At 48.0% G+C, this 144179-nt stretch overlaps 2 protein-coding genes and 1 non-coding gene across 3 annotated transcripts; 1 reads left to right on the top strand and 2 right to left on the bottom strand.

The window, feature by feature from the left end:
* The first annotated feature begins 40719 nt into the window (after positions 1–40719).
* LOC144147447 (U5 spliceosomal RNA) lies at positions 40720–40850 on the top strand. Its single transcript, XR_013317937.1, has one exon. It is a non-coding gene; the product is annotated as a U5 spliceosomal RNA (small nuclear RNA).
* Positions 40851–47757: 6907 nt separating this feature from the next.
* Positions 47758–107916, bottom strand: LOC144145989 (E3 ubiquitin-protein ligase MIB2-like). The gene is made up of 21 exons (XM_077677879.1): positions 107361–107916; positions 106248–106291; positions 104067–104300; positions 100946–101117; positions 99108–99214; positions 95787–95984; positions 93479–93612; positions 88193–88300; positions 87742–87846; positions 87102–87330; positions 86536–86606; positions 81085–81189; positions 78504–78642; positions 77834–77916; positions 76972–77123; positions 69878–70037; positions 63552–63706; positions 54948–55074; positions 51553–51777; positions 49847–50034; positions 47758–48162 (listed from the first exon to the last, which is right to left on the bottom strand). The coding sequence occupies exons 2-21, from the start codon at positions 106288–106290 to the stop codon at positions 48117–48119; spliced, it is 2781 nt and encodes a 926-aa protein (XP_077534005.1). The 5' UTR covers position 106291; positions 107361–107916; the 3' UTR covers positions 47758–48116.
* An 11510-nt stretch (positions 107917–119426) lies between these two features.
* On the bottom strand, positions 119427–143483 carry LOC144144501 (short-chain specific acyl-CoA dehydrogenase, mitochondrial-like). Its single transcript, XM_077675974.1, has 9 exons — positions 143342–143483; positions 142716–142865; positions 141978–142089; positions 133186–133301; positions 132356–132562; positions 125533–125670; positions 122933–123028; positions 121466–121522; positions 119427–119623 (listed from the first exon to the last, which is right to left on the bottom strand). Exons 1-9 carry the CDS (start codon positions 143432–143434, stop codon positions 119468–119470), a joined length of 1125 nt encoding a protein of 374 aa, XP_077532100.1. The 5' UTR covers positions 143435–143483; the 3' UTR covers positions 119427–119467.
* Positions 143484–144179: the final 696 nt, after the last annotated feature.

Raw genomic sequence — 144179 nt, 5'->3', positions numbered from 1 at the left:
CGGGAAGGCCCTGTATTTGGTCCGCTCTCGTGACTTTATTGTAGTCGAAAAATCCCGTTGTATTGCACCACCGTAGCTTCAGCGTACAGCACCGCCCGTGGCGAGCCGCTCATCAGTGGAATGCCGGTGGCGGTCAACAGAGCGTTGTTGTGAAAGGCTTTCTGTCGTTCTGCTGCGGTGCGGCTTCCAAAGCGTAGATAACCCCAAAGTCTTTTGTGAGATCGGTAAATCTTGAGCGTGGAGGTGACCTTTACGAGGCATGCCATGTGTGTGATTTGCGCCAATACTCAGTGACTACAAATAGCAGACGACGCTCAATGCGCCAGGCTAGAAATGAAGCGCTGGAAGTGCAAGTCCGTTCCTTTGTGCAAATTTTTCATGCCTGCATGCAGTTTGGCGTATCGAGGAATATATTGCAGCTAAATGCTCCTTGAAAGCCGGTGTGTGCAGCCGATCCGGGAATGCTGCGGCGCTGGCCTTTGGCAATTGATGACGAAACGAAGTCCTGCACAAGCAAAAGACAAAGTTGGGGTTTTTTGTCTAATATTTACCTCAGAACAGAAATTGTGATGGATGACGCCTCCGTAAATTGATTAACTACGATAGAAAAGTGTTTAGTTTCATAGAAATAAGTTACTACAGTCATCGGGATTCGTTTACAGAACAAATACCGCATGATAGTAGAACGTTATTGCTTGTTATTGAACGTTATTTCTTGCTTTACAAAAATTGCGATGGCTGCTGGCTAGTTGGTTAATGGCTTTTCAAAACACAATTGCTGCGTGGCTGAAGGACGCAAGACAGGAGGGTGCCCGAAACCTGTACTCAGTTTTACAACTGTATGCTGCGGCCGTTTTACAAGCTGCCACTTACGTTCGAAAAATCATGCACTCCTCAGTCTAACAACGATGATGGTTTGTCGCAAAGCTTTCTCGTGTGGGTTCCCTTGGATGCCTTCTGGATTTAAACTTTCACTATTGGAGCTTTGAACTTGAGCAGCACGCAGTTTGGTCTTTTGTTCGCAGCGTCTTTGACTTTGACCATTTCCCATTCGATTTGGCACGAAGAAAGCTTCGCGTTCAACCATCGTCGTCGTTAAACGGAGGGCTGGATGATTTTGCTGTTTAATTTTGCACTTCCATGCACGCCTCTCCAAATCGTAACTACTTTCTAGAGTGTCGGAACTGCGTCTGTGCTAGAGGACTCGGGCTGCTGCACCCCTATTTGAGGCAACTAGTCGCTCCATTTTGCTTTCTTCACAAGGTATCCACGATTCTTTCAGGTGCTCGGTAAAGAATACATAACCATTAGAAAACGCAAGTTGACGTTAACACTGCGACAGTTTTTTAACTATCGGTGCCAGCCTTTAGTCCACGCACGTGGTAAAATGGGAAGAGGAGAGGGGATGGTTTCTAGCTCGGGCTGTTGGGTGGTTGAATAACTTTGGCCCTTCATAAAATGACCACTACAAACGTGGGAGCTCCGCTTCGGCTTTCAGGCTCCCACGCTGTCACAATGTCGCGCCTCAAAAACCAAGGCAGAAAGCCCACGGTTTCAACGGCCATACGGTAACCGATCTCGTACGTAAGTGCCTTTCTCTTCAAAGCCTTAACGTTGGCGTGGAAACCGTAGTCATTGAAACCAGTGAAGATAATTTAAAGGGGTAGAAATGAATACTAATATTAATAGTTTTATTCCTACTCAGATCGCGCGGAGCCAGGCGTAGAGCGCTGCGAAAAGCGCTCATGTCAATGTAACCCATTTCAAAACTTAGAGGCGTCGTATAAGTTTACGTAACCTTTAGTGAATTTAAGAAGGAATGAATACTAATAGTAGTAGTTATATTCACACTAAGAACGAATGGAGCCAGGCGTAGATCGCTGCAAAAAGTTAGAAGCGTCCGACAGGTTTACGCAGCCGCTATCGCATCTGAGAACCCAACACATCGGTCTAGACTTCCTTTCACCGCACATATTCGCTCACAACACCCCCAAAACGTTGAAAGTACCGAACCAAACACGGCGAAAACAACGGAAGGCTGCGTAGTCCAATGCACTGGTCTATTCCACTAACGAGGGAAGCGCCGAGTGGTGGCGCCACCCGTCCAGCTTCCCGGTCCCTATACTTAGGCCTGTTGTCATAAACAACGACCCACCGCGGTGGCTCAGTGGCTAAGCCATTGTGCTTCTGAGCACGAGGTCGCGAGTACGATTGCCGGCCGCGGCGGCCGCTTTTCTGATGGAAGCGAAAAGCCAAAACTCCCGCGTTTACGAGATTAATCCGGAGCCCTCTACTACGGCGCGCCTCATCGCCAGCGTTGCGTCGGTGCGTTAGACCCTACACTCAACCAATAAATCAATCATTCAATCTGTGGTAAACAATGCACTTTTTCCTGACATAAGCTCGCGTGATTTATATGTGAGCCATATTATCATAGGGGAGATGGGCCTGCGCTTCGATTCGCTGCCGGAGTGTGCTGCCACTATAGGCCGAAGGCGTACGGCGGCCACAGACGTAAAACTGCAGGTTATACGCGGCTGTTGGATAGCCATGCGCAGTTGTCGACCCAGCACCCAGCGATACACTTTGAGCCGCGCACATAAATGCGGTAGTAGACCGGAGGCTTAGCTGCGATTGCGTTTAAGGACGCACAGGGGTGTCCACAGAAGTTGCTCAGGTAGATGGCGCTATCAGTCACCTCCACGGTCTCTTAGTCTCCATTGTCCACACTTCCGTATCCACAACTGCGCTTTCCAGAACCGCAGAAAAAAATGGCTCCAATCCACGCTGTGGGTGTCGTTTAAAGGCGCCGATTCAAGCAGTGACGTCACAGCGTTGCGCCATAGCCTCCTTTAGTAGGTTATATAGGAGGCTATGGTTGCGCGGACGCTCTGCCACGCGTGTCTACCATGCGGCGCTGCGGTACGTTGCGACTTTACTGCGGCGTCTGCTCCCCCACATACGTGTTTCACCACGGAAGTAAACACGCCGACTCGTCACGTCAAGCCGCGACAGCTCCGACACGGATTCTTTGTCTGCATCCTCGGATGCAGACAAATGAAAACCATGGATATGCAAACCGTAAAAATGCTAAAAAGAACGCAAAAAAAAAAAAAGCGAATCGAACTCGCAACGTTGACCGGGCGGGCGCGACGCGCGAAACCACTGAGCCACCGGACAACCGGCTTGCCAATGCGATATAGCAGGTGTACTAGATGGAGGCCCATCATTGGAGTCGCACGTCGGTGTTTACTAGCTAGTTTACAGAATTCCTGACTTGTAAACTCAAATTTCTTAAATAGCGCTTGCGCAGCAAGGTTTTGCGAAGCCCCCGCAACAGCTTATCGCCATCAACTCTGCTATTTTGCGAAAGCGCTCGCAAAAATAAGTGTGCCCGGCTGCGACTGCGATTTTGCACTAAAGGGATAGTGCTTGCCGTACTTTGGTTTTACGTTTTACGTTAAAAACCTTTGCCGATACTGATCTCTTATTACCCAAATTACCCTACGTAACTCTTCTTCTGCACGAAACTATTTTCTGCAGGCGAGCCGATCGCACACGCATTCCGGGGTAGCGGCGTCGCCGAAGAGCACGGCCGAAGCGTCGAACGCCAAAATACGGATCGCATTAGCGCTAGTGTTGAGTTGTATGGGCTTCATGGAACTTACTGAGTTTATTACCCTCCAGAAACTAACAAAATAGAGCCGCGTTCATTGCGGCACGAATGTTGTCGGGGCGTAGTTTTCGCTTCTCGGTCGATTGACGACGCGTCGTGCGACCAGTCAGGCGACCGGTTTTGTTGGCGTCTTCGGTCGGCGAGTCAGTCACACTACGGCGACTTTCCATCGGCCTACGTGTTTGTGTCGCCGTCGGCGTGGTGTGACAACGCGGTCGACGCGGTCTGGCAATTCGGCAGTTGGCCGATGTTTTAACGACTCGTCGGCACGTCGGCGTCGCGTCGTCGTCGCCGTCGCATCGGTATAGTGTGTCGATACGACCAAGCGACCAAACAAACTGTGGTAACTGGAGTTCACGTTCACGTCGCTCGAGTCGCTAGCGTTGTATGACGTCACAAACTTTGCTGCGCTGGCAATTCACTGACGTCATGGTTAGTGGCGCTAGCGATGGGTCCCGATTTCCAGAAGAGCATTTAGGTAATTTTTAGAAGCGAATTAAAATATATATTAAGCGCTTGCTGTACCCAGCACTTCGTGTTGAGGGTCGTTGCATGCAGAGGAAGCCTACAGCAGGCTTTTTACAGACTTAAAATTTGGTGGCACAACACCTTTAATGTATTTTTGAAGAACAACGTCTTAATTTCGTCGGGTGCGGGTCACCGTGGAGGTGCTGTCGAACAAGTTAATCAAGCCGTGAAAATACACCGCGCAATGGACGCGAGGCTGCACCAAAACAAGCCCAAAACAACCGTCGCTAAAAGCAGACGACAAAGCCGTACCGCCGACACGAACGCCGGCGCGCAGGCACTTCCGCGCGAAGAATGCTTGGTAAATTCGCCGCGTCATCTCTAGTGTGCTCCGTGATGGAAACCCCCCGCCCTCCCCCCGCCGCCGCCTCCGACGCGTCTGGAGTTGTCCCGCACCCCACGGAAGAACCGTTGGCTGGTAGAGCTGGAAAGCTTTGCTTTAAAATTTGAAAGGAAAACATTATTGGCACAACAACAGAAACCCGATGGGCTGGTCTAAACAAGTAGTAGCTATTTTATCCAGATCACAAGTTTAGGCCGCTCAGATCACGGAGATATGTGCCGTTCGGGTCATTTTCTCACTTATGGCGGCAATCTCGTGTTTATTCCTTCTCTTATGTAACGTGACAGTAACGCTACGTAACTTCCAATGCACAGTGTACAGGACCACTTTACCAAGGACGCCATTGGCGCCACAATATACGAAATGTAATGGCATATGCGTCACCTCTCCTCACCAATGCAGGCGCTCTTCTTGCGGCTATCGGCGGTTGAACCGCGCGACCCGAAGAGCCCCCTATGGCCGGCCCTACAGGCCGCTCGGCTCGGGCCCCGGCTTTCCAGGTGCGTGCTTCGCGTGTTGCTGCCGTGGCCGACCGACGGGAACGTCCGCGCAGCCGTGCACTGGTCTGCCACGGCGCACACCCGGCTCGACGGCCTACGCGCATGCGTAAGAGCACAGCGCGCTCGACGATCGGAGGCTACCGAACCGGCATGGGGCTCACAGCAAGAAGCACTGGCGGTAATCGACAGTGCTGCCTTGGAGCCTGCCAGAGACGTCTTCCGCGCATACGTGGATCGCCTGGCCAGCAAAGACCCTTCAGCACTCTCGACAAATGGAGCAGCTCGAAGCGCCATCGAAAGGGACAGGGTGTGCAAGGTTTTGGTTGTTTATAAGACTTGCAATTTTGAATGTTGCGACTGCTTCGCTACTTTTTGCAGTGAAACGCACTCCCTTGGAGGTAATAAGAATCTTCTGGGCGACTGACCACCTCTGCGAAACTGTGCTAACGATAATCCGAAAAATTCGCTTCTTGGTAGAAATCTTATTCTAACCATACCTTGTTCTAACCATACCTTGTTCTAACCATCTTGTTCTAACCAAAACTCGCTGATACAGCGCTTCGCTGCGACTTAAGCTTCGACACATGATGCCGTAACTGCAATGCATCTGTACCCCTGCAGCTTTCATATTTGCACATTGGTTTCTGATGGGAATGCACTTGAACACTGCAGGTCTTCTATCTTTCGTACGCCCACTCGATGTGCGAAGGGCCGGACCACGGACGACGTCTGGTGGGTCACACCACGCACTGGGAGGCTGTCAACGACCAACTGTCCAATGACAGGGTGTTCCACGAGGCGTTCCAGTGTCGCGCGGGAGACCCGATGCGTCTCGACAAGACCTGCTCATTTTGGGAGACGAGCCACTGAAATACCAGTTTCGTGTTTACGTATTCATTAAAAGTCGCACTACAGTACCTTTTTTTTTGCGCCCAAAGCAGTGGTGATTACCCTGGTCCGCTTGGCGCAGAAATATTCACTGCGCGGTAGAACCAAACGAGATCACAGGCATTCGTAATCGTAGTAGTAGCAGCGTTTTATCTCAACGCAAACAGTAGTCCTGCCATCCAGGGTGTCCAACCGGAATTTTAATCCGTAGCATTCTTTCCCGAGTACCCCCACAGCCAGGACCGTGTGACGCCCTGCATTTCCACAAAAATGCAGATATCGCAGAACTCCCACCTGTAATCCCTATACTAGTGTAGACATAGATAATTGGTCGCACGAAGTCTTGAAAGACCAAAAATAAGAAAAATACAAAAAAAATTGTAGGAAATGGCGAAACGTGCAACGACCTGCATTCCCACAATAATGCAGATATCGCGAAAGTTCCATAGCGTAAATGGAGATAATTGGTCGAAGGAAATTTTGAAAAACAAAAAAAAGAAAAATATCAAATAAGAAAACTGGCGAATGGTGTAACGCCCTGCACTTCCACAATAATGCCGATTTAAAAAATGTTCCAAATGTAATCGTTATAATAACGTAAATGGAGATCATTAGTCGAACAAAATTTTGGAAAAATAAAAAATAAGAAAAATATGAAATTACAAAAAATAGCCAACCGTGTAAACCGTGCATTTCCAAAATATTCAGATTTCGGGAAAGTTCCAAATGTAATCGTGATAACAACGTAAATGGAGATGATTGGTAAAAAGAAATTTGGAAAAACAAAAAAAAAGAAAAAATATTAAAATGTACAGAAAATGTCAAAAACTGTAGTGCATGACATTTCCACAATAATGCAGATTTCGTGAAAGTTCCAAATGTAATAGTTATAATAACGCAATTGGAGATGACTGGCCGAACTAAATTTCGAAAAACTAATAAACAAAAAAATATTTAAAAATTATGGAATATGTCAAAACGTATAACGTCAAAACGTATTTCCACAATCATGCAGATATCGCGAAAGTAATATCTGCACCACCTCCAATCATTCAACCTGCAATCATTTTAATAGCGCAAACGGAGATAATTGATTCAACGAAAGTTTGAAAAACTAAAAAGTAAAAATAATATAAAACAATTACGAAAACTGGCGAACCTTGTAGTGCCCTGCATTTCCACAATAAGGCAGATTTCGTGAAAGTTCCAAATGTAATGGTTGTAATAACGTAAATAGAAATAATTGGTCGAAGGAAATATTGAAAACCAACAAATAAGAAAAAATATAAAAAATTGGCCGCGTATCTGCCCCTTTCGTTGCAAATGTCGTCAAAAGACGATAGTCTTTGTAGAAATCTGCCAAGGAAATGCCCCCCTTTGCTTTCCCGCTCACCTCTCATGCTGTTCCTGTACCGTCGCGCTCATCCCAAGGTAAACACACTAAAGGTTGGCGCAAGGCGATTTGAATTTACCGCGTTCCGCTGCTACAGGCCGGGTTCCTTGATGCCAGCGCTGCAGTACGGCGGAGACGCGCGTGAATGGAGGCGGCTGACTACAAGGTTTATAGAACCGCGTGGCCGTGCTCCACGTCCTTTCCAAGCAGAACGTGGAACTTCGCTAGTGGAACCTTTTGTTGCTATTGCCGCGTGATTTTTCAGGTGCCACCAGGAGAAGGCGGTTTTTTGCAGTAGATGTAGATTATCATTTGCTATCGAAAAATCAAGCATCCATGAATTTTTTTAATAAAGGAACACTGTAAATATCCCTTGTGTACTAATTTCCTGTCTTATATTTGCGTAATGCCTTGTTTTTGTTCAACAAAGTTGACAAGTATGAACATATAAACCGGGTTTAGACGTTTACATTTGGCTGTGAGTATAGGAGACTATTGCGCAGTAAGCGTTTTACTTTGGCCGGGTGGCTGAATCGAGTTACAGACAGACAGACGGACAGACAGACATCGACATGGATATTTTGAGGCAAAGTGAAAAGAACATAAAATATTAAATGCCTCAGCCTGTGCCGGACAGACAGACAGACAGACAGACCAAAATTTCTGGGTTTAAGTAGCCCAATAAAGACTATCGTCTTTACTAATTACGGAAGATGCGGAACCGTGTAATGCCCTGCATTTCCACAATAATGCAGATTTCGCGAAAGTTGAATGTAATCGTTGTAATAACGTAAATGGAGATAATTGGTCCAACGAAATTTTTAAAAACTAAGGGCCACAGCCTCCGCATTGCGGTGTTCAACGGCGAGCCCTTCTTAGCACTTGGTCAACAGGCTAAAGAGAATGTTCTCAGTATTTAAATCGCACAGAAGGTGGTGTTCACTGTGCAGAGGATGTCGCGTTCCTGCACGGTTCAGGAAATGTCATGTGGTACGGCGCCCACTACAATTGCAAGAGCTATTCATTACAGTCGCTTCATTTCATGGGGCATTCGATTTATTGTTAACAAGGTCCGGGTTCCTTATTAGCCAGTCGATTTTACGGCGATGTCTTGTTTGTCCGTCCCTCTTCGACAACAGCCGAAGTCAGCGGCCAGCGCCGCACGAGAGGAGAGCTCAAAACACGGAGTAGATAGGTCACCACAACCACTCCTTAAAAACGAGCTTCCTGCCAAGGCCAAGTAGTCGCTAAGCGCCGACCTGACTGTTAGCATGGAAAGGTCTCTGCCTGAGATCGGCTCAGACAACCCTTCGATGGTAGCGAGCGATGTTTTTAGGCCTTGTCTTCCAGGCAGTGGCATCCGGCCCTTGAACTTTTTATCTTGGCTCCAGGAGAAGCCCCGAACCTGGAAATGCCTCGTCGACGGCTGGCCTGGCCACGCACGTTTCCGGGGGGCTCAATTCCTTCACGCACAGCACCCGAAAACGAGACACCGATTCGGGGAGGACGGCACCTTTGTTTTCAATGGCCTTGGAACACTTCATATTTGAGCTTTTTGTCTTAAAGAACCCGGAGGTCCTTGTGCCCGGTGGACACCAACCGGAACTGGTAGAACTCAAAGGAACAGTGTCGACGTCATTTGACATTGACCTGCCTACACCACAAATGGAAAAACTATCTTGTTCTTGGGGATTTCTCTTACGTCTTTGGCTCAAACGGAAAGCGAGAATGATTAACACACACCCCAGGGCTTCTTGGAGAGGCCGACAGCGACGTATAGTTTGCTGAAGGCTTGAGAAGGGGCGTTGTCCAGACAAAAAGGACGCGTTGGAGTCATCTGCGAATAGCTTCTCGCGGGACGTTTCGCACTTTTTATCGGCCCGATGGCGACCGGTGTCAACGTCTTTCGCTAGACGCATAGATTTTCCCACGGTGAAAAAGTGATGAGAAGCTGCTAACAAAGACGGAAGGACTGCGACCCAAAGTGCGACCGTCGCTGCGAGCGACAGGGTAAATACAAGATGGTGTTCCAGAAACCTCTCGCAGAAGATGTTTTTTGAACTAGTTATTATGCCGTAAAATGGTGTGCAGCTTTAGTCACGTGGTGTGCCACTGGGCTCAAAGCAAGATTTGGTATCCGCAATCCGTTCAGTGTGTTTTTGTCGCCTACGTACGACAGAATAGTGGTGTTGAATGTCCCAAGGCAGCAATCGATGCTTTACGTCCTACGCACTTAGTAAGGACGACTTTTGGCGTGAGTGACGCAAGGAGAGGTCCTCGCATGGAGGGCGGCCAAGCCACCTCGAGGAGCCTGTCAAAGTGCGGACGTGCACGAAAGTAACATTTTCCGATCACTCCCGTCGACGCTGGTGCCACCGTGAAGGCAGTGGCGAGTACGTTAAAAGCCCTGCGGCAGTCAGCAAAATTATGCCTGGGTATATGTACGACCTCAATGTCCTCACTCATTATTTGATACAGTTGCGAACAGCAGACGTTACGCCGAATGCGAGCAACGCTATGATGACGCAAAGTGGCACAATAGAAAATGGGAACGGCCGCAGATTCGATAGTCCTTATTGTGCCCCAAAGCTCTGTGCACCGCTCCATAGCGTAAATATTGGTGCGTATATAGGTGATCGATACTAGCCAAGGTATGGCGAAGGTGAGACTCGAGATTCTCTCGCATCAGTTTGGTTGCATCGGCAGTCATTGTACCAAAAATGGCGTTCTGGCAGAGATGTTTGCGCAGCGGCGCACCTTGGTCGAGCCGTGGCTGAGTAGCGCGACTCGGCAATTGTCAGGACTCATGCGGGCCAGTGTCTCGTTTGGCATAGCCACCAGAATGAAGTAGAATGAAGTACTCAGCGCTTTGCGATGCGGCGGCGTCGACCCCGGTGCGCTCCGACAGTAGCTCGCCGATTGTCTGATCTACGTGGCGACGTAGCCCAGCCAGTGCAAGCTCTAAGACACCGGGAAGGGGGTGCATGGCGTCGGCCAGGGCACCGTGCGAGGTAACCATAGTGGTCAGGAAGACGAATGCCAGGATAGTGTACAGCCCGGGTGGCAGGAAGGAAAGAGCGCAGGACCTGGGTGTTGTGGTTCCCTTGAGTATGCGGCCGCCGTTGAGGCAGGTGACCATATCGAGCGGAACTGTAGCTCCGAGCATGGCCACGACTGCCAGCAAGAGGCCGATGAGGAATGCGCGCAGCCTGGGGTGCTGCTGGTACATGACGTCGAGCACGTCGACGAATCCTGTACACGACGCCAGGTCGTCAAAGAAGTCGCCTGCTGTGCCGTAGTAGCGGTGCTCTCCAGCTGCCCGGCCCAGTAATTCAGCGGTGCGGATGTCGACGGCGTCCCAGGGGGGAAATAGACCTTGCGACAGTGCGGGCAGTTCTTTCGCCATATCCTCCGTTGTCGAGGTTTCAGCCATCGAATAAGTCCAGGCTGCCACCTCCAATCACGAAGAGAAGGCGAGGGTTAACCACAGAGTGGTGTTAAAGCAGCGATGTTTAGACATGGCGGGTGGATGTGGAAGTGGATGCTTTGTCATCTTCAAGAAGCCATTGACCCCTGCCTTCTAGGGCAGAAGCTGTCACACTTTCATGGGCTCCGTGGATGGTTCTGTCAATTTACCAACTTAACGTACTCGACCCCACTGGGATCATGATCATGATGCCGCGACAAATGGCACATGCCTAAACAGGCCAAGACATACCAGGGGTGCCCAGGGGATGGCGGCGCGATATTCGGTTACGAGATAGGTACAAGCCAGACACTTCTAGTAGGATGCAGAACATTAGTTAAACGTGTTGATATGCTGCGCCCCGCTTTTAAACCGACCTAAAATGCACCAAACCGCTCTAGTTTACGATAAAAATGCGTTAAACTGGAACAAGAGGATATTTTACAGTAAAAATGAGCACCGGTCCCGCAAAACGTTTTGCATTAGGCCGCTCGCGCAAAGCACGTGTTTCAACCTACTAGGCTTCTGAACCTGAACATCGGAATTCTTTCTGCAGTTGCCAAAAGAACAGAAGAAGCGTTCGAATTCGCAGAGTCTTGGTTTGGGCGAGTTGGTACATAGCGACGTATTGAAGAGCAGCAAAGACAAGGACAGCAACACAGAAGACGAGAGAGAGAGAGAGAGAGATAGTAAACTTTATTTGAAAATAGGAAGTCGGGAATGTGGAAAGAGTTATGGGTGAAGTCCTATTTCCAGGACTCCAGTAGCAAAGGCTCCCAGCTTGGCTCTCTCTAGCAGCTCACGCTGTGTCGAAAGGTCCGAGCTGGACAGTGCTAAATCCCAGGACTCTCTAGACGTTTGGTAGGTGTTCTGTTGCCAAATTGAAGACGACACACAGAGCGCTACACAGCGCTCTGGGGGCCTGTCCTCGTAGCCTGAGAGCCTGTCCTCGTAGAGCTACATAGCGCTACCAGGACAGACGACACACAGAGCGCTACATAGCGCTCTGTGTGTCGTCTTCTGTATTTCTGTCCTCGTCTTTGCTGCGCTTCGATACGTCGTCCGGATTCGACCATAGGTGCCGCTGGGTGCGCGGCGCAGGAAGTGGCAGATTTGCACCCACAATGTGGTGAAGGCGGTGGCCCATTAACTGGCGCATACCCATTCAGGGGCATTGGCCAAGAAGATTTTTTTTTCATTAAAAAGAACCAGATAAGACAATACAGTGCAGCCGAAGAAAGAATGTAGTACCTAGATTCAAGGGAGAAATAAAAAAAAAGAGCAACGAGAAAGCCTGATCGGAATCGTTTTAGCAAGGCAGACGAACCGTTTCTGAAATGAAGGGATGGATGGCGTTACAAACATCCCCATAGAGAGACCGCTCTCGATGCCGGGTAAACCTACGGCTGTGAGAAAATTAGGTTTTTCAAATGGAGGGTCATCTTCTGAGCCATCGGGAAGCATAGCGTTGGTGAGGATAGGGCGGTGCAGAGGAAACGCGGAGCACCGCCAAATTAGGTGTTCGACGGTGGCTAATACGGTCATGCGACAGTAGAAGATCCCGTTGGGTGAGTACATTTTCCAGTGATGTGGGGTGTGAGGATTGCGTTGGCCGTAGGTTTCTTGAATATTTACGCAGTGCGAGGCACCGGGGGACACACAGCCAGGTAGTCAGGGGGCGTGACGGAAGAAATACGGGACTTTCGTGCCTTTCGTGCGTGGTCGAGTTGAAGGCGAGGGTACGACGCGAAAAAAAAAAAATGTCACCGTCTTCCCGTAGAGAAACCCTGAATAGTATGCGAAGCAGCCATGGGGTCGGCTACAGTTCCCATTAGTTTTCAGTTTGATCGCGGAATTGGTGGAGGAGAATACGGGGAGTGGAGCGCGCGCCCGCGTCATTTATACCGCAAAGCTACAGTGGCGCCCCCAGCGGAGTATGCAGCGGCTACTGTCGCGTCTCTAAGCCTAAGCTGCTTCGCATTATCGCGCGCGGAGCCGCAGGGGTTGCCATTCGTTGCGCAATCCTAGAGAGGAGAGGGGCTTCTGAGAGGAGTGTCGGAGAGGAGAGGAGGAATGCCTCGCATACTACTCAGGGTTTCCCTACGGGAAGATGACGACGGTGGTTGAACGCGAAGCTACCTCGTGGTGGATTCTTTGGTTGGCCAATCCCTAGGGGCATCCTGCCACAATCATATCAGCGGTGCCTGGCCAGGCATGTGCAGTGGAGGTGTGGACGCCGCACAACGGCGGAGGGAACAGGCTTGACCATAAGCTGCTTCGCATCTAAAAATATTTACAGGGACGAACGGGACGTACCTCGTTAGAGTATAGAGGGAAGCCTGGATCATCACTGGCAATTTTGTGCACTACTGTCACTGGACACGGAAATACACTGAACAAAATTCTTACAACAAATATACATGTGACAATGCGGCTTACTTTTGCTCATTAGTTGCTAAAATCACCACCTCCTCATTACAACTGACAGAAGAGGAGCACTGGGAGGCCCTCCTCCAACACATTGAGGCAGTTCTTGGGGGCGACTGGTAACAGCAGCTCCTTCCCCCAGCAACGCAGAATCCTTTCTAGAAGGGCAAATAAAGATGTTTTTCTCTCTCTCTCTCTCAGTCGGACTGACATATGCCGCGAAGGTAGCCCGTCCAGTTGGACTAACGTATAGCGCGAAACTGCCCTGTCACGCGCCGCGGTGGCTCAGTGGCTAAGGCGTTGCGCTGCTGCGCACGAGGTCACGGGTTCGATTCCTGGCCGCGGCGGTCGCTTTTCTGATGGAGGCGAAAAAGCAAAAACACCCGTGTGTGCGAGGTTTCGGCGCACGTTAAAGATTCCCAGATAGTCAAAATTAATTCTTAGCCCTCCACTACGGCGCGCCTCATCGCCTGCATTGAGTCGGCGCGTTAAACCCAACAATCAATCAACCAAACTGCCCTGTCGAAGGCGTACGACAGTTTTTTTAGAGAAGATAATTCATAATTACAGCCTAGCCTTTCCCCGTGTCGTTCTCAAAAAACATATCAGAGCCGAGAAAATGTGGGTGACGTCGGAGCTACTCAGTCGAATCATAGAAAAAAATTGCCGTTTTCTAGAAACAAGTGTACCCATTACAGAGGCAGAGAGAGATACAGAGACTTTTTGGGGTATTTAAATGCGTGGCGACGGCTTCTTAGTCCAGAATTGCGAGCGTGGTCTTTGCATGTTCTGCCATCTCGTCTGCATGACCTGGTCAGTGAGGTGTGCAGTGGACAGCGCAGTCTACCACTGCTCGAGGTAGTTCTCAGAAAGGGGGTGGCGAGTCCGGGTTTGGGCTACATTCCCAGATTACGTGGTGCAAAAAGCCTGAATTTCCACAGAAGTTGCATTTAGGTGGATGCTGATATGCAGTCTGACTAGGCGAGGGAACGTGTTTGTTTCAAGTAAGCGAAGTGTTAAGGCCGGTTTTTTTTTTTTCTTTTCTTTCCATCTCCACCACATATCCCCTACTAACTACCCAATCAACTGCCCCCAATGCGATGAGCCTAACACCACAGCTCACCTCGTCTGGACGTGCCCCACCAACCCTCCACCACCCCGGTCCCCTACCCTTGAGCAGTGGGAGTGCGCGTTGCAGAGCTGCCAGCTCGAAGACCAGGAGGCCCTGATCTCTCGGGCGAGGATGGCAGCCGCGGCACGCGGCCTACCGGAATAGGATGGCCACCCACAGCTCCTAACTCTTTTTCTCCCCTACCCCGTCCCTGCTTTTCAATAAACGTTTTCTCTCTCTCTCTCTCTCTCTCTCTCTCTCTCTCTCTCTCTCTCTCTCTCTCTCTCTCTCTCTCTCTCTCTCTCTCTCTCTCTCTCTCTCTCTCTCTCTTTATAGCGGATGTTCTGAAAGATACATTTTACGTTCTAGCCGGTAATACTGGGTCATGTTACGGTAAGACCGTTGGGGTAGGGTCAGACTCTCCTTCTGTGGCCAGGTGGGCGATTGACCAGGCCGTCGCGTGGGCGAGTTAGTCGCCCGCGAGGGAGCAGTGTGCATGCCGGGGCCCAGACTATCGGGATGTGCCGGTTTGGGAAGTTTGTGACCAGGATGCAGTACGCTGCGGAAGTCGCCGATCCCACAGTGAATCTTCTGCAGGCCTGCCGAGATTCCGAAATGATCGTGGTTGACTTGGTCTGCCCGACAGCTAGCCCTAATGCCATTTATTCTGCTTCTTGAGTGGTAGTTTTGGGGAGAGTTGCGCTGGTGACATATTTGTCTCTAGATGTTACCACTGTCACCATTGCTCCGTTGGATTTACAGCGTGCTCCGTCCGTTTAAATCGTCTTTTAATTTTTAAGGTATATTTTGTCTAGGGCTTGGACCCTGGCCTGTCTCCTGCCACCATGATGTTCCTGATGCGTATTTCTGGGAATGGGCTTGATGTGTATGCGCTGCCTCCTCTCTGGCGTGCCTTAGGCCTCCACCGAAGCGCAAGCCAAGATCTTCGGGCCCATGGGTGCGAGTTCGGGTCTTACGTTTTGGCTGCAGAGGTGTCTTTGGATTAATGGTGATGCGATGTTGCGAAGGCCTAATTTGAGATGCCGAGCAGTCGAGGCACTCTTGAGCATTCCCAGTGCCTGTTTGTAGGAAGTATTCTGTATATTGACGTCGAGCTGCATTTCCTCGGTTTTGGTCACAACTATATGCGATACCACGTAGGTAAAGTGCGACAGAATAAAGATCTGAGCCAATCCTGTTCGCAACAAGTTTTGTTCAGTTACAGAGAACAGTAAACTATACCTTTAGACGCCTTTTATCAACTAAAAAATGGTACAAAGAGTGATCTGCTTTCTAAATGAAAATAATATGGATACGCCCTCTCTGGGGTTCAAATTTCCGTCCAATTCATGAGCATTTGTGAAATGCAGGCAAATAGTACAACCCTCCTCGCACACAGGTGAGAAACCGTACATGTTCTTATATATTGCCGCGAACCATGCATTGGGTTTGTTTATTTCTGTTTTGCTTTTACCGCCCGGCTGCGCCGGTCTGTGTTATCTCTGTGACAAGGGAAGCGCGTGTTCCATTCTTTCTTTCTTTGCCGCATGTGTTATCTGTTCTGATAGGGAGAGCATTCCGATCTAACGTGAACAGCCTGGAATAATCTTCGTGGATCTACAATGTTCTCGATGCGAATCGACGGTTCGAGAACCCCGCGCGCCGAAAGATAAAAAGCCTGCAGAGCAGAAGCCGGGGCATTCGATTCTGCGACGCTCGCCGATGCAAGTCACTTTGTTGACCGCTGCTTCGCCGCCTCTGTATTCTTTTGAGTTGTTAGGGGAGCACAAGTTCGCTCCAAATAAACTTGTTTCTTCTTCAGGACAACTGCGTCGTCCTTGGCTTCGTGACAATATTTGCAACCTGTAAAGATTCGCTATTTCGAATATGTTTGGGAACAAGAAGTCAAATTCATTATTAACGCCACAAACAATGCGTTCTCTCCAGGATACGATGATGTTTGTGCTCATGCAATTAAGGCCACTGGCACTGTTATTTTCGCTCCCGTTGCTCGTATATAACGCTCCTAACTGGTTCGTTTTCTTACAAATAAAATTTCAATAGAACAAGAACTATAGGCAATACTTTTCTTTGAAGACACAACCGAAATGACTTCAATTACACACCGATTTCAGTATATTTCCTATCTTTTTTTTTTAATCGTAGGGCATAGATTTTTTAAAAAGTTGCGTATGTTTTTAAAGGAAAAACGGAATCGGCGCAAATAATATGGACTCGAGTTTCAAATCAACAGAGCTCTGTTGGTTTGTAACCCTGCTACTTCATATCGAGAAGAAAATACTCCGTCACTTTGAGGAGGAAGGAATAACTTTATTCCCTCGAAGGCGAAACATTGCTGTTGTCCCCGTCATCCTTAGTATTACTCCAGGTCGAACTATAAAACGGTTCGTCCCTCGTGGCGTCAGAGTGTCCTTCAAACGCCACCAAGGTCAAGTCAGTGCCTCGTGCGGTTGCGCAGTGAATTCGTCCACTCGCTCGTTCTTTACAAGTTGAAACGCGCGGAAGAGCGGACAGCGGGAAATAGTGAGGGCGCGTGCCGTCAGAAATGGATACAAGGGGCCGCTGCCTGCATTAAGTTCGCGTGCGTTCGCGCCTCACCGGCGGCTGCTTCGAGTAGTGCGCGGGTTTTGTATAGGTCATGAGGTCACAAAGGGCGTGGAGTGATTTCCAAGGAGCGTAGCAGAAATCTAAGCGGAAAATTACTTCTTGAAGGCACTTCTCTCCTCTGCCTTCAAACCACTGAGCGAGAGAGCTGAGAAGGGGCCAGGAAATAATTTTAGTAACTTCATTTGAGAAAGCAGTATTAACTTACTCGCCAGTGCTTCCATGTTGACCGAAGTCTAAAAACATAAGATCTATACTCCAGAAGCCTCGGTTCTGGAGAGCCGCGACAATTCCTCTACGAGGCAGAAATTGCTGCTGCGCTTATAATCATAACTTCTTCGGGGGTCTTGAAACAATTTTGTTTAATTTTAACACGAAAGTGTTTCATGCCCAGGTACACCAAGATCTCACTGACGTCACATCCGCCGCGGAAGTGACGTCGCCAGAAAAAGTGCCATTGACGCTGCAGCGCCTGTATTCGAGCCCACGAACTCTCTCGTCTCTCGCCACAACAGGAGGTATGCGGCGCTCTGCTAACTGCGCTATGAACACAGACGTGATCAGCTCTAGGAACGCTCCTTATGTCCTTCCCTATGACCTATCCAGATGGTGCTGCCATCTAGGAGAGGTGAAGCGAAGTAGCGCGTCATGGCGCTGATGAGCGCCGAATGTTGGCGCCTCGATGACAGCGCCTTTGTGTACGGGGTACGCGCATGAATTGAAGCACCCTCCGCTGTCGCGTTGTTTCCATGACCGTTATGTGTTTCAAGCTGCCATTACTCCGCATGTCATTTTTGGTGTTGTTGTCCCGGAATAAACCGGTTAGTTTTTTGTTTCTTGTGGGTCGGCGTCATTTCGTCTGGCGGAGTCAGGCTCGCGAACCCTTCGCACACGAAAGAGGTTCCTTGAACATTCAACTGTTGCTGTGAAGGCACATTTCACTTTCGTGTTTTACTGATTCCTATGAAAGAGAGATCAACCGAAATTTGAATCTAACTCTGCGAAACCGGTCAGCCTTGCTGCCTCTTTCCCACTGATTTCGAATATGCCAATGCTTTCGAGTCAGTCAATAAATTCCCGAGATAATCAGAGGTAATTACCCCTTTTTTGGAGGAGCAATAAAGAAAACAGGGTTAGCTTTAAAAGCGAAATCTTTATATTTTCAAATTCTGTGAGCTTTGGTGAATGCTTTATAGGAATAGATTTTTTGATGCACCGCTTGGAACTAATTGTACAGCCCATTCAGCTTGGGGGAACCAGTGGCAACGAAACATTTTTAATGCCTATTTCAAACACCAAAGTGTTTCTTTATGCTTCCTATACATTCACATCTCGTTATAACGAAGTATTACCTGGCAATAAATTAGTTCGTTGTATCCAATGTTCGCTGTGACAGTAGAGGTAAAAATCGGCTCGAAACATTGGCGATCTGACTCACGCAAAAATCCTGGGTAATAAACGCAGTATTCTTGGCTTAGAAACCGCTATACACAAGGTCATCCCTACCAGTATCCCTTTGGAATTTCAAACTAAATGGACCAGAACATGACAACGTGAAATCACAAGAGAACAAAGTACGTATGACAAAGCAGGCCTGCGTTCTAATTTATTTGAATAAGGATGCGATCCTCGCCTCGCGGCTTTTCATAGCACTGCCTGAGTTTTTATATTTTGTTTTTTTTTTTACTGACTATGGAGTTTTAAGCCTCGCGCGAACCAAATACTTCTATGCTATAGCCGATACCGCGTGTGGTCCTGGCGGTCTCGGTTTCGCTTTAAAACGAATAAGTGTCACTGAAATGAAGCGTAACCAGCCAAAGTTCGTATTTCATTTGCTATAGCCGATAATTCGCTATACAGTCAAACCAGTTTATAGAGAATTGCAATATGCACAGCGATTAGTTCGATATATCCAATAGTTCGATATAGCCGAGCCCGCCTATAACGAACTTATTGTTACAAGTTCGCAATCCGCGGGACCCCTCCCCCAGCCCAACTCCACCATCACCAAATGCAGAAACGAACACAGTAAAGAATCCACTACCATACCCAAAATAATCCATTTATTGCAAGTAATAAAGCTACTTTCCTCCTGAACTGCCTACTTTGCAAACAAAAAAGCGGTGATTTTTGTTTTCACTTTCGTTTAGGCGGCTTCAACTAGCATAGCATTCTCTACACGAAACATTGTTTGCACCAGTTCGAGTCCGCGTCCTCCAAAGTTCGAGTCCACGTCCTCCAAAATCTAAGAAGCATTGGCGGAGCACATCGACTGCCGAAAGCGCTCCTTTATAAGCATCGGACGGCTTTCACTCGTGACATCATCGGAAACGGGGGGGGTGCTCTTCCCACAGTTCACCAATGCTGCTGTCTTGGTCCGGACTCGCTGACTGCGAGGGTTCCGACGTGAGTCCCGCGCATCGGAAACAGTTACGGAAAGTGTCTGGTGTCACGTCGTCCATGCAAGGCGCAATGTCTCAGTCGCAACTCTTGCTCCGTGGTCGTGGCCAACCCACATCTCAATCGCCGCTCTGGGACCGTGCATTTCTGCGTACATTCTAGGCGCGCAGAGTTCGATATATCGGATGTGAACTTCGTTATAAGGAATATGTTTCCCATGTATTTCGGAAACTGAATTATTTTTGTTCGATATATAGCATAATTCGCTCTCTCCGGGTTCGTTATAGCCGGGTTTGACTGTATCAGTGTTCGTTGAAAGGAGGTTTGATTGCATAGCATTCACGAGGGTTCACCGTATTTAACAATATAAAAATTCCCGTTTTATAACCAACTCTGTTTTGTCGGTACTGTTCTCCAAAAATGTCTAATTATCTCTGATTATCTTGGGAACTAATCACTGACTCGAAACATAATGGCATATTTGAAAACAGTGGGAAAGAGGCAGCAAGACGGACAAGTTTCACAGTAACAATTTAAAAAATTGTTTGAAGAACCCTGCCCCCCCCCCCCCCCCCTTAACCGGGTGGTCTGATAAAATGACAGCATAGTAACGCTTTCAAGCCCGTTTAGCTTCAGGTAACCGAAAATGCAATTGCAAATAAAAGTGGTACGGTATGCATTAGCAAGAAAACTGCCTTTCTATGACACATTCTGTGTGTGCTGCCTTAAACTATCTGCACGCCCTTTCAGCAGATATTTCAAACAGCCTTTTCTTTCATTGTTTTTTACCAAGTCAAAATGTATCTGCTAATTGACAATGAGTTTGCGTAGATACTTGGACTATTTTTGTCTTTCAAAAACGCTCTTCAAATCTACAGCTTAAAATATCCATTGTGTTTTCTCCTGATGACTGCTAGCTCTCTCATTCTATGGTATGCCAAATAATATCAAACAAAAGTGGCGCCCAAAGCTCTACGTAATTTTCATTCGTTTTGCTCTTAAAAATTGAATTATAACATTTCGAAGCTAGATCCTACTTAATTAAGTACAACACCTCCGTTGGCAGTGTGTGCGAGCATGCGCTTGCTGTCAGGTTTTTGCAAAATGTGAAGAGGGGGGAACGTGAAGAGGGAGCGGAAGCTACCTTCAACCCTTAAACCAATCAATGTCACATTTCGTGTCCCGGCTATTTACACTGAATCGCTTGTCATGCACACACACATAAATGAAGCTCCAGGATGGGAAAGAAGTGCAGCTGTTGTCAGAGTATAAATTGTGGTTGTCTAAGGCTAGTCTGGAGCATTTTTCCATTTACTAATTCTTGGTTGTTACCATTCACGTTGTGTTCATAAATACGTGTCAGAAGTACCAGTTTTAAAAAACATTTCTCTGACTGTTGACTTGCTTTTCAGGCAATACAGATTTTGGGTGACGTGGGCTGTACAACGGACATGCCAGCTGAGCGCCACTACCGTGACACCCGCGTTATCGAAATATACGACGGCACCAGCGAAATCCTACGCATTGTAATTGCTCACAGCTTGCTCAAAGAGTGAGGAATAATCTAATTCGTGGCGCCGTTCTGCCAGCGTGATGAACGAAGCATGTTACGCTTGGTATTCTCGCGCAATATTTTTCCAACCCCAGTGGCCTTTTGTTATTGCTCGATGTCTGTCGAAAGGTCCATGAAGACAAAATACAAAGTCGTTCATTCAAAACGATTCCTCATTGGAATACCACTCGGAGCAGATTTAGCGCACGCTTTACTCAAATGAGCAATACAGTAAAAGGTCGGGAATTCGAACTCGACGGGGACCGTAAAATTGTTCGAATTAAGAGGAGTTCGAAATGCATAGACATCGCCCCACACTGCGCGGGCAGGACGCAAAGAAGCCACCTCTGGACTCGCTATTGCAAATCAGACGCTACTATACGTTTGTGGCAGGTGATTCCGTAAATAATTTCCATCGACTTTGAACAGCGAACGAAATTAATTGATCAGTCAGTTATACGCCAGAAACAGGCACCGAAGTGCATTTATGTGAGCAGCGAGCTGTAATGTCAAAATAATACGTTGTTTATGCTCGAAAACGCGAATATTACGTGGCAGGGTTTATGGATTTGCAACACATTGTAATCCCTCTGGGTCCGCTTCTTCGAGGAGAGATAAAAACTAGGGGATCCCAGTTCGAATTAACCGGTCTGGGTATACCGACGCGTTCGAATTATCGGGAGTTTTCTCCGGTCAAGTATACAGGACTGTGCCTGGACCAGTGTGTCAGTTCTAATTACCTGTAAGTTAAAATTAACCGAGTTCGAAGTGCCTGTATAATGAAGACAACAAAGTATGTCCCATTGACTCACCAATTTCTTTTCTGCACTGGAATTATTTTTTATTGATTGATTCACGTACCCTCCGGGCCCAGAAGCATTACAGAGGGGAGTTGGTGATAACAAAATTTTTTTCAGAAAGATAGAGACAATAACAATATTATTACAGAGAGCTCTTTACACAGAGTGCAGACACTGCAATAATTATATCAACAGCAAACAGCTCTTTACTCAGGGAAACATACGCTGCAAAAGTTGGTGTACGCAGTGATGGGAAACACCACAGCATGCTTCTGCAATTGCCTGAGGCCTGCAAAATCGAATGCTACCTAAACAAGGATTAGATGCACAAAACGAGCAATTTGTGCTCGAAATTTGGTGCAATTTATTGAGGAGTGTCAAGGGCCCCATGTCACAGAAAAGCCAGCGTTGGTGGCGGCATTGACCATGAGCATAAAATCTCGTAGCACTCCTTTGCACCACCCACCGAAACCCCTGCGATCGGAAGGCGCCGGGGAAAACATTTTCCCCGCTTGCAGAGTTTTTGTGCGATATATAAACGGGTCTCAGTAGCGCTATTGCATTTCACGCTTAACGGGGAAAGTTGACCGTTCTCGGATTTGTTTTAACAGCAGAGCTGCTCTAGCGACTTTTTCCGGTCCAAAAAGCTCAGTTGTTCTACTCCAGAATCCACTTACAACTTTCAACCAATTCTATTTTCTCTCTTTCTGCCTATAAATAGCGAGGTGTATTTCCGGTGTTTTAAGCGGGCGCATTAGCCCTTTTCACGCCCGATTCCTGGCCAATCCCCCCCGTGGGTATGAGCCAAGTCACCAGGTACAACAACAACAACAACGACCGCCGAGCGTCCCAAGCTCGCGCACAGGCTTTACAAAAAGAAAAAAACTGGCGAAAACATCGAGGAGCGTCTCGCGTTGCCTAGCAACCAACAACACCACAGCTGGCTCAACACCTGTTCCACGCAACCGCGACGCGACTCCAGAAACACCGCACCGAGGACGCGGGTTCGATTCCCGGCCGTGGTGGCTGCTTTTCTGTTGGAGGCGAAAAGCGAAAACGCCCGAGTGTTCGAGATTTCGGCGCAGGTTAAAGATCCCCAGGTGGTCAAAATTAATACGGAGCCCTTCACTATTCAATTCAATCCATTTTATTCACCAGATACTACTGGTTGCTTGCCTGGGCTATAAGCTGTGGGGACAGCTCGACGGGGTTCCAGACAACCAGTACAAGGCAGAAAAGAACGATACATCAATCAGCACTGCGTGTGCAATTGAAGTTGGCATGTATGTTATACATTGGAGAAATGTACGAACGCTACAAGCATTTATGCCGTTGTAATAACAAAAGGCGACTCCAGATGAGAAAAGAACAGCAATTGAAAAGCCATGCACAATAGTGCAAGAAATGTGAAAATAACAGTAAAACTATGTAAGCATTAAAACTACATATTCACAAATATTTCCCGTAGTTCCTTTAAGGAAGGATTGCATAGTGTTCCAAATTTATTCAAAATATAAGACAGGTTATGTTGCAGTATTTGATTTTTGTGCTCGCTGCGAAAACAAGGAATCTGCCAAATATCACTATTTCGCGTGTTAACAGGATGGTTGCTGCGTTGTATTAAGGAAGAAGCTGTCAAAAACTGTGTTAACGCTGGTGAAGACCTGTAAAATGATCGTAAGATACGGAAATTTTACACATTTTCAGCCGTGACTATCTTATACGTGCGACAGGGTTGTTGTGTAGGAGCCAAATAATCAAGACCACCGATGTGACGGCCAGCCTTTTTCTGTAAAATAAAAATCTTATTGATATTTGATTTAGTAGTAGTTAGCCAGACTAAAGTGCAATAGTTTACATGAGATGCAAACAACGCATTATAAATCTGTAGTTTGATTTTTGTTAGAAGTCGGGCGTGACAACGTGACAAAGCGCAGGCTGTTGAAGACGGTCGTTTACAAAGTTCTCGACATGAGAATCCCATGCAAGCATCGAGAAAAAAGCTACACCTAATGTTTTGTATTTTTCAACAATTTCAATTTCTTTCCTGCCCTGAACACATAATAGGGACGTCTAACTTGACTATTGTATTTCTCGCTCGGAAAAGCATTACCTTAGTTTTTGCTGGGTTAATACTAACGCGATGACATAAGGACCAGTGGATTAGTTTAGAAATCAGAATATTGCATTTTACCCCTAAATCGCTGCTGTCGGAACCTGAAAGTAAGACGGTACTGTCGTCCACTTAAATAATGAATTTCGCCGTTTTATCAATATTTTCTATGCTATTTATATAAATGTTGAACATAAGAGGGCCTAAAAAATTCCCTCGCACTTCCCCGAGGGGGAGAGTGTGCAAGTGCGAATGCACGGTTGTTGATTGCGCGATTACGGTGGATATCGTGATCTTAATGAGTAGTCGAGAGATTACACACACGCACACAACTACAAAGAAAGATATTTCACTCGTTATTGCTGGTACCGTTGCCCGGTCCGCCATCATCGTTATCGAGATGCAGGACCAGCGACCGCTCTCGACGACGGCGCGCGCTCGACTAATACCCTCCCGCGCCACGCGGCCGCTACACGAGCGCTCTCACGCGTCGGAATGCGGAGCGCCCGCTACGCGAGCGAGAGCTCTCCCGCCCGAAGTGGAGAGGAGGCGCCCAACACCCGCAGTCACTGAGCGGAGAGAGGAGGAGGAGAGTAGCGCCCGCCGTTACGGCGAGGGCTACACGAGAGCCCTCACGCGTCGGAATGCGGAGCGCCCGCTACGCGAGCGAGAGCTCTCCCGCCCGAAGTGGAGAGGAGGCGCCCAACACCCGCAATCACTGAGCGGAGAGAGGAGGAGGAGAGTAGCGCGCGCCCATCTCCCCCCGTTGCTAGGGAAGACGAGGAGCGCGCGCACCCGCAGCTGTTGCTATGCGGACGACGGCGGCGGACGATTCAGGCTCGCTTAAGAAGTGCATTCGCACTTAAAACACTTCCCTGCCGAACACCTTTTGATATAGACAATAGCGAAGATCGATGGTTGCCAATGTGCACATATTGGCAACCATCCAGAGAGAGACCAGAGAGAGAGAGAGAGAGAGAGAGAGAGAGAGAGAGATCCTTTATTTTGGCAGGTAGACTATATGTCAAGTGGGCATATCGGGAGTAGAAGGGGAGGTGTGTCCTGGGCCTCTCACGTTATGGGGCCAACATCCATCCGATTGCGCTGTCATCAAATACGGGTCGGTCAGCGTTTCCTTTAGGTTCGTTGCCCTGTTCAGTAAGAAATTGTTCAGTAAGAAATCGGTTCAGTACGGAATTGTTCTTTCAAGTGGTGATAAACTTGCAATTGTTTTGTTATTGTTCTGTTAGGACGCAGAAGATCTCGGACAATGCCAACTGGAACCGATGCTTTTTTGCTCCAGTCCAACCCTACTTTAGGTCAAAAAATTCCCCGCATTTCCCCGAGGGGAAGAATGTGAAAGTGCGAATGCACGAGTTGAATTTGCGCGGTTCGGTAATGTTCGCGAAAGAGAGATCACACACACACACACACACACACACACACACACACACACACACACACACACAACTACAAAGAAAGATGCATTTATTCACAGACACCTATTTGTGTTGTCGTTGTACTTGATTGCTAGAGCGGATCTCAGCTTTGAAATTTCGTGTCAGTACTCCTTTAAGCGGGTGCATTAGCCCTTCTCACGCCCGATTCCTGGCCAATCCCCCACGTGGGTATGTGCCATGTCAGCAGGAACAACAACAAGAATGAGCCATGGGGACGCGGCCAGGCAGCGCGCGCCCATCTCCCCCCGTTGCTAGGGAAGACGAGGAGCGCGCGCACCCGCAGCTGTTGCTATGCGGACTACGGCGGCGGACGATTCAGGCTCGCTTAAGAAGTGCATTCGCACTTAAAACTGGCGTGTCGTCCTTCAGAGAGTGGCAAGGTAAGGGGGGTTCTGACCTCGAGCCGGAGGCCGCATTATATTGGCCCGCCGCTTTCCGCATCTGGCCCGCATACCTAAAGTTTCCGACCCCTGCCGAAAGCAAACAGCAGGCTGCTATCAAGATCAAGTTTATTTCACGGTCAAAGGAATGGGGACACCCAAGATTTTTGTACTGATAAAATTTGCCTATTAAGAGAAAATGGCTCACTGTGCTACCTTAGGCAAGATCGGTAAACGATTTAGCTGCTTCCGCAACTGACCATTTTTTGTTCAAACCAAAGCCACGCTGTTGACCAGTGGCGTAGAGAGAAAAAGTGGCGGAGCGAGGAAGAAAAAAAAAAGAAATGGAAAGGGTGGCCTGCGGGAGAACATCATTCCTTTTTGTCTGATTTTATTGTTTTTACATAATATACCGATGCAGAGTGTGATTAGCGCATACAAAAAAGGCCGAAATGAGGAGGGGACAGGGAGGAACTGCACTGCTCAGAAAATTTCTGAGGTGTTCCGACACCGAACCATCCCTCCTCTTCCTCCTGGCTACACCCCTTCTGTTGACTGAGAGAAAGGGCAGGGACAATACCAAGTCCACGAGATTAGCATTTTTTTTTTTTTTTGCTGTTTCAGAAATATGTCCTTTCTAAACTAAGAAAGGACGCGTTCGCGGTGCCCGCGAGGATTTCGGCAGGAGGCCTGGCTGGAAGTGCGGCCTGATCTTCCGCACGGAGCCCAGCAAGATCACAGCGTTGGGCCGCTTGCAGCGCACCAGGAACAAAAAAGGTCGGTCCACGGTGAACTTCTCGTGCTCGGTGGAAGGCTGCGGAGGCGCCTCCTTGCGGCTGATGCGCCCCTTCCAGCTGGCCCGAAAAGCGGCCACGTGCCTCGCAGAGGAGAGGGCGACGCCTTCAGTGCTGCACATGCCCGAGAGGTCGGCGACGCCTTTCTGGAAGAGAGCATCCACTCCCATCGAAGACAGCGACGCGACCAGATCGGCCACGGAGTGCATGTGGAACTTCGGCAGGCTCACGTCCACGTACGGCCGCCTCTTGAGGTTCTTGATGCACTCCGCGAGGGCGGCCGCGGTCATCCGGGCTTCCAGGGCGTCGAGGCCGTCTCGCCTTTGCGGCAGGAGGATGATCAGGGTGCGCTGGGCGTGCTTGTAGGGCAGCTCGAGGGCCGTCGCTTCGAGCTCGCCACAGTCGGCCATGCGGAAGCAGCCGGTCTGGTGCATCATGACCACGGGGCGCGGGCAGAACTGGTCGTCCGTGCAGCCCAGCTCCCCGTTGGCGGGCTCGTAGAATACGCCCTCGCGCACCTGGGCGGGGTCGAAGCGGCGCCGCCAGCGGCCCTTGACGCCCAGGGCGCAGAGCAGCACCAGCGACGTGTTCTCACCCACGCTGCCCCATGGCAAGCACTCGTAAGAGCCGCAGCCCTTGAGCAGCGGCACAGCCTGGGTCAGCTGCGCCTCCATCTTCCAGCGCTGGTGCACCGAGTCGTTGACGAAGTCGTGCTCGCGGCAGCGCATCCGCCGACGCTTCGACGGCGCTGAGCTCTCCGTGTTACTGTCATCAGACTGTTGCCGGGATGGAGACGCCTTCCCCGTCGCGAGCATCGCCTCGAACTCCGTCTTCAGGGCGACCCCGCGTTCACGGTGCAGACAGCAGTCGTAGTAAGATTTAAAGCCGCTTTTGGCATCGCCCTGCATCACGTGGTGGTCTCTGCGGGCAAAGTACCTCGACACCCTCTTCTTCGCTTTGCTGCTGAGCTGAGGCGGCCAGCCTATGGCGCGGCCGATCTGCGCAGCTGTCTCTCCCTGGGCGCCTATGTATAGCAGCTGCAGCGCGCTGGCGATCTGGTACGGCGACAGCAGCACGTTCTCCTTCCGCTCGTCACCGGCTTTGCATCCGGAGTGCACCGCTCGGTGGAGGTCGATGCCCAGTTGCAAGATGGCGTTGCTCAGCTTCGCGTCGGCCTTGCGAGTCGATGAGCGGCGCCTGCTTCGCTGCCTGTGTCGAGAACAGAAATTTGGTGTGTCACAAATGGCAGAGACCACGCAGTTGTTTTGTGTTTCTGACGAATAAGTAAAAAATGAGTTGGCTTGGGCTTTGCCAACCACGGAATATCTAAAAGCACATTTTCTCCCGCCTACTTTATTACTCGCAAGGTTTTGGTTTTGAACGATTTGAAATCTCCCGCTGACATCACAGCATGAACCGCGAGTGGCTGTGGCTGTATCTGCGAGCGCTACAAACAAGTATTCACGGATCTCGTCTTCCATCTTCGGGGGGAAACTATAGGGGGCTTGAGAAGTTGTATATTCGTATAAAACATGGCGAAGCGTGTCAAAGCAAGCATTGCTGGCATTATAAACATTTTTACAGTAAAGCTGTGTGCAGATACCGCAACAGGAAAATAACTTCCATAGAGCTATCCAAAAACTGAATAGAAAAATCCCTGTACTTCCTTTTGTTTTAGGTGCGCGATGTCCGAATTGATCATTTTTCCTTCCGTTATCTGTGCAGAATCCCAATACGCAATTCGGGGGAACTTTACCCTGAGAGTTCTCGTTCGACCAGTATCATTTGGAGAGGTTGCACTTTACCCCCAAAAATAGTTCCGTGTTCCTGTAATCTTGCAGCCCCCTTTACTCAAAGTACGGATTTCATCTGACATATACATAGATTGCACATGACATCACAGCCCTCTCTTCTAACGTTCTGAACCACTTCCTGGAAAACAGAGCATCTGATAAGTGTGCAACAGTTCGCCGTGCTTTTGGGCCACAAACATGGCAGCAATGCTGACGTTAGTCCAAGCCGTCTATACTATTGGTATCACGAGGGATATCCAACAGGGCCACTTGCCCCACCTCCAAGATGCGCCATCATGTACTCCTCCACAAATGATGCACCCCGCCCGCGATGCAAAGGGTTTGCGCCGGGTCAAGACGAAATCTTGCCGACGCCCTTGATCTAGACTACTTAACAAAAAATGCTAACCCTAAACAATTATTTTGCCCCTGAAGAGAAATGGCGGAAGCGTGTACGACCTTTCACTCTCGGCCTCCGACTTGGCTTCCGGCTCCAGCTTTGCGACTTCCTCGGAAGGCTTGGTATCCGGAACGTCCTCTGCACCGGACTTGCAATCTGGCAGGGGTATTTCATCGTCGCCCTCCTCGTCTTCCTTCGTCTTGGCGGCGTCCGGCTGGGGCGCACCGCCATCCTTGCCGGGCTCCTGCTGCTTGTCTGGCTCGTACCCTTCGTCCAGAGGCCAGGACGGATTGCGTACGCTCGTCGCCTGCGTGAACGTGGGCGCGTTGGTGGTCGTCGGGAAGGTGGTGGAAGACGGGTCGTGGCTCATGGTGCCGGCTGTAGCTCCGTTGCTGCCAGCTGCGTCCTGTGCGCTGCAGCTGCCGGGGACGGGACACCCGCGCTGTACGGAACACCTAAAATGGCGCCGCTACGAGCTCGAGCCACGAGTGCACGCACTGCGACAATCTTCTTCCTCTCCTTCTAGTGGCGAGCAGGCACTCAAGAGAAACTACAAAACGTGGCTGATTAGCGACGTCAATTTGTGTACGCATTTTGTAAAAAATCACGATAGACAAGAAAAAAATTATAAGTTCGGTCCTGTGATAAAATAAGCATCCAACAAAGCTGATCACCATGTTATTGAAGAATAACTGTGTTTGATTGTGGTGGTGGCGGCGGCTCTAAACCGACACACCGTTCGAACCTAGGTTTATGTTTGGAAATGCCGGCGCGTCGTAAAACGTCAATTAAACGTGTTGATACGGCGCGCCACCTTCTGAAATCCACCGAAAGGATACCTGTAGTATCGTGATTTTCGGATCCTACCATTTCAGTGTTCTACCACCAGGCGGCTGAGACGCCATCTTGAATAAAGGTTCTGTAGCAGCAGCTCCAGCGACATCGCTAGATCGAGCGCCGCTCCTCGCGCGGCAGCCCAAGCGACATGGCGGGACAGGCGCGGCCGCGCGAGCGCACGAGGACACGGGGTCTCGCAGAGTTCCGACAAAATAGAATCTTGTTTTGCCTTGCGACGAACGGTCGTCCTGCCTGAGGCTCCTTCTTCTCGCCCGACATAGCGCCCTACAGTTCTCTTGGCTTCCACCGTCAACGTATACGTTCTCTCTGTAGTGCCCGTTCGTTGCGACACTGCAATACCAAACCCCTTTCATTGATGAAAAGAATGCGCATGACTGAGCTAAGAAAATATTTACAATATAAAATCCGCAGTGTTCGAAAAAAACCCGAGCAATCTCCACTAACGTGCAACCTGGGGAGGGGCGAAGCATGCAGTGTATAAGTGTATTTAAGGAATGCAAGTCTCTCTTGCCAAACGGCGCGCGCTGATTGGGCACCGGAAAAGAGGCAATTGGCGGTGAGATGTTTGAGTGGCGCCCTCTGGCTCTGACGTCAGCTTAGGGACTCGGTCCGCTGTCGTCTGCTACACTCCGCTAGTAAGGTGCAGCAATACTTGTGCTGAAATCACCCGCTTTGTTGCTTTAGTGGATTAAAAGCCCTTTTCTAATAATTCAGTTGTTTTTCTAGCTTATGCCAGCTCTGAATTTTCAAGCTCAAGCTGTACCCCGCACAAGTTTTCCATACACGAGGAACGAGAGAACAACTTTCTTCAGAGCATCGGTAAGAAGATCGTGTGTAATTCGTCCTTTCTATCTTATTTGCGAGGTGTAGAGCTCAGGGCTCCTCGATAAGTGTTCAAAATGAGTAGGCTTCGCTAAAGTGTTTTTTTGAGATTCTCTCATGAAGACTCAAGAGTATAATGCTATCAAGCAGCAAGCCCCAACACGCGCATCGCACAGCAGGAAATAAAATGGCTCTCCTCTATTTTTTTTTTTTTTTTTTTTGCTGTTGTTGACTTGTATCAGATGGATTTTTTTCTGTTCCCACACACATTATTTTCTTCATCGTGACAAACATGTTATTAGGAGGTTTGGGGATGTTTGGGACGTTCACGAAGTTCGTGTGACATTTTCTTCAGGCTGTATGGCATACATTACTTCTTCACAAATTGGCTTATGTTGTGGCTGCGTGAAACAATGTGCATATCTAAATCGTGCGTTGTTTATTTACATGCAAACGCAGTGAGAAGGTTTGTGCTACGCCATAGCGAACGTGCCTAAGACAACGTTGTCCAGAGTACTCCAAGGCGGCGTTTGGGCTCCCAATTTCTATCGTAACCACCGTTATCATGACGAACTGATTCACAACTAGAACAGTTATGGCATGATTGCGTTGTTGGAGGGTTGATATACTTGCTAACGAACACAATGAATAATATACGTGCTGGTTTCCACTATAACAAGAACGGATGAATGTTTCCAAGCAGCTCTTTGTTGTTTTCCAACACTTCCAGGCAAAGAACAAATCCTGGAATACTCGGAATGTCGTTCTATGAATTGAAGAAAATTACTCTCTTGATATGGACTGAGGATGCGGCCCACTAATCAGCTCGATTTTACTGTTGAATAAAGTTTTATCCTCCTCCTGCTCCTCCCCCTCTCGAGTGCAGTTTTCCTGTAACGCATATCTGAATATTGGGAAGGTGGCTGTGGGAAATGTACGGGAATATCCCTCCAGGTCTAACAAACATTGCGTCACTGTATTTTTACCGTAGATGTGACTCGTTTGGCTCAATAAACCTCCACACTGGTTAGAAGCCGATATAAAAAAAGCGCGCGCTTATTCACGAAGTGGATTATTTGGAACTCAACCTACCGTTTTTGCGGCCCATAATGCATGTCGGCATACTTTTATGCAGTGAAAACATAAAGTGATGTGATACAATACTTTCGAGCTTTCAGCAAGGTTATGAAAACAAGTATTTTACTTTACGTACGATTAAATTCCTTCTGTCAAAGCCGAGAGCCCCGAAGGGCTGGAATTTGTTCTGGTCTTGCATTCTAGCTGTTGTCGGTTATTAGCAGCTGGCTCTCCCCTTTGTTCAAAAATTGCTGAATACAGAGGCTGACGCCTAGTTCCGACTCTTCGCGCTCCGCGCGCAGGACCGGCTTCGCAAGGAATGGGGCGACGCCGGCAATGTTTCTTCCGCAGCGGTATTCGAAACTATACTTTAAATCACGCCTTGAGCTAGTATATGCGATTTGAAGTCTATTATTATGATAAAAAGTTACGCACACGTAAAATCTGTTGCGCGCAAGCATCACACGTCAACCGAGCGCAAAGGAACAGCAGGAAGAGCGAGCCCCAGTGAAGCAGACGACAAATGAGAATCCCTAAGCCGACGTCACGGAGGCGCGCTTCGCAGCGCCGCCTGTGGTCGCGCTCACCGCCAATAGGCGGAGCAATCGCACGCTTGCCGATGTGGTGGCGCCGTCTTTTGCGTTGAACCGCACTCAAGCAATTAAATGAGAGAAATACTTGTCGTAAGTTGGGCATGCCGCAGCTTGCTAAGAAGTATGCAAAGAAGTGGCGCGAGGTGCTGGAAAACGAGTGTACCGGTGTGTTCTTTTAGCAAGCTTTTTGCCCATGGAGATGAAACATTCTAAAGCGAGCCGTTGGAATGATGATAGTCGTGGTGTTTTATTACCGTGTCTACATGAGGCAACAGGAGACGCCGAAAGCCCGATCCCCAAGGTTCTTCACCCCTAAAACATTACAGCAGTTGGGGCTCGAGCACGGGGCATTCGTTCCTGAACTCACGATACGACCCGCTAGGCTACGAGAAGAACAGCGGAACTATTTTTAGCAGACGCATGAAAAAATACAACGACTGTTCCTTGCGAAACATGTTGATGGCGCTGAGTGCGCTCAGGGAACGCCTGGCTTGTACCCAGAAGGGAACGAAACCTCGCGGTGGTTAAACATTATATTTGTCCTGGAGGTAAAGCGGAAGGGCAAGTGGTCAGCGTCCCATGTCCAGGAGGTCGCGAGGCGGGGCCGATTCTCGTGCTCGTTTTACCAGAGCGAGTATTGCGGTGCCGAGCTGCTGAGGGTTCGCTGCCACTTTTCAGGGGTGGGAGAATGAAGGTATTTTGGTGGTGCGGGACGCTGTGTGGTCAAGGGAAGGCAAATGCTTAGGAATTACGTGGGAAAGAGGATTGGGAGATGTGTGAGAGAATGGTGTGATTATAGAGTGTCTGACTGAAGGCGGCGTGCGAAGAGCCATCGCGCTGGCTTGCTGGGCTATAATGTAACCCAGCGCTTATACATAGGGTTGAGTGGGGTAAGGGATCGGAGGCCACAAGGGTATCGTTTTCAGTTGTTTATGTAGTGGGAAAGGGCACAGCTGTAGGTAAATCTAGCGGTGGCACAGTTGCGCTAGAGTCCTGACGTCCTGTGGTGTTTGGCCTCGCAAGCGCCCAGCTGTGGAGAGCACGGGATGCCGCGCGTGTCGCTTCGTTTCCAGGAAGAGTAGAGTGGCCAGGGGTGCGGAGGGTTGTTACAGCGGTGTCTTCGGAAAGACGGTGAAGGATAGGCAAATAGAGGACAGTGACGGCTGATTTACTTTTCACTGACCTAATCCTATCCCTCCTCTTGGGAAGAGCAACGACTAACCGCCTTTTGTAGAGGAAAAAAGCCGTGTCACTGTCTCGAGAACCCGATTCGAGGACCCGATTCAGAAGCATGCAGTCACCCACCACCATGAAGGGAAGAAGACCTCGCCCTGAACATGAAAGCTCTACGAATCTTCCCGGCGCAAGAAGTATTTCGAATGTGCTTCGTTGCTCCAAGTAAATTTACCGGTAAAGTGGTGGCGTGAAGGAAAATTATCAGCATATTTGTAACTTGAACCCGCAATCGTGGCGTTGAACCCCAAGGCATCACCTTCCCGCTACGGCGTCGAACAGAACGCTCACTTCAGCAGATTTCACAGCCTATCTCCCCGGCAGATAGAAAACTCATGCCAACCAGGTAACTCAGCCAGATGGGCAGCCAGGGCCTGGAAGTGTGGAAATCGTTTGCTTAGACAAACTAATTACCCATTACTAAACAGGAAAGTCCCGTACAGGGGCTCTAAATTTCGAGCTACTCTGCAGCACAATTTAGCAGTGCCACTAATGTACAACATAAATAAAATAAACAATACAGCTCCTGGAGAGCGTCATATACGAATTTATTAAGCGTCCGCCGTTGGAAAACCAGACAAGCATTCGCTTTTGCGTTGCTTAGTTTGATGTTGCCGACAAAGCGACATCACATTTGGGTAAAAGACTGAACTGTTGGCTGGAGTGAGTGAGTGAACGCTTTATTTTGCCCGAATCGGGGATGGGGAAAGAAGGGAGGTAGAATCCCCTTCTGTAGCCCCCCTTCCGCTCAGATTTACAGGGGAAAGGGACAACCTATAGTCACTGTGAAAATAATGCTTGGAGCTGCGTTTGCCGCAGTGTGACCGCAGCAAGGGTGGAGATGGAACTAATACCATCTGCGGCAGAGGCAAGTTTCAGTGACCTAGTTTAGTTTGGGAAGAAGGTAAGTAGGTGTACAGAAAGAGCTCAGCAGAACAAAATTGCCAGAAATCTTGCGTGTTAAAGCACACAAGCAACTCAAAAGCTCCTAGCCTGGTTCATTTATTAACATTTCATTAAAATATAGCGTAAATTAGTGGTAAACCCGCACGCGCGATGCCTACAGAGCGTAGTCAAGGCAAAGAAGCAGCCGCGCCAGGCCCATCGTGATCGGCAAGCACACTCCAGAGAGGGGGAAAGGCGGCCAGCGCTCCGCGACCGCTGCGTGCGAGAGTACGTTTCCCCCTCGTCCGATGGAACGGTCTATATTTCGTTCTAAATTGAGTAGCCCTTTCGGGCTTCGGCTGGGATCAGCGGAGCTTCTCCCAAGCGTACAATCCCTGGAAGAGCCCGACCCCAGGCCAAGGGGACGCGGGTACCCTAGCAATTTTATATACCGGTGGGTGTACTTCAAGACGACCCTCTGCTTACTGAAGGACGTTTATTTCCAGTTTTTGTGATAGATGCACACATAAAGAAACCTTGAGGCCGTGTGTACTTTGATAATCCTATCGGGCACAGTGCGGCAATATTGTAGTCTCGTTGCGCCGTCGCTCACGCGATCACTCTCATGTGGCTGCCTCTGCGAGCGACTGGGACATGAGACGAGCAATTGCGAATCCCCGCGGCGTCGCTCAGAAAATCGCTGCGTGTGGTTACCGCTTATGAAAAGCACTGGTTTCTGCCTATTTTGTATTGCCTCCACGTCAGCAAAATGTACACTGCTCTTTATTGCGGAGCTTTGTTTTTTTTTTTTCGCACTTTTAATATCGAAACGCGACACTGCCAGTATATGCGACATCAAACCTGGACTTGTGATGTAGTAAGTACCAGTTACGTGTGTTCAAGGAGTTAACTTGCGTTGGCGCTAATTGAAGGTCATCACATATCCTTGCAGTACATATCCTTAAACCTTGACCTGTGTTTAGTTCGTGTACGTATTAATCCCGACCAGCTATAACCACACTAACCCTTTCAAGCGCACGGAACGTTTGAAATTCGAACTCTTCACCTAAAATAAAACGACGCCAAGAAAGTGATGATAACCTGCCTGGGTTCATCATCATCATCGTCACCAGCCTATCTACGCCCACTGCAGGGCAAATGCCTCTCCCATGGATCTCCATTTATGCCGGTCCTGTGCCAACTGCGTCCAAGTTATCAATCCCCGCAGACTTCTTTATCTCATGATGGAATGTAACACCGCAATAAACGACGAAGGACACAGAAGGAAATTCACAAGACGGGCACTGTCCCTTTCACAAGACGGTCGCTGTTCCTCAGCGCCCGTCTTATGAATTTTCCTCTATGTTCCTAGTCGTTTATTGCGCTGTTACATTCCATCATGAATACGTACCAACTCGGAGAATTTTCAATCTTGTTGCAATACATTTCTTTATCTTATCTGCCCGTATAACTTCTTCTTTATTTCCCACTTATTTCCCACTTCCCACTTCTTCTTTATTTCTACTAACATGTCCTTAACACGCATTTGTTCCCTGACCCACTACGCTGTCTGCTTGTTCCATTAATGTTACACCTATCATCTTCCGTTCCATTGCTCGCTGAGTAGTCCTCAATTTAAGGTGAACCCTCTTAGTGAGCCTCCATGTTTCTGCCCCGTAGGTGAGTACTGATAAGATGACGCTGTCATACACTTTCTTTTTCAGCAACAAAGGTAGGCTGCCATTCATAATCTGAGAATGCCTACCTAATGCACTCCACCCTATTCTTATCCTTCTAATTATCTTTGACTCATGGTTGGGATCCGGGGTGCGTATAGGCGTCCCCTGTCAGCACAGCCAAGTGACGCATGGCACCATCTAGGGACATGTTTGAAGCTATGTCCACGTGCTTGTGGCCCTTTATTTAACCTCCGCCACACGCGCAACTCACCGTGAGGAAGCCGCTGCATGGCGCCAACTACAAACTAGCACGCTTCCTAGCCTCTCGCTCCGGCACTCATTCTATCCTACCATGTACCCGGACAGATGCCCATCCTGCGGAGGACACCCGAACTTGTACCACTCCACATGGGAATGCCCCAAACCCCCGACCCAATTGCCTATACCCAGCCCCTCCCCCTCCGGATGGGAAGCCGCTCTTTCCAGCTCAGCCTTGGACGGCCAGCGCGGACTGATCGACCGGGCAAGACGGATCGCAGCAGCAAATGGGGCCCTGGACTAAGGGCACCACCCTCTGAGGGCTAAATAGTCTGACTTTATAATAAAGTTTTCTACTACTACTACTACTACTACTACCGCCCAGAACCGCTTGCTCTCGTAGTGTAGTAGTTCCGCTCCTTCGAAGCAACCATCCTAACCCGGGTTGAAATCCCGTTACAGCTTTTTTTTTTTCATTTTCAAGGGTTTATCATATTTGAATATTAACATTTGTTATCACGCATATAATCTATTTATGACATCTTTATGCATTATAAAATGGATTTCGAGTATTTTCGTTGCCTTTTGGTCAGTTTCAGCTATATACTGCTTCTCGTACGTCTCTGTGGGTTTGCCCCTTTTAGGTCGGTTTCGGCTATTTCTGTTGAGTATTTCTCAACACCGGGGTTTTTAACCATTGTAAGACCGTTTTGACTGTTGTTTATTTCTGTTCGGCTGGTTTTGCATGCTTTAGGTACGTTTATGCTGTGATATAACCCCCCCAGCAAGCTAAGATGACTACTTGGCCCAAGTATATTCGCTTACAACTTCCACTGCCTCGCCACCTATCTCAAATTTACCGCTGTGCTCTCCCGAGGTGTTAGTCAAGTGATGGGTTAGTATAGATGTATATAAACTCCGAAATTCCGAGAAACCCCTGGTAAACGTTACACAAGAGAACGCCTGTGGCCAGGATGTGAGCGAAAGTTTGCCTTGCGTCGCGAATCCAATCCAACCCTCTAAATCACGCCGCCTACCTACTTCGAACGTTGACGCTGGGTTGCCGCCCACGGAGCCAGCGACACCCAGCGCCTCCTTCGGCAGATACGTGCAATACTGGGTCGGTCGCCGCGCGCCAGCACGTTCGTGGCGGGGGCGCGCTCCTTTCTCACCGCACCCCGTGAATCGTATTAGCAGCCCTTTGTATGTTTAAAAACAAATTGAGCTATTCTACATTACTTCTGCCACACAGTGCAGAAGAACAATTACGGATTTTCTCGGTTGAACTCGCGTATGGGATTGAAGGTCGAAACAAATTGGCGTGACGCCCAGAAGGGAAGCGCATGCGCGGGATAGCTCACGCGTCTTCGGACTGGCCCGCACAGATTTCTCGTGATCTGCCTGTTCTGGTTAAAAAGAAACAGCACTTTACTGTTTTCCACTCCCCTAAAGACGGTGTTTCGTTCAGTCGTTTTAACATATTTTGTGTCGTGTTTGCCAGGGGAGAATGCCGCCGCGGTCGTTTCGCGGTATGGATCTGCGAATTGTTACCAAAACTTTCTACGAGAACGTTTGACGGATGAAGGGCGGAAGCTGTGTACAGCAAGCTACGTGTACGACGTGGAGCTCCACTGGGCTTGCGCAGCTCCGAGTTCGTGTTGCCCACCTCTGCATGTAGACAGAAAGAAGCTCCTTCCAATGCAAAAAACCCAAACGCAACGGACTTGCGCGCGGCGAGTTTTAGAGGGGCTTCCCCAACAACCCGCACCCAGCCTGCGTTGCTCGGGTCGGCTCGGGTGTTGGGAACTTTAGGCTTAGCATTGTGGCGGATATTTGATCATTGCGAATGACAAACCCTAACACAACTTTTTACCACACTATCATCCACTTTCCCGCATGTGGAGCTTTATTTTCGCAATAACTGCGTTTTGAGGCGATCGGTGACTAAGGCATGCAGCTGCCGAGGCCTGTTTTGATTCTTCCGCGCAGGTAGCGCCATCGTTCGGCCACTCACCACACTTTGTAGTCACGACGGGGCACTCCGGAAAAAAATTCCCGCGCCTTCCCGCGAGGGGAACACGAGTAAATGCAGAGCATTGGGGCCCCAGTTCGGCGGCGTATGCGCGCCGCTTAGCGGCCTTGTCTTCTGCTGTCGATGACGTTGCCTCTCGCGGTACCGTACTACCAAAAATAAAATGGCGCTCCCACTAGGACGGCGCTACCTGTCAGTCAAAGCTCCAGCGCAGGTTCCCTATGAGGGTGTTAATTTTTTGCTCAAATCAAGAATCAAATAAATACAGGCTGGTGTGATGTATATGATTCTGTAGAGCACAAATGCCTGTACAAAACGAAGGCTGTCTGCTTCCTTGAGTCCCCATTGTCTATTTGCCACTCTGCGTATCATGTGAATGACCTGTTCGCTAGACGCCTTTGCGAAGCACTTTTGAGGGCGATTGGCGGTGAGCGCGACCACGGGCGGCGCTCCGAAGCGCGCCTCCGTGACGTCGGCATAGGGATTCTCGCATTTGTCGTCATGCTTCACTCGGGCTCGCTCTCCCTGCTGTTTATTTGCGCTCGGTAGACGTATGATGCTTGTCCGAACCACATTTTGCGTGTGCGTAACTTTTTATCATAGGAATAGACTTAAAATCGCCTACACTAGCTCAAGGCGAGATTTAACGTATAGTTCTCGATACCGCTACGGAAGAAATATCGCCGGCGTCGCCCCATTCTTTGCGAAGCCGGTCTTGTGCGCAGCGCGAAGAGTAGGAGCTAGGCGTCGGCTTCTATTGTAAGCAATATTAGAACTCTTCTAGTACACTCTGGCAATATTAAGGGAACAGCCAGCTTCAAGTAGCCGTCAACAGCCAAAATACAAGACCAAAACGAATACTAGGCCTTCGCGGCTGTCGGCTTGGCAGAAGGCATTACGATTCCCGGTAATCGCATGTAAGGTAAATCAGTTTTGAACGCTCGAAAGTATTGTATCACATCACTTTACGTTGTCATGGCATGAAAGTTTCCCGACATGCACTATGGGCCACAAAAACTGTAGGCTGAGTTCCAAATAACCCACTGTGTGTATATATAGGCGCGTGCTGTATTTATAAAGGCTTCTAACCAGTATGGAGGTTTATTGAGAAAAACGAGCCACGTCTGCGGTAAAATAATAACACTATGTTTGTTCAGAGCTGGAGGGATGTTACGTTACATTTCCCACAGCCATATCTTTCCAATATTCAGATATGCGTTACAGAAAAGCTGCACTCGAAGGGAGGAGGTGGAGGAGGAGGGGGAGGAGGAGGAGAAAACTTTATTGAACTGTAAAATCGAGATGATTAGTGGGCCGGGTCCTCATTCCAGGACAAGAGCGTAAGATTAATTTTGTTCTTTATGCCTGGAAGTAAAAGTTGGAAAACAATAAAGAGCTGCTTGGAAATATTCATCTGTTTCGTTTCTTGTTATATATGCACGTATACTATTTATTGCGTTCGTTAACAACTATATCAAGCCTTCAACACCGTAATCATGTCGTAACTGCTCAGGTTGAGAATCAGTTCATTATGATAACGATGGTTACGATAAAAATTAGCACAAAAGCCGCCTTCGAGCACTCTGGACAACGTTGTCTGAGGAGCGATCGCTGTGGCGTAGCACAAACCTTCTGTTTGTATTTGGATGAGAATAAACAACTCACGCTGCAAATATACGCCTTCATGCACGCAGCCATAAGGAAAGCCAATTTGTGAAGAAGGGAATCATGTATGCCATACTGCCTGAAGAAAATATCCACACAATCTTTGTGAGCCTGCCAAACAACCCCAAACTTACTAATAACTTATAAGACGTTCGTGGCGAAGCAGAAAAATTAATGCATTGGGCACAGAAAAAAAAACATTCATCTGATACAAGTCAACGAAAGAAATAGAAGACAGCCGCTTTATTTGCTACTGTGCGATGTGCGAATCCGCTGCTTGGTGTGGAGCATTCAGACTGCTCAGTCTCCATAAGAGCACCTCAAAAATACTGTAGGGAACCGTACGCATTTGGGATACTCATCAAGCAGATCTGAGCGTTGAGCCTCGCGAATAAGCTAGAAGGACGAGTTAGACCCGATCTTCTGACCGATACTCTAAAGAAAGTTGTCTCTCTCTTCGTGTGTTGCAAACTTGTGGCGGATACAGCTTGAAATTATTCAGATGTGTCAGAAGCCGGCAAAATTAACTGAATTACTAGAAATACGCATTTTAATGCACTAGAGCATCAAAGCGGGCGATTTCTAGCGCAGGCAGTGCTGCCCTCACACGCGGAGTGTAGCAGCGGAGTGGCTGCACTCACAAGCGGAGTGTAGCAGACGACAGTGGCGCGAGTCCCTCAGCCGACGTCAGAGCCAGGGGGCGCCACTGAACCGCCGCGGTTCGTGCTGCGGCCGCCTGAGAACCTCAAGTGTGCGGTGCCTATATGAATGCATCACTTATCAACAGTAAATTTCAACTGTTTATATAAAAAGAAAAGTGTATTTTAGACTGCGCAACTGAACCACTGAAAAAGTTATTTACCTAGCGTGACCATAATTTATTGAATCTGTTACAAACACGTAAGATCACCGGCGATTGTTGGCCTACCACCGTAAAGGGCAACTTTTAACAAACCGATTAAATTTAAGCGCTCAGACCTCTCCTCAAATCGTGCTTGCGAGTTGATCTTTCGCCTTTTACTAAAGATCACCGTGGGGTGGGGTCGCAAATGAGCTTGTGAGCAATTTTTGAATGGCCCTGGCCGTTTGGCTGGGGCCTCCTATATAAACCAAAATCAGAATTTAGCTTCACATGTGTGCAGTTCTGTGCGTTTCCCTCTGCTGTCCCAGTGGATAGTGCAGGGCATATGCAATGCTTACGAACAGTGTCTCTGTTAACTCTGCATTCAAAGCACATTGAACACGTCCACGGGAACTATGCGGGAACTATTCTGCGGCGGGCAAAGAGCCAACGTCAGGACGCCTCGTGTGCTTGTGGAGACACGGCTACGAGTGTGCCAATCCTTCCCGAGGCGACTTGCAGATCCCGCTGCCTCGAGTTGATGACGAAGAGCTGGTGGAAGTCTACAATGCTGAGGAAGACTTTGCACCCATCACTCGCCGCGAAGACCTCTTCGATGCATATGATGACGATTACTAGCACCGCATCCATGCAAAAAGACAATAACTTTGTGTCCGGCAATACTCACCTAAAACAGCTTCGCCTTTTCTGAGTGCAAGCTTCCCTGAATTTTTTTTTTTTTTAGAGAGTGTGTTGGAGATGTTTGCTAAGATAAAAGGGTAATCAACATGGTGCGAGTCATTATTGGCCGTGAGGGCCAGCACAGGACATGTTTGTGCTGCAAATGTTTTAAGTGCAATGCACTTCTTAAGCGACCCTGAACCTGCGTCCACCGGCGATGTCCGCGCACGTGGAGATGGGCGCGCGCAGCCTGGCCGCTGACATGGCACATACCCACGTGGGGGATTGGCCAGGAATCTCCTCGTCTTCCTTGGCAACGGGGGGAGATGGGCGCGCGCTGCCTGGCCGCTGACATGGCACATACCCACGTGGGGGATTGGCCAAGAATCGGGCGTGAGAAGGGCTAGTGCACCTGCTTAAATGAGTACTGACACGAAATTTCAAAGCTGGACAACACAAATAGGTGTCTGTGAATAAATGCATCTTTCTTTCTTTGTAGTTGTGTGTGTGTGTGTGATCTCTCTTTCGCGAACATTACCCAAACCGCGCAAATTCAACTCGTGCATTCGCACTTCCACATTCTTCCCCTCGGGGAAATGCGGGGAATCTTTGACTTCACAAGTAGGATGCCTGATTTTTACCTCACTGCGGTGTTTGCCGCCTCGGGCCTTTTCTGACCTCTCAAGAGGATAAATGTACTTCGCAAGAGAAAAAAAAGGGGGATGGTGATCTTCCAGAGCGAGCAGTGCTTTTCCTTTTTCTTCTTTGCGTTGTGCAGCTCACAAGTCAAGGAACACAATTACGCCCGAGTGCTGCATTTTTAATTTTCAAATTCACGAATACTGTACCCAAGGTCGTGGTGAACCTAAAGTGGTGAACCTATTCTGCTGACCTCCACCCAGTTGTAGGTCAGCAGAAGTTAACTTTTTCGGAAGGTTATTGGCAAGACCACAGTTTCTTGTGCACCTACTTTTCCCTTACTGCTGATTCCTGCAGTTTGCTAAGTGTTGAGGCAAATCGAGGCTAAGAGTGCAGGTTAGCGAGACAAGAAGAGTGAGCATGAATAAAAAAATGTGGAAGTGGAAGTTCTGCACTGAAGTTGCCTTACTGCCTTTTTGCTGTAACGGTTAGAAAAGTGCGCTAGTTTGCAAAGTAGCACCCGCTGTAAACACCTGCTTGTTACTTCCAACTGCACGTTACATAATTATGTATATGTGGAATGTGGTGTGTAACACACACACACACACACACTTACACATACACACACATATTTGGGTAAAGGAACTTTTGGCTACGCACATTTATGAGCCTAAAACTATTTACTCGACAACACAGAACTTTTCTTTAGGCAATTAAGCCCACACCCGAAATCTTATCTTGCATGGCGTGGTTGCTACAAAACATAAGCCTTTACTCCTGTCAAAAGCCCACCCCAAAGGCAATAAAAACTGACAAAGTCAATGTGTTGCATTCCAACAAGTCAAACCGAACTTAAAAAATAAATGTAAGTTCAGGAATAATGACAAAATGGTGATAACTGCTCACCACATCAAAGCATACATAAATAGGAACTTTAGCAAAAAAAAAAGTCTTATCACACTATCAGTCCTTCTAGGTTCACACGCAATGCAACCTGTTCACCACTCCCACATTTGTTGCTTTGAACACTGCACTGGGTGCCGAACCCGTGGTAAGATTAGAATTTGGCGCAATGCTCCAGTTCTTGTCGCAGCAGCACTTCTATATTTGTTATGCACACAATTTGAGACACAGTTTGGATGTATTTCATATTAAATTATCTGCTTACCCTTGTTAAAAGCAGTTTAATCGCACTCCGTGGCACTGGGTTGCTGGCTACAGGTCACGACAGCAACCGAGGGCCTCGAGCTGTCGTTTGCTTTTGCAGTAGATGTTAGCACCTGGTCAGCAAGCTACTTTCTTGCGTCCGGTGCAGCAGAACCACATGCGGAACGTGCGCGGATGCGACAGCTTGAAGCTTGTGGTCGCACAAGCACAAGCACAGGGAATGCAAGTGCGAGAGTCCGTCCCCCTGCGGATGCAAGCCTGCCCCTTCCTCCACGCACCCAGTGCCCTCTACAGGTTCGTTTTGAACGCTCCTTCTACTGTTTCGAGAAACTACCAAAAGAACCCTCTGCTGTTTGGACTTGGTAGTAGCCTCGGGGTAGACCCACGGGTTTCGGCACGAATAACCCGGGTTTGAGCTACCCCAGTGCCAAAATTTTCACAAGACTTGTAATATTTCTTTACCGTAAAATGTTCTTTTGGCTCAGTTCTCAAAAACAAGGGTGGCCTGGTATCTCGTAGGTAGGTCTAGGGATGGGGCATGGCGTATCAACGCATTGAATGAACTTTCTGCCTCGCACCGGAATATTGCAATGTGGGCCACAGGCATGCAACCTAGCCCATCATCCTAGTGCCACTGTAACACACTGGTGGGGCCAAAGCATGTCTTCCAGGTTGACAGCCGACCAGTAAAGAAGGAGTCCTCACTGGGTTAAAGGAGGTTAAATATCGGCTGTATGCGAAAGTGGCCTCGTGAATGGGGAGCGTTTTGATCTCAATGTGGCTCTCCTGGGAGGAGGAGGAGGAGCCTTGTTGTGGGGGACGCATTAGGATGTGCAGACAAGGCCTATTATTTTGAACTAGGCCACTTGATAGTTAAAAACGGTGCAACGGGGCAAAGGGTGTGAGTGTCCACAAAATGAGGGCATGTTGTTATGTACCTGTAACCACCTTGCCATGTAACTACTTCTGTTTACAGGGTGAATAAAGCATTGTTGCCTGTCTCAGTCCCTGGGAGCCTGTCTTAGCACTGTCGGTGAGTTAGCGGGGACCAAGTTTCGCATGCCCCGTATGCCGCATACTGATGCAGGAGACTGGCTAAGAGTGATTAGGAATGTGTGTTAGCCACACCCTAGAGGTTTGGCTGACTGTTGGCAACACAGTCTGCAGATGGTAGTACTACCAATAAAAGGTTAGTAACACGCGCTGTGCTTAGCTTTACTGTTCTCACTGATGGCTTCTGTAACGCAAAAACGTCCTAACGAAAGAAAAAAAAAGCTTTATGTGGCCAAAATCGAACCTGGGTCCCTCGTGTTATGGAGCCGGAGTATATCCATTGCTCCGTTTCGACATGGTCGAAGGGGTTTGGAAAATTTAGATGACAACCGAAGAATCCGTGACAAGAAAGCTTCGCGTTCGTTCAACCATCGTCATTGTTTGACAGAGGGGTGCACGATTTTTTGGCCATGCGGACATCAAACCAGAACAGCCCCCTTAGAACACTTGATGCTGAAAAATTTTGCAGTTTTCCCAGCACTAGTTTTAAAGGGGTCATGCAGACAAAATACAAGTTTGTTGTATTCGAAAGATTTCCCATTTTATAGTGCCCCCCAGCACTTGCCTGGAAGCAAACAATGCTTTATTTACTGCGAAATTAATCAATTTAAGTTAAAATTTTGATTCTCCCGTCAAATTGTGCGTTTTAACGACGTCCGCAATGACATAATAGAACGGGTGTTCAAGCTAAACCTGGTGTGAAGCGGAGGCTTGTTTAGCGTTAGCAGAGTCCTTCAATGCTTTACTGGTCACGAAACTGCTCCGCAACTCAATGGGAGAGCTTCATATGCTGCGTTTGGCCGCCGCGCGGTGGCGCCACCCTCTCACTGAGGTCACTCCTCGGGCGGCGTTGCGCTGGCTCGAACGGCGGAGCCGCGGCGAGTGGTGTTTGTTTTGTGCGGGAAAAAAAATGTAATGTGCATATCGCGCTCTCGTGATGCGACTTAGTAATTAGTGCAACGACGATGCCGAACATGTGTTGCGTCCCGGGATGTCGTTCCTTGTACAACGATACCACAGAAAATGTTTCCTTGTTCTGTTGACCGAGCGACGGGCAGCTGCGTGAGAATTGGAGGCCCGCCATTCCAAGGCAAGCAACAGGAGATTTCAGCTTCGAATATAAGTATGTGACAGTGTGTGGAAATGCACTGTGTGTGAGAATGGAAAAAGCAATGTAACATTTTGAGCGCATCGTGGACCTAGAATTGTACAAGGCTAACTTAAAGCCGGATTTTTGTCGTATCAGTCAGGTTGTAGCGGTGCTTCGTTACGTGTTTGCAAACTTGTATTACCTTGCGCTTAGGCTCGCGTGTAAAAGAGCTTTGGGACGTCCTTGTGCTTTTAGTTTTCATATTTCGGCGAATTCTCCCTTAGTGTTCGTTTTGTTGTTTTGTAACCGCGCGTGGCCGATTCCGGTTCCTTATGTGGCGTTTCAACTGGAGCGCCCATTTGCTCTGTTTGTCGTACGTCCCGTCGGGCAATATTGTTTGAAATGGAAAGGATGCCACCTTGTCGCTAACTTGATCTTTTGTTTCTTCGACAATGTTCTCGATCCTATTTCCATGGATCTGAAATTAATAACGTTCCGAGAGTAATGCATGCATAGCAAACGCCGCACAACTCACTTTATCGACGTTCATCTGTGCATGTCACACTGCGGACTGCTTCTTCAACGTTTGTGTTTCATTCTAGTCTTTTGTAGTGCAGGAGATCGCTAGCTGGCTGCGTTCAGAAAAGCTTTGCTTAGTTCTTGGCTACGCAGAAACATTCTGTTTCCTCCGTGTGCTGCACATCGCAGCGCGAAAAAATAAATTTTTGTATGCTGGACCACGCTCTGTTGCCTCCCTTCGTAACATAAATTTTTTGTTGCGTGTGATAAAATCAGTTTTATTGTTCTTTTTTCGCTTCCTGTTTTTGCAAGTATTTCAAAGCGTGGATGCAGAAAGACACATGGTGCAACATATATCTCTTCGTGTTTTGATCCTTCGTGTTTCTTCAGCGTTTTTAGGTGTTCTCAAGTATGTACCCACTCATCGAAACGACAATACTATTGGGCTACCTCTTTTAGCGTTCTGTGCATTCCAGAGCAATCAACGGATTCATTAAGCGTAGTCTGAACGACGCGTACTTGGTTTCTTTCAGTTTTTTTTATTGTATTATCGATAGGCCCGCAGCAGTCCGTGACTACACAGCTACCGTATATGTGGTAATTACAACTTTGCTTTAAGAAAAGAAGCAAAATAGATATTAAAATCTGTAAACACGACGGCGCAGCGCTTGTGCCAGAGCACACAAAAGCCGTTGCCATTCGCGGCCGAAGTCTATGGTAATTTACTTCAAAAAATAAAACCCCATTGAAGGCAGGCGATATACACAATGACTGGACTATTCATTGCTAACTACTACAAAAAAAAAAAAAAAAAACACCTAATCAGCGCGCAGACACCAAAAGCAGCAAGCGTTTGCACGCCAAGAGCTGGCCAATACGCCGCACGCGCGGCGGCTGGATGACCTTCGTGCGGCGGTGGCGCCTGTAGTGGCGCGCGCGGTCCCTATATGAAACGAGCGCCGAAGTTTCGTGACCAGTAAAGCATTGATGTACTCTGGCGTTAGTCAACCTAGATAGCGTTACCATACTGTAGCGGGCCGTTTTCTACCTTCGCTTTCTTTTCGACCGTATTTGTAGCTGGCTTGTTTTTGTTCAGGAAGAAAATAATCGTTTTGTAAAACATGGTGCTCACTCGTCAAATTGGACTCGTAAGACCCTGTCGCTAATGCCATTTGGCCAGTGTCGTCTGAGACAACCCCAAAGCGCCGCAGTGCTGCGCAGCTAAAACAAGCATAGTGCGTGCGGTACCAACAGCAGCACGCATTGGCACTTGCATTGGCACTTCTATGTTTTTACGTGTACTTTCATAACTTCCACTTCTTATCCCACCATTCTTACTGCTATGAAAACAATGTGCCCTAAATTTAGGCGCAAATAGCTCGTTCGGCAAGCTTATAAGCTCTGCCTTAATTTGCGTTTGCCGGCCTCAGCCAATCACAGAGCTGGTGCGTATGACATCACAGGTTCTGTTGCAGGAAATGAGCTAGTGGGTCGCATGGCCATTCCCTTTTTTCCTAATTATGTAGCTTATTTGAGTGCAGTTTACGTTAAGAATGGTGTCAGTATATTCTAGCGAGGCAATCTTTCGAATGAACCAAACTTGTGTATCGTCTGCATGGCCCCTTTAAGAGCGGTCCTCCTGCCAGCCGATACTTGCAGATCTTGCATGTATACCGAAGAGAACTGTCGGCTGAAAACGACACCTTTACTGTACACTGCTGTGAAAGATAACTCGCATTCAAGGCTGTAAAAACCACGTTCACACCTCCTACGGGAAAAGTTCCCCAGTTATGACAAGTCCTACAAAGAAGAGGGAGAGGGACAGGTGTGCGGGCAACTCTCCATGGTTTTTTCAGCACTTTGTCAAACAACACATGAGCACATTGTTTTGTGTCGCCCTTCTCAGGCACCACTGGACGACAAATTATGGTTCTTCCCACATGCCCAGCGTCCACAGATAATGCACACAGGAAGGCAGCCATTTTCATTCGGGGCTCAATTATCAAGCCATGGGACACTGCATGTTACGGTAGTACATTTTTTATTCTGGTCTTTGATTTCCCAAAAAACCCTATTTCATAACTCGCGTGGGATCAAACTGCAACCACCTGTCCTTTCAAGTTCGCAATGGTTGGCTTCTTCCACTGTTTTTGCTCAGTGGACAAGTTAATCACTTTCAAAATTAAATCTCTGCTTTACGTAAAGTCAGCACAACCCATGCCGTCCACACCAATATTTGGAGCACAACTGCCACCGCACGCTAGGCACGCAGGAATCGGGCAGCGCATTGCAGATATGGAATTCAAGGGTGTGCGCCGCTGTCACTGGCACTCCTCATGCAGTCAGGAACAGTTCCTCTTGAGGCGTCCAGATGATCATCTCAGCATGGTGGGCTCGACGGTGTTTGAAGTCGTCGCATCACTAGGAGAAAATGGGGAATGCATCTCATTAGGATTCTAGTCATGCCTGGTAGGGCTCCAATTTGACTTGCTAACTGAGGAGAGTGAAGGGATGGTGGCAAAGTCTGGGTGGGAATCGGAGGCATGGGCATGAATTTAGCTGGTCAGGATGAATTCTTCATGCCACCTGAAGAATGCGAATGTTGTAGCACTGACAGCCATCAAATATGTAAGAAAACCACCCGAAGAGACGCAGACACACCAACAGAGTAGATAGGATAGCCAGTACAGTCCTGTCTACTCTGTTCTTGTGTCTGCATCTCTTCAGCTGGCTGCATTTTATTCATCACAAACAAGTGGCCCCAGTTTTAAGCTTTCCTAATCAAATACACAAGGTCTTCTCACAGTTTTCAAAATTTCAAATGCACGCTCGTGAAGAAAACTGCAGATCCGGTGCATGCAACACTGCTGCAAAGTTCAGTGATTATTGGAGCCCGCTCATTAAAAGTGGGAGCGTGCCTCAGTTGTTCTTGGGAAAACCCACATCAAGCCACTTCTTCTTGCCACAGCTTTTCCCTGTGTAAGGGCCGTGATGCCCCTGGCAGTCAACCATCCTGCACTGTTATTATAAACTGGCTGTCTGTACACTGAAGTCTAATTCCATATGCCGGCAATAAAATGTTAGAGAAGTTTGAAACGCCAATTGCGTTATTTGTCACATGCTAACACTGTCTGTCTATGCCACCAAAAAGTAAACATGTGCAGGAGTATGCAAGTAAGTATAGAAACCAAACATCGGAAGAAAACAGTGTGCCCGCAACAGACCGAAGGTCTGCAAATAATGCAAGATTTGACAAACCCAACAGAAGGCTTTTAGAACACTTGAGAACCTAAAATGCCTTGAAAAGCTTACATGTAATACGAGTTTCTTCGTACCGTGCTTTTCTCGAGAAAACCGTGGTAAGAAGAAACTCGTATCACACACATGATCACGAGTTTCTCTCATGCACACATTCATGGATGGGCATAAAGCTAAGTGACTTTCCAAGTGGAAACACCACATGGGAAGTCTGCCGGCATAAATTAAGCCCTGAAAGGGGCCATGAAGACAAAGTTCAACTTTGGTTCACGATATCAATGATACCCAATTCACCGTAAACTTCAAAAAATAGATATATTAAGCAAGATAGATGAAGTAGTGGCCGCCCCCCATCCACATCCACTGTCTGGCGATTTCTCTGCGATGTTACAGACTCGTGCCTTTGGTGGCCGACGATCTAAAAAACCCGCAATGAACATGACTGGGCAGTTGTAGCAGGGCCTCCAGTTCCGTTTGATCACATCACCCTATTGCTATCATGCAGTTATTGTTATCATGCAGATGGGTGGGTTCCCACAGACTGGTTCTTTCAAACTGAACAAAGATGATGATGATGATGAAGATTTGGTTTTACTGGTGCAAGATTGACTATGGGCAAAGAGCACCAAGGACATGGAAACTCAACAAAGGTGCATTTTATCTTCATGAGCCCTTTTAAATGTCCATCAGCATACCGCATGCCACCAAACCTAACGTACCACCCAACCTAAAGAAGCAGAAATCAAGCAGCAGCCCTGCATGAGGCATGGGCTGGCGGTACAACATAAAAACAGACATCACCGCTCGCTCATCTTGCTCGAACGGGTGAGCAAAGCGCACAACTTACCATTTACGAGCTTTCCAGGCAAGGAGGAGCTTTGGCGCGTGGGGTCCAAACCTCCGGGCCATCTGCAGCGGCGTTACCCCGCTCTTGTTCCTCAGGTGGAGGTCGCCACCCCTGCTGGCCAGAAAGCAGGCCAGGGCTAGGCCGGGGTCGAAGGCCGGCCGACGCGACTCCAGAAGCTTGTTCACGATCTGTTAGAAGATCGAGCACATCTTTTTGTTTTTACTTGCAGTGACATACATCTCGAGCCCATCGGCTGCCCTTGTAACTACGCAAAAATTCAGCTGATACACTCGAGACTGTTCAATTTTCTAAGCTGCTTCAATCAGAAAAAAACCTTATGCACGTAAAGGGCCCAACACGACAAAATACTACCTTCTTCAGTTTGGAATAAGTAGCCTTTAGTGACTCACTCAGCTACATTCCAGCCACAAGATGTCTTTTAACCAAAAAAAAAAGAGAAATATTGAAAAGCTTCCACGAAATATGATGAAACGGAACTACGGGCCCGGAGCAATCTCCCAGTCCTGTTTCTTGTACGTGGCACTGACCAGCAGCCACAAATTGCACAAACAAGATTCTCTGACGTCACAGAAAAGTTGCAGGAAAGTGGCTCCACTGCTTGATATGATCGCTTTAGTATCTCCACTATTTGTTTGAAGTGCGTGATAACGTTGGTGTCAGCGTTGTTGGGAAAAGGCAGCTTTTTTAATAAATCAAACTTGCATTTTGTCTTCATGGTCTCTTTAGAGGGGCCATGCAGACAAAATGCAAGTTTAGTTTCCTTCGACCGACTGCTTGTTAGAATGACACTGACACCACTGCCAACGCAAACTTCACTCGAAAAGGCTCAAATTGAACAAAGAGAATGGCCATGCGACAAACCCGCTCATTTCCTGCACTAGGACCAACGTCATATTATGGGCAGCTGTGCAATTGGCTGAGGCCAGCAAAAGCAAACCCAAGTTAGGGAGGGCTTATACGCTTGCAGAATGAGCTATTTGGACTTAAATGCGATGCGTATTCTTTTTGTAGCGGTAAGAATGGTGGGGCAAACAACAAAAGTTACGAACGTACCCGTAAAAATAGAAGCATTATGCCGGTTATAGCTGCACAGCTTTCCGGCGCGTTGAGCTTACACTGGCCAACTGGATTAAGTGACATTGTCTTTTTTTGTCGAGCGTATACTCAATGTTACAAGAAATGACTATGTACTATTAACCATACAAAAATTAGGTAAAGATCCAGTCAAACACAAAGCGAGTGCGGAGAGCAGTCCTGAGCAGTATTGTGGCACCATTTAAAAGGACTGAACAATGCACTATGCCGTTTGTTTGAAAAACAAGCAGCAGGTTTGTTTGAAAAACTTCTGCGAGAACACTGATCTTTGTAACACCGTGAACCTTCACCACAGCCACTGCCAATAGTTTGCGTTTAGGCCCCCCATGCCCTGATGTGCAAAACCATTCCAGACAAACAAAAGTGATGCAATATTACGGTACTTCAATTAACTCTGCACTACTTCAATTGCCTCTGCAATATTTGAAAGTCATGAAATATTTGAGTAGGAAATATTCAATTCGAATTCAAAAATAATATACATGCACACGTTCAGTAAATACGGTTCTATTTCTCTAATGCAGGCCTTGTAGTTGCAACATACGGCAGCGCACGGAGAAGCAAAAACATGCACTGGCCACACCACCCACCCCTCTGATGGCCGGAGCGGTTGAGAGACTGTAGTGCGAATCCATCTTCAGAGACAGCCACTGGCCCAAGCTCGTGTGCATGGCCGTGTTTCCGTCTTCAGCTGGCCGGTTGATGTCGGCACCGGCTTCGACCAGCAGCTCCACCAAGTGGATTTTTCCACCGTACACGGCCACGCCAAGGGCCGTTGTCTGCCGGCTGAGTTCTGCGTCGACCGTGCAGTGACCCTGCAGAAAAAATGCGGGCGGTTGCACGTAGCTGACACACGGGAAGTGCTGCCCGCTAAGCAGTGAAATCTTCTTCCTCCTTTTTTGGTGGGAAGGAGCAGGTCTGATCTCCCTTTCTACCGTACATCACTTTTGGCCTATTGAGGACAAGAGTTCATTGGGAATACCCACTAAACCACAACCCTGCCTGTTGCCATAGCTTGCACACAGTTGTGGCGAGGTGAAGACCTGGGGAAATCCGCTGACTCAAACATTAGCCTCTCGGACAGAGGATTACCCAGGGCTCCTTACCACGGCGACAAAAATGCGATGGCATGAGGCATGAATGCCCGTAAGTTGACAAATTTCATAGCATGGCCGCTGTTATGGGGAGGACGTCGCCCGTTTGTGTCTTTTGTGTCAATGTCTTTATCATTCAGGCTTGCCTGTAAAGCGTGTTCCATTCATTATGAAAGACGGCCTAATCCTTAAAGTTAAGCAAGGTTTTGTTATACAATCGTGGCGAAAGCATGGCCAATTTTTGTCATTCTGGACACAGTACCACACAACTAGACGCAGTTAACATCTTTGTTGGCTCCTTGGTACATGTCCCACTGTAATCCCACCGCAGAGCAGACTGACACAAAAGAAAAATGGCATGGACCGAAGCTGCATAGCGACTGAAAGTGATGTGAACACGGGCTTTTTTTGTTTAACTCTTTCCGTACCGCACGCGCGATTTCGATCATGAGCGATCGAAATCGATCGGAGTTTTCAAACGCTGATTTGAAAGTCGCGCCGGGCGCTTTGAAACGTTTGGCGCCATCTACCGTGTAGCACAAGAAATAAGCTTTCATTTGTTGTGTAGTTTGTATTTTTTGAGCCAGGTGGCGGCAGTTTAAAGCCCGCCGGGAGAAGCGTATACGCGGCGTAGTTGCCGCGGAAGATGGCTGCGCCCCCGCGAGCTCGACGCTTGCTCCCAAACACCGCAAATCGCGAGATTATACTCAATCTTCGGTGGATTTTCGGGACTTTACTAGCAGCAGTGACTCTTCCGATGATTTCGATCAGTTTTGACAGTGACGATGACGACAATCAGCCCGGAACATCAGCGGCCGCCAACAGGTAAGCGAGCGGCTTGTTTCTCTAGTGTAGCCGGTTTTCTTTGAGTGCTCCGCTGACGGTTCGCGAGGTTTATCAGTGTCACGCATGGTTCTATCTTATCTGCAGGGTGTCCACATCCTTTGGCCAAGACTCGCTGCTGCCTCGACAACGGAGTTTTTGCAATAAAAATCTTTACCTAAAACAATCGAGAAAAGCTTTTTTTCTTCGTGGTTTTGAAGCGCTGTAAACAAACTTTTGCAGCTCAGAAACCGCTAAAGTTAGGGCTTTGATTTTTTTAGAGAACATTGTCAAGAAATGCAGAAAACATTTGTATATTTCAGAATTTCTTCTAAAAATTTTTCTTTGAAGTTATAAAGAGCGTCTTCGCAATTTTGTGCTAAATTTGCCCAAAATGTCTAATTTGACAATTTTTATTTTGCTTTTTCTCTCTTTACAATTTCATAAAAGTTATGTCAATAAAAAGAGAATCTATTTAGGTTCATTTTCGTGTGCTTTATACATTTTTTCACCTAACAGGTTTTTCATAAAAAAAACATTACCGGAACCCACAAAAAACGGCACTTTTTCCCCGGTACGCAAAGAGTTAAAGGGGTTGTGCCATCAAATTTGTTGCTTGTGAGTTCTTTGATGCAAACATTTCATATTGCTTTAAAAAGCATGGTACACGCTCTCCCAATCACATATATTCTGAGTAAATAATTTATTATCGCAAAATTCATGTGAACATGATCCGGTTTCGGTTTCTGGGCGCCGATTTAAGCAGCGACGTCAGTGTTATGCGCGAGGACGCTCTGCCATGAGTGTCTGCCATGTGGCGCTGCAGTACGCGGCGACTTTACTGTGGTGTCTGCTCTCACACACACAAGTGGTATTCACAAGGGAAAGCATTTCAGCAGAGAAATTCCAGGGAGGTCGTGGCGTCATCGCAGGCGGACTTTGGCTTGGCTAGTTCCTTTACTCACACGGAGGATCGGACTGTTGGACGGATGTGACTGTTTGCAGTCGCCAATCTCTACTGAAGAGCAGAGCTGCCGTAGCACTGTTGATTCCGCATCGGCGGCGGTTTCTGCTAAATCCCCTATGTACTGATCATGTCAGCCGCCCAAAGAGCGGCCGTGGACGTGATGCAGGCCCTGCGAGTGTTAAATCCTGCCGCGGCTAGAGAACGACTTGCGAGGCAGTGGGTGGGGAGACGTGCACTGGGAGCAGCCAGCCAGTCTGCCTACAGGTCTGCCTACAGATGTTAGGCTTAACACTCCAGTGGATATTCGACTGCCACTCTCATAAGCACTGCAGATGAAGATTTTTAATGCAATCGGCCATCACATCATTCCTTCCTTTCTCGTATGTGCATTTTTGTTTGGGACTTGAGTCCCATTTAGTGGAGCGGTAACAAGCTATCGCTCGAGCTACCTGCGCCTGCCTGCAACACTTCGCGGCCGTGGCCGCCGCCTGCACAGAGAGGGCATAGCCACAATTTCGTGTCCAGTGTAATAAAAAGAAATAAAAAAATGGTGCCTGGCACTACTCGAGAACTTGAGTTGCGGCCAGCTCCCCGATGAGCTAACAAAATCTCGCCGCCTCTGCCGTCACAGATCAGCTCGTTTGTAGATCAAGAGAAAAAGCTTTGACCTCCGAGCGGAGCGGCAGATGGGACTCGCACATCACTCACACTCCCTCGCTGATTCAACCAAACCGGTAACTGTGATAACTGGGGGTTCACATTGACATCACTCGAGTTGGTAACGTGGTATAACATCACCGAAAGTTTGTTATGCTGGCAATACATTGATGTATTGGTTAGTGGCGCTAGCGATGGGTACCGATCTCCAGAACAAGGTGTCCAAGGACGCGGGTTAAATTTTGGCCATGGTGGCTGCTTTTCAGACACGAGGTGAAGAGTAAAAACACCTGTGTGTCGAGATTTCGGCGCACGTTTAAAGATCCGCGGGTGGTTAAAATTAGTGCGGATTAGAAAAATTAGAAAAAATTTCGATTAGGAAAACCCTCCCCATTTATTAAAACACCACTGAGCATGCAAGTTGATCATGCAATCCTAACAGCACCTGTGTCAGCAGCGTCTTTGAGAGCCTGTAGTGGCCACACTGGACGGCAAACTGCAAGGGGGTGTGTCCCTGTGCAGACCGCTGGTCCGCAAGGCTTGGCTCTCTGGACAGAATCCGATGTGCTGCGCTGTAAAAAACAAAACAAAACTGAGCACATGGACTAAAATATTCGCTTTCGTTTCGATATGTACAGGGTGGTAACCAACGTCCCACACACAAATTCACACCCAAAAAGACTTGAAGGGACACTGAAGAGAAAACCAAAGTTGCTCTAAATAGACAGATTGGCATCCCCAGAAAATGCATATACCAGTATCTGGGGCAGTACCTTGAAAATAATTGCGCAAATATTTTAAAAATTTTACCGCGAATTCGAAGCTACCGTTGACCTGATGGACGTGAAAATACGTACAACGATAGGTCAGCAGTATCAATCACGAGTGCACTCACACAGCCCTCCCTCGCCCCTCATGAGTGAGTGGTGAGTGAGCCTCGCCATTGTTTTGGACTGGTAAGTGTGAGTGCGAGTGAGTGCGAACCCCACGCGCAGTGAGCCCCGCTCACGACTCGTGAATGTGAGCGCCACTTGCGGCAAGCCCCACTCCCCACTCGCGAGTGTGAGAGCAACTCGTGGGGTGCCCCGCTCACCACTAGCGAGTGCACTCACGCCATTTGCAGGGTTAACCGCGGTTAGCGCCACTATTTCGCTTGCACTCGCTGTTAGCTATTTGTCGCAGGAGCCGCTCGCTGCGATGGTTGTTAGCGGCGGGATTGATTTTAGCGTCAGAAATATGTCATCACTGAGCTCCCGCTATGGGGAACCCTAGAATTATTTCTCTGGTGGCGTGTTGAGTTAGGAATATGGTTTGGGTGGCTTTCTGACGCCGTAATGCACTAATACTGTTCGGTTTCATGACTCATGGAGGGTCTGCACACTCGCGTGCGAGGGGAGTCGACAAGAGGCGAGCGCGACTGACTGCGAGTGGTGAGCATAGGTGAGTGCGAGTGGTGAGCCTAGGTGAGTGCAAGTGGTGATGGCGAGTGGTGAGTGTGAGCGCGAGTGGGTGCGACTGGTGGAAGGCGCATAGTGAGAGTGAGTGTGAGTGAGTGCGTGAGGAAAATATATATTTTTCTGTGTGAGTGTGAGTGTGAGTGACGGTTGCCCAGTTTTGCTGAGGTATGCATACAGTGCAACCCAACACCCGCTTTCCTCGCCCGCTCGATTCAAGTCTCTTCCTTTCACGACGCCCTCTCCCCCTCTCTCTGCTTATCAGTGTCTTTGAAAGCCGCGTTGTCGCTCTGCTCTTTTCTTTCCCGCCTTTTTCCCGTCACCACCTTATACTATCATTCGTTTCATTTGGCCTTGGCAGTTTCACACTGTCGCCTCGCCTTTTCACCTCTCAATTTGCTCAACCAGGTCAACCTTATCTCTCGCGCGCAAGAGGTGCAGGGCTGGCGGGTTATAAATAGCAACAGACGGTACAGGGGTCACTTAGCGTACATTGCATGTTTGGCAGGCTAGCACAGATGCTGTGGAGGGGAAGGGGGCATTAAATAGGGGTTTTATTTTTAGACACTTTAGATTTCAGTTAGGGGTTCGCAAATTACGCGAGAACACGCGAAATGTAGTAGTTTAAATAAGTTCTTAGCCCACCTGTCGCGTGAGACCACCTACTAGGCCAGCATTTACCCATATCCCGATTGTACGACACCCTGGTCATACGACGCTTTCACGCTGTCCCTGGAAAGTTGTATTATTCGTGTTCCACAGTAATCATTTCCACTCAACTTGAGTGCAGACTAAGCGATGAAAGCTGCGCGCTCTCTCCCGTAGAGGGGAGCAGTTCGTGGCGTTCTCTTCGGTGGCCTTCCATATATCACAGGCCGGGGAGTTTTCTCCTTTTCTTCGCAACAGGAGGTGTCTATTTCCGGTGTGGTGCAACAAAAAAGCAAGCAGTGATGCCTGCTCGCAAGTGCACGCTCTGGTTGGTAGGGCGTTTTTGAAGCAATAAACGATTGTTGTCAAGTAGTCTGGTTGAAAGAAGAGTATTCAGTTCATCACGCAAACTCTGCACGCACTCAAAACACAAAGTGCCAAAACTGTTTGTACAGGCTCAGGCACAGAAGAAGTTGATGCATAGCACCAACTACAGTGGACCGTCACAGGAAATGCAAGAAATAAACCATTAAGTTGACCAGCAACAGCCAATAGGGCAGCCACGGCCAAAATGACATAATTACAGTGGTGCGTAATGGATGAATTGGTTGGCTGGTTTTTCCCGCATATTTCACAGCAATTCGCGAGCTTACTGCTTTCACATGCACGTGTCATATTTGGCTCAGGTATTCCTGGCAGTGCAACCTAAACATTGCATTGGTTTATTTGCGCTGCTCAAAGCGTGTCACAGGTCCCATTTAAAGCTCTGTAGCATACCAGAAGAGCCTGTTACGCACAAACTTCGAAACGGAATGTCACACTGCAGTGCCCAAGTCCTTTCTTTCCTCCGAATTTTTTGATTTCATCGCTACATCGAGTTAATGGTAGGGATGGGCGAATATTCGGTATTGTCGAATATTCGATCGAATAGCTCTCTATTCGTTATTCGCTTCGATCCGAATGCAGGTATTCGATATTTTCGAATTATTCGATGCTCCCGAATAGGCAGCTAAAAGCCAAGCTTTTCGGCCAAGCTTTCCGAGAGTTACCCCAGGCTTGGCTCAAGACCCACCGACGCGGACATTTCTATAATCAGTGCCGGCACTGCCGAGTTGCTGCCTTGCCTAGAGGTTCGACGAAGCTCTCGGCCGCCAGCACACTTTAGGTTAAAAAAAAAGGCGGCACTGAAACGACACCGCTCCGAAAATAGCGGCACCAAGCCAGCAGACTTGTACAGGCCGCCATTTTGAATAGGCATGCCGCCATTTTGAATAGGCATGCCGCCATTTTGAATAGGCTCGCACAGTGCGGCAGTACGCCGCACTAAGCGAGCCTATTCAAAATGGCGGCTAGCCACTGCGCTTTGCTTGGCTACGGCCGAGGATACTAGTGGCTACAATACTTCTTTTTTTAGCGGAGCTTCTAGGCGGCGCTTAACTCTGCGAGTTTCTAGGCGGCGCCAGAGTCCTTCAATGCTTTACTGGTCACGAAACTTCGGGGTTCGCTTCATATAGGGACCGCGCGCGCCACTAGAGGCGCCACCGCCGCACGAAGGTCATCCAACCGCCGCGCGTGCGGCGTATTGGCCAGCTCTTGGCGTGCAAACGCTCGCTGCTTTTGGTGTCTGCGCGCTGATTAAGTGTTTTTTTTTTCGTAGTAGTTAGCGATGAATAGTCCAGTTATTGTGTTTATCACCTGCCTTCAATGGGGTTTTATTTTTCGAAGTAAGCTACCGTAGACTTCGGCCGCGAACGGCAACGGCTTCTGCGTGCTCTGGCACAAGCGCTGCGCCGTCGTGATTACGGATTTTTAAATTTATATTACTTCTTTTCTTAAAGCAAAGTTATAAATACCACACATACAGTAGCTGTGTAGTCACGGACTGCTGCGGGCCTATCGATAATACAATAAAAAAACTGAAAGAAACCAAGTACGCGTCGTTCAGACTACGCTTAATGAGTCCGTTAATTGCTCTGGAATGCACAGAACGCTAAAAAAGCACCGTATCAGATGTGGCCCCACTGGTGCCGGGTCTTATTTTGCGGCGGTGGTAATTCCTGCCGGCGGCATGTGAAAAAATTGCCTATCTCCCCGCGAGGGGGACTCGAGTAAATGCGTTGCATAGGGGGTGGGTATATTGCGTTAATGTTTAGTGTTTGGGGAGTTGGTGGTAGTGAATGCGTTGTATCAGCAGCTTCTTGACGTAGTTTGAATGAGTCAAGGATATAAGGAGCGTTCGTTCGTAGCCTTTCATTCTGTGTCGGTTTTGTGGCGCAGTGGGAAAATCACCATGTACCTCGCGTTCCACCCACAGGTAGTGAATGCGTTGTATCAGCAGCTTCTTGACGTAGTTTGAATGAGTCAAGGATATAATGCGCGTTCGTAGCCTTCCATTCTGTGTCGGCTTTGTGGCGCAGTGGGTAGAGCACCATGTACCTTGCGTTCCGCCCGCAGGGTCGTGGGATCGAAACCAGGCGCCGGTAAGTATTATTTTTTTATATAGTGTAGGGGGAGGGGTGCGGACCTGTTGTTGAGAGCGAGGAGGGTAGCGTGATGCGGGAGAGGAGGAGTGGGGGAGAGGGCGCACCTGGAACGGCTGTTGCGGACGCCGAGGCACGCCAACGCCGGGTGACATCGTGAGTTAAAGAAATGCTCTGCATTTAAAAAGATAGCCCAATAGTATTGTCGTTTCGATGAGTGGGTACATACTTGAGAACATCTAAAAACGCTGCAGAAACGCGAAGGATCAAAACACGAAGAGATATATGTTACTCCATGTGTCTTTCTGCTTCCACGCTTTGCAATTCTTGCAAAAACAGGAAGCGAAAAAAGAACAATGAAAGTGATTTTATCACACGCAACAAAAAATTTTAATGTTACGAAGGGAGACAAAAGAGCGTGGTTCAGCGTACAAAAATTCATTTTTTCGCGCTGCGATGTGCAGCACACGAAGGAAACAGAATATTGCCACGTAGCCAAGAACGACGCAAAGCGTTTCTGAACGCAGCGAGCTAGCGATCTCCTGCACTACAAAAGACTAGAATGAAACACAAACGTCTAAGAAGCAGTCCGCAGTGTGACGTGAACAGATGAACGTCGATAAAGTGAGTTGCGCGGCGTTTGCTATGCATGCATTACTCTTGGAACGTTATTAATTTCAGATCCATGGAAATAGGATCGAGAACATTGTCGAAGAAACAAAAAAATCAAGTTAGCGACAAGGTGGCACCCTTTCCATATCAAACAATATTGCCCGACGGGACGTACGACAAAAAGAGCAAACGGGCGCTCCGGTTGAAACGCCAGATAAGAAACCGGAATCGGCCACGCGCGATTACAAAACAAACAAAACGAACCCTAAGGGATAATTCGCGGAAATATGAAAAGTAAAAGCACAAGGATGTCCCAAAGCTTTTTTACACGCAAGCCTGAGCGCAAGGTAATACAAGTTTGCAAACAGGTAATGAAGCACCGGTATAACCTGACTAATATGACAAAAATCCGGCTTTACGTTAGCCTTGTACAATTCCAGACCCACGATGCTCTCAAAAGGGTACATTGCTTTTTCCATTCTCACACACAGTGTATTTCCACACACTGTCGCACACTTATAATCGAAGCTTAAATCTCCCGTTGCTTGCCTTGGAATGGCGCCCCTCCATTTCTCACACAGCTGCCCGTCGCTCGGTCAACAGAACAAGGAAACATTTTCTGTGGTATCGTTGTACAAGGAACGACATCCCGGGACGCAACACATGTTCGGCATCGTCGTTGCACTACTTAAGTCGCATCACAAGAGCGCGATATGCACGTTACATTTTTTTCCCGCACAAAACAAACACAACTCGCCGCGGTTCCGCCGTTCGAGCCAGCGCAACGCCGCCCGAGGAGTGACCTCAGTGAGAGGGTGGCGCCACCGCGCGGCGGCCAAACGCAGCATATGAAGCTCTCCCATTGAGTTACGGAGCAGTTTCGTGACCAGTAAAGCATTGAAAGACTCTGGCGGCGCTTAACCAAGACTCTCCTGCAGGCCTACGTAATTGTAGGTATAGTCACTCAGCTGGCAACTTGTGAATGAGCAGCCGGTGGAAACTGCGGCACCTAGAGCATGTGGGGCAACAGGCATTTCTTCATGAAAACTTGTGAATACAGCAAAGGAAAGCTGTGTGTAAGATTTTGCAATAAATGTTCAACTGGTAATAGTTTTACACAATGCTGTGCCTACGTGAATTCTAATTATTAGAAAAAATTGTGTACATTAGTCAGGTCACAAGTTGCTCATTTGTCTTTGTGATTTGCAATGTGCACTATTCGAACTATTCGATTCGAAATTATTCGACCAAATCACTATTCGCTTCGAATTCGCTTCGAACCTCAAAATCTATATTCGCCCATCCCTAGAGTACTTCGCAAAGTTTGTTGAAGGGAGATATTCTGTTGTGCCGGACGCCAACATTCTGTTCTCGAATACCTCGCGCTCCCGGTACAGCCACTCTGTTTTGCCTGCGGTTAGTGCACTCGCCCTTTGAGTGGGACTGAAAGAACTGGTGGGTTACGCGGGTAACGGAGTGGCTACCGAGAGAGAGGACTAGAAGTAGGGTATGATGGTCATACCCTACTTCTAGTCCTCTCTCTCGGTAGCCACTCCGTTACCCGCGTAACCCACCAGTTGTTTCAGTCCCACTCAAAGGGCGAGTGCACTAACCGCAGGCAAAACAGAGTGGCTGTACCGGGAGCGCGAGGTATTCGAGAACAGAATGTTGGCGTCCGGCACAACAGAATATCTCCCTTCAACAAACTTTGCGAAGTACTTCTCTTATGGTTTATTTCCGTAAGTACTCACTAAATCCACCATCGGCGGCAATAAGCGATTCGATTCGGCTTCGCAAACGGCTGCATGCACGGATCAGGTGCTCCTTAGAGATTTTGACCGTTGATTGAGAAATGGCGGCTTCCAGCGAGTCTTTTGTATTATGTGGTCCTTTGTTGGCCTCTCTCTCAACGACACCCCAGACATAGTAGTCGAGCGAATTTAAATCTGGAGAAGTAGGAGGCAAGTTGGGAGTGACGGAGTCGAAAAATTTTTTAGCCATGCCACTATTGGTTTGGGGGGACGCAGGCGATGAGGACAGGAGCCAAATCTTGCTGAAAGACATATGGTCTTCCTTTAGAAACACTCTACAGTTAAACCTCGTTATAACGAGACGGGCTATAACGAAATAATGGATATAACGAGCAAATCGCAATTCCCCTTGAAAGTCCCCATAGAAGCCAATGTATTTAAAACCTCGTTTTAACGAGGTAAAATTTGCTCGTTACGGGATACAACGAACAAATTTCGTCGAGAAATCAAATTTTTAGCTAATTTTACAACAGTGCGCAACGCGGATTTGAGACAGTGTGCGGCGCGGCAACTGTATTAGCAGTTCAAAACTCCCGCCACGCGCGCGAAGCTGGATGGCGCGTCGTGCGGACGCTGCGCCCGCGAAGCCATTCCCACCCTCCTCTCGCTGCGCACGGCATGCAGACAATGGGGCCCTTCGATTCACTGTCTCGGACTCACCGCGGGCTCCCCGAGAAGCAGTCCGACGTTCGTTTTTCCCATGTATCCCTATGGCTTCAGGGAATCAGACTACCCGCGGACTATCCGCGGTGAGTACGAGAAGAGCCCCAATGCACACGGCGCACGCGGTTGCGTCGCCTTCCTGTCCCCCCTCCTCCCCCGTTCGTATCGCCGACGTCGCTTTATCGTCGTACTGCCCGCGTGATTACAACAACGCGAGTGCGACAGGCGGGAAGCGAAAGCGAAAGACTATCACGCTTGAACAGAAGACGGCTATGATAAAAGCCGTCGCATCGGGCGCGATGGAAGGTAAGGTGCATTCCGTGGTAAGGTGGCAAGAGACTTTGACGTGTGGACGAGTACGCTGTCCACCATCGGGAGCAACCGAGAGTCCATCGTCAGCGCTGTTGCACGTGGCGTGAAAGGAAGCGCTAAGGACGGCGTCGGAGGCACTAGATGCGGTAGACGTGCTGCGCCGCTACTTCGGCGCACACGAGGGCTTGAACATAGCGGCCGCAGCTGAGCGAGCCATCGCTCGCATCAGGAAGGTACATCAACGTCCAATTACGGACTTCTTCGTAGCCAAGTCTGTTTGAAATACGAGTTTTGAACTGCAATAAAGTAGGTTCGTGACTTTTCCTTTTTACCTCCGGAATGTGTTTATTTTACTGACTACCGCCGTGCGGCAAGATGCTATTTCGCCCGCTTTTTGTTTTAGGATGGTTTTAGGTAACTACAATGCATAATATTTGCAGTAAATGTCGGCTACGGCTATAACGAAATATTGGCTATAACGAGCAAATCGCGGCGCCCCTTCAATTTCGTTATAACGAGGTTTAACTGTATATCCATGGCTTTACAATGGTGGCAAGCACATCCACGTAACCCACAGCATCAACGCGGAGTCCTGCAAAAAAACGTGTGGCGGCATGACCTCACCCTCATTGCGGACAATGGATCACACAACCGCCGGAAAAATTAAAGGGTTCTGACGGTGCCTGGCCCTTGACTGTGCTTTTTCCTTTTAGCCACAGATGCCACGTCACTGCCACAACACAACAGCGCTGTCTGCACCTTGTAAACGAAAGACTTAGCTACTTTCAGAAAAGTGGCAGTTTCCAAGTCGCTGCATGATGTTTCACGAGGACTGCATGATGTTTCATTTCCTGCTTCAACTTGGACACTTACATCTTTGAACAAACTGCGCAGTATGAATGATAAGGGACCGACGAGCAAGAAGCCATACCTCTAGATATATATGATGAGACTGCTGCTGTGTATGGCGATAAGGAATAACGTTCTCAAATACCTCACGCACCCGGTTGTACAAAACCCCACACAACTCTCCTGGGTGAGAGCTAAGCGTCAGTCAATCAGTGCTCACCCGTTGTGTCCCAGCATGGCCGCCAAGTGAAGCGGGTTTATGCCCCGCTTGTTCTGGATGGCAAGGTTCGCCCCGGGCGCGTTCACGAGCACGTCAATGACCTCCAGGCTGTTGTTGGCCACAGCAGTGAACAGGGGCGTGTCACCATTGTCAGCCTGCAAAGCATGAGACGTGAAGGTTGCATGAACACAAGGAAAAACTCCGAGGACTCCCAAGCACCTATTTGTTGTGAATGCAAGAGCATGAACATCTAGTTGAATGTCAGAAACGTCCTGCTTCTGTTTCGTGTTGTTGAAGGGCGGCGCTGTAACTATTCCGCTTGGGACACTGTGCTTCACGATCCACCTTAACAGATTTGACAGTCTTCGATCTGTCACCTATACATCACTTCTTATTCTTGCCGCCATGTTATGGGCGAACTGACGGCGGCAGTGAATTTCGCTGCCACCCTGTTTGCTCATTTGGCTGCACTCTTCCACTCTCTCATTTAACCTGTGGTGTTCTGGTGTGGACGGTGGATGGCCACCTTTCACTATTGCCAAGCGAAAGCTCGTTCTATGAAATGTCTCACACTATTGGCGATGAGCACGACCACGGGCGGCGCTGCGAAGCACGCCTCCATGACGTCGGCTTAGGGATTCTCGCATTTGTGTCGTCTGCTTCACTTGGGCTCGCTCTCCCTGCTGTTGTTTTGCGCTAGGTTTTCCTATGATGCTTTCCCGCTCCAGATTTTGCGCGTGTGCAACTTTTTATCATAATAATAGACTTAACTCTTTCGCTACCGCGCCTATCAAAATCGATCAATTTGATCGGTACTTTTGGGAGCGCCTTTTCATAGCGTTCCAGGCGTTTCTCGAACAAGTAAAGCTGTTCGGAGTTAGATCCGAAAATGGCCTTTCAAAATCAGTTTTGTTTTCATTTTTGCAACGGAATCGTGATTTTTGACATGCTTTTGAATCACCTGGGTGTGGAAAAGGGGCGTGGTCATCGCGCGTCACGGCTACCAACGAAGAATGCGTGCAACTCGTAATTACTCTGCACCAGCGCTTGTTTTTTGCTATTAGGGCGTGAATGAGGAACTAGCAAACGATTTTCAATCGTTAGGTTCGCGCTCTGACAGTAATAATCCCAGAAATCGGCTGAAAAATTCAAGCAGTGCCTGGTTGCAAAGCTACTTTATGATTTTAGGCAGTTTTATTGCCTTTGTGCACGTTGTTCTAAGTAATGTGGTAGTTCTACTTACCCCAGGACCATTCGCAAACAGTTTCCAACAGTTTCGGTTTCGTTTCTGCATCGCGAAATTCATATTTAGCGCTACTGCGCAGTTACCGAACTTCAAGGCTACCTGTTATGGCGCCTGAAGCGTCCGCGACTGATCCTCGAACAAAGCACGGCGCTCCTGATTTCCCCCACCCTAACCCGATTTCTGCGATAAGAACTTCAGATGCAAGTCAAAAGATCACACCCAGTCGCCAGATATCTGTTCCGCCGAGGACAGCGCTTCAAACCGGCCTTGCACTGCCAACTGTTTGCCTTCCAGTTTCGTTTCCATGCGAGGGTATATCCAGGTGTCTAATGGTGCTGCTTAGTTGAACTGTCTATTTGGACGGAGTCTCTGATAAGTTTTTGTACTGTTTCATTTGAAAAATGTTAGGTGGTGCTGCAATAGAGGAGGCTCGTTGTGCTGATCTTTTTCAGCGTGCAACTGCTACTCGGCCCAAGATCGCAGGGCACGATTCTAGCTCATCGTACCTCATTTTTGCGAGCAAGGCTACAATTGCGAGTAAGAAGATGATAATAAAGCTCAGCTTTATGTTTTGAGAGATAACTGACCGTGAACAACAACAAGCGTCAGCCACGGCGTTCCGTTTTCAACTTCATGCACGTTTTTTTCCACATCGCGTGCTTGTCCCAAATATTGTGCTCGCTGTAAATGCAAAGTCAGCCATTGACAAGATGTTTTTACGTTATGTGGGGGCAAATTGGTGCCTCTGATAATGACAAACCGCCAGATTTATTCCAGGAAACCACCCGAAATTGCACATTTTGAATTGGAGGTTGAGCTTCACCGCATGACACGAGCACCGTGCATGCTAACATTTTTTTTATACCTGACAAACTGTTCCGCGCAAGTTGGCATTTTTCTAGGGCGTGTTTTTGAAATGTTTTCCTACAAAATGTATATTCTAATTTTTTTCTACTACCGGTGGTTTGATATACACAACTCCTTTTTTATCATTTTTTTCGACAACTTGACAAAAATTTTGGTTTTGATATGTTTTTTACAACTATGATATATAAAAACCTTTAAAAAACTTGAATTATTGGAAATGCCGTTAAATAATCTGCATTTTGTGCTCCTGCAATTAGTGCCTAACCAATTTTTTAGCAGGCCAATTTTTTAGCAGGAAAAAAAATGTTTTCTTGGACCCCTAAAATTAGTCAATTTTCCGGCAGTAGCGAAAGAGTTAAAATGGCATACACTAGCTCAAGGCGTGATTTAAAGTATAGTTTTGGATACCACTGCGGGGGAAACATTGCTGGCGTCTCCCCAGTCCTTGCGAAGCCGGTCCTGTGCCGAGCGTGAAGGCTAGGCGTCAGCTTCTGCATTCAGCAATCTTTCGAACAAAGGGAAAAGCCAGTTGCTAACAACCGACAACAGCGAAAAGGCAAGACGAAAACAAATTTCACGCCTTCAGTGCTGTCGGCTTTGGAAGAAGGAATCTCGATTCCCCGTAATCGTGTGCAAAGTAAAGCGGTTTTTCAACCTTGCCGAACGCTCGAAAGTATTGTATCACATCAGTTAACGTTGTCATGGCATTGAAGTGTTCCGACATGCACTATGGGTGGCAAAACCTGCAGGTTGAGTACGAAAAAAACCTACTGTGTGTATAGCTGCGTGCTGGGCCCGCTTGCTCGAAGCCAAATAAGACAGTCTTATTCGCAGTCTAATCTTATTGGCAGTCTTATTCGGGGTCTTATGTTCCCTAGGCTATAAGACACTTTCCGGAAACTTATAAGACAGCGAATAAGACCCAAAATAAGAATGCAATAAGACTGTGAATAAGACTGCTCCGAGCAGTCTTATTCACGGTCTTATGCTGACGTGGTCGGTCATTTCATCATAAAGATCGACCTCCATACCGTGAAAAACGAGTGCAGTAGCCGCAGAAGTGGCGAACGATGCCGCGCAGCGGCCGCTTGACCGTCTGCTTCGAACAAATAAATGACTGTTCTGAGGAGATCGACGCTGTTGGAAACGCCGTCGGGAGAGAGGGTGGAAAGGGCCAGACAACGCCGGTGCCGGAAGCCGCAAGGCCTACCTTCTTTGATGTGGCACCGATGGCTGCAGCCAACCACCGTTTTCAGCTTTCGCTGTGCGCTATGGGTGTGTGCTTGTTTTTCCCGGGTAGCGCGGTTTTTTTTCTCCCTCACATCAAACAAAGATGGACAGGAATGATAGTCTGCGGCCCAATATTAGTCCCGAGCAGACATCGGGTGGCCAAGCGCGGGGTGTGAATGTGTGATCGTCTGCTATGCCAGCTGTCACCACATTAGCTACGAAAAGGCGGCACGGAAATGACGGAACAAATGTATGGTTTTATAAAATCGTACCCATTAACTCAGGAACAACAAATAGGCGTTCACAGAACTACAATGGGACAACAAAATTACACACGACAGCAAAACGCTAGCAGCCTGTAGTACCTCTGCCCGTGAGCGTCAAATAAAATCGCGTTTTCAACGAGACGCTGCGCAGACTCGTGTCTTTTCATCCTTCTCTTCGAAAGTGGCGGTTCCGAAGCTTAATTGTTTGGGTTTCTACTTTGATTGCACATTCTGCTTGAGCAATAGCAATCTTTTGCATGTAACAGCAGCATGCATATCAACATTCGGCTATTTTCTACAGCGTGATTGTTAACAGCTGCAGCTCTCGCTAAGCGAGCGGCTAGGCAGCAGATTTTTGTGATCGTGTCACCGTTCCAGGCGGCATGAGCCGCTGGAGTGCTCGTTGCATCCGAGTCTACGACGATGAACCCAAAGTCAATTCGCAACTTTCTAATTCACAGTGAAATGAAAAGCACGACTCATGTTGCAACAACGTGAGACAACGTCGTTGCTTTTTGCGTCAACCCAGTGGGTTTTTCGGGCCCACGCTTCGAGCAGACGATCTTTGTTTGTGACTTCGTTTACGCGGCCGGGCGACCGAGGCCCGGCCGCGTGAGTTGGCCTACCAAGGATGGCGGATCATTGTAACGCATCTGCCACAAGGCCCAAATACGCCGTCTGATGGTCAGCATTTCTTGAATTTATCCAATAATGGTTAAAAATAAACGCTTGCTCAACGCCGGCGGCGGCAACAAGCAGTTTTGCGGTGTATTCCCCGCTTTTCCCTAGGGGCCTCTCTCGTGCTCGTCTAGGTACCCGCTGTCCCTATTGTCTTCAATAAGACCGCTCTGTAGCCTGGCCCGAGTGCTTTCGAGCAAGCGCACTAGTCTGAATCTTGTTCGCGCTCTTATTGAAGTCCATGAATAAGACTAGACTGTGAATAAGACTGCCAATAAGAACGTGTGCTCGTGCAAGCGGGCCCTGGTTTTACCAGGCTTCTAACCAGTATGAAAGCTTATTGAGCAAAATGAGACACGTCTACAGCAAAAATACAGTAACACTATGTTTGTTCAAACCCGGAGGGATAGTTTGTTACAATTCCCACAGACATATCTTCCCAATATTCAGAATATACATTATAGTAAAACTGCACTCAAGAGCAGGAGGAGGAGGAGGACACACTATTTAGCAGTAAAATCGACCTGGTTAGTGGGCGGGCTCCTTAGTCCAGGACAAGAGAGCAAGAGTAATTTTCTTCCATTCATAGAACGCCATCCCAAGTAGGCCAGAGTTTGTTCTTTACGCCTCGGAGGGTTGGAAAACAATAAAGAGCAGCTTGGACATATTGATCGGTTTCGATTCTTGTTATACTAAAAACCGACACGTATACAGTAAAACCTAGTTACAAGAGACACTGTTACAAGAGACACTTGGTTATAAGAGACATTTTAATGAAAGCAGTTTGGTTGGTTCTCCTATGTTTGCCATGTTAGCAACATTGCGTGCAAGAGATCTTGGTTACAAGAGACGTTTTTTGGTTGCTTGGAGTGTCTCTTGTAACGAAATTTTACTGTAATATGTACTGTGCTCATTAGCGAGTATATCAAGCCTTCAACACCGTAATCTTGTCATAACCGTTCGAGTTGGGAGTAAGCTCGTTATGATAACGATGGCGATGGTAGAAATTCGAAGCACGAAAGCCGCTTTGTACTCTGCACAACATTGTCTGAGGCGCGATCGTGGTAGCGTAGCACAGACCTTCTCATTGTATTTGCATGTGAACACACAACGCACGCTGCGGATATGCACCTTCTTGCACGCAGCCATGACGAAAGCCAATTTGTGAAGAAAGGAATGTATGCCATACAGCCTTAAGAAAATATCCACACAATCCTTGTGAGCTTCCCAAACATCCCCAAACCTCCCAGTGAGGTGTTTGTGACGGTGCAGAAAAATTAATGCATTGGGCACAGGAAAAAAAAAAAAAAAAAAAAAAAAACATCTGATACAAGTCAACAACAACAAAAGAAATAGAAGACGGCCGCTTTATTTCCTACTGTGCCATGCCTGTGTATGCGTCCGCTGCATGGTGCGTAGCATTAAACTGTTGAGTCTTCATAAGAGCATCTCAAAAATACTGTAGGGAAGCCTACGCATTTTGAATGCTTATTGACGAGTTCTAAGCACTGGATCTCGCAAGTAAGGTAGAAAAGGTGAGTTACACAAGATCATCTGACCGACACACTGAAGAAAGTTGTGCTCTCTCCTTGTGTGTTGTAAACTTGTGCGAAATAGAGTTTGAAATTATTCAGCGGTGTCAGAAGCTGGCAAAAATAGCTCGATTACTAAAACTACGCTTTTTAATGCACTAAAGCATCAAAGCGGGCGATCTCTAGCACAGGCACTGCTGCCCCTTACAAGCGGAACGCAGCAGACGACAGCGGCGTGAGTCCCTAAGCCGACGTCAGAGAGCCAGGGCGCGCCACACAAACATCTCACCACCAATAGAAGACTGCCAAGACACACAGGTTACGACCCGTTTCACAGCTCTAAACGTCGATGCTTTTGTCGATCGTTTCCCTTCTAGAGCGATTTAATGCTGATGCATTAAAAAGGCAAATGCCTTTCGAGGCCAAACCCGACCTAAACACCACCAACAAGCGAGGCAAGGTGAAGGAAAAACAGCAAACCATTCCGCCGTTGCACAGCCATCGTACCTGGACGTTGACATCCAGCCCGATGGCGCATTCAGCCAGGGCACGCACGCAGCTGACGTGCCGGGTGGTGGCAGCGTGAAGGGCGGTCCTGTCGCTCTTGTCGGCCGCATTCACTTTGGCTCCCAGGGTGAGCAGCAGCTTCACCATGTTGACATCGTTGCTGGGAGAAGGTGGAGGAGGAAAGCGAATGACGAGACACGAAGCCACTGTCTTCAGCAATCACAAAAGAGAAGCGCTGCCAAGCTAACTGTGACAAGCAGACAGCACCGATGGCTGGCGATTAGGCCCGTGCAATGACTGGTTATTTCTTTCCAAGAGAATGTGAAGAGGACAATCATTTATTTCTGATCGCTTTAAATTGAAGTTGATGCTTTGATCTCTCTGAGACGAAAACTTACATTTACTGCAGTTAAGTTTCAGTAAGCAGTACAAACAAAAATTTCAGGCTAGGAACTCTGTGAGAACTTTTTATGACGTAAAATGAATACAGCAACAAACTTAAATCAGCACACTTATAGGTTGGCTAATTTTTTTGGAGGAAACTAATCTCTGAAGTATATGAAGTGAGAACTATTATTCGAGGTATACAACTACCCAAATTGTTATTCCTGTTACTGTTTATTCCACATCTCGTCCCATTCTATCCTTGTTGCTATTCTAGTTAATATCAAACTTCTCTTCACAAGTGATAATGTCAACAAAAAAGTCAGCGTCACTCAACTTTTGTTTAATTACTTTTGTTTAATTTCTTGTAGGAAAATTGGGTGTGTGGGAGACATGCTTGCAAGGACCAATAAAAGTGCCCAGCTTTTAAAACTTCGCATGCATTATCTCAACAATCATATGAACCAGTGTGGTGGTGCAGTTTCACCTTGGCACATTAGCTCCAGTCTTAATACTAGTGAGAATGCAATTATTTGATCATTTGAACACGCATGCCCCGACTCTGTTCACGCATGTATTTACACTGTGCAAATATTCCAGGACTGAATTTGCTAAGGGTGTGAATTTTGTTTCCAATGCCTCGTGCATAACATTTCAGGCTTGAAAATTTCAGTATGGGGTCCTCCAAGGGCATTTCATGCCCCAATCGGGGTACCGGTACTGGTAAGAGCATGTAGCATGCAAAGGCTAAGTGTTATAAGAACCTTAGCCGCGGCCAATGTGGGCACCATGCATCAATAAGAGAACTATTTTTCATAGAACCATGAAATCACAAACTTTGGGAAGTTACTGTCCCTCCAAATGTCCCAGATATAAGAAGAAGGCATTGTTATCAAGCTATGACATGTTGCAATGTTCATCATTTCATGAGAAAAGTTTTGTGAAGATGTGTTGACTGGGTGTGCTCGCACACGACCACATTGTCAATGTGTGCTGTCGACCCAAAGCCTAGGGATAAGGCCACCCCAAAAGCCCCTCCTTTTCACCTGCCAAGCAGTCGGTTAGCCTCCCAAACATGGAGTGGTGCACTGTGGGAAGGCTGTCGCAAGGTATTCAAGGGAGCCAGGGCATTTTGGCAGTGATCCAAAGATTTCGCAGCGTGACATAGCTGATGCCCAGTTAATATTAAATGTGGTCATTTTACATGTGGTTTCTAAGCAAAGAGTTTTCGGAGTAACGAGGGGCATAATTCCCAGTAGCCAAGTTCATTAAAACCAGGTTTAATCAAGTGTCCCCAAGAATCTATTTGTGCTCTCAAACCTAGACATACTTCAAGGATATTAGCAAGTTGTCAAATACCCCCATTTTATACAATCCAAAATTGAATATTTTATATTTCACATCAATATTTGAAATTTTTGAACATTCCTATTCCCCCCTCCCCCCACCCTTCACCCCAATCAGCCAACTGATGTGCACTGCAAGGAAAAAGGATTAGCAGAAACATTGTAGTCCTTACAAAATGTTTGCAAATACGTTGCTGTGGGGTGTGGGGTCCCCCAGCACTCCTGCATTTACCTAAACTTGTGTCTTGCGACACAATGCAACACAAATGAAAATGAGTTTATTGGCAACACTCTAGTGATGAGTTCAGTATCGCTTACATGCACCCTGCTGATCCTCCAAGCTTACACCAAAGTTGTTGCATAACTGACAGCAGTAGAACTAGACAAGAAAAAAGGTTTTTTTTTTTTACCGTGGCTCAAACGAAGGTGCGTACCTTTTGCAGCCAGTTCAGCCTTGCCTTTGAGGGGGGTTGGTGGAAGCAAGCATGCATAAGCAGGTGATAGCTGCGAGCTGTGCAAGGGAAATGGAAACTGTTAGGGCTAGGAGAAGAAAAGTGTGACTACAGGCATGCCATGGGAAGCAGCAATCAGACAGCCAGAATATTAAAAGCAGTTAGTGTCGCAAGAAGAGTCTTGGCATCTTACAGCCCTTTAACGTAGGCACCTCGACACTCTATCACACTAATGAAGCATGCTGCTTTCAAAGAAGATTCCATCCAAATGTGTGGCACAATTAAGGTCACCAGTCAAGACAAAAAAAAAAAACACCCAAAGCAGACACCTATGTGAACAATATTCTGATCCCTGTTAAAAATACAGGCACACTATATGCCTCGAGCTTCGCGATCGCTGCGCCGCCTGCTGCCGCTTCTCCGCGGCGTTTACGGGATTAGCGCTGCGCGTCTGATAGGTGGTCATGGAGTGTTTTGGTTCTCTTTCCCTTCTCTTTGCCTTTCCGCGCGCTAAACAACTTGTTATGGTGACGTCTGTAAGCAAATTGCACGTTTAGGGCACTTAAAAAAGACAGCTGCATCTTGGTAGAGCGCTCGAACGCCAACGAGAGCTACCCAGGGAGACGATTCTGCGCGCTTCTTGGCCGCTCTTGCGGGCACCGGCAACGGCAGCAGCATATTGCCACTTTCACCATCGAACACGTCAGCGCAAGAGAATTATATTTATTGTTGTTTCGCTTAGACCTGATACTGTCACTGTAAGAGGTTGTTTCGTTTTTCAGCGCCGACAACAAATGCGGCTGCGCTTCGAATATGTACGTCGTAGTAAAATATGTTTCGGGGATGTGATAACCCAATAGCTGACAATAACTTGTGTCGTTTATGGGAATATAAGCCACGCGAAAATATTAAGTACACTCAAAGGCTGTGAGTTGTTAAATATGTGCCCACTCACGCCTTATAGCAAGAACTAAGGTAAGTTAATGAAACCATTGAAAAATGAATGGTCTGCAAGTCAGTAATTAATAGAATAGTCATACGGGAATGATAAAAAACCCAGTGCGGCTTCGGAAATACTAAAGACAATTGTTGGGAATTAAGCAAGGGAGTATTCACCAGACCAACTAGATGCGAAATGCACTGATATTTCGCAAATTTCGCACTGATATTTCGCACTGATGTTTACAAATTCGGAGTGAAATCAACGGATGAACATTTTAGTAATAACACACAAGCTGTGCGCTCACTTTCCTTTTGTTTTGCGCCTTCAACGAACGGCTGATCACCCGGCGGACGCATTTTTTGAATATAGGGTAGGCACTTCACAAGCGATACCAGGTGTCGTTGGAACAGTTGATTGATTGTAGGTTTTAACGCACCGACGCGACTGAGGCGATGAGGCGCGCCATAGTGAAAGGCTCCGCATTAATTTTGACCGCCTGGATGTCCTTAACATGCGCCGAAATCTCGTACACACAGGCTCGTTGGAAGAGTGTCGTATCTGATAAGGCCCTCTGATTTCGGTTTATGCTAGATTCTGCAGTCTCCCTGTGTCATGTGACGCTGGTTTGAAGACGAGTTTAGTCGCGGACGCGGATTACCCTATAAGCCCGTCTCCACACTTCTCGTGGAGGATAAATGTAACAGATGAATCTATGCGACCGCTCACCTCGCGACAAGACGACCCGGCATTAAATTTGTCGTCACGTGCTGACTCCCGAGTATAATTTTGCATTATCCATGATACTTCTTTTATAGAATGTTTGTGAAACCTATGCCGCATTGGCTTGTCCAGGGTAGTGATCAATATCTGAGACGTGATATTGGCAAGCGTAACTTGCATGCTGTCAGGTATGAGTGCTCCGTCAGATTATGTAAGCTCACAAAGCCGATTTGCATCATAGTGTACGGCCGCAACATGACCACCGGAGGAAACACTGCTTATGAAGACACTGCCACTAAATTTCAAGGCAGCGGAGTTGCAATCAGCTGCATGCGCATGCCGGCTTCGGTACGCCGGCCTGTGACACGCACCTGGCGCTTATGCAGGCCGAACGTACCACACTAAGATCGCGTCATAAACGTTTACACTCTCGTAAACACACACGCTTGCAAACAGAGTTCCTGCACCACATTATTCTATATTTCGAACGCGTACAAACGGTATAACGCAGTCTTGAACGTGCCCCAAAAGCAACGGCGACAGGGGGGAGTGGGCCCGAGACTCCCGCGGCTGCTTTCGAAACGGGCCGCTAGGGGGATTTCAGTGGCGCCCCTACAGGCCGCGCTCGAGACGTATAAAGAGCAAGTTGCAAGAACAGCCAATAAATTCTCAATCACAGGTAGTTTTTACTGAGTATACATACCAACTACAGTTGAACCCGGATATATCGAATTATTGCATGTATCGAACAGTCTGAACATCCTCTTGGAAATTCCATGCAAAAATATAGCACTCCCGATCACGGGCACATTCGATATATCAAACGCCGCACTGAAAGTGCCCCTGCAAGAGCGCTTCTCCTAATATTGCAGAGGCGATGATGTGATTACTTTTCGCGGGCAGTGCCAGGCTCGGCGCCGCCACCGTCGCGTCGCTTCGACGGCCTTCAACACCTGCTTGCATGCTAGTGTGGGGGGCAGCCGAATTGTAGTGAGAACGTGGGCAGTGGTTGGGTGCAAAAGGCAATAAAGGAGGAAGCAGAGCTGACTGGAAGTGCTCGGTTTTCGGCATTTTTCTTGCGTGCTTGAGCGGTTACCGGTGGTGGCTGACGCACGGGCCCCGACGCGGAGTGGTGCTTGTTTTGTCCACGGCACGCATTTCGGAGCCATGGACGTCAAAAAAACGGAAGAATTTGGATTTAGCAATGAGAGCGGACATCATTCGAAAGGTACAGCCCGGTAAAAAAAAATGGCAGTTGGAGATGTATTCAAAATTCCAAGACCATTTTTGAGCGGAATACTGCGCATCACACCTGACGTTAAGATGAAAGCAGAACGGCCCGACCCAGCCGTTCCGGAGTGTGTCGTGTGCAAAGCAGCTTCGTTGTGCAGCTCCAGACGCGAGGTGTTTGGATACCGAAGACGACAGCGCTGAGTACGTCGAGAGTGAATTTAATAAAGCTGTGTGCATTACCATGCGCCATACTGAATGACACAACAGCTCACAACTTCGTCAGTGCTGAGGACAATGTGAAAGCTGTGGCGGACATTACCAATACCAAAGAAGCAGACCCTACTAGCAGACCTGACAACGTTTCCAACCACCTACTGCAGCCAAGCTTACATCAGTGTTTACTGTTCTGCCACAGTGGACAATGCCGGATTTTCTCCTTTGGACAGCGTTAGTAAGCTTGAAGGCAGTTTGGTGAACTTTATGGCGCAGAAGAAGAAGCAAGCGAATCTCAGGGACTTTTTTCATGCTAAATAAAGTGCAGTGGTCGTCGCACTGTGGTTCGAAATTTCCAAGGTTTGGGGAACAAATTGGTAAGCTACTGCTTGTCACAATCTCGGAAAGCTCTCAGCAATGGGCAGAATTATCACAGAGGCTTCAGATAGGCATATTTTATATTTCGAATTTTCAATACATCAAACTATTCTGTAATCCCCTCGGAGTTCTATGTATCCGGGTTTGACTGTAGTAGCATCATTTCTGTTTTGTACCATATTGCCATTAAAGGAGTACTGACACGAAATCTCAAAGCTGGGATAACTATGTGAAAGGCTTCCTTTGTATATGAACATTTACCCCAGCAAGTTTCAACAGTAACTGTTCCGTATAACATACGGTATTTTTGCGCGTATAGCCCGCCCCTCCATATATAATCCGCAACCACACTTTCAGCCCGCCGGTAAAGAAAAAAAAATCCTCGCGTATTGCCCGCACACTTGATACAGGAAAGGCTGCACCAAAGCTACTGCTCAAGCAACACATCACATACCATGCAGACAGAAAAAATACAATTACTTCAAGGCGAAAGTCACAATTCACTCAATGTCACTGCTCTCGATAAAGTTATCACTTGAGCCGCAGTCCTCACTGTTGCACACAATGTTATGTTCGGTTCTATCCATGCTGTTTGTGATGCTCTCAATCCATGTTGTTTGTGAACTAATGAAATTCAGTTGCTGGAGTGTGCTCGTTCTTGTTTTCTCTTCCTTGTCCTCGTATGTTTTGCGCAATCGCTGCCATGGAAGGCTCAGTTAGTGTTACTGTGTAGGAGCTTCACCGCACAACTCACATTGCCGAGAAGCTGCACTCAAGGAAAAACCCCGCCTATTATCCGCACCCTATTTCGCCACTGAAATTTTTGCATTTTTCGGTGCGGGTTATACGCGCGAAAATACGGCATTTTAAATCCATTTTAGTCTTTGTGCGCACGAGAAAGCTCAGAACGGATACCCTTTCGCAATCGGAATCAGCATGACGCCATCTGCTCCTCCTGGCCCCAAACTGCCGACGTGAGGGCCCCTGTGACGTGGCCAACGCGCTGGCTACGGCTGGCACGTGCTGTTCCGCCGTGTGTATCATGTTGTGGTTTCAGGACTGATGTCATGCTGCCCGGCACGTGGCAACAGCCAGTCTGGGCATGCAAGCGAGCGCTCGCACATCTACATCAGCAGTGGTGCAACGAGAACGGTGACGTCACGAGCGCCCTCCTGTCATGGCGCCCGCCTTGGTGTTCGTTTAGTCGAAACCGAAACTGACACAAATAAACGAGGCTGTAAATAAATATTTACGCTGCTATTGACCGTCTAATATGCCATTCTATGCTTGGTGGGCTGGTAGGCACCCATAGCAGCGAAAAAAAGTTAACACGAAAAATTTCGGGTCACCGAAATGACACCGATTAAAGCTTCACAGGTGTTTTGAGCGGAGCGAAAAACTTTACAAATGAGAGAGGGTGCTCACCCCAGGACCATACGATGAAGGAGGGTGCGACCCTCTTTGTCACTCTCCTCCAAGTCTGCACCGTCGGCAACCATCGTCCTGACCGCACTCTCATCGCCCAGAAGGCAGGCCTCGTAGAGTGGCGTCAGCGTCTTCCCCTCACCATCACCATCCTGGGTAGAGCAGGCCGGTCACGACACTCGCACTCCCTAGACAACAACTGATCACTCGAATGCACTGGTGGACCACAACCAAAACAAACTGGCACAAAAGCGTTTTTTCATGACAGACATACTGTCATCCCAAAGGGCATGACAGTGTTGTACTTAAATCGGCTTTTCCGGTACAAAACTGTGTGAAGTAGATATCCCCGGTTTACCATATATAGGATGGTGGTATAAACACTAGAACGCAAAGCTTTATCAACAACAACAACAACCACAAAGCTCTCTACTCCGCACGCCCAAGAGCGTGCATCTGTGGTTGTGTGAACTTCACATCATTCCTTCACCTTCATGTTTACCAAAAGTAGCAAGTCAGGCAGCATGCCCAGTAAACCTTATCTGTTTTCACATAAAGGCTGCCTAGGGCTCAGTCTATGGGACCTATTCGTGTTTGTCAAGAGAATAAGCTTCGCGACAAGAACAACTTCCTTTCAAATGCTCTGTAGCTCTCAATCTAATGTACATGTCCTGGAAAAAAAATTGCGCAGCAAATCGCACACAATCGCTCAGCCACCAGGGCAAGTAACTCTGAAGATTAAGCTGTCTAGACACTGCCACTTACAACTAGGACAGGTAGGACTAGGACAACTAGCTAGGACAGGCTGACTCCATCCCGGAAGGATGAGAAGATGCGAGTTTAGTGTAACTGAGAAGCTCACCTCGTTGGGTTCGATCTTGTGCCACGTGTGGCTCGTGTAGTCAAAGACGTATTGACATCCATCACCAAGAACGTGGGTCGTGCCTAATGAAAGAAATACATTGATGCATTGAAGTTGCTCCCGGAAGGGACAAATATAACAGTAGCAAGCAATGCATGCACATGCATTGCAGGTGTAGTGATGCATTTACCTCAAACTCACGAATGAAGAAGTTGGTATAGTTCTAACTGAAGCTTCAAATCAAAACAATATTTTCCGCAATGGCACTGTGACTGACTGCAGGCACATGATACATTATGGCAACTGTCAGTGCGAGCGGGTGCCACAAATGCAACGTTTCACAGCAGTGGTCAAACAGCGTATGTTTTACAAAAATATCTCACACTGAGGTACAATTTTGGCAAAAACTACTGCACTGGGTGCCTGTATACGCTCTCTACAATGTCAGAGTTGAAACAATTACACATGATAAGAACACAGCTTTCTTTACAAATTAGTCGTAAGTTCAATCTTTCAACCTAGGCGGCAACTAATTGAAATGCGGAAAAATACAGCTGTATAGTGCAAAGCGCCCAGAGAAATAATGCCTTACTTTGATGAAAACAAACTGGAAGCGAGTTAAGAGTTGGGTGAGCCCCATGAAAGGCACAAACAATATCCCGAGGCTCACCGATCGTGCCATCTTCCACCTTCTCATCGGCCGGCTCCACACAGTCCGGACTGAAGGCCCACACCTGTCCGTCGTTGAACTTCACCCTCAGGTCATTGTCGGGGTCCACGAAAGCAACGCACCCCACTCTTCCGAGTAACTGCAAACGTGCAAAAGAGAACAAATCAACGTCAGCCCTAAGGGAATGTTGACTATTCATTCGTACCCCGATTGTAATCAACACTTCTCCAACTTCCCCCACACACACAGTTCTTTGCCACACAACACCAGCTGTAACTGCTCTTACCAGCAGGTATTTGTGGCGTACGTACTACATTTCAGCCCATATAACCCGCACCAATAATTCATAAACATTAAGAGGAAAGTTGAGTGTGGGTAATATGCGAACTATTCTCCAAAGTGCAGCTTCACCGCAATGCAGGTGCGCCGTGATGAAAGCGTGACTGACAGTGGCCACTGGAATCTTCCCCCGCTTTGGTCGAGCCGGCTTACTGCCAAAAGAAATAATTAACTGAAGTCTCACTTTCCAGTCTTCAACCTGGAGCATCAATACTTATTGTGACCGCAACTGCCCGTGTGCTGTCGAAGAGGATGAAACAAAAGGCGCCACCCTGGCAAAGGCGAGAGGGAAGCTTCTGAACACCCAGCAGTTATTTGCAAGCAACCAGCTTGGTAGATGTTGCTGTACAGCAATATGGTTCATTGGCTGCATTTTCCCCCCAGTAATGCACTCTTTAACCCTTTGAGGGTCGAATTTTTTCGCCAAATCCGACCCCCTAGGGTCGATTTTTTTTATTGCTGATTTAAATTCTTCGGATGAATCCATTTTGAAAAAAAATTATCGTAATTTTTTAGGGTGACCATAAAGTGACAAAAAAATCGTTTGTGTTGTTACATACTTGTGGGTTATTCATGAGTAACACAGGAAAAATTCGAAATAAAAACGAGAGAGCAACAAGCCGGCACCTTTTGAGTGAATCAAAATCAGATGGACATCAGTTTCGGGGGTGCAAAAAGTGGGAAGCGCCCGGAGGACGATACCGAAACCAGCCGCAGCGCGCGCGCAGGCACATGCGGAAGCGATAGACAGCGCACCGCCCATAAAATACAAAAAAAAGAGAAAAGAGACTCATCAGTTTCGCAGGCGACCTTGGTCTGTGGCAGGAGGAAGAAGTGAGAGGTGCCTGGGTGCCCAGTGGGCGATACCAGAGTCCTTCAATGCCTTTCTGGTCATGAAACTTCGCGATCACGCAATGGGAGAGCTTCGTACGCTGCCCAGCGAGGCCGCGCCGCGGTGCTGGTGTTGATCGGAGGGCAGCCGGGGGCGTGGTCAGAGCGCGTTTGGCAGGGAACGGACCATGGAGTAAGATAAAACAGACGCTCGCCGCTTTATCAGCAGTGCGCTTTCGCTTTGCGTTTCATGGGACGCTCAAATGGACTTGTCATTTTGTGAGTGGCGAGAAAATTTGGTGCGAACGGGCATGCTGCTACTGCGTTCCTGCCTGCTGGTTTGGCTACAGAGCAGCGGCGGCCGCCCTATGCCCTCCGATCTGCGGTGGCGCCACTCATGGTAGCCTTTGTCCCCATACGAAACTTGGCCGGGAGTTTCATGACCAGAGAAGCATTGAAGGACTCTGGCGATACCCAGCACGCCTCCTCGTTAGCAGATGCGCAAGCGATAGCCGGCGCACCGCTCAAGTAAATTATTAAAAATTAAAAGAAGAGCCATCGGCGCAAGAAAAAAAATTTGACGTATTTCCGGAGTGTGGCACCACATGTCAAGCAAGAGCAGACGGCGAAAAAAAAAAAGGCGCACTTTTTAAAGATACAAGCAATGCCGTACACGTACGTCATTAACCATTTTGAAAGTTTCGCCGGTACCATACATGTACGGCCGTGACCCAAAGGGTACGGGTAAAGAAAATAATGTGACCATCATGCGCGCACGAAGTTACAAGACTTTACTGCACGGTACCCTTTTTTTCTGAAAACTAGAGGTTGCATTGCAAAGTCAACAGTTCGGCAGCATGCAGGGATACTTTTTTTTTTTTGCAACACCCAACATGGGGAGGGGGGGGATTACCTCTTGTGGCAAAATTTAGTGACATTTGTAATCAAGATGAATGCACTCTCTATTATATTACGATGTCCTTTTAGAGCATGACATTAGGCGAAAACTGAGCGATGCTGTTTCTTTTTCCTTGTTGTTTTATTTTATTTCAATTTTTTGCTTTGCATTATCGCCCGGTCGCTGCGTCTCGTATCTGCCTGCCCACTCACAAGCACTGCGTGCTTAGGTGTGGCAGTAAATACATCGTGTACATAAGCATTGAATAAAGCTTTATTATTATTATTATTATAAATGCAATGCCTCAACAGTGCCCCCCCCTTCTCACCTCTCTCGTAATGTCAGTAACAGCTGCTTTTGAGTTAAACCCGCCATCATGTGCAAAAGCAATTATTCACTCTCGGTTTTTCTTTAATCACTACGACATTTAAATTATTGAAGCTACTGTACCAGGCAAATACAATGTGTGCGCATTTGCAGCACTTCAGCCACAATTAGGGCAAGCCTTCTTACTGAGCTCCCGGGGTCGAAGTAGCCTCCATGACCTCGCTGCAACTTCTTCATTGTTCCAGCGTCGCTGCAAACCTTGACTGTCTGTCCATATGAGTACCTGGCAGGCTACAAGGAGTGCAAGAGAAGAGCCTCTATCAGAAAAACAGAAATGCTCAAACTTTGACGCGGCTGCCGGACACACGAATGATGGGTTCTTTTGACTTTCGTTCATTATTTACATAGTTATTTTATTTAGTACATACAGTAGGTCCATAGATGGACCCAAGCACGTGGGGCACAACATCAGAATGTGCTGCAGCAGTTGAAAACGCATCGATGATGAGATAACGGGATCGCATCATTACTAGGGGTGTGCGAATATTCGAAAATTTCGAATATTATTCGAATATTAAATATGATATATTCGTATTCGCTTCGAAAACTATGTATTCGAATTGTTTCGAATATTCGAACGGGTTCGAATAATCGGCTATTATCGAATATTTTGGTTGAATAGTTTAAGGGGGGACGCGTCTTTCAACTTATGAAAACCGTCGCAAATTTGTGGCACGATGTCAGCGCAAATGGGTGGTGGCAAAATGTCAGGGCAAATGTGCGAAAAAACGGCAATTCTCGGAGCACTGTATCTCTGCAACGGTGCCACCGAGCGCGGCCATTTTGGTACCATTGGATCGGCCGAGCGATCCTCTTTCCGGTCCTTACCGTCTCTTTTATCTTCGTTCATTCACAAACGCACGAATGGCAGAAAAATAAAGGCGCACAAACGAAGTGAGATATAGATGCTGAAGCGCGGTTGGCCTTTCTGACTGCGCGCGTGGAAACGGCCCTCCTGATTGGGCGTCGCTGCGGCATTTCAAGATGGTGGCCACCTGAATTGCGTAATGCGCGTTTCTGAGTTCATTTGCACCGCTTCGCTCGGCCAAGTTTCTGTTCAATCATGGTATCTGCGGTGGTATTCAACAGAGACATTATCGCGATGGGAATGCCTGAGATCACAAGCCATATTACGGGAAGTTGCGTGGCTGGAAAGGCGGATCGGTCACCCAACGCTTTTCGTGGGGCGCGAGACTTTACCCTGGAGGGGGAAACGCGGTGTGCGCGCTTGTGATAGCGGTTCGCGCAGTGAGCTTTTCGCCTTATTTGCGATGCTTACACGCTTAGTTATTGCTAAGCTTGGCAATAGTCTCGCTAGCATTGGGAAAGAAACGAGCGACGCGCCAAAAGCTTCGGCGCGCACGGCGTAGCCGCTGCGCGTTGGAGCATCGCCTGACTACGCAACCTGGTACGATTGAACTCCAGTAGTTGTAATTAATGCCTGTAATTTTAGATTTAATCGTAAGAGCGACCTAACGGGCCATGTCAGGGGTAAACAAAGGATGACATGTTCCGGTGTACGAGCGCCGCGATGAGGGTGAGCCATATCGCTTTCTTGCGCAACGTTTCCCGCGCACTTCGAGTAATCATGAAAACAGGTCTGAGTTAGGAATAAGAACGTGTTGACAGCGTTAAAAATGTACCTTACAGTAGTTGAATTTAAAAAATTGATTTTATTTATTTTTAGGGAAATTATTAATACCAATGCACACATCTATAGTTTAGTGCATAGTGGCTGTGCTGCGAGGAATATTGGATGCCCTCAATTTTAAGAGTACCAAAAAATGTCCAAATATTGAAGTTGGAGTTATGAAAAATATTATACCAAGCTTCAAAGTAGCTCATTTGTACCCTTGTGGTATGTAAACTTTTGGCACTGAACGCCTGCACGTAAGCTGCCGCTCCAGGCAACGATATGAAGCATAAAAGAAGTCAAAGCTCAGTTTTCAAATTGAAGGAAAAGAAAAGAGTGCTAAATTACGGGATTAATTAATTAAAAGGACGAGGGAGAACACACACACAGCGCTCGTGTGTGTGTTCTCCCTTGTCCTTCGTTTTTTCGCGCTGTTTTGCTTCAGTGCTTAATTTGTTGCCATGGTCACTGCAGAGGGAAGTTTTGCAGTGCAGTACAAGCAATCAGCTAACCTACTTTGCATTTCAAGCCGTATCCCCCCCTTGGTCCGCAAACTGGGCTGCGTACGCTTTACAGAAAAGCTGCAATTGATGTTTTATGGAAAAAAAAAGGGTGCAAAAGGCACTCAAATTTTAAGGCAAGGCATTCCAAAAGCCCCGTGTTAAAAAATTATGGAAGGCTACAACCCTGGCGACTTTTGATGAATGAAATGTATTTTTCAACTTCGGAATCCGTTTTCTCAAAAGTTTTTTTTTGCTACCTACGTCTCTTGTTTTAGTGATTTCTTTGTGACCTGTAGGTGTATTTTTGATTCCGTTTTTTGAGTTTCATTCCTTGATCAACAGTTCAGGTTGTGACAATCTTGGTTTTTCAGGTTTACTTTTGGTAAATTTTTTATTCAAATGGTCATTCATTGTCTATATGCCTGTTGTACATTCACGTCTAAAAAACGAAAAACTAAAAAAAGTTGTGTTCTAATAAAAAATCTAAGACTGTCAAGACCTCGTCCATTCATTTGGAAGTGCAAAGTGTTTTGAGCAAGCTTTCTATCATGTTTTATAGGCCACTCAAGCTCGGTACAAAGTGGACAGAAAGAAAATTTTATAAATACAGAAGTTTTCAAAATATTACTTTGAAATTTTTATGTTGTTACCAAAAAAGCATTTCCGGTTGCTGTGCAAATTTTCATCGAAATTCACAAAGAAATCAAGAGGTTGATTTCGAAAGCCACATCCGCCCTTAATTATTCGATATTCGATTCGATATTCGAAGCTAGATATTCGTATTCGATTCGAATTCGAAAAATTTGCTATTCGCACACCCCTAATCATTACGTTACCACTGATTCATCACATTACCACTAACGCTACCACGTTGCCACTGCGTGATTATTGGAGAGTAATGAATATTCAAACGAACAGAAATAGAATATTTGAATCAGATGAGAGTTTAAGGGGGGCAGATGGGTCTTTAGGGCCAAAAACGGTCAAAAAATCACTTTCTGATAGAATTTGCCGCATCCACGGCCATTTTTTTATCAGTCTGCAAATTTCTTCACCATAAAGCACCATATTTTATTGTAAATAGTGTTTCAAAGTGCCCTCTACAGCTCAGTTCGCGCAAAATGCGAAACGGCACTTTTCTTTCAACGCTACGCTAGCATTTCGCCCTCGGATATCTCGGCACCCAGAGCAGTACAACTGCAATTTTTTTTTTTTGCTTTTGATACTTAAAAACAAATTTTTCAAACAAATTTGGAAAATTTTTATTGCGTTCAATTGACAGCACCTCTGAGCCATTTCTGGCAGAATAGGGGAGGAGTGAGTTGTAAAAGGACCAAGAATAGCTAAATCAAAACAATTCTTTCAACGTTGTACTCTTTAGTCCTTTGTCTGCATAGCCACAAAGTAATCACCATTCTGTATGGAGTGGTTATTTTGTAATTGTGACCCAAAATATTGGCAATTAATCATTAATTATCTCAAAATAATCAACTTGAAAGAAATCTAATTGCAGATCTAAAATAAGCAAAGAAAACTCCATAAAAATGCTGTGCAGTTTCCTTAAAATTGGTTACTAAATAAAAGAAATAGCTCTAAGACCAGTTTCCCCCTCAATATACGGTGACCAGACGTCCCGTTTTTGAGGTCTGCTTCTGGCGTCCCGTCTTTTTGTCCCAATAGAACAATAATGTCTCCCATTTTTGCAGGACTGCATAGTTTCAAAATGGGCGCGCCAAGCAAGTTGATCAAGTTAAAAGTGTGCCAACCCGTTGCAAGTATATTTTACAAATATGACTTTGAGCACATTAAAACATTTACCAAGAGAGTACAATTTAGATATATTCTTACGAAAGAGCACTTTGAAATTCCTTGCCAAAGACAACTGTGAAGAGGCATTGTTTCACCAGTGGACCATTGGCAAGCAAAACATTAAAAAGAAACTAGAAGATTGAAACTCTCCAGGTATATTTTGGTCTCCGAGAGATAAGCGACGACAACAGGATGTATGCTGCACTGACATTTCTCACGTCGCGAGACTGGCCCTGTGCTCTCCTGGAACCACAGCTCTAGCGGAGTGTGTTCTTTTCTCATCGTGAACTCGGCACCACATCAACTTTCAGTCAGCACTACTGTGTGCAATGTTACTTGTGCGACTTAACTTTCCATACATGTGAAGAATTTTGCAACCGAGCCTTGTGAGATAAACTCTTGCGTAAAAAAATTTATTCATTGGCAAATTACACCAACGAAGGACGTGAAGCAGGACCTTTGAAATGAGTGCACATAATTGATCTGTGAGTGGAATTGTGAATGAGGGCTTAGTGCAAAATATAACGTTTCAATCACAAGATACCAGCACACATAAAACATTAGACAATGGTTACACTGCACTTTGGGGGCACTTGCGAGCAACATTGCAATTTGCTACACCAATCCTTCAATAGCGGTGGAAAGCTTGCCTGAGGCATTGAACATCTTGAGGGGAAGCGCTGAAGGCAAACACATAAGAAACGAAGGGAGCATGGCTCTGAAATACACCGCCAACGTGTGACCGGAGGGCAAAAGGGAGTTGCTTTTGGAGAGCCTGTTATCTCCCCGATTCAAGCCCCAATACTAACACAGTCCTGCACAACTGCAGGGCCTGTAAACAACCCATAGATGACAAAGCATAGCTGTGCGCTGCTACACAGCCCCCCTTTTTCTCATCAAATGATGGGCAACACCGGCCCTCTTCTAGTGCCTGAAATGCTCCCCTTTTTGCATATCCAGGATGTGTAAGAAAAACACAATTATGCAGCTTCCAACTCCCAGAAACCAAGGCAAAGCTTTCAAGCTTTGGCACCACAATATACAGGAAACTGGTTTTCCGACACCGTAAAGTTTGTCACCACGCATTCCTGTCAACAAAGCCTGGTGAAATGGTAAATTGCCCTTTGGAAGAAAGTACGAATACGGAGCGAATAACGGTTTCGTTCAAATACTTTCACTGTTGGCAGCAACCAGAGCAGAGCCACACAACCATGGGCGTCTGGAGGGGGAAGGCAAGAGTGGCAGCTTCTCTCCCCCTTGGAATTTCATAATTTTATTTAGTGTGACCATGCTGCTAAAAATTTGCACCCTCTGGTGCCCTACCTATGAGTGTCTGCCCTCCTCCCCTTAGGAAAAAGTTCTGCGGGAGCCCATGCACACAACGTTGCTTTCATTTCATGCATTCTACATTCGTGCGTTCGGAGAAAAGTAGCAACACTCTACAGAGCAGCCACAGTGCTACCAACAATGATGTGCTTGTCGTAAAAAAGGGATACTGCAGATAACAGAGAATGCAGCTCTTGAGTCAGAGATCGAGTGGAAGCAACAGCGACAGTTGAATATGGGAGGAAGGCTGCGTAAGTTTCGTGATGTCAGCACGTGATCAGAAACACTTTGTCAATACACACCTACCGCATCAGAGCCGCAGATGTCTGCCCTGGTCCCCTCTTGCACCGAAATGGTTGAAGCCGTATGAGAGGGGTCTGCACGGACACCAAAATCAAATGCTGTAGTCTCACACCTAACAAGCTGCAGCCCACGGCAAACAATCCAAAGCGTTTTCAAGGTCGGGGAATTGCACTGCACATAGCTTCTTTGTGCTTATAACCTAGAACTTTTCCTCTAGGGACCGCCCTTGTAGGGTTGTGTGGAAGCTTCAATGGGCAAATCATTGTGGCCTGTATAATCGGCTATCCGTAAGGTCAAGAAAAAAAAAGTCCATCGGAAAATTATGATACAAGTTGTAGAAGGCAAAATTGGCCAGCCTCACATTCTTCTGGTTAACATAAAAACTGACATCGTTCGATTTTAGATAATGGTGGTGTAAGAGCTACATTCAAAGTGAGACAGCAATCTCAATCCAATGCGCATTAGAGCAAAGAATAGCCTTGCTATACAGCAAGTACTAGAGCAAGCCTTGCTATAGAGCAAGGAATAGAGCAAGGAATTTTGACCTTGCTTGCTGCATTGAAAATTACCTCTACCAGAAGCATCACCCAACACGAAATTCTTCACTGTGCACTTCTCACGCTTCCGTTCACATGCAGCCAAAAGTGAGCAAGGTGAAACTCCACTCGTGTGGCCATCCAGACTTCTGCCCGTGCGGGTCACGCAGAGGGGGTTCAGCGTCCAAGTTCTCTCGCCGACTGTCACCCGAAGGTCATGACTGGGCAGAACCTGAAAAACGCTTCCGGTCTGCCCAAGGCACTGCAGAGAGTAAAGAGCAGAGCAGGCACGTGTCACTCCAACAAAGCCACTTCAGTGCAACTCCTGGGGATCAGAAAGGGAAATGAAAACTTTCTCCAGATCCCTAGCCACTCGAACAGAGACCGTTCCCTAGATCCCTAGATGGTCTAAATTAACCCATAGCCCTCCACTATTGGCACGCCTCATAGCCCAAATGCATCGTTATTTAGAGAAACCACAAGTTACATTCTATTTTCAGAAACAGAAAGTACTCTTGCTGTCCAAAACATTATGATGATAGCTCCACAGGGTTGCAACAGCTGTTTTTCCAAAACCAAATTTCACGCAAACCCAAACTGTCGTAGGCATAGTTGAAGGGTGCACAATAAATAAACAGAGGGTGAAAGAAAACTGGTACAATGGCTCCCATACCGCATCCATAGCTTTGACGTAACCACCATGCCCAGTCTGGAGGCTCTCCAGCTTCGACAGGTCACCAGTGATTCGAACCTCGTCTTGCGGGAAAAATGTCGGCAGCTGAAAAATAAGGGACAACACTGTTGCTGTGCTGACCAGTCCCTACAACAAACTTCAAGGCTTTCTTTTTCCCCTGTTTTAAATGCGGCTTAATTCAAACAACTGACTCAAAGGCGTTGATTATAGAAAACGCGAGGGCAGTTTTGCTGTAAAATTTATCGCAGTGCATGAAAATAAATGACCAACTGAGTTCTTGTTGAAGCGTTTGTTGCTGTTCCAGGTTCCCTCTATGGCAGATATTCAAATTATTCACTTTAATAGTATTCTACATTATGTCATTCCCTTCATACTCACTTCAAAGGCAAGAGATTCACTACTTGCACATGCCTGAAGGGTAAGACTGTACCTTTGTAATTGCTGCAGGATGAATTGGCCACTTCACGTGCGTTCCGAAACTGACTCTGATGTTTCCCTTCGAGTCAACATCCTGAACAGTGCCAATTTTGTAGACAGCCTGGAAATGAAAGCCAGTACGGCACAAGTAATTCACAGAAGCCCACAAATTGTTATAAATCAGCTGCATGCAGCGGCGTGTACATGTGAGAAAAGCTTGCAAGCATGAAAGGAGGACTGACGGTAAGCAAGGCTCCGCAGTATCAACACAAGCGCGCCTCCGCTCTAGCCCGGCTGTGCTGCAGTCTGCTGCAGGCTGGACACAGTGCACTTGAAGTTCGTTTGAAGACCCGTTCATGTGAAATTATGGCAGATGTCACAAAACACACGATTTGGCGGGACAACCAAAATTTTAACTTAAATCGATTAATTTCTCAGCGAATAAAGCATTGCTTGCTGCTGGAAAAGCGCTGGGGGCACTATAAAACACCAAACTTTTCCGAATAAAACAAACTTTATTTTGTCTGCATGGCCTCTTTAGAGTCGTGAAACTACAGTACCGCATTGATACATTCTGGGTTCATACGATTTCCCGATTACTATGCTCTCAATTGTGAACACTAAAAATGCCCCATAGTATGTTTTTTCCAGGATACAGTCGAATCCTGCCACTACGAAACTGACGGGACGTGCGAAAAATTTCGTTGAAGCAAAAATTCAACGTGGGGAAATCTTCCCCATCACACCACAGAAGTGCAAGAAAAATAGCCCAATATATTTCTGCGTCATTAGCAGCATATTACAATGTTTAGAAGAAGGAGCGACAGACAATAACGTCGCGTTTATTCGGATAACAAACATACCAATGGTTATGTTTTTACCTGCACGTGAAGAGCGCGTTACGGGGTGGGGGGGAGTGGAGGGGTGAAGAAATGCAGGCGCAAAACACATTGCTGTACAACAAGGTGTATTGACCGAGCTGATTACTTGGAGATAGCTGCTAGGCCGTCGGAAGCCCCCTATCTGATTCTTGGACTGGGCACGGCAGCAACTGACCTTGGCAGACAAGCTTTGCGCGGTCGCATTTATCACGACGGCGCGCTCGCGACTAAGATAGGATGACGCAGGTTCAAGACTAAGCACGAAAATATTATTTTTGTCTTTGACTTTGAAGAATTGTAGAAGGCAAACTGCAAGGACAGCTGCTCACAACGCATACATGACGGCGCTGCGCCAGCAGCAGAGCCCATTATTCACGCGATTTCAACTGGATACGGATTGGCTATAGCTCCGGCTTGGCGAACCTGGCTCGCGCCTCATGTAAAGACGGGCAGCTACATCGTTATCACCAGCAAACAATGGCGTCTACCCAAGAGTCTGTTTTTGTTTTGGGTGGTAGTATGGGCAGGTGACGCACGTTTTCGGTGAAACTAAGTGCCCTGAATGTATAAAAAGTTACAGATAGTTGGCGTTACGATACTTTTTTGTAAAACAAATGTTCAAACCCAGCCCCAATGAGCGAAAATCTCATTGAGGCGAAAGCAAGCCAGACAAATGGTTCATTGTAGCGAGAACTTTGCTGCATTGACTTCTATGGCTAACTGATGGGGAACTGGAAATATTTCGTTGAAGCGGAGTTTGTTGTAGTGGGGTTCAACTGTAGGGCACATTTTCCTGGATACTACATTTCTTCCTCTTGTTTTTTTTTTGTTTTTTTTTAGTAAGTCAACGAGGTTCTACCATACTCCCGCTATAAGTTCACTGGCTTTAGTCTGTACGTAATACACTGTGTAATGCTGTTAGCATCAATAGGGGACGCACGTGCCGTACACAATGGACAATGAACACAATCCTAGCGGCCCCTGTCCTCGAATGCACTGCGTCAGAACCTGTAGCCAGAAACACGTTTCACTTTCTTAATGACCACCCCTGTCAGGAGGTGGCTAAACTGTCTGCATCTGAAAAAACACTTCCACAACTTCCAAGTGTTCCACAGTGGGCAAGAAAAAAAAAGGCGGCTGGATTTCAAAACACAATTTACGTGGATTTAATTCCACGCTACCAAGTACACAGTTCGTCTGCTTGCAGATATAGACAGAAAAAGGCAGGGTCTACTGCTAGTCTTTAAAGGAGCCATGAAGACAAAATACAAGTTGGGTTTATTAGAAAGATTGCTTAGCCCCGATAACAATGATACCAATATCATCGCAATCTTCGAACAAATAAGGGAGATATTAAAGAAATCGTGTGAAGCAGTCACAACTGCCTAGCCAATTTCCCGCAACTTTTCTATGACGTCACGGAACCTTGTTTGTGCGATTGGCGGCCGCCTAACTGACCTATCGCGACGACACATTACTGGACGTCTGTAATGGGGCCTCTAGTTCCATTTGACCGCATCACTTGAATGCTAACGTGCAGTTAACGCACTGAAAATTATGTTTTATTGTTGGCCCGTAAGACGTTATTCTTGCTCATAACAAGTCACTGTGGCGCAAAATTTGAAAGTTTTTAAATACTTCTTGCTTTTTTTTTTCGTTAAAAAAACAATCTTTTGTGGCTGTAATGGAGCTGAGTGAGATACTGAATCGTAGTTCTTTCAAATTAAACGAAGTTGTATTTTCTCTTCATGGCTCCTTTAAGGGGACACGCGGGTCGAAAAAAACCGATTTTTTCGAATTATACCGATTTTTTGTTTTCCCTTGCATTAGCATCTTTGACTATCCTTCTTTCATGGGTAAAAAAATGAAAACGAAATACGAACGAGAACTTAGTGAAAAATGTGTCTGAATGAATCGCGGTGACCCAAGAAATCGCGCAATCAAGCCAAATTTCGGCCAGGTTTGAGAATTTATTCCGCACGGCAGCGTGGCTCGCCGCCATTTCGGTCACTTGAGATAGGTAGATCAAGCCTTCTTCTCTCGATTGAGCCGCTCGCCAGTTTCGTATCTCCGCGTAAAAAAAAATAAAAAAAATGTTTCTTCCCGCTTGTTTTGCGAGCTCCCACTGGGCATTTAAATCACGTGACGCGAAAGCGGGACCGCCATTGGCTCTTGCCGCTTGTGAGCCGCCATCGCCCGCATCGTTCCGTTCGCTACTTCGCGCTATCTTTTCTATTTCCTTATCGTGTGATTTTAATCGTGAACGGTGAGGAGAAGCGTGACTTTTGTCGCCGGAAGCAGCGTACTTCATGCCGGTACAAAGGAAAGCGCAAGCGGCGCAGCATTGTGACGACCACGGCCAATGCCGGCACGACCGGCACCGTGAGGCCTAACGGCGCCGGGCCTTCAAGCGTTGCAAGCGCGGCTCTACCAGGCGGGGCTGATTTTATCAGCGAAGATATCGGCTTTATAAGCGCATCGGAGAAGAAGTCGGCAGCCTTCCAAGGTGAGGAGACAGCCAGCCACGGGAGCGGTGCAGTTATCTGTGAAGTCGGCGCTCTGACTGACCTTGAGTGGCGCCGTGTGCGCAACGTGCGGGAAGTGCGAACTCGTCGTAGTTGAGGTTGCGAACAAGCGGAAGGGCCTCGCATCGGTAGTGGAACTGAAGTGCAAAAATGAGAAGTGCCCTGCGGGAGTGATTTATTCTGTTTACTCGTCGCAGCGCGCTGCCGCCGTCGGTCGCGGAGGCCGCAAACCGGAACTCTGCAGGGGAAGTCCCCGTGATAGTTTCGCCGTCAATGTGAAAGCGGTACTCGCTGCACGCGCGGTTAGCATCGGACACGATCAGCTGTGCAGGTTTTGTGCCATTCTTGGTCTACCAAAACCACAGCATCAAAAGACGTTCTACAACACTGCCAAGAAAGTTCATGTTGCGGCCACAAAAGGCGTCTCTGACAAACTTGCTGAAGCAAGGAAAGTAACTGCGTTGCAAGCTGGTCAGACTGACCTCAGTGTGATTTTTGATGGTACTTGGCAGAAGCAAAGACATGAGCCACAACAGTGTTGGCACTGCCATTTCTCTTGACACTGGTCTCTGCCTGGATTTTGAGGTGCTGTCAAACTACTTGTACTTGTAGCCGCCACCAAAAGCTTGATGAGCAAGAGGAGGAAGTGTGGCAAGCCTTTCATGCCTCTTGTGTGTGCAAAAAATGTCGACTGCTCATCCCATGCCATGGAGACGAAAGCAGCAATGCGCATCTGGCACAGGACGCTATCGTACAACCTGCAGTTCACTGTAGTGGAGACCTCCACTGCCCTCGCAGGGTTGTGGTTCAACAGGGGCCACACTAGCTTTGAGAAAGTTCTCCAAGAACTGGGAATCTTCCCTTCAGAAGAACTGGTCAGACTAAGCAATGCAAGTGACCAGCGGAGGATCAGGCAGATGTGTGCCAAGCTGACTGCTAAGGCTAGCCCCATTGCCGCAGCGGTGAAACGGTCCCATACCAAGGACTGCCCCAGCAAAAACCGTGAGGGTGCAACTTATGCAGCAGGAGCATTCTAGTTTTAGTACCTCAATGTGGACATTTCAGACTGTATCCCCACCAAATTTCATGTTGTTCGAGCAAGAATTTCTGAATCTGCCAAAGAAATAAACTTTCAATTGCGTTTTTCTCAGCTTGTTGTTTTTGTCCGTTTTCTGAGTTTGTGCACACTTATTTTCCCACTTAAAGTTGTCATATCAGGATGAAATTTTGCACAGATGTTCATTATAACACGTAGAGTGCACAAATCTTGTTCATTATGCAATTTGTGTCCTTAGATATTTCTGACGGTCATAAAACAAAAATATACAGAACAAAAAAAGGCACACTACCAGCCATTTTTTTTTTCGTGGTGAGGAAAATAATGATGAGGCTTTTTCAGGTAGATTTGTGCACTCTGCAGTTCATAAGGAACCACCTAGGCTATTTTAAAAGTTTCAGAAAAAATTTTTACTATAAAAAAAAGTGTGCACAAAAAAGCCATTTTTCTGAAAGTCATGCTGCGTAACATTTTATCCGGAGCAGCTATTCAGAATCTGATTACATATATGACCAGAGGAGCTCAATCTCTACAAGCTGTGAAAATTTCAGCCTCCTAACTTCATTATTAAAAAAAAAGTTGTTTGGAGGAGCACGTCCCCTTAACCCTTGCCCAACCTGTACCCATGAACTCAAAACATCACCACCATCATCACCATCGAAAAGGAGGCAGTGTTATGAAGAATGCCTAAACACTTGAAATAGAAAGGCACAGGGAGAAGCAACAGTTGGCAAAGTAACAGCGAATGGCACGTTAGGATGCTTCAATAGCGACTGCGCATGCTTCGCTAGGAAACAGTGGAAACACGAAGACAAGACGGCAAGCCTGTCGCCCACCTCTTCCACCTCTTCGTGCCAACAGCTGTGGCCTGACTGAAGAGCCCTGAAGTCGTCCGCACCCATCAGGATGGCCACACGGTCGCCCACACAAAAATCGCTTGTCCCAGCCTTGGAGGTCACTTCAACAGGAGCTGTGGAAAAAAAAAAAAAAAAAAAAAGAAAGGTGTAAGTAAATGCTATAACAGAGCCCAAATACAAATCAAATAACAAGTACCACATAAGTCAGAGTATAGGTTGAGCCGGAATATAGGTCGACCCCCTCACTTTGTGGCCGAGAAATGGAAAAAAAATTACGCCAATGACCGCCGTATAGGTCGAGGAGTGACTTTTAGGCAAATTTTTTAGTGAAAAGTCTCGACCTATATTCCGACTTATACGGTATTCAATAATTTGACTCACAAATGCAATACTGAAACAGTTGAGCCCCACTACACTGACCCTGCTACAACAGACACAATTACAAAAAAGTCCACGCTACAATGAAGGATTGCTAATATTTTTGCCTTCTCCCAGAACAGTTGATTCACAAACTTTTCTTTCTCACTGACCAACTTTCCTCAAGCTGCTCCGCTTAAACAAAATTCTTGTAAGAAAAGAAATTAGGACTTCCAGTTTTGTAACGAACTCGTACATTTAATAACATCCCAAAGAGATGCACAAAGTCACTATTGTAGCACGGTCCCCTTTTTCTCCATGCAAAAGGCCCTCACTTTCACCACTTCTAAGGCCCCAGTCGAGGGGAGTTAGTACATGAGGCGTTACACCTTCAGCCAATCATGCCAACACCCCTTGTCCTCGCTCCATGTCCCAGGCATATCCTTCTCTGCATTCACAGCAATGAATATGGCCAGCAGCCTCCCACCAGATATCATCATCATCATCATCATCAACAGCCCACTCAGGTCCACTGCAGGATAAAGGCCTCTCTCATTTACCTCCAAGAGAAACATGAAGCAAGCTCACAAAACATGAAGCAAGCTCACACTAACTGAATTAATGTGTCGATGCGAGCTAGTTGGTACTTCATCATGGGAACAGTTTAAGCGCCAGGCACAACTGGAGGAAGGAAAACAGACAGGAAAGGGGCGCACTAACGACTGAGCTTTATTCGTTCCGAAAGCCATTATAAAGGCACGAAAAACACCATGTGACACTAGTTGCACCACGTGTGAAAACGATTACAGCTGCCGCACTCGCCCAACTAATCATCCAGATAATCCACCTCGCTCGAAAGAAGGTCAACTGAAGGCTTGCTGACACATTGGTCCCCGATCTTTTTTATGACGTAGGCCTCGAACACTTCCCGTTCTTCTTTTTTGCGATATGAATGCAGCACTCGGGTCTTGTCGAACGCTGGTTCGCAGCCCCTTGGCTTGCAGTCAGTCTTACAGTGAAGAGCCAGATTGCTTCCTGTTCCCGTCTTCAGCATCGCCGCATGTTCACGCATGTTCACACTAACACGTCAGACTTGAAGTTAGTGAAACTGTAAGAACCTTCACGACCATCACGAACGTACATAATTGCAGCCAATTTGCTTCTTCTACGCTGCAGCAACGACCCTTAATCCATCATTATTGCTACAAGTGTGAACTTCATCATTGGACATCACCATGAAGGGCTGTATACTACGACATGTCTTTCTCGCTCTGAGGAAGTGTTCCCACGATTACGGCAAATGATGCAGTTTTTTTTTTGGGGGGGGGGGGGGCAATTTCAGTCAATCTTCCTAAACGGGTATGCTTGCCTTGACAAACATGCGCTGGGGATGCCGGGCGGTCATCATGAGGCCTGCACACATGAGCGTTAGGCGTTTTCTTGGTTTTGTTAACTGCCGGGCGGTCGCCGCGAGTCCCACGCCCACTTACACACGCTCAAACCATTTTTTTTGTATTTTTAACTGCGGACACGAAAAATTACGATCTGCTAAACAGCTCTGCTGTTAAAAGAAACAGATCTCCCAGATAGCTGCGATAAATAAAAATACTTTGCAGTGCAAAGTGAAACACGCAAACCGCAACGAATTCGATGCGCAAATATCCAGAGATAATTTCACAAAATTCTCCAAACAACAGCGTTCAGATTATGAAGTGCAACAAACAAGCCAAAGCTACCCCAGGACTATGATACGTGCCGTAGTGGAGGGCGCCAGATTTATTTCGACGATCTGGGGATATCTTTGACATGCGCCAAAATCTCGACAGATTGGCGCATTTGCTTTCTGCCTCCAAACAGTGTGCAGGTTGGTGAGCAAAAGACCGGAGTGCGGAGATAACTAGGTCGACTTCCCGGGTCCCAATGGTCTCACCTATGAGCGGCATGTGGTCTGCGTAGAAGTGGCCACCGGAGGCGGACTCGCTGTACCGGACGTCCACGTCACCGGCGTGGCCCAGGCAGTAGCTGTTGGCGATGGAGTCCGGCCACTGCACACGGACTTCGCTGCGCACCGAGCCGTCGCCCCAGTCGCCCAGACCCACCACGGTGCCGCCGACCTCTGCGACCAGTCCTGCCCGCGTAAAAGGGTGCACCCGTTACAAACGCACTCTGCACGCACTACAGTTTGTGCCCACTGGGGGCTGTTCAGTTAAAGGGGCCGTAAAGCCGAAGTAGACGTTTGGTTCATTAGAAAGACTGCTTTCTCCCGGTAACAATGATACCAATTTTATCCACAACTTCAAAGGAGTAACTGAGATACCAAAGAGAACATAATGATGTGAGGTAGGCAGTATTTACATGGTATACTAGTATTTACAGTACATATTCACAGGTATATACAGGGAATGCCTGGTGCAAAAGAGCATTTAACAAGCCAGAAAACGAAATGGCTCGCGGGCAACCGACGCAGTGTCCTCGTCCTTTTCCTCCCTTGACAATGATGATTGCAGCGTGGCCCAGCACACGAGGCATCCTCTTGCACATGATGTAAGGTGTCTCGTAACAACATGAAGCAGCGGCGCCTCAGCAGCCACTTTCAGGAAATTTCTCCGTGATGTCACAAAATCTTGTTTTTTTGCGATTGGTGGACGCTGGCCTAAGCCCCCGCCAAGAAACAGGACTGGGCGACTGCAGTGGGGCGTCTAGTTGTGTTTGATCGCATCACTTGAATGCAAACGAGCAGCTAACGCACCGAAAACTATGCTTTTAGTGCAGGCTCATATGGCATCACTCCTGCCCATATTACGTCACTGAAACATGAAATTTGAAAGTGTTTCAATATTTCTTCTGTTTTTTCGATCAAGGGGGGGACACTGGTCTTAAAGGAGCCATGAAGACAAAATACAAGTTTGGTTCATTAGAAAGGCTGCTTTGTCTTGATAAAAATGATACCGATTTCATCGCGAACTTCCAAAAAATAACGGAGATATTAAAGAAAACGTGTGGAGCTGTGGCGACTTGCTAGCCCGTTTCCAGCAACTTTTCTATGACGTCACAGAATCTTGTTTGGGCGATTGACGGCGGCCGAACTAATCAATCGCCAGGACACATGACTGGACGATTGTAGTTCCGTTTGATCAAGTCACTCGAATGCTAACGTGCACCTAACCCACTGAAAATTATGTTTTTAGTGCTGGCCCATATGACGTCACTCGCGCCAATAACACGTCACTGTGGCGCAAAATTTGAAAGTTAATTATTTCTTGCGTTTTTATCGGTTAAAAACGTCTTTCGTGGCCAGAATGGAGCTGAGTGAGGTACTGAAGCCTAACTCTTTAAAGTTAAACAAAGTTGTATTTTCTCGTCATGGACCCTTTAAGGAGTGGGAATCTGCCAAAAGATTAATTTTCTGTATTAATTTTATTTGTAGTCTACAGGTTTCAAAGAATGTCTCTTTAAAGTTAAACAAAGTTGTATTTTCTCGTCATGGACCCTTTAAGGAGTGGGAATCTGCCAAAAGATTAATTTTCTGTATTAATTTTATTTGTAGTCTACAGGTTTCAAAGAATGTGCGTGCAAAATATTATAGCTGTACCCTAAGTACGTACAAAGCTGTCACCCTTTGAAGTTGCCTCAATGACTATATTCACCTATGTTTCCAAACTTCGTGCCTTGTTTTATCAGGACCTATTTCTTTTCCCATGAGAACCCCTGTCGGGTACAATACCTTAGGTTGTACTGATCAGATTCGCATTATTTTTGCTGCATTCGAAAGCTTATGAACTGAACAGTGCAATAAAACCACAAAAAGGTAGAATTTATTTTTGCTAGGACAATTTTTCGCGCAGTTCGTTTTATGAGAACATTAGTAATTGATGACCTGACATATTGATGACCTGACATTTAATAAGTTTACAGCAATTACAGAAACAATGCTAAAATTACTCTTGCGGTATAGTTGCACTCCCTGGTCCTTCTAGAGCACAAAAGGATAAAAAGTATTCGAGTACTTCGTGGGTTGAAAATGAAACTCTTTCCAAAACGAAAGGCACAACACGTTGCGCAACTCTGAACTTACACCACATAGACAAAAACTGACTGCATATTTGTGCTCAAGACGTTAAAATACACTCAGTGTAAATTTCACACACATAGGTTTAAAAGTAACAAAAATGTCCTTCAGACCAGTGTCCCCCCTTTAAGCAAATGTTTTTCGTGGCTGGAATGGTGCTGACTGAGTTACGAAAGGCTAGTTCTTTCAAAGTAAACAATGTTCTATACCCTCTTCACGGCCCCTTCAAATGTGCTCGTGTTCCAACCCTTTGACACTCTGCGTCAGTGTTTTTTTTTTTTTTTTCGTTCAATTACGAGCGCTTGCACTATCATCAGGTGTCTCCAAACTGTGCAAGTTCTGCTACCAGGAAACACAGCAGGACTAAACACAGTGGAACCCCGATCATACAACTTTCTCATGACCATGCGAAAATGAGCCATATAACTGGGGTGTGAGTATAAATACCACCTTAGAACATGGTCTCGCGAAAATGGTAGGCAGGAAACTTGTACAAACTATGATACAAAACACAAGACCCGCAACAAAAATAAAGTGCAACTAAACAAAAAAAATACACAACAACATAAAGGAAAGCGTGCTCTTGGCGACAGCAGACGACAGCTTTAACTGTAACGCCTTAATGGCTGTAGGTATTCGAGAGGCGAATGCCTACCCTACCTTTGTTAACAAACACCGAGTAAGTAGGTCTCTAGCAGCCTCCCTTTCTAAGAGAACAGCCGCACCATTGCAAAACTGGCATTTCAACCAAACAAAAATTCAAATTCTGGGGGTTTAATGCGCCGAAGATACACCTCGGCAACGAAACGCGGTATAGTGGGAGGCTCTGGATTAATTTTCACCACTTGAGGATATTTAGTGGGCGCCAAAATCTCGCCACACGGCCGTTTTCATTTTTCAACAGCATCAGAAAAACGGCTGCCACGGCCGGGAATAGAATTGGCGTCCTTGGGCTTGGCAACACGACACCTTTGCCACTGTCGCGGGTGACCAGCATTTCAGTTCCACTCCCAAACGACATAAGGTCTTTTAAACTCTCGGTTTTTTTTTTCTTTGTAACTAAGTAACTAAAGCGCCTTGTCAATGCCTCTCTTTGGCTATCGCAGGATCTCTGTTTAGCAGTTTCAGGGCGTACATGTAGGGTCATTTGTGACACGAACTAGATAAAGACGCCAATCCTACCGTCCTCACGGCTCCGTTTCCAGCAGGTGCGACGGACAACCTTGGCTCCCACGAAGATGCCGTGAACTTCAACCCTGTTGGATCCTTGCCTGGGAGGTACCTGAACACTTGAAGAGCAAAGGATTTGAAAGTTTGTTAGGACCACATTGATCACACCTATAGGTGTTTTGGTTTCAAGATGTATGGAAGGCTGACCATTACTACCAGTACTATTAGTACTCACTGCACGCAGGGTGGTTTTACGAGGCGAGAACTCATGGCGGACGGGGATTTTTTTTCGCCACGCAACTCGAATACTGGTGAGTCCGCTCTCAGAGAGGTGATAGCTTATAACCTCTACGTTCAACTGCCGGTACTACATTTTCACTGGAGTCAAGGCTGTGAGCAGGCTAACTGCTGCCTGGCTGGCAGGGGCATTAGCCCAGAAAAGCCACGTGGAAGAAAAACTGAAAAGGAGAAGACTGTGTTGCCAAACCCACCGGGTTTGTTCGCAGCAGTGATGACTCTTTCATTATGAAACATTTCTCCGTTCTGAGGGCTGCTTTTAGAATTTATTCTTGCAATAACATCAGGACTGTGCACTAAGGAAACCAATAAAAAACTAAGATGAGCAAAGGTGACTCTACACTGCCACCAACTTCAGAGTGGCAATGATCTTTGTCTTGGAGTTCTCTCAACAGGGAATAAAAAAAAAGACACCCTGCAGTTGTTTTCCATTCCACAATTATCTGCTACGCCCACTAAGGAAATGAGACCAGTGTACAAGGACATTTTCTACTGGCACAACTCTTTAAATGCAGTGCACAGAACACTAAAGAGTACACAATGTTGACTAAAAGCCTTAAGCTGCTGGTGACACTGATGAAAATATCTCGAAAAGAAAAAAGCTCATGTCTGTTACCATCTGCATTCAGGGAAGAAGGAACTGTGAATTGTATTTCTATCAAGTGCAATGCACTTGCTTCTTTTTAAATGAGGGGAAGTTCGCGAGCAAACACACACGATTATTGGGTGTAGCCGCTATAACTTATGACGGGGGCAATTAAAAAAGCAGGCGTTACTCCAATGTCAGATATTATGACGTGGAAAAAGGCTCATGCAGCAATAGACTTCCATGCGTTCGTACAGTACAACTCCTTGTTACGGTGCCTAATAATAAGGGTAATCGGATGGCTGATGGAAACGAAACGTCCCTGACATCTTGTCTGGTATGCACTAACGTCTTTGCACTTTCAGGTGTGTTTGTGCCAACGGTAGGGACATGCTAACATTCGAGTTTCAAGTTTGGATTGGATAATCACCCTGCGATCAGTTCCACTGGAAATCTAATCTGTGACACTTGACTCCACAAGCAACCCGAAACCTTGAACAGTCAAGTTTCTTCCGAATACCCGTTTGGTACTTGCCTTCCCTCCCACCCCACCGGCTTGCGAGAACTAATCTGCTAGATTATGAGTCAAATTGACTCGCAAAACCCACATTTGTGTGTACGGCTGTGTTTAACATGTAAAACCCAGTGGGTGCCCAAGCAACCTGAGCAAATGTCCCGTTACGACAGCCAATCCGACCCAACAGCAAGCACATCCTTGCAAGCAAGGAGACCACCATGTCTGCAGTCACAATGGCCCTACTACTGCGCAGAACTGTCTACGAGGCACTCCCGCACATTTAGGCAGGGAAGGAACAAAGCGTGCACGTCATCTTATTGGCACGAGCACTGCACATCAGCAATGCTGACACATACAGCCATGTGCATGAAGGAGGCCGTTGTGCCGCAATTCTACACGGAACCAACGACATTCAATCGCGAAGCCATCACTCGTGGTCACAACGCTCACCCTTCAGTGCCGGGAGCATCGAAGCGCAGGAAGGCGTGCTCTGTGCTGTGGCATCCGGCCATGTAGCAGCCGTGGCAGAGGTGGCAGTCGGCACAGACGTGGCACTGCCACAGCGTGCCGACCATGTCGCTCCCATTGCAGGCGTCGCAAATGGTTCCAGGGAACGTCACTCCTGCGCCAGTTTAGTTGGCCGGTCAACATATGCCTTTTCTTCCTTTGCCCACCACTGGCATGCATGCGTTCACTACTGGGAGTAACCGAGCTCACACATGATGCCACAAAAAGGCAAATGCACGCTGCCTACTGGATACGTCACGAAGAGTGTGCCAATGGAGACCTAGAGACGTGTACGGAGTGTACAGAGACATGTACACAATACATCCAGGCTGCTCAACTTCGCCATGGCAACACGACGACAGTTTGCTTTTTGAATCACTGGAGGATGCCAGGTTTCTGCTTCCCTAAAATAGTCTAGGTTTGCGAGCATGGGGAGGGGGGGAGAATAAAAGCCCCCACAGAGGAGGAGGAGGAAGGTGAAAAGAAAAAAAAAACAAAGAAATGTACGAGGCTACAATCCATGAAAACCAAACATTTAAACAGTGCGGGAGACACTGTACGGTTTCTACAGGTGCAGTGTTATACCCCATTGGCCCCCTAGGAGACACTGTAAGGTGGTGTTGAGTGCTTCCACTGCCATCTTAACAACAGAAAAGGAAGTCTGTGTATCAGAACTGGGCCTGTAACTGATTGATTGATTGTGGGGTGTAAGGTCCACTTATGAGATTAGCGGCCAGGCGCCCGAGCTGCGCGTGAGAACCCGCCACTCTGCCTGGCAACGTAGCACTGCCAACACTGCGCTGCTGCCGTCGCTAATTCGTCACGGCGCGCACGGGAGACGGATCGTCTGGCCCACCGCATACCTCAAGAATAATCCCCCATTGAGAAAGCAAACAGCGCCACCGGATTCCAGGAACGTCCGCTCGACGCGCGGAGGTGGTGGGATTACCGGCATGTCTCCATTGTTGTCGTGCCCTGGTCAGCATGACGCACAGTTGCCGTCTTTCGCTTTCACCCCGCGGGGTCGCGCGAACCTGCTCGTCTGCAGGCGTGCCGTTGACCGAAGGTGGCGGCACCTCAATGAATATTCCGTGGCGTGCTGAGTGACAGCTGTCTACGTGAATTTGGGCACTCCCTTGTGCGTGTACAAACGCTACAGGGGCGTTCCCGAGAGAGGGTGATCTCGAGGTTTTATAAGGCCGAACTTGGCTGTTGGAAATCGTTCTTGTCTGAGCGCTGAGCTGGCAGTTCCCGGCGGGACAAGGAGACTCGACCGTTAAAGCTAGGTTGGGATTTGTGAGCCCCCTAGTCGAGGTTGAGATCGCGTCGGAGGTTTAGGGTGCAGCGCCGCACCGGGCAACTAGACGGATCTTGCGGCGAGACAGAGTCTCGGCCGTCATTTCTCGAGCGGTTTGTGTATGCTCCGAGAATAGGAGAGTTAGACATAGTTGAGGAGCTCAAGTGATTTGTAGGCACTAGGAGCTACCGTCTAGCTGAAGTTCGGAGGTTTTCTTTTCATTACTCATGTACCCAGTTTTCCTACTGTAAATAGCTGTATATAAACTTTCGTTTCATTCAATAAACCTCGACGCCTCGAGTTCGTCAATTCGACCGCCGTCTCCAAGAACTTCAACACCATCGCCCTGCCAGCCTCCTGCCAAATCAACCGGAGCCCGGGCGATTGGGTTCCTGATCGACACCGGACTTCGGGGAAACGATCTTTACTATGGGGTTTGACGCGCCAATGCTACACGGGCGATGACACGCGCCGTAGTGGAGGGCTCTGGATTAATTTTGACCATCTGGAGATCTTCAACGTGCACTGAAATCTTGAACATACGGGAGTTTTTGCTTTTTACCTCCATCAGAAAAGCGGCCACCACGGCCGGGAATCAAACCAGCGTCTTTGTGCTCAGCAGCACAACGCCTTAGCCACTGACCCACCGCGGCGAGTGGGCATACAATTTTTAAATCAAACCAGCTCTAGTATCACACCATACACAAAAATGGAAACGTTATCACCCGCGCCGCTCACATGCAAACGAAGTTGAAAGCATGAGACGTGAAAGAAGGAGGCACAATTTGCTATAACTGCAACAACAACAATTAAAAAAATACGAGAAGTAAAGCACACAGGACTACTCTTGATGCAGAATCTCAAATTTGTGGTCTGCGTTTTTGCTCCCACAATGTGCTCACCAAAGTTGCTAGAAAATATTTCCAAGGTAACTGAACAGCAGCCGCTGTGCCGTCTGCTGGTCAATGTGCACAAGCTTGCAAGCATCGTGACATGTGTCCGCAGTGCATCGGCAAGTTTCCTCTCTCCCCCAGGGCAATTCGCTCGTACAAGACCACAACTCCCCCACAGATCCCCAGGGAGAGCCAAACCACCCACAATGTCAGCTGCCATTGAGAAACAGTCACAGATCCACAGCTTCATCGAGTGCATGGATTAGGCAAACCATCACAGCAGGCACCCCACACTCTACTAGGATGGGGGGGGGGGGGGGGGGGTATCGAGCATCCTGGTTATCGCTAAGGTCAATCCTGCTTTCGTTAGAAGTGTTACAGATTCGCATAACGACCTGAAAGATGGAAAGCTTCCGGCATGAGTCTTTAGCTATGCTGTCACATTTGTCGAAATTGGCTGCAATCTTCCAGGAACTTTTCTGCATCTACAGAGGACGCAGTCAATGCTTTCCAACAGTGCAGTCAAAGAGGGAAGAAGGAAGGAAGGAAGGAGGCCGGTAAAGGGAAGGCAGCCTACAGCCTAGTTTGCCATCCTGCACATGGGAAAGGGAAAATGGGCACAAAAGAAAACGTAAAGGTTGGAGCAGAGAGCAGACAGGTATGACCAGCGTTAGGGAACTAAACCTTCGAGTTCAGTGACTGGCACTTGATTCTTTCACTCCGTTAGTCTTGTGTTTGCATTAGTCACCCTCAGGAAGTGTAGGCGTGACTCGCCCGACCCTCGCAAACCTTTGTCCAGGACACGGAAAACTGTGCGAGGGTAATGACTCCCGTACATGAGCACTCCCAAGGGGGCAGGAGCTAGAGCACTTGCCCGTGGGGCCGCCGTCAAAGAGCCGCAGGTCGCAGGGTCCTTTCCGACTGGCCTGGTAGTGACCCACGACCCCCGAGTCCCAGACGACCCAGACGCAGAGGCTCGTGGCATCGTCCCCGATGGGTGGCTGGCCAACGGCAACCACCGTGCCCACATGGCCACAGCCACCATCCTGGTTGCCCCACTTCCACTGAGAACCCCTAACCACTCGCTGACCCAGGCAGGCTGGTATCCCTGAAAATCAGACACGCCACAGGCAGCGAGTTAAGAAAAAAAAATCATATTTTGGGCGTTTTACATGCCAGAGCTACAACGAGGCTACAGGGCATGATGCCATAGGAAAAGGCTCCCAATTAGTTTCACCACTTGTCCGGAAGCAAATGATGCTTCATTCACTGCGAAATTGATCAATTTAAACTAAAATTTCGATTCTCGCGCCAAAGCGTGTGGTTGAACGACGTTTGAAATGACATCATAAACTTGGTGTGGAGTGGAGACTTGCTTACTGTTAGTCAACCTAGATGGTGCCACCACACCGCAGCAAGCCGTTTTCTGTGTTTGGTTTGTTTGTGACCGCATTTAAACCTGGAATTGTTTGTGTTCACGGAGAAAATGGCCGTTTCGTAAAACATGGTGCTCGCTCGACAAATATGGTCACGTAAGACACCGTCGCTTGCGTCAATCGGCCAGTGTCGTCTGAGACAACCCCAGAGCCCTGCACCGCTGTGCATCTAAACGAAGCATAGTGAGCGCAGTACCAACAGCAGTACGCATCAGTACGTACTTCCATGTTTACGTGTGCTTTCGTAACTTCCACTGTTTTTTCCCACCGTTCTTACTGATGTAAAAAGAATTTGCCCCAAATTTAAGTGCAAATAGCTCGTTCGAGAAGCTTGTAAGTTCTGCCGAATTTGCGTGGTACGACATCATAGGTTCTGTTGCGGGAAATGAGCTAATGGGTCGCATGGCCATTCCCTTTTTTTTTCCTAATTATACAGCTTATTTGAGCGAAGCTTATGTTAAGTGTCTGCACGTTTCTAACGAGGTAATCTTTTCAATGAACCAAACTTGCATTCTGTCTTCAAGGCCCCTTTAACACGAGCCGAAATCTCAGCACGAGGTCGTTTTCATTTTTAGTCTCCATCAGAAAAACGGCCACTGCGGCCAAGGTCGAGCCCACTTCCCAGAGCACAGCCATACAATGCTCACTTAGCCACCGCAGTGTGCAAGCAACGAGTTGGCTACCCGCACACAGACTGGAGGAGGGGTGTCACTCGTATCACTCTTCACATCACGTCCTGTAATCGGCCCACACTGGTCTTGTAGGTGAGGATCACTCTTAAGTCCCAACAGAAGCCCAAGAAGCCTCGCGCTGGGATCCATTTGATATACCCTTCCAGGTGGGTGTCTTCCTGTATAAATAGTTTTGCCAAGACACCCGTAGTGCTGGTCACCATTGTTTGTTAAACGCCACTTTAAGGTTCAATGCCGCCCGCAGGATTCCCTGGATTTTTTACAGTCGTCTGTGTAGTACGGCTAATTTCGCCCACACATTTCCCCAGCAACTGCTATCAAAGCACCGCATTGCCACTCTTCAGGGGAGCTGACAGCTTTGTCGGCGACGGTTCTTCAAAGAACAGCAGCTGCTCTTCAATGAGCACTTGCAAGAACTGATGTCCCACATATGCACAACTCGGGGAAGGAGTGTGAAACGGCTGGCCAAGGACACAGGTAGGCACGCATGCAATACACCAAATTTTATGTGGCCTAAAATAATCCCACACTTTCCAAGAACTGTCCATGCGTATTTTCTTAGAAAGTTCCTCCAGAGCGACGATCAAGGAGAAGGCAAAATGACACAAATGTAGGCAAGAATACTCGGAACACCAAAGGATTTGTGAACACGCCACCTGTCTGGCCTCGCGGGCAATGGGCTTCCACACTGCACACATTACGGCATTTGTGATTGCATCTCTGCATAGTTAAGTTGCCGTTGCAAGCATGCACTTACAAGGAATGTTTCACACCAAACCGATCTGCTGGCAAGATGCAACACAGAATGCTACGCAACATCCCAACCTTAACCGACCGATCTGTTTCATGTTTGTGTTCTGTTCCCTTGTCAAGCCCATCAAAATTTCTCTTTTCTGTTTGTAGCGGCAGTTAACAACGTGCACTTACTTGCGGCATGCTGAGGATCGCTTGTTGAAGTGTTGTTCCCCATGCTGTAGCAGTAATGAAAACAGAATGGCACAACATGAAGCCCCATTAAACCATATTCCTTACAAGCGGGCAAGACTACAACATACAAAACAGTTATGTGCGGGGTTACCAGCTCCACAACAAAGTCAGAAATGTTGGTTTGGGTGTTCGTATATATCCACGGTTTACTCTTTCCAAATGGTTCAAATAAGCACGTACCAATTGTTACGCAGCACTCAACTTGAAATGCTGCATGGCTCTCAAATGAAAGCTACCCTCTGGAATGCTTTCCAACACGGGTGATCAACAGGGCTGTGGCTTCTCACTATCCCAATAAGAAGGATTTAATGTTTATAACTACACCCATAATTTTATGGATACAATTTTACGGATGTTGTTTTGTACGTGTGCCACAGCTGTTTTGTGAAGTTCATTGAGAAGCTGTTATCACTGCATGCATCATAAGTATCATGCCTATACGTGCCCGACATGGCTTAACTAGTAGCCTTGGTACGGGAACACGCGCTGCCGCTGGCATCGCCTTCATGAACATCGTTGCACCTGCAATCTCCTCAAATTGCAAAAGGATTCCCAATTTTGGAAGACTAAGAATAGTCCACACAGGGTGACAAGAGTTTAATTTTACTTCCGGCTTTGTAGAGTTTACGAATAATTCAGCTCCACATCCCCTCGCCCTTATCCGCACACGTCGGGAGCGGTCTTCACCTAAGGCCAGTACATGCTATCGCAGTGTGCGACAAGAGGACATGCCGACGTTGATGCAGTCACTGTAGCAACCCGCGCATCCTCTTTCAGGCATCAACAAAACTCGGCACACAACAGTATGCATCGCAGATCAAGACGGAATGGCGTTGTTGTTGATCAGTAACGCTGTCAGTGTGACCACATCGTTTGATAAACAGTTCTACTACTGGTCACATAACCACTCGTGGGAGACTGAAACGCCTTGAAAATCGTATGCGTGACAACTGGCGATGGCGAAACTCGCGCATCAAACGGGAGACAACATTGAACAATCGCGCGTGACAACGCATGACAACCCGCGAGAAACAAAAGTGTTAAAACACTTACACTTCAGTAAACACTTGAACGTCGAACTTAGGTGGCCTGTGGAGTGATGTGGAGTCAACAAAAACGCAGGCAGCGGGTGTGCCCAGGGACCATTAACGTTGCACCGCCCGCCACAACCGGAAAGTTACGACGGAAAACTGCTAGTGTACCAGTTGCGTTCACAGTGCGCAACACACACTTTGACGTTTTTTTCGCGAGGCTTCAAAAGAGCGTATATAGAGTGATAATTAAATATTCATTATAGGGTAAAATCTAGAGCAAAAGCGCGAATGCATGGTTCTTTGGTTTCGTTCAGTTTACCCGCGAATTTGTGAGGGGCGTGGCTTAGCTTCCCGTCGTGTTCGGCTTGATCTGCTCTGATGCCGAAGCGGGTAATTCAAACTGGCTGTAGACGTGTCTTGCCGTTCCCCTTCTGTTGTGCTTCGGAGCCAATTTCTCCAGCCCGATTTCGTTCGGGGACAGGATCACCATAGGCGTGCACAGAGTTATCGATTAGGGGGGGCAAAGCCTTACCGCTGCGGTCGGCCCTTACAGCAACTCCCAACCTCTTCCCACTGAAGGCCTAGCGGTCCGAACGGATGGTTATAAAAATTTTATTTCAATGCGATGCGATTGCAACACATACAAACTATTTCTGAGCAGAAATTTTTAGTTTAATGTGTTGCATTGGCAAAATATGGGCCAATTTGGCGCCCCCCTTCAGATGATTAGGGGGGGCGGCCGCGCCCCTCTGCCCCCCCTGTGCGCACGCCTATGAGGATCACGTAACAAACTGGTGGGTCCAGGAAGCGGGAAGTATGAGATTCCTCAGGCGAGATCGAAACTCGCGCAAGCTCACAGCGCGCATGTTTTCAGCTTGACTATTTGAAGCCGAAACGATTACTCCTCGAGTCAGGAAAATGCTTCACTGAGAATGATGTGAGTGGATCGGAGTGGTAGCGCTTGAGCGGGGAGAAATTACTCCTTGAATTAAGAGGATATAGGTATTTTTGTAAAGTCCTAGTATTCCAGCAACTTCTATAGAATGAATGCGGGTGTTACACGCGTGTGGAACACCGCACACAGTCTGACACAGTAGCCCTGTACTACTCGCTTCCGGCCAACTATATTGGCGTGTATATCTTCCAAGTCCACCAATGATATGTCTTTAGCCTCATGGGTACTCGCAACTCCGTTGTCAGGTGGCAAAGAAGAGTGTCGCACACGCAGCACCCGTTGTGAACACCGACTTATCCCCGTGAGCACGCAAACTTCGCAATGGGAAGGCGCGCGCGCCAGGGTCAGCAGCTCAGCCGGCTCAGCCACGGAACAGGGAGGATTGCGCAACTCACTCTTCGTTGTCTCAAGTCGGGACAAAATTATTTGGGCTTACTTCCGGAATAACGGAGCGGAAGTCACGTGATGTTGACTGGGCCGCTGCCCCGTCAACATCACTCCATGGGGCAGCGTAAACGTTGCGTTTGATACTATGCATTAACAGTGTTAGGAAAAACTTCTAACAAAAATTTCTCTCTGTTTATGATATTTTATGGCCATAACTATGAAGTTACCGTAACACTGTAACTTTGATGTTCCTAGATACGAAACTGACTATAAACTCTGGCTCTCATCCGCTACCTCGCAAGCTCGAGGCAACGCCGTCTGTGTGCTGTCGAAAAAAAAAAAAAGTGCTATCTGCTAACGGCGGCGCTACCAATACGCCCAAAAAAGGTGTTTTACTTGGTAGCCTAAAGCCACGGCGGGCTTTCAAGGAGTGAGGTGGAGCTGTTCCTCAGCTGTCGGAAAAGGGACCTCGCCGGTGTGTAGTACGACTGTTCCGCGCCCATTCACGCCGGTCAGCGTACGTAGTAGCAGTTAGTGCTGTCGGCGCAATTTTCTTGGTTTTGTCGCAGGTATCTACCTGATTGAGGAGTAGGAAAGCAAGCTAAACGTAAGGGACAGATGTGGCGGTACACCCCTGCAAGTAGTCGCACACGAGTGTTTTGGCGTCGTCCAATACGTTGTTTTGTTTGTTACCTGGTGCCCTCCCCCCCTTGCATAGTACGCGCGCCTGTGTGGACACAAGGTCGTTGTATAGTATCTCACTGTATCTGCTCTTCAAAGGTAGTAACTCTGAACTTCTGTGACTTGATCGTACTATACTCGGTGACAACTTAGCATCCTCGATTAACCACACCGGTGCACACCGGGGCACACCGGTGCGCCTTTTCATCCTCGATAATATTATCTCTATGCTCGATAAACCGCACCGGTGTGCACCGTCCGTCCTCGATAAACCGGGGTGCACCGTCGCGGGGCAATTTTTGGTTGCACCGCCGCGCACCGAGAGAGTCGACGGTGCGACGGCGTGCAGTCCCGAGCATCGCGGACGATGCCGGCGAAGGAGCTTCCTCCGCCGTCTGCTGCAGCGACGGCGCCATCGCATCGCCGCACTCGTGTCAAGGCGGACGGAGCTGTGTATTGTTGCTGACAAGGATGGCGTGCTTGTGAATTCATCGAGCAACGATGCGACAGTCTCCTTACGGGCGGTAACAACAGCCAGTGATTGTAAATGAGGACGCGAACTTTGTGTACTTCAAAGGCGGCTACATGCATTGCCAGAAAGTTGGGGATTGACATTCGTTTCGTTCGATCGAATTATCTTGAACTGTTACCGGAGTGCCTAGACGATGAAGACCTACTTGTTTTGCTGTAACGGAAGGGCGGAACAAAACAGGCACTCGCATTATGGCTCAAACGAATATTAGAAGCAGCTTGTATGTAGCTGTTTAGTGGAAGCGGTGGCGGTACGTTGTTCCGCATGTGTGACGGATTTAAGTTGTGCGTACATATAATCATTGGCCTTCAATAAATACCACTTTCAAATATAGCTGTGTCTCATTACAGTGCTGTATTGTTACTTGTGAACGTTTTTATGAGTTGATTTCGATTTCTTAGATTAAGAGATGGCGCCTGGGTAGAACCGCCCCGTTTGTCCTCGATCAACGCTCCGTGCCGGTACGCACCGTCGTGGGGCATTAAGAACGGCAGCGGTACTCGCAACTTCGTTGTCAGGTGGCAAAAAAGAGTGTCGCACACGCAGCACCCGTTGTGAACACCGACTTATCCCCGTGAGCACGCAAACTTCGCAATGGGAAGGCGCGCGCGCCAGGGTCAGCAGCTCAGCCGGCTCAGCCACGGAACAGCGAGGATTGCGCAACTCGCTCTTCGTTGTCTCAAGTCGGGACAAAATTATTTGGGCTTACTTCCGGAATAACGGAGCGGAAGTCACGTGATGTTGACTGGGCCGCTGCCCCGTCAACATCACTCCAAGGGGCAGCGTAAACGTTGCGTTTGATACTATGCATTAACAGTGTTAGGAAAAACTTCTAACAAAAATTTCTATCTGTTTATGATATTTTATGGCCATAACTATGAAGTTACCGTAACACTGTAACTTTGATGTTCCTAGATACGAAACTGACTATAAACTCTGGCTCTCATCCGCTACCTCGCAAGCTCGAGGCAACGCCGTCCGTCTGTGTGCTGTCGAAAAAAAAAAAAGTGCGATCTGCTAACGGCGGCGCTACCAATACGCCCAAAAAAGGTGTTTTGGTAGCCTAAAGCCACGTCGGGCTTTCAAGGAGTGAGGTGGAGCTGTTCCCCAGCTGTCGGAAAAGGGACCTCGCCGGTGTGTAGCATGTGTAGTACGACTGTTCCGCGCCCATTCACGCCGGTCAGCGTACGTAGTAGCAGTTAGTGCTGTCGGCGCAATTTTCTTGGTTTTGTCGCAGGTATCTACCTGATTGAGGAGTAGGAAAGCAAGCTAAACGTAAGGGACAGATGTGGCGGTACACCCCTGCAAGTAGTCGCACACGAGTGTTTTGGCGTCGTCCAATACGTTGTTTTGTTTGTTACCTGGTCCCCCCCACCCTCCTCCCCTTGCATAGTACGCGCGCCTGTGTGGACACAAGGTCGTTGTATAGTATCTCACTGTATCTGCTCTTCAAAGGTAGTAACTCTGAACTTCTGTGACTTGATGTTCTATGAAGTTACCGTAACACTGTAACTTTGATGTTCCGAGACACGAAACTGACTATAAACTCTGGCTCTCATCCGCTACCTCGCAAGCTCGAGGGTTGGCGCAGGGGGCGCGGGTGACGACATGGTCGCGCGCCGTTCACGTGGAGGAATGGCCTTGGCCTTGCCCGATTGAAGCGCTAGACACATGTACGATTGGTACACGCGATTCGTATGCGAGTGATCGTTACGACTGCCACCACGACTAGTCGTACGCGTGAATTTGAGACACATGGCCCGATGCGGGTGTGCGCCTCGTCGGCGCCGCTCCGCCCACTGTTTTTGCTCCATGGTCAACTACGACGATCGCTGAGCTGAATTTGTAGATTCCACGCGTTTGTACGCAAGAAATCGATAAAGCAGGCAATCGTGAAGCGTTTTCTGCATCGGAATTCAGTCCGCGCACACGCCGGTCGCGCCTGGCAGCTCGGCACACTCAGCGGCTCGAACCGGCGCAGACCACGGTAGCAACCGCTTGTCGCTGCTCTTCCGAATCAATCTGATCGCTAAAACGAAGTACCACCTGCGAGAAAGTAGGTGTTAGTGTGGTGAAAAATTTTGCTAGGGATTGTTTTCAGGGCTATCTGCCGCGATGCAAGCCTATGCTTACCGGACGTGGATGCCACGGCGCGCGGTGCGCCGAGCGGCCGAGAGATGGCGATACCTGCGCGGAAGCATTGAAACAGGCTACGCAGATGTCTCGGTCACCGATCGCTCAAACGGCAGTTGTAGCTCAAATAGTTTCACATGCGAGAAAGGGGATGATAGTGTGGTGAAAAGTTGTGTTACGGATTGTCATTCGCAGTTGCACAGATAGCGGCGATCAAATATTCGCCGGGACGCTAAGCCTAAAGTTTCCAACACCCGAGCCGACCAGAGCAACGCAAGCCGACCAGGGGCGGTATTCTCGTAACTGTCCCTTTTGAAAACGGCCCTTTTGCGTCCCTTTCACTGTGACGTACTTCCGGTTAAGCAGTGGGCCTTTGATTCAAATACCGTAACTGTTCTTGCAAACGCATTTTAAAGAGCTGAAACCGTATCAGAGTATCTTTTATGTGTTTATTGTTCCGCCAGCGAACCAACAATAAGGCGACGAAAAATCGTCTGCTCCGAGAAGCCACGGCTCATAGCTCCGCCGTGCTTGCATGGCGTCACATCCGGTTGTTTGCTTTTCGCCAGTCAGGACTCGCTCAAAAGGGACACTTTTGAAAGGGACACAAAAGGGACAAAAAACGGGAATACCGCCCCAGAGCAACGCAAACCCTCTCACGGAGGCGGACGGATATGGGACGTCAACACCACGTGACCGGATTTTCCGTCTTGGTGGCGCATCCACACGTGCGGAGCTGCCCGGAGTGACTAGCAGACGACAGCGCGGAGGAAGCGAGTGCGAGGCTCGCATCCTCCGCGCGAGCCTCGCCCTGTGTGCCAAAAACTGGTTCCATTCCCTACGGAGGGCCGCCGCCGCCGAGCGAAAACATGCGGTGGCAATTTCTTTCCCGGAGCATCCGCGGGCGATCCCCACCCAGGGGCGGAGCCTAAAACCGGTCACGTGAGCGGCTCCCGCGGGCCAAAAAGAGAGGGGTTCTCCGTCGTGTGAATCCCGCTGAAGCAGAGCGCCGGGAGAGACGCCGGCCGCGCCGGCCGCGTACGGAACAAATGGCGCATGCGCAGTCGGGTCCCGGTAAACCCGGTAGCAACGTAACGAACGGAACGGCCGGAGCATACGTACTGCTAAAACTCTAAGCGTGTACTAATCAACGAACAGCATGGGGCTCATCAGTGCGGAGAAAAGTGTTTGAATTGTAAAAGCAAGTAATCTTCGTATTAGCTAGATGGATAGAGGGTCGGTAGGTTGACTTGCAGCCTATTCGTATACCTCTATTGGCGAGTACGTGGTAAGCACCGTAGAGTTCGGATGCATGGAGGAAGAAAAGTTCGGATGCGTCAGAGCTCCTGCGTTCGCGAAAAAAAAAAGCGAAATTTGTGGGCCTGGATGCTAGTGTTGTGGCGTGAGAGCAAACCTGTGTATTTATTCCTGCAATATACGTCGAAAAGAGCCTGCTTGAGTTCATTATTTTTGGTTCCACACGCAGTTCCCGCAATGATTTTGGAATTGTTCCAGGATAGTAGCATATGTGTTCTGCGGTGATTTCTTCCTCTTCTTGCAGCGCTAGTGTAACACATTTTTCTTTGAGTGAAAATGGTGGAAGCACCAAGGAAGTTGTACTGATCGGGTGACAGTTCCACTAAACGCAGTCTATTCATCCCTTGTACCAACTATGAAAACCGCCTCATAACCGACGCGCGGCGCGCGCCGTCACTAGGGGCCTTACGAAACCGTAAAGCAGTGCTCCGAAGAACGCCAAGTATTTCAGGGAAGCCCGGGCTGTAATCAAAGTAAACTAATATTGAGTTGAAATGAAAATTGGCCGAATTTGGGTCTGGGTGGGAATCGACCCTGTGCCCTCGAAATTTAAGACGAGCCCGCATCCCCAAACGCCAATGCGGATGGTATAAATGGACCTAGTGAAAGCGATGTGGGCTTCGTATTAGAACTGTGTGCAATGAAGCCCCTTCGTCACGGCCGGCAGACGAGAGCAGAAGGGCAGCCGTTTGGTGAGTTGCATATATCGTTTCCTAAAAATGTCCTCCTTCCTTGGCGTGCAACAGTAACGCCATCATGCGGCATGTGTTTAAAAGTGCGATCGTACGGCCCTGCACCAACAGGTGTCACGCGACCAGTACGAGCGCGGGTATATCATCCTCCCTGTTCTTTGGCAGCTGGACGGGTGGCGCCACCACTCGGCGCTCCCCTCGTCAGTGGAATGAGCCGGTGCATTGGACTACACAGCCTCCCGTTGTTTTTGTCGTGTTTGCTTCGGTGCTTTGTATGTTTTGGTGGCGTTGTGAGCAGACATGTGAGATGAAACGAAGTCTAGACAGATGTGTTGGGTTCTTAGATGCAGTAATGACTACGTAAACTTGTCGGACGCGTCTAAAGTTGGGTATCGGCTGCAATGGCATAAGCGCTTTTTGCAGCGATCTGCGCTTGGCTCCACCCGTTCTGAGTACGAATAAAACTACTATTATTAGTATTATTTTATTCCTAAATGCACTAACGGCTACGCAAACTTATTGGGTGCTTGTAAGGTTGGAAGGGCTACATTGACACGAGCGTTTTTTGCAGCGCTCTGCGCCTGGCTCCGCGCGATCTGAGTAGGAATAAAACTATTAGCAAAATTAGAATTCATTTCTACCACTTTAAATTATCTTCACTGGTTTCAATGACTACGGTTTCCACGCCAGCCTTAGCGCTGGGATACCTCGATACGTGTGCTTTAAATAGAAAGGCACCTGCATACGGGATGGATTACCGTGTAGCCGAAAAAATGTTGCGGTAGTTTACACTGTCTGTAACCGTGAGCTTTGTACCTTCGGTTTTAGTGAGCGACACTGTGACAGCATGGGAGCTTGAAAGCCGAAGTGGAAATCCCACGTTTGTGGTGGTCATTTTATCAAGAGCCAAAGTTATTCACCAACTCAACAGCCCAAGCTAAAAACCATCCCTCCTCCCCTTACCGTTTTACCCCCTGCGTAGAATAAAGGCTGGGACCGATAGTTAAAAAAATGTGGCAGTGTTAACGTCAGCTGGTGTTTTTTAATGCTTAAGTATTCTTTACAGAGTACCTAAAAATCGTGTAATGCCTGGTGAAGACACCAAAAACGCGCGATTAGTTGCCTCAAATATGGGCGCATGAGCCCGAGTTCTCCCCCACAGACACATTTTTGACACACTGGAAAAAGTTTAGATTTGGAGAGGGGGCATGGAAGTTCAAAATTAAACAGCAAAATCATCTAATGATTATGATGGTTGAACACAAAGCTTTCTTTCTGCGAAATCGAATGGGAAATGGTCAAAGTCAAGATGCTGCAATCAAAAGACCAAACTGCGTGCTGGTCAAATTCGACGCTTAACTAGTCAAAGTTTAAATCCAGAAGGCAACCAAGGAAACCCATACGAAAGAGCGTTGCGATAAACCATCATTGTCGTTAGACGGAGGTGTGTATGATTTTTCAAGCGTAGGTGGCAGCTTGTAAACCGACCGCAGCATATTCGGTTGTGAAGCTGAGTACAGGTTTCGGGCACCCTCCTGTATTGCGTCCTTCAGTCAAGCAGGAATTAGTTTTTGAAAAACCATTTACCAACTAGCCAGAAACCATTGCAATTCTTGTAAAGCAATGCTTCTCCACGACAAGCAATAACATTCTACTATCATGCGTACTATCATGCGGTATTTATTATATCAAGGATTCCCGATGACTGTAGTAAGAGCATTTCTGTGAAATTAAACACGTTTCAGCCGTAGGTAATGAAGATACGGGAGCGTCATTCGTCACAATTTCTGTTTTGAGGTAAACTTCGAAGACACCCTCCAACTTTGTCTTTCGCTTGTGCACGACGTCGGCGCCGTTTCGTCATCAACTGCCAAATGCCTTCGCCGCAGCATTCCTAGATCGGTTGCACACACCGGCTTTGTGGGAGCATTTAGCGGGAATATACTCGATCCGCAAAACTGCATGCAGGCATGAAACAATTGCATGAAGCAACGAACTTTCACTTCCAGCTTGACTTCCAGCTTGGCGCATTGAGCGTCGTCTGCTATTTTAAATACTGAGTATGGGCGTAAATAACACACATGGCATACCTTGTAAACGTCACATCCACACTCAAGATTTACCGATCTGAAAAATGCACGTGGGGTTAGGTTCGCTTTGCAAGCCGCACCGCAGAAAAACGACAGAAAGCCATGCACAACTACGCTGCGCTGACCGCCACCGGAATTCCACTGACGAGCGGTTCGCCACGGGCGGCGCTGCTCGCTGAAACGACGGTGGTGCCATACAACGGCCGCCCGGTCCCTATATTTCAGCTTGACATTAGGCCTAAGGTTGCGCTTTGAGCTCCACATTTGTCAACGGAAACAGCGGCCTGAGGGACAATGATTTTAACGTTGCGTGCCCCCTTGTAATTGGCTCAGCACTGCTGCGGCTATTTAATGTCATGCCCAGTCCGAGATATAGGTATAACAGAGGTATTGTCCTGAGCTCTCGGTCACAGTAGCGGAGACAGAATGAAAAGACACCAACTGGAAAGGATTAAAAGACACAAATGGAAAGAGTTACACGAATGCTTTTTTTACACGAACGTCTTTCTTGGGCTACTTAAAAGTGAAAATTCTGGTCTGTCTGCCTGTCTGTCCTTCGATTCAGCCGCCCGGCCCAAAGTCAGAAGAATTCTTGAACGAGAGGTTTATATAAGCAAAACAATTCCAATCTACATTGCATCTGATCGCGATGTTCATACTTGTCAACATTGTCGATCAAAAAGAAAGCATTAGGCATGTGCAAAACTGACAATTGCAGTGTTCTACTGTTTAAAAATACATGGCTGCTGGATATTTGCGCCCGCGAATAGAAAATACGAGCTGAAAAAGTCTTTCAAACCAAAAATACAAAAAGTGCTCGCGCGAGCCTGGACCTTGTTGCGGTGTGCCGAGTTCAACAGTAACAAAAGGTTCCAATAGATGGCGCGCGAGAAGTGGAACAAGAAATGCGGCGAGACAGCCACGCTGTTCCACGCCACATGGTCTTGCCCAATAACATGGGGAACAGGCACCAGCAACACCTCAATACAGCCTACTACACTGTATACATGGGAGGCCGCACTGGCAAGCACACCTCTACAGGACCAACTCAACCTGCTGGAGAGAGCGAAGACAGGCGCACTAGCCACTGGGGCCCTGGACCTAGGGTTCCACCCATGAATTCCACCCCCCTCTATCTCCTACCACATTCCCTCCTTTCCCTATTCCCCAATAAAGTTTGTTCAGTCAGAGAGAGAGAGAAAACTTTTATTGCCGCAACGGCTCATTCCGGGGAGGGGTGGTGACCGAAGGAGGAAGGTTCCTGGTGACTTCGGCAGCCCGGGCGACGATGACATCTTGCACCGCCGAATCCGAGCTGCCCAACGCCCTCGCCCAGTGCTCACCGTCTGCTCACCGTCTCGATATGGGTCAGTCACGACAAAAACCGAATTGACTTGAGCCGACCTCCACTGTGATTATCGCAAGAGGGGAGAGACGGGAAGGGAAGAGCGGGAGATCTTGGTTGGCGGGAAAGAGAAGAGCTGCATTTACATGGCGGGGGGGGGGGTGGGGGAAGGGGAGGGAGAAGGGAGGTGGCAAGTCGACTGTCGCTTTTCGACGACATTTCCGCCGAAAGGAGCAGATAAGCGGCCAATTTTCCTCTCCCGTCATAACAATTGCTTAGACCTCTGCTTAATTGGTAATTGTTGTTTTAATTTTGTGTTTGCTTCATTTTTTCACATACCCCCAGTTTTACTTCACTTGGGCTCAGTTTAGCCACCACTTATAAGTGCGCAGGCTCTCGTTGAGCTCGGCGCCTTTACGATGCGGTGAGAGCAAGGAGCGCGACACAAGGTGCTTGGCCCGTCCATTATGTAAAACCATTGCAATTTGATGGAAACAGCGATTTATACACCCTCCCCCCCAACATAACCCCCCCCCCCCTCAAGAAGGATTTCGACACCCCCAAAGATTTGACAACCACGAGCACCCCGCCCAACGATATGCACCCCCCCCCCAAAAAAAAAAAAAAAAAAAAATTCTGGATAAACTCGAGTACAAGTGCCACGCGCAATGGAACGGAATATGATAGGTGAAACATTAAGGAACAAGAAGAGAGCGGAGTGCGTCAGGGAACAAACGCGTGCTACGGACATAAGTAGAAATTAAGAAGAAGAAGTGGACGTGGGCAGGGCATGTAATACGAAGGCAAGATAACCGTTGGTCATTAAGGGTAACAGATTGGATCCCTAGAGAAGGCAAGCGTTGCAGGGGGCGGCAGAAAGTTAGATGGGCAGATGAGATCAAGAAGTTTGCGGGGATAAATTGGTAGCAGTTAGCACAGGACCGGGGTAATTGGAGAATAATGGGAGAGGCCTTTGCCCTACAGTGGGCGTAGATATGCTGGAGATGATGATGATGATGACAAGTGCCACGCTGCACAAACACCAAGTGATAAGGCGCCGTGAGCCCGACCACGGTTATTTTTACGCTAACCTCCTCTCCATACAGTCGTCCTTCGTGCATCCTGTGCAGCTACCACGCTCCCTAACCGCACATGCCCAAAGCGCCGAGGCAATGCGTCGCCTGGCAGTGCCGATCGAGTCTTGCTCGCACGCAATTCCTTCACTGCCCAAATTCCTATTCTGTGAGCATTGCCAGACACACGGCTGTATTCATTTATCATTAATCCCCGCTAGTGTCCTTGCATTAGATTTCGTGAGTTCGTGGGATATGGACCCATCGATCAACTCATCGATAAAGCAAGGAAAATCACAAGGTCAATGATACTCACCTGTTTGAATTCCATACACCTCGGTTAATGGAAAAGCAAGTCATTGTGATGGCGAGGACGATGCTTGTGGGTGTGCTTTTTACGTTAATTGGAAGCTGCTACGCCGTGTTTGAGCACACTTGTTATATAACGCCAGAAAGATACCCAGGCTATTCAAACCATGCAGAGATCGGAAAAAAGTTCACCTCTGTTTATCATAGCTCAGACAGCATAATAAAGGGGATCGTAGGTTCAATAGATATAATATCTTGCGTGACTACTGTAAAGATGCTCCCAGGGTTCAAACATGGAAGATTTAGGTATCGCTGCATAAACGGCTGTGATGCGCTGTGCTTTCATCGGGGTACGTGGCGCGTTGGTCAAACCTACCGGAATTGATGTCACTTTTTCAATGAAGTTTCAGTGAAATCAGCACTTGTGTTGTCAGATCTTTATTTTTGAATCGCGCTGTTGGTCAACTGTCTTGTCTTGAGCCATAGGTTAGATTTTCAGAGATGTTCACCAGTGGCAAAAGTACTTTAATTCGGTAAGAAAACAAACGTACATTTTCTGCACGTTGTACGCAGTCAAATCCACCGGACTGATAGAGCGACGTCAATTGAGCGTCAGGCAATGCCGTACTCCTTGAGCAAATTGAGCGCGATCACTATGCGATGGATTTCGCTGGTGCCCTCGTAGATCTCGGTGATGCGAGCGTCGCGATAGTGCCGCTCTGCCGGCATGTCCGTTACGTACCCCATGCCACCCAAGACCTGCATTGCCTGAAAGAAAAAGGACGACAGGTTTTCCCATTGTAAAGCGGATGCAGAAAACCTCCAGATGTAGCTACAGCTAGGTGTAGTGCGATTGACATCACCAACAACAGATCCCAGTGTACAGGATAGCTTTTTACTGCGAAGCTGTTAATGACTCCCTCCTGTGGATGTCTTCGTGTCGTGGTATGGCAGCAGAACACGCTTTGCGGCAAAGCCAACTTTAGCACCAATGCTGGCCCTCAGTCTAAAGCCCGTTGGGCGAATTTCGCTTGCGAATTCGCAGCTGCGGCGCCGCTCGTGCACCAAAACGATCTATTCTCGTTGCTGTGGCGAATTTCCAAATGTTTGGAAGAGTCGAACTTCACTTGTGAACACCGCTTTAGCATTTGGCAATATGTCGCAGCAGTGAAAATAGAAAAATAAATCGTTTTGCCGCACGGGCGGCGCCGCAACTGCGAATTCGCAGGCGAAATTCACCCCATGTAGAACGGGCTTAAGGTACGTTGAAAAATAAATGCCGCGATTGGCCACTAAGCTGATATCATTATGCACAGGTGTAAGCAATCTGAGATTCCCGCCTGCTCTTAATACACGGGCCTGTACGGGAGCTAAACGTTTGCTTACAGAAAACGACTATAATGTAACTATCGTGTTTGATATAAACTATTCCCAGAACATTATATGGCGTTTGACTGCTGAAAAGAGCTACTATCATGGATAACTATCAGTCGCAGTTGTAATACGAATAACACGGCGCCGGCCGCCACTCCTAAGTGATTCCAGATGCATCACAAAGCTGCTGAGGAACGAACAAACCTAATTGTCAGCTAAGGTGATACAGTACTTCCAAATTTCATTAAAGCTAATTCAGAAGAATGCTAAATCGCAAATAAGAAGCAATGTTTTGTTTCTGGCAATCGTTGGGACTGTTGCAAACTCAATACGCTCGTCCATCACGTATCGTCCCATTTATAATAAGGGGCATTTGTAATTCATTTGGTAATACAATTTTCGTTAGAAATTTAACAGCTTAGTTGTTCAGTCATGTCAGCATGGCTGAGTGTCGATCATCTGCTAAGTATCAAGCACTTGAAACAAATACTCTGTCTTTATTGCAAGGTATAAGCTGTCAGGAAGACGTTAGAATGGGGCCGCTGCTCCGGAACCGAAAGAGTCCCACCGCACGGCACAACGTTTTAAAATTCGTGTAGAGTTCATTTTGCAAGACCACCCCATTAAAGAGTCGCCTAGTATCAAATGAGATTGCTGATTCGCACTTTTTTGGTGACCTCTTTTATATCACAAATAGAAGGAATAGTGGGATGCCCGGAAAATAATTGATTCATTGTGACGCCAGCATTATAGTCTGAGCCCGTCCCCGCTCGTGGTCTCATCTCGTTACTTAGGACTCGTGCCGCGATACTGCTCTATGGCTCGACTGCAGATACCCCTTCGATTGGCTCCGGAGGCTTTTGAAGATGCTCCTTCCCAATCTATTGCTTTGTTAACAATGACAAGATGGATTCCCGTATTCGCGAACGTTAGTCCAATTTCTAGATTCAATGTAGCTGTTAGCAGAGATATGACCCGTTCGGAGTTCGCGCTATAATTATTACTCTCAACACCTTCTGGGTCGCGATAGAAAATCGCGAATCGAGTTTGTGTGTGGGCGTGCTAACATCGCACTGTGATAGAGAAGATCTTGCATGAACTGCCTGCCTGTGCAGGCAACATCTGCGAAGAAAGGAACAGAGTTTATTTCAAAACAAATGACCGAAGCACAGACTAGCTGCTGACAACAACAGCTTCATGTTAAGACATAGCAGCAATGATGCGGAGATATCCTACTTGGTGGGTGACAAAAGTTGCTGTTTCCGACGCAGCCAACTTTGCCATGGCAGCCTCCTGCGAATAAGGCATAGAATGGGAAGGGAAATACAGTCGGTGAGCAAGAAAAAAACCACTTTTGCATCACACACAAAAATACGCGTGTAGTGCGCGTATTGCCTGTATGTGTAAAGACGTTTAAAGGCCGAGAAGCTCTCACGGGAACATGTTGGGGCTGAAGCGACATCACGGCACTTAACACTGTGAAAGTCGTGGCTCTGGTTTAATTTGAATAATTTGAACCAGCCGCGGACTTTTAGCCTAAGTCAGGACTAATTCGTTCCCATAGGAAATGATAAGGTGAACGAGAACCCTTGTTGCTTTATTGGCGTATGGCTTTGAATTCTACTGGAGAGTGCTTCGTTACATGTACTGTCGCATGCAGCGTCCTTGCAATGATGAAACCGAACTACACATATCATATATCGTATAATATTATCATTATCGTGACAATTAAGCAGCGGTGGCACCGTAGCTTAGGCGTTGTACCGCTGCGCCCAAGGATGCGGGTTCCATTTTAGCTCCGGCATCCGTCTTGCTGGTGAAGGCTAAAAACAAGCACACCCCCGTGCCAAAATTTTGGCGCACGTTAAAGGCCCCAAGGTAGTCAAAATTAATCAGGAGCCTACAGCACACTTTGTCGCGATTGAGGGCACCCGCTCCCCTGTGCACGCATACAAGTTTGGTGTTGTGCGGTGATGTGTGCTGCAGGAAAGCCCGCCCTCCGCAAACAAGCTACGACAAGCCGGAGTGCGTTCACCGCGCGGGCCCTAGCTTTGCACGCCTTTTTGCACGCCTACCTTTTGCACGCCCACGGCAATTGCAAAAAAAAAAAAAAAAAAAAACTTCTGCCGGGGTCGTGTTGAGGCTTGAATCTGCGAGCGGACGCCGCCTGCAGAGATCTCTGCTCCCCACCCCATCTCTCAGACTCAATTTGTGCCGGCCGGCTGTCACGAGACCGGGAAAGAGTGTTCTTGTGTTTCTGTACTTTGTTCGTGCCGCATGCAAAACACTGGCAACGGTTGGGGGGGGGGGGGGGGCAGGTGGTTATGCCCCTGTGTTTCAGCGCTTTCCGTGCAGTACAGTTCAGTACAGTCGCTGCGGTCGAGAGCAGCTGTAAACTCCCCCACGAGGATGTTGTTCCTGTATCGCCGCTGTTCATCTCTCGCCATGCAGTAAAACAGTAAAGTTTTGCTCTCGGCTCTTTGTCGTCAACACCAAGGCAGCACTTCTGCTCGCCGCTCGCCCACCGCGCTACCACTACATGACGGAGACGACAAAGCTCGGTACTGAGACGCCTTAGCCAATTTCACAACCACTAACACAACCCAGGGCGTATACAGCTCCAGCAAATTAGCATCATGATTGTCGTGCACTCGTGTGCGCGACAAGGTCTCCGTTCGATTCGAGATAAGAAGGAATCCTCACCTTCGTACAACGGCGGCCAGCATCTTTCAACATGGCTGCCCTCCATGTTAGCAGGCGGGCACTTTGTATCCGCACTTCCATGTCGGCTAGTTTCATCTGGTGCATGCATTCAAAGGGAAAAGAAAAAGAAGATACAGTTTCATGAGAAAAGCTTTTGAGTGCAGAAGGTTTTTCAGTCCGATAAACCTAGATTCCGACTGAGCACGTAATTAAGCAAACAAACAGTTACGGAATTACGGAATTTTGAAGGCGGCACCACTCGCAGTAAGGCGTGCTATAAGCCTTTATGAACTCTCGGCAATTCTCCATGAATTCCTATGATTCTAAAGTTTATTGACCCCCTTAAACAAAATTATACAAAACTGCTCTAATTGGAGGAAGAGCAGTTTTAATCTTTCAACTTCTTTTCGAATGCCACACGTACGTATGAAAGAAACCCTGTGACGACACCTCTGCTGCCGGGACTAAGGGTGGTAAAGGGAGACTTTCCTACAATAAAATTAAAGTAGTCGACGTGTTGTACGGATAGGATTGGGATGAAAAGGCGAGGATATCCCTGCAAACAAGCGGCCTGATCAGCGCAACAGTCAATCCTAGTGGATATCAGCCTGACGTAAGACCAAACGTGGATAAGCTATTTTGATGTCTAAACCTCAATGCGATTAAAGGAGCCATGAAGAGAAAACACAAGTTTGGTTCATTCGAAAGATTGTCTCGTTAGAATCATACTGACACCACTTTTAACGTAAACTTCGCTCAAATAAGCTACATAATTAGGAAAAACGGGAATGGTCATGCGACCCACCAGCTCATTTCCCGCAACAGAACCTATGATGTCACATGAGCTAAGCTCTGCGATTGGCGGAGGCTGGCAGAAGCAGACGCAAATTAGGTAGAGCTTACAAACTAGACGAACGAGCGATTTGCGCTTAAATTTAGGGCATATTCTTTACAAAGCAATAAGAATGATGGGACAAACAGTGGAAGTTACGAAAGAACATGTAAACATAGAAGTACTGATGCGTTCTGCTGTTCGTACTGCGCACAGCATGCTTGGTTTAGCTGCACAGCACTACGGGGCTTGGGGTTGTCTCAGACGACACTGGCCGATTGACGCTAGCAACGCTGTCTTACGTGACCCCATTTGTCGAGCGAGCACTGTTTCAGGGAACGAATATTTTCTCCCAGAACAAAAACAAGCCAAGTTTAAATGCGGGCAAAAACAAACCAAACGCTTGCCACGGTATGGTGGCGCCATCTATGTTCGGGTAACGTAAAGAAACGCGGGAACAAACCAACACCGCTGTACAGGGTGGAGACAACCTTTGAACGGTCCCGTGCCGCCGCAATTGGGCCAACGGGCTCAACGCGTTATTCTTTTCGTTTCCCGCGAGACCTAGCAACGCGAAACAGACAATATGATTCAAACGTCTTCAGTAAACCGTGTTGCGGCGATAATTTTAGCGCGTTTTTGACATAATGACTTGCTTCGGCGGCGAGCGAGCAACCCAAGACGGCGGCGCCAGCGTATACGTGTCTCTACCTGTACGGCGGATGCGTGAATGAAGGGACTCTAGGCTGCAGAGCGGTCGGTTCCTGTGATGTCATTGCAGACCCCGAAGACAAACGATTTAGCGGGAAAATCAAAATTTTAACTTAAATTGTTTAATTTCTCAGTGAATAAAGCATCGTTTGTATCCGGACAAGCGCTGGGGGCACTATAAAACACGAAATCTTTCGAATAAAACCAACTTGCATTTTCTCTTCATGGCTCCTTTAAGGCTGACGACGTAGAAAGTAGTGTCCTAGCGCATAATCCATACATTACTAGTAATGGTGAAATATCGCCACCTGGATTTAAACTTTCTCTCAAAGGACAGGGACTCTAGGGGTTATGTAATAGCCATTAATATTCTTTACAAGAGTCGCTGAATCTTATCAGGTTGACTCACTTTCCCTTATCGAAAGCCAATCAAATCGAGATATTTCTACGAGAGCCTAATATTGATCGTCAGTGGTTTCTTTCAGCCACCAAGTTCTGAGGAAAGTTTTTTGATGAAATCAGTAAATTAGTATGTATACACCTGGTATACATTCCTTTAGCGATGGACTACAACCGTGTGAACTCTACGGATTGCATGGAGCACTTTCAGCGTTCCTACTCATCTTTTGCGAAGAGCGCGCACCTCCTTGACAGCTTACATCATTATTCCTCCCTGCCGTCTGCAACCCGACTTATCTTGTCCGGTGACATCGCGCCCCCGTACCCCTCGCCCTGTCGATCGTTACAAAAATAATTTACAGTCACAACTCCTAACCTTCACAGCGCCAAAATCTCGCTCACCCGGAATCGTTATCTGCCAAATTTAGAGTACATTGCAGGGTTGTAGCCTCTAACGCTACTTCTACGACTTACGTCACTGTCATCGACATTCGCTGAGGAACGGGCTCTCATAGAAGACGCCTTATAGGTGCAGAATGAAGTCGTCATTCTAGATATGCATGTGGCGCGAAATACAGTTAGCAAACAGTGGTCGGACGCGTAATGAATAAAAATTCTGGCACCCAACTGAGAGACATGTTTTCCTGCCGCCACGCACCTGTATGGCCTGAAACTGGTGCAGGGGCTGGTTGAAGGCCTTTCGCTTGCCGGAGTACTCGAGGGCGCACTCCAGGGCAGCCTGGGCGATGCCGAGCGCCTGCGCTGCGGCTCCGATGCGGCCAGCATCCAATACCTCCTGAACGAGACAATGCAAGCGGCAAGGGAACGCATAAGCTATAAGAAGGACACTAGCAGATATACCAAACTTATCAGTGCCTCCGAGCAGCCTATAACGCCTCGAGCTTTGCGATGGATGCGCCGCCTGCCGCCGTTTCTCCGCGGTGTCTACGGGACGAGCGTGGCATGGCTGATAAGGGTTTATGCAGTGTTTTGGTTTTTTCGCTTCGTTTTGCCTTTCCGCACCCTAATTAGTTTTTTTATGGCCACGCCGGTAAGAAAATAGTGCGTTTAGTGCACTTCAAAAAACAGGTGCGACCTGGTACAGTGCTCGAACGCCAACAAAAGCTATCCGGGGACGCGGTTGTGCGCGCTTCTTGACCGCTCTTACGGGTGTCGGAAGCAGCAGCAGTATATCATCAGGCACACGTCAGGCTCAAATGAATTCTATCGTCGCCTCGTCTAGACTTGATGCTGGCACAGTGCTGGCACAGTGAGAGGTTGATTTCGTCTTGCAGCGCGAACAACGAATGCGGCTTCGTTTCGAGTATATACATCGTAGAAAAATATGTTTCGGGGATGTGATTACTCAATACCTACACAACCACTTGTGCCTTTTATGGGAATATAAGCCGCCCAAAAATGTTAAGCATTGTACAAGGCTATGCGTCGTTAAATATGGGCGCACTCACGCCTTATAGCAAGAACTAAGGAAAGTAAATGAAGCCACGAAATAATATATAGTCTGCAAGTCGGCAAGAAACAGAATGGTTTGTACGGGAACGAAAAAAAAAAAAAAAACCAGTGCAGCTTCTGGAATGCTAAAGACGTTCGTGTAAACTTAAGCTATAGGACTTGGCAGTAATGAAATTACAGTACTTAAATTACTTTTTGCTGTAATGAGTAATGCAATGAATTACTTTTGAGTGTTGGTAATTTCATTGATTGTAGGGTTTTAGGCGCGGACGCAACGCGGGCGATGAGGCGCGCCGTAGTGGAGGGCTCCGGATTAATTTTGACCACCTGGGGATCTTCAACGTGCGCCGAAATCTCGAACACACGGCCGTTTTTGCTTTTCGCCTTCATCAGAAAAGCTGCCGCCGCCGCCGGGAATCGAACACGCGACCGAGTGTTGGTAATTTATTAATGTAATTAATTACGTCAGGCCAGTAATTTCATGGAAATTACTCGTTGCTTTCCCCATTACTTTCGACTACGATATAGTTTGTCCGCTTCTCGCACGGCATAAAAAGTGACCAAGAAAAGTCCACACACAAGTAGAGTTTCAACGCCCAGAGAGTCTCTGGGCATTGGAACTACGAACGCGAAGGAAACAACGCTTCGATGAGAGCTCTGCCTGCTTTCTGGTGCCTCTTCGTTCCCTTTTCATGCGTTCCGGGAATGCCGTGGCAACAGTCAGTCGGGTTAAATAAAAACGTGCACATTGTGTTCAAGGCTTCGTTACACTGGTCACTGGTGTAAGCTCGCTGCTGAAAACAAAAAAAAGCTACTGCAGCGCTGGCATCGAGGAACCCCGGCTGTAGCAGTGGAACGCGGTAAATTCAAATCGCCTTGAGCAAACCTTTAATGTGTTTACCCTGGAATGAGCGCGACGGAACAGGAACAGCATGAGAGATGAGCGGGAAAGCGAAGGGGGGCATTTCCTTGGCAAATGTCTACAAAGGCTATCGTCTTTTGACGACATTTGCAACGAAAGGAGCAGATACGCGGCCAAGTTTTAAAATGGAAAAATGCACTCCGTCGTACGAAAGGGGACACCTTTCCAATGCCCCCTTTGAATCGCGAATCGCAGCTCCTTCTGAGATGTAATAAATATATCCAACATATCAATGTATAGCACTGTAAATAAACTGTACATAAGTTGGTGTATAAACAAGTAGTTTTAAGATTGAGGTGTATATGTCTATAAGTGTAAATAATGTGTATGTGAGTAGGTAGAGTATGAGTGGTGAATTTTTGTTAAAGTAATTTCAAAGTGATTTCATTACTTTTGAAAAGTAATAGTAATGCAATGTCATTACTTTCGGCCACCTGTAATTTCTAATGTAGTTTAATTACATTTGAGAAAATTGTAGGAAAGTAATGAGTAATGTATTTTAATTACTTTTTAGAAGTAATTTTGCCATCTCTGGTCTCACCAGACCCAACTAGGTGCGAAATCCACTGCTGTTTCGCTGGATATGGGGGGAGGAAGCGGAGGAGGGGGGGACGCTTCATCATTGTGCCCGAATGCGGAGCCAAATCAAGAAATGAACGTTTTAGTAATCAGACGCACACGCTGCGAGTTCTTTCCTTTTTGTTTTTCGACTTCAGCAAACAGTTGATCACAAGGCGGACGCATTTTTTGAAGTGCAGGGTAGGCAGTTCACAAAGGATAGAAGGTGTCGTCGGAAGTGGGCGGTATCTGGTAAGGCCCTATGATTGTAGTTCGTGCTAGTTTCTGCAGCCACCCCGTGGCATATAGGGAAATTGTCCAGAAGCGTTTAGTCGCGGACGTGGCTTACTCTTAAGCCCTTAGCTGCGCTGCTCCCGGATGCAGCGATGCAGCAGATGGTGGATGTTTGCGAGCGCTCACCTCAGGACACGACGACCCAGCAATAAATTTTTTGTCGTGCGCTCATCCTCGGATATAGTTCTGTATTATCCACCGTACTTATTTCGTATAATGTACTTGAAATTTATACCACAATGGCTTGTCCGGGGCCGTGATCAGTACCCGAAGTATGATATTGGCAAACGTAACAGTCGCGCTGTAAGGTATGAGATCTCCGCTAGATTATGAAAGCACACAAAAGCGATATACAGTCGAGTCCACTTATAACGATACCGTTTATAACAATATATCTGATATAACGATGAACAGCTATGTCACCGTCAACTTTTGTATTCTTTCTATGGTAAAATAAACCTATCATTACAATGCTCCAGCGCCCCGATATCGGATATAACGATTGAAACCGGTGATACTGAACACCAAAAGTGCAACAGTGACGACTCTAATGACGCGGTTGCGCAGCCTACTCAGGTAGTGTCTTCGTAGGCGGCCCAGTGCGTGAAGCAGTCCCTCGAGGACTTTGTTTCCGCCAAGGACATTTACCTCAGCTAGGTGAAGCACCTGTCGATGCTCTTGGAAAAGATTCGCGCTAGCTTCACACGCGGCAAACAAAGGTGAATGACTGTGGCTTCTTTTCCGCAAATTAGTAGTAGTGCGACCTTGCTGGTATGCGAATAAAATTTTTTGGTGTTCTGTTCCGTCTTTTTATTTCGCAACCCAGTTATAACAATTATCGGTTATAACGATGGGATTTCCTTGGCACTTGGATATTGTTTATAAGTGGACTAGACTGTACATCATGGTATACAGGCGTAGCATATATGACCATCTAAGAAAACGATGCTTACGGAGACACCGTTAGTAAATTTCAGGGAAGTGGAATCCCAATAAGCTGCATACATATGCCGGCTTCGCGACCCTGGTCTGTGACAGACACCTAGCGCTCATACAGACCGAATGTAACACACTAAGATAGCGTCAGAAACGTTTACACTCTCGTAAATACACCACATTTGCGAGCAACGTGACTGCTCCACATTAATACGTACCCAGATAACGCAAAACGTCCTGATGACGTCCTCAAATGGTCCAAACGTCCTGGATCCTATTCTGGGCTTCCTTGGGACATCCACAGGATTAGTCATTGTAAATGATCCCTCAATGGTCCATCCTAGAGCTTATTTTGGATCACAATAGATTGCGAATTATCCCTAAATGATCCGTTGTATTACTTCTTTTGGATCGCAATCCATATGGCCGTCTGACGCTGCTGTTACCGTGGAGGCTATTACAGTAATAAATTATGCTAATTTATTACCAGTGAGGTACAAGACAATGTAGAAAATGTAGAAAACAATGTAGAAAATGTTCAGTCCACCTGTGTAAACAGGTACAAAATGTCTCCAAAGTTGGAGGTCTCTTCACCCTTTTTCTTAGTTGGCGGTCTTTTCTTACACCCTTTTTTTAGGCCCTTTTTTTAGTTTCGAACACCCTAATTTGTAGCTTTACACCCTTCTGGGAAAAAAGGTGTTGAAATAATGAACACCCTAGGGTGTTGAGGTGGTGGTAAAGATTTGTTTGAATTTAATAACATTCTACAAGTTATGAAACACAAAAACTACCTCGTGATCAAAAAGGTTTTGCAAATCCGCGTGTTAATTTGTATATGCTCATAGTAAAATCTATAGTACCAAAATTAGCGCTAAAATGTCTGTTTTTTGCGACAAGCCCACCGACTCGATCGCGGGGCTTTCCTCTGCTGGATATAAAAGCAAGAACAGCACATGTATTACGAAGTAAGTGTGCACTCCCTATTCCGTTTGCATCCCCATGGTTTTCTTGCTCAATTCATTTGTGTTCCAAGTGTAACTTGTGTATATTGATTGTTTGTGTTGATTGCTGTACGCTCCGCCGATTCACATTGCCACGCGTAGCTGCTCCCTGGCCACATCCTTATTTTAGTTAAAGGTGTTAAGCAACCTTACACCCTTTTTTAGGGTGTTCACACGAACACCCTTTTTTCACCTATACACCTTTTTTTCGCCAAAACACTTTTTAAAGTTGTTCGCCATGGGACAAGATTCTTACACCCTTTTCGGCCAAAAAGGGTACAAGAAAGTTTAGTGTGTCGTGAGGTCTGTTGCCTTAGCTTGTAGGTAACTTCAGACTAAGAAAAAAGAACATTACTTTGTATCCTGGAAGTGTACGAAAATTGTCCAGCGGCATCATTTTGACGACGTTCTGAGGATGTACGCTGGACGGACAAACGGACCCCGATTGGACTGGCTGAGGATAAGATCTGGACAACCTGAGGATGCTGAAATGTCCAGAGTCGGACATCCTGAGGATTTACCCAGGTTTGTTTTGCGTTATCTGGGTATTTAGAATGCATACGGAGGGTAAATTTCAGTGGTTAACGTACCGCAAAAGCAGCGGCGACAGTGGGGAGGGGGCCGGAGCCTCCTGCTGCTGCTTTCGAAACGGGCCGCTAGGGGGATTTCAGTGGCGCCCTATAGTGGCGTATAAACTATAGTGACTGTGAGAGGAAAAACGAGGCCATAGACAAGGTCGCTTATCTGAAAACCAAATGCGGTATATTTAGGTGTATCAGACTTTTAAAAAAGACTTGAAATTTTTGTTGCCTGCACACAGAATTTTATATACGTGCTTGGGAAAACCTTACATTAGGAGAGGATAATTGGGAGGACAGAGGACGTCCTGGTGTCCTTCTCGCCGGTCCTGTCCATACAATGGATCGATACCGACTCACCGGTTATGTTAGTAAACCTTAATGCCAGTGCTGGAGACTTCTGCGGCTCTTTGGAAGCTGGCTATGAAGAACTCAGTGCACTAATGTAAACTATGGCTGTGTCGCTGCCCTCACCCCGTTCCACTCTTTTTTGTACTGCAGCCGTTGGAAAGTGCAAAAAGTGCAAAAACAAAGCCAGCCGTCTTACAAAAGGACCTAATGACCGAGCAGAAATCCTTAAAAGGAGCCGGTAATAAGCTGATTTCCATTCATAACATTCTGATGATCTTGCTGCCTTTCATGCGCCTTAAGCGGAAATTGCTTACACATGTCGTTGCTAGCCTGCATGTATACCTACATTTAACATTGAACTTTAATCAACTTCTGTCATCAAACTGCGGGTGAGAGCTTCGGAGTGGAGCTAGGAAGGCTACATTGTTGGAAGGCTGCCCCAAAGCACCTTTCCGGAGTTGTTGCCAGAAGTTGATCTGGGAAAGAAAGAAACCCCGGACAAAAACTTGCATCTGCTGCTTGTGTACACCGCGTGGCGCGAAGTTAAAAAAACGCTGTCATTCGGAATGGCGTTGAAGTGATTTTTTAGCCGCGGGAATATTGAGATGTGCGCAGCCGTTGACAGAAAGGCCACGTCATCACAGATTGCCAAATCGGTTCCAAGCATGCACAAAATTATGCCGACTGCCACACCGGCATTGTGTACAGAACCCCCGCTATTGAGTGCACCATAAATTGGGCAAACTACCGTGTGCACGAATTTTAGATCGCGGGACATTGCCCTCTGTGTGGAAAAACGTCCGCAATGACATCTGCCCATGTTTGGACGCCAGCAAGGCCTGATATTTATTCAAGGCACCCAGAGCAGCTTCAACGACATATAGCTTATGCCTCACGTGTGAGTCACCTTCAGTGGTATTAATGGTTATGGAAGGTGAGATCTTGAATGGTTACGAATGTCATTAAGCTGGGTTAGTGAGAAAATTCATCCGAGTGAGATTTGGCGCCGCCGAGTATACATGCGTGGTGCTTTAGTGATTTTATGTGGGAGTGAGAGCTCATCCCGCGGGGTTTCCTTTTCTCTGTCACGTGTGTAGCGCTGTGGTTAGATATGTTCTCATTTTATGGTAATATGAGCATGACCGAGATTCCACACCTTGCTTGACGTACACGCAGGTAACAACTGCCCATGGTTCGAACTGAGGTTATTCTCACTTAAAAACTTAGTGTTACGCGAATGCGACGACAATAGCTTGAAGGCGACTGATCATTGTGGTTTGTATATTAAGAAAAACCTGATTGCGGGTGCACCGGGTGCAGAAGGCATTTCTTAACGCAGATGTGCTTGTCGATTTCCTGTCCGCTCACCATGGCGATATTGAATCCGGCGCCGTCCTTGCCGAGCCGGTTCTCCTTGGGGATGAGGCAGTCCTCGAAGATTAGCTGGGCCGTGGAGGAGGCCCGGACACCCAGTTTGTCCTCGTTCTTGCCCAGGCTAAGTCCGGGAGTAGGCATGGGCACGATGAAGGCGTTGATGCCCTTGTGCTTCTTGGACTTGTCCACCGTGGCAAACAGCTGCACACGCCGTGTAGGCTTCGAGCAGCCGGAGACTAATTGGGCCTGAATGCATAGCTGGGAGTATTAGGCTCGAGGTACAGCTATAGCCAATTAACTTGAAACAACCCACCTGCCCATTGGCCATGCATGGCCAGTGGCCAGGACAGTTATTTGGCTTTTTTTAGTGGACGGTAACTCGGCTAATACTTAGTACGTTCAAACCATGATTGCGGAAGGACGTTTATCGAGTACAGCTCCAGCGATAGCGAGCATAAAATGGCAGGCTGCGAAGCCCTACTACGAGTCGTGCTTTACGGGCTTCGTGTACCGCAGTGAAGACTACGTTACGAGCATTTATAAGCGATGTAGGGTAGGCTTTTCATATTGCAACCATGGAGTGCAGTGAAGCCTACATTACGAACGAATGATGTTTGGTCGTGGACATCGTTATGCAATTTTCGATGCCCTCACCGACTTGGACACTGAATTCTGGATACTGTTCGATGAGGTTCCGGTTAACTTCACCTGTGCAGACGCTTAACCAGAGATAAAATGCGCTGTCCTAATTTCTTTTCCTAAGGGAGCGGCACCTTTGCTGCAGGAAGCGAGCGCACGAAACATGACCAAGACGGCTCGCTTACAATGGCCGCTTCGGCTTGGTGCGCGTTCGAGATCCAGGCCTTGGTGCCGTTGATGCGGTAGTGGTCACCTTCGAGAACAGCCGTTGCGGAAGAGGCCCCGGCGTCGCTGCCGTTCCCTGAGTGAAAAGAAGACTTTGGGGAGGAATATTCGCCACGCTACGCCCCTCAAGCGGAGCGGAACTTCTGTACCATGAAGCTCCAGTAAAGGGTTATGTAAGACAAAATGAAAGTTTGGTTCCTTAAAAGGAGTGCTTCGTCTCCATAACAATGATGCTAACTTTACCGCAAACTTCAAACAAATAATCGAGATAATAAGAAAATTACGCCCACCTCCCCTCGCGGGAACCCTGGTGTGATGCGACGCTGAGGGGGGTTCAAGCGCAAGCGGAAAGCAACCGTCGACCGAAAGGCCGCCGGACAGCGGCACACCGGTTATATGCGCAGCGCGCCCGAAGGAGAGGAGACCGCGGAGAGAGTACTGCACATGCGCAGCACCACGCGCAGCGCCGCCCACCGACGGCCGCTGGGCCGCACACCCGCAGATGTTGAGAGAGTGTGTTCGCTCTCACCTGGGCACGCGCCGGCGCCAGTGCGTCTGCCGCGGCTATGAAGCAACACAATCCAACACAATCCACTTTAATCCAATCCAATCCAATCCAAGCCAAGCCAAGCCAAGCCAATCGAATCCAATCCAATGCCCCTCGCGAGAGAGTGTTCACTATCGGAGAGGATAGGGGGAGAGTGGAAAGGCTGCGGACAACAACGGACGCACGCAGGGAGGACAGGGCCGCCGACAAGAGATGCTCTCAGCGTCGCATCTAAAATAGAAACGAAACAACCACCGTCCGTGGAGAGCACGGGTTGTATGCTAGCACCCGGCTATGAGCGCATGCTGAGGCTGCTTGCTGAGCCTGAGGAACAGAACCAACTCATCCTCAAGTCAAGTACAACAAGGTAGTAATTTCAACAGCTTTGGTGGTACGGCTCTACAAAATTGCCAACGAGGTGTTGACGAAAAAACGGGCTCGTCTGTCCGACACTAACATCAAGGTGCCACTCTTGCTGAGTTCGAACAAACGACTCTACTAAGTTGCGAATATGTATTCTGAACATTTTTTCTTCACTCTTACTGTAGTATGGAATCAGCATTTATTAAATGGCTACATATTGTTCCTTTCGATGTGGTTTCTTGCGCAAGACATTTATGTTCGTGCATGTGAGTAACTCTCCATTTGCACATCTGGAGGGCACTGTAATGAATGGGCCCGGGATCGGCGTGAAAGTCACGAGTCAGTGGCCAGTGCGTGCGCAAGTAACGTTGCTTTATGCATGACACGAAAGAAGCAGAAGTTAGGGCACGAAAGCAACTACGCGAGACGAAAGATACAAGCGTTACGAAAGGCAAGAGGCTAACGGCAAAATGTCCGCAATAAAGAAAACAAACGTCCTACGGGGTTTTGTCCAAGCCCCTCGAGGTGTTGAAGTCCCGAGCGTGCGGAGTCGACGAGGACGTCACGGCGAGGCTGGCTCGATGACTGGTTCTAGGCCCCGTCGTAACCAAGCGCGGGACGTCGGGCAGGCATCGTCGACCTTTCCGATGAGTCACGGCTCGAGGGCGTAGCAGCGGGTGTGAGCGGAGGGTTCCACCTCCAGGTGAATCCGGACCCGCGCTCTCTCGCCCAGCGCGTCACCAGCTCCAGGCACGGCCAGCCCGCGGGTTCTCGGGATCAGCGGCGGACGGCTCTCGGGAACAGCAGCGGTTGCGCTCCGGGTCTTCCCCGAAACGATCACAGGGCCGCGCTCTCAAGCCCGGCGCGTCACAGGCGTCCCCTGATCACCGGCCTGGTTCGATTTTTCTGCACGCACTCGTCGCAGCTGCGCGCTCGGTCTCCTCTTCCTCTTCGTCCACGGGCACTTCATGACAATGACCCCGGGTCTAAGAAAGTTGTTGGGTAGCAACAACTATTCCCAAAATTAAAAAGGCAGGGCGGAGTTGGAAGAAGTTCGGTGTACCGGTAGAACAGTTCTTGCGCACAGCCCACAAGAGCACAGTCAGACCTACCGGCACACTTCACCGCACAGCACTCGCACGAAGGGTATACAAAAATACACTGAACAAATGTAGGACCACAATTACGTGTTAAAAACCACGGAATAGCACACACTATATACAAAAGAGAGGGAGACAGCGAGGATTAAACTCCACTCGTGTAGTCAGCCTCTGGATTGTCGATGCCCTTGTATTCGTCAGAGGTTTCGTGCGGGCGACCCTGTGACTGGCTATCGATGACTCTGGTGCAGCCGATCGCTTCATCGCCGCGCCGACGGTGTCGCTTGCGGTCAGGTCGCTGCCCTTGAGTTGATGAAGCATTGGGTTCTGCTAGGATGGTCTTGCCTTCTCCTTTGACTGCTCTGCGGAAGTTCGGTTTTCGGGCCACATTTACGTCTTTCAGGCTCGTCGACCGGTAGCCGGGCAAACGTTTATGAAACGGCGGCGACGGAGTGGATACCTTGTCGAATGCGGATTCACGGTGTAGTCGTCGGACCGTCGACTTCGTAGATGTTTCGTTGCACATGCGCGATGGCGTTTTGCTTTTGAACGCTTCTGGGTCTGGAGCGTCTTTGTCTTGGGTACAGCAAGTTAGCATGCCCCGTGCTGGTGCCCAAGATCTCGTCTTTCTTTTCTGTATATTATGCCGACAGGTTCCGCACGTTCTGACAAAATGTCGTACGTCTCGACGCAGGTCTGGCCAGAAACACTCTTGCAAAACGCGGTGGGTCGTCCTTCGAACACCTTGGTGCCCCGCCATGGTGCTCTCATGGGCTACTCGAAGAATCGGTTCCCGCAGTTTCTTTGGAACGACCACTTGTTTATACGTTGGGCCTGTGGCAAGCTGGTACAGACGGTACAACACGTTGTCTGATTTTACAAACGAGTACATTTGTCCTTTTCCAGATCTAAAAGCCTTTCCCAACTTCCGGAAACAGCATCGAAGGGTCGGGTCTCGTAATTGTTCTTGAGTCAACTCTTCTCTGGGGATATCATCGCAGCTGATTCGAGGCCCAGTTAAACACTCATTCTCGGCCTTGCTTGTATTGGCGACAGCCAAACCCAAACGATCGGTGGGCAGCTGGGTGGCTGCTGTGGCCACTACCACACTTGGGCCGCGTTTTCCTTTGAGCTGCCAGTCGGGATCCGGTTCATGAGGTTCCCTCACGCCTTGAATATTCCCGAGCACGAGATCATAGATCAGTTGATCCACGCAAGCGGCGATAACCTCGCCCACAAAGTACGGGGTTTGCACGCAGACTTTGGCTTCGGGGAACTTCTTGACTGTTCCGTCCAAGAACAGTACTTGGGTAGCTCTTCCCGTTAGCCGGTTTCCTGCGACCAAGTCTCGCCGGACAAGAACAGTATTGCTCCCAGTGTCTCTCAAAATGGTGACGGGCTTTCCGAATAGTCTTCCTTTGACTACCGGCATTCCTTTCCCCAGGCAAGAATGCTGTTTTACAATGCCACAAGAATACTTGAAACTAGAATTATCCTCGCACTTGTCGAGGTCGATGCTCTGTTGTTGAGCTTCCCGGAGTTCAGTGAGGGCACAAGCAGCAACCTGCTTTGTTTCACTCCCTCTCTTCCTGCAGTGCTCAGTGTTATGCCCCAGGCGACCACAGGTAGCGCATCTCTCCGGTTCTTTCAAATAGTTACGGCATTCTTGGGCATGGTGGCCTGGGCGATTGCACACAAAGCATTTCGATGGCGCTTGCTTCTGTGAGTCGGTTGTGACGTTATCTGTATCGCGGTCGTCTTCGGACACCTTTCCAAGGTTCGAGAGGTTTTGCGCCTCTAGGAAACGATCTGTAGCCTCGGCCAGGTCGTTCAGCGTCTTACACTCTCGCTCTTTCAGGAAGATGACGAGCTTGGGATGGCAGCAGCGTATGAATTGCTCGCCGATCATTTGATCACGAAGAGCCTCGAATGTTTTTTGCACATTCGCCATCTCGATCCAGTGATCAAAATAACCCGTAAGCCTTGCCGCTAGTTGTTTCCAGGTTTCTCCATCCTCAGCCCTCGCCTTCCTGAACTTTTCTTGGTAACCTTGGGCTGTGAAACGAAACCGCTGCAGCAACGCCCGTTTGACCTTGACGTAATCAAGGGACTCTTCGGCGGTCATACGGCCTATGATAGTAAGAGCCTCCCCGCTCAAGCACATGCTTACAGCTAGGGCCCATTTGTCCTGAGGCCACTGCTGTCCGGTTGCCACGCGCTCAAACCTTTGCAGGTACGCGTGCAGGTCGTCGCGTTTCTCATCGAATAGACGAAGAAGTTTCTGCGGGTTAATCGCAGGCGGAGTTGCAACAACTTCCCCTCCCGCGGCGACATTTGGTTGGCTAGTACCACCACCCTCTTGGAGTCGGATCCTTAGCAGTAGCAACTCCTTCTCCCTTTCTGCAGCATCTTTCGCTCTTTCCGCAGCTTCTTTCGCTCTTTCAGCGGTCTCTCGGCTGGCTTCCCTCTCGGCGGCTCTAGCGGCGCGTTGCTCAGCCCGTTCGCTCTCTATCCACGCCCTAAGATCTTGTCCCGAGAGTCCCAGCTGAGTCCCCATTGCAATTAACTTCTCAAGATCCATGCTGTTGCAGCTAACGTTACAGGCACACTCGTGGCTCACTGACTCCTTTCAGCGGATGTTAAGAAATCCTGGCAGGTTCGCCACTTTTTGTAATGAATGGGCCCAGGATCGGCGTGAAAGTCACGAGTCAGTGGCCAGTGCGTGCGCAAGTAACGTTGCTTTATGCATGTCACGAAAGAAGCAGAAGTTAGGGCACGAAAGCAACTACGCGAGACGAAAGATACAAGCGTTACGAAAGGCAAGAGGCTAACGGCAAAATGTCCGCAATAAAGAAAACAAACGTCCTACGGGGTTTTGTCCAAGCCCCTCGAGGTGTTGAAGTCCCGAGCGTGCGGAGTCGACGAGGACGTCACGGCGAGGCTGGCTCGATGACTGGTTCTAGGCCCCGTCGTAACCAAGCGCAGGACGTCGGGCAGGCATCGTCGACCTTTCCGATGAGTCACGGCTCGAGGGCGTAGCAGCGGGTGTGAGCGGAGGGTTCCACCTCCAGGTGAATCCGGACCCGCGCTCTCTCGCCCAGCGCGTCACCAGCTCCAGGCACGGCCAGCCCGCGGGTTCTCGGGATCAGCGGCGGACGGCTCTCGGGAACAGCAGCGGTTGCGCTCCGGGTCTTCCCCGAAACGATCACAGGGCCGCGCTCTCAAGCCCGGCGCGTCACAGGCGTCCCCTGATCACCGGCCTGGTTCGATTTTTCTGCACGCACTCGTCGCAGCTGCGCGCTCGGTCTCCTCTTCCTCTTCGTCCACGGGCACTTCATGACAGGCACATCCTGACTGCGCCTTTGAAGAGCCACGTGGAAAGCGCCGTATGTGTTGCACTTGTAATAGACGAGCACCACACTTGCAGTTAAAAAATGTCTGGAATATGTCTGGTGCTCACTGAAAAAATTCGTTTAGGAGCATTTCGTCGCATTCTTTTTATCTCCGAGATAATCTGCTGCCGGCGGTGTTCATATTCGAATAATACCCGTAGTGTGACGTGAGTGTTAAATTGTTCGCTTCATTTCGCCTCAGGATTATCCGACACCACATTTTAATTGAAATATCAAATGTCACGTTAATGTAACGACACGTTACAATGTTCGAGGTGTAACTGGAACTCTTTCGTATCTCAGTATAGGAACTTGTAACGGGAACTCGTTTCAAAATGAGGAAGGAACGAGCTTTTGTTCCTATTTTAGAGGAACGTGTACAACACTGCCGTAAACCGGGTTCAATAAGGCTCAGTAAGGCTCAGTAAAGTGACCTCTTTCTCTCTCCCCTGTTCCGTAGGATCGCATCACCCCAGGTGGAACCAGTTGTTCTCCCTCAAGGAAGCAGGTGGTTTACAAGTGGGACCAGTTGATTTCAAACTAAGGCAAGCTCATTCCCGGCTGTGGTCAGTCGGGAATTCAAAGCTGAAAACAATTGCACTTCCAAGTGCGTACTTCAATGCTAACGTGGAATTAACGCCAAGTTTCCAGCGTTTCCCTCTATTGTGTCACTGCTGACGTCATGTGACGCGAAATTTAAAAGCTTTTATTTATATTTCTCGCGCTTTCTAGTTAAAAATCGTTTTCCCTGGACGGAATACCGCTGAGTGAGTAATACTAGTTCTTTAAAACGGAACAGTATTGTGTTTTATCTTCATTGCCCCAGTAAACAAAACCCTCGTGGAGGACCAATAGCAAACCGTGGTGATTTCAACTGTGCGAATGTCAGTGAAGCCAAGCTGCAAGTTCGTGCGTGCTTTTTGGCGCCCGAACAAGCGGTTGCGAAAGTTTCAGTCTCAAGTCCACGTTTCTCGTTTGCGCGCAGAGCGCGTACATCGGTTGGATTCTACCTTCGATATTTTAAACGGCCAGTTCCCTGCGAGGGCTCGCCTCGTTACGCTAAAATCGGCTTCACGCCGTGACAACCGCGGTGCACATATTCATTCCATTTCGACAGCAACGGCAGGCTAGTTCACGCTAGTGTCACTAAATAAGGTTATAGAGTACCGGCACTCTTTTCTCCCATATTGTTCCGTGCCGCCGCCAAGATCATTGGTCAGTTCGCATCACGTGACACTTGTTTACACTGCGACGGTTCATGGACGCCGCCATTTTGTTGCTTGTGCGTTTTGTGGGGATCGTGACGTCCAAGCCATTGCGCGATCACTGGGTTTGTGGCGTTGCGCGGCGTTTTTGCCCTCTCTCCCCGAAATGCCGGCTCGTCTGGGCTCCACTGTGCACAGCCGAGCCGTCTTAAACTCCTGCCTGAGGTGAAGGCTGCCGTTGCGGCTATAAAACACTGTCACGCAGCGGGCGCTCCGCCCTGGTAGTCGAGCTAACCTCACCTCATTGGTCCGTTTGAACGATTCCCGAATCCCCCTCTCGCCGGGACGCGAACGCGCGCCCTGCGCGGGGGTCCGTTGCTTCCAGGACGCCGAAGGCGTTGGCCGAAGGTAAGTGACGCTTTCTTTACCAGCCGGCTGCAACTCTGTTGCGCCGGCGAAAGCCCACCAGCCCTTCCGGCTGCGGCCCGTGCCTAAGGCTGCTCCTGTTGCCCCTACGCTTGCATATAGTAAGGCCGTACCTACCACTCGACGATCACGCCGTGCGGTACGCGCCTGTGAGCGAATGGGCCCCGTCTCTCTCGCTGCTGCGAGCCGATCTGGCCAGCACAGCGATGCGCGCGCGCACAACGTGCGCGCACCCCGGAATTTGCCCTGACCCAAGAGCCCACTGGCTTTGCGCCGACGACGCGCACACTTGCGCGTGGCGCCCCATCGCCTCTTTCACCTCAAGGGAAGTGCGTACTTGTACTTCAAATTGTGTAACTGGGACGTTAATGTAAGATAAACGTCTTCCCTCCGTACGCTGGGTATATTCCTTTGTCGCCCCCTTCTCCACCTGCCCAACAGAGGCGGTGTTAAGTTGGCGCGACGGCGTTTCAGTATCGTGAGCGTGCTCAAATAGCTCGAACCCGCGGTGGTTCCTCGCAGTGTGCATGAGTGCATGCCTTGTGCAATGCTAGGGTTATGCATATTGTGAGGTAGAGAGACCACAGTTTTCAGTCGGTCAGTCCTAGCTGTTTGCTCTGTGGCTGCGCGCGACCGACGTTCCGAACGCGAATCAAACATCCCGCTCTTGTAACCTTATTTAGTGACACTAATTCACGCTTAGGTTAAGTGAGGTAATGTTGGTTTATGTGAGGTTTTCGTGCGTTATGTTACGGCATCAATGACTGCCGTCTTACATGGTGCTGACAGCAAAAAGAAAATAAGAAAATTGCCGCAGCTTGCACTAATGGTGCAAGGCTGGAGAAATAGCAGAGCTGGCGGCTCCTTTCCCTTCGTCGGAGACCCGGCTGGTGCGCCTCACATGGATTTCCGAACTTACCGGTGAAAATTATTAGCAGGCCCGGATCGCTTTGTCCTTAAGCTTTCAAACCTCTCCCATAGTGGACCACGTTAGCACGCGCTAGAACCAGCGGAAACCGGCTTCGCGAACTCGGCGTCTAGTGCTCCCCGCTTCAGGTGCTAATGCACGTGAACTGGCGAGTAAGAGAGCACGCGAGAGATCACGCCGCAAACGCTAGGCAGAGTGTTCGCGAAGCCGTATTTGGACGATGCCCTACGTGGCGCAAGCCGACGCGCAAGCCTGGAAGACGCCGGCCGCCCCTCACGAGACGCAGGCTCATGACGTGCGCTCGGTATTTTCTTGCTATGTTTTCTGTTCACGAACGGCGCTAACAAGAGCTTGCATAGCCCTGCTGTTAAAATGTGATTGGAGGGCGACTCATTAAAGCGCGAAACACGAACGAACACTGATGACCGCGCCGCTCGACGGTCATGTGTGTGTTCGTCTTTGTCGCTTTGTTTTTCGTTGTCCGCATTTTTCTAGTCACATTCGCTGACGGCCACTAAGAGTAGACAGGACCCTCCGAGTTCGTTCCTTTCAGCTAAACGTGCCGGCCTATAGTTACGGCTAGATTTCACGAACCAAGGCGAGTGAAGCAAAAAATAATTCACGTAGTCACACGCTTCCTCCGAACGTTAATGTGTATAGTTTGGTCACGCGTGTAAGCGGACGGGACATGGCATATGATGGAATCTCTCCAGTAGCGTAGGATCGGCGATAAAGTAATCTCAATTAACCCAGTGTTCTACCGTGAAAACGAAACAAGTTAGGAGGCTCACCAGGTTCGGAGAGGGCGAAACAGCCGACCTTCTCTCCCTTCGTGAAAGGGGGAATGAACTTTCGCTTCTGGGCATCTGTGCCGTATTGGAGGAGGGGTCCCAGGTACAGAGACTGCACGAGGAGACGGCAAGTATAAGCACAGAATCACGTGTCCCATGCCTCATTGCGCACGTGGCCTCAAGAAGTGCGAATAAGTTAAAGCGTCAGACAGCGAGCATGCACTCCCACACACGTGTATGAATACGCAAGCCACATTTCATATTTACTTATATATATATATTTACACACTCTCTCTTCATCTGTCTCTGTAAAAGGATCCACAGGCGGACTTCCCCACAACGCTCTAGAACGACCAGTCAGCGGGATGAAGTGTGCGCATTTGGTGAATGATGAGGCCAAGCCTGCGATTAGAGTAAAAATAGTATTTCGCTAAAACAACACTGCCCCCCCCCCTCCCCCTCTGCGACGCGTGAGGAACCGCACTCGATCTTGGCGGCGGAGCTAAGTTGCACCGGGGTGAGCAGACGCGTAGCCAATCTCCAGACAGTGAGCGTAAACTGGATTTCCGACGGCAGAGGTTTCACTGCGTGTGTTACGACATTTCCAAGGAGGCGCCAGTCGGAAAAAATGACAGCGGTGCATTGACAAAGGTGTCCAACGTCGCACCTGAAGCCCAAGTTTGAACAGGTCGGAGGCGCAACGCAGTTGCCGTATACGCATGCAGATTTACCACTCACATTGTGGGCCAACATGACAACGGCTGTACCCGCGCAACCACGGCCGATTTCTTCCCCAGCGAGCGCATAGGACAGGTAGTCCATGCCCGCGCCACCCAGCTCCGTCGGCACGACAACGCCCATCAGGCCCATTTCGCCCATCTTCCGAATCTGCAAACGCCACATGGCCACAACTAGCGTCACTAAAAATAAAGGCTTTTAGAGTATCGGCACTCTTTTCTCTCATTGTTATGTGCCGCCGGCATTTCCATTGGTCGGTCGGCACCACGTGATGTTTGTTTACATATGGGCGCAGCCATTTTGTTTTTGGGCGCCTCTCCTCTCTCTCTCTCTCTCGGCTGCGCGGGCGGCTAGAGCGGCCGGTCGCACTCTGCCCGTCACAACCGGCGGCGGTTTCGTTCGGAGAGATGGCAACACTGCAAGCCAGAAACAAAATGGCCCCCAAACGCCTCCGGGTGCGCGAAGTGGCGGTACTCTTAAGCGCAGCTTATTTAGTGACGCTAGCAACAACCAGTACCAACTTACATTGTTTCCTTTCAGGAAGCGTTAAAATGAGAACTGTCAAACGCGAAAGGTGCTAAAAAGCGCGTTATTTTCGTTCTAATTTCGCGACTGAAGATGCGTACCTGTTCCCGGGGGTACCGGTGCTCCTTGTCAAGAGCGCCCGCGATGGGCTTCAATTCCTTCTCTGCAAATTCCCTGCAAGTCTTCCTAAGCATCTCGTGCGTTTCGGGCAGCTGGGCGAATAAGTTCCTCGCGCCATGCCACCCTGCGTACGGCAAGAGGACGGCGTGAGGAAGGTTGCGAACGACGGAACAGAAGACAGAGCCACGCAGGAAGAAAAAGAAAACCGGGCCATCTCCACTAACGTGAAACCGGAGGAGGAGCGAAGTATGCAGTGTGCAAGTGTATTATCGGCGCCTTGCCGTTTTCGCCCACCAAGATGAAATCGTCGGGGGGTGGAGGTATAGAGCTTTGTCTTTGAAGCCCGAAGCGTTCTAGCGCGAGGCGGTGGAAAACGAGTACCCCGGCGTTTTAGTACCGTGACTATATCAAACGACGACGACGACGGGAGACGCCGACAGCCCGAGCACGTAAGGGGCCTCGCCGCTAAAAATTAGCAGTGGCTTAGCTCGGTTGGGCCAGGATATATATATATATATATATATATATATATATATATATATATATATATATATATATATATATATATATATATATATATATATATATATATATATATATATATATATATATATATATATATATATACAGAAAGATAGGTTGGCAGTCTACAACGCCAAAGGAGGCATAGGGGTATGGTTAGGCTCTTTTTTTACTACTGGTAATGAATTTCACATTTTTTTAAATATACGGAAGAAAGAAAGAAAGAAAAACACGCGCCCAGAGTGGGGACCGAACCCACGCCTTTCGATTAGATCTCGAATGCCTTACCAATTCGGC

The sequence above is a fragment of the Haemaphysalis longicornis genome, unplaced genomic scaffold (genome assembly GCF_048455015.1).
Source record: "Haemaphysalis longicornis isolate Haplotype H1 unplaced genomic scaffold, Haemaphysalis longicornis Haplotype H1 scaffold_7, whole genome shotgun sequence".
NCBI classification, from domain to species: domain Eukaryota; kingdom Metazoa; phylum Arthropoda; class Arachnida; order Ixodida; family Ixodidae; genus Haemaphysalis; species Haemaphysalis longicornis.
This window is presented reverse-complemented; position numbering and strand designations above follow the sequence as displayed.

Bases quoted from the DNA above. Each gene is read 5' to 3' on its own strand.
- LOC144144501 (XM_077675974.1), bottom strand. From the start codon at position 143,434: ATGCTTAGGAAGACTTGCAGGGAATTTGCAGAGAAGGAATTGAAGCCC. The intron at 142,866-143,341 runs GTACGCATCTTC...TGGCGTTTGCAG, and splicing joins ACCGGTACCCCCGGGAACAG to ATTCGGAAGATGGGCGAAAT. The intron at 132,563-133,185 runs GTAAGCGAGCCG...CGGCGTGTGCAG, and splicing joins ACCAAGCCGAAGCGGCCATT to CTGTTTGCCACGGTGGACAA.
- LOC144145989 (XM_077677879.1), bottom strand. From the start codon at position 106,290: ATGGGGAACAACACTTCAACAAGCGATCCTCAGCATGCCGCAA. The intron at 87,331-87,741 runs GTATGGGAGCCA...TACTCTCTGCAG, and splicing joins ACGTCAAAGCTATGGATGCG to TGCCTTGGGCAGACCGGAAG. The intron at 55,075-63,551 runs GTGAGCACTGAT...TGTTTTTTACAG, and splicing joins GCCATGCTGGGACACAACGG to CGCAGCACATCGGATTCTGT.